Genomic DNA, 144,179 nt, shown 5'->3' with positions numbered 1-144,179 from the left:
ACAGCTGTCTTAACCCCAAGTAATCCATGACACACAGAGATAAGGAGGTGACGAGAGACTCTGTTACCATAACAGTACAAAAATAATAGTTACACCCTTTTATGAGGAATATTTGTGTAATTAATATATCATAATATGATTTTAATAAACACAGAGACAGTTTCGTAAACTGATTAATTGTAAACCCAGGAAACAATTTAATTTTAATTTTATATTTTAAGTCCACTTGAGCATTTATGTTGTTTGTCTCAGTCTTCTTCACCCTTTCCACTACTCATCATCTCTTTTCATGAGCACTTTAAAACTTCTGTGTGTGTGTCAAAGCGAGGAGCATTTTGTACTTAGACAAAAGCCTCACATAAAACAGAAGCTCGGCAATAAGAGCAACTATATCTAAATTTGTCTTGAACCTCAGGAGCCTGCTGTAGCACAGACTCTCCGGTTTATCTGTGGCATATAAATTTCATTATTGTCAGAGCCTGTTAGACTAGATTTCCAGTGATGCTTAGCATCCATTCGTACTCCTGAATAATGCCCCTTTTTTAATATCCTTGCCGGGAAGCACAAGAAGAAAAAGTAAATCGTAAGTTAATTAAATCTGGAACATTCCAGATTTTAATCATAGACTTGAAAGGTAGCAGAATGGAGGAAAAAAGCTAAACAGTGATTTTCTGCTCATGCCCACCTAAATAGAATAAGAGAAATGCGTGCATGTCATTTACTAGAAAGATCTTTGTACAAGAGGTTCAAAGAAAAGCTGAGGCATTTTAAATTAGACAAGGGCCCCCGTAGTTCTTGACTAGTTTTATCAGTAATTACACTACTCATCTCTAAATCACACTGTCATCATGCTTAATCGAGCAAAAATTGGACACATAAGAAAAAATAATTAAGGTGCCCTTTTCCATCAAAGAAATTCATTAATAAATATATAGAAGCAGGCGTGTTCTGGCAGTTTCTCCCCCCGTCAGCCTGAGAACACAGAGCTCTGCTCATTTTAGGCAATTTCAGACATTTTTCTTCCAAGGACGCTCATTATTCTAACCTAACTTTCAAAAGATGCGAGAGGCTTTTTAGTGACCACCTACTAATTGAACACTTAATGCAAAAGTTATTTTGCAATAAAGTTCTTTATACACATCTGAACACTTCAACCAACAGTCACATTATTTCACTCAGAAATTCTTATATTTCAACCTAAAACGTCTCACGGCCTTCAGAGAAGACAGGCCAAGCTAGGTTTACAGTAATACATTAATTAATTAGTTATTATCCTGAAGCGTTTCTATGTCTTTATGTCCCGATGAGCTCAGTTGAGTCACAGACCTCCTGGTCATGAACCTGGAGACACAGAGCTGAACCATCAAGCTTTAGCATCTGAAGTCAGTAGCAACAATGTAGCCCTCACAAATGGGCCACATCCAGCTCAAAGTGGGCCGGACCAGCAAAACTCCTCTTTCTGTCAGTGTAAGGAAGCTTAACTACACATTAAATCCCTGAGGCATTTTAAGATAGGAAAACGATGTCTCAGTTTTTCTAAATGACAAAGAAATTGTAAGAAATAAAACTGTAATTTTATATAAAACAGTCCTTTAATTATAAAACTTTAAATTTCTGTTAATTGACAGAATATATTTATTCCTTTTCTTTCTTTTTGTTTTTGTTTTGATAAAAAATGAACATTTCTGTGGTAGAAAAAAACAAACTTTCTGTTATTTAATTGTTTGTCTACGACTCAGCTGGTGTTTTATTAATTTCCATGCGATGTCTTTATCGGTTTGCATTTAACACCTGTGAGTTAGAAGTTTAAACCAACTCATTAATAATGAGCTGTCTTTCTTCTGCCACAAAAGCATCACCTCTGCTCTTTAGACTTGCTTGTTTACCATGAGTCACCCAACAGTCGTGTCAAACACGTGGCACAGCAAAGGGTCCAACATGACCCGCTACACGGCTTTGGAAAGTGGATAAACTGCTTTGAAATGAGTAATAAACACTGTTTCAGCTCCCATTACTTAGCTAACATTGTGTCACCTTCTGATTTTGGATTCTGCATTTTGAGCTACTGACTGCTGCCATCTTAATTTTTAGAGTTAGAAGTAACGATATTCAGACACAGGGATCGCGTCTTAAATTAATGATCCATGTCAGCAAGTTTGGGTATCTGTACGGGGGCATCACCGAGACACAGATACATGTTAACCACAAGTTTCAGAATAATAAAATCTTAGAAATGTTTATATTTTCAGAACGTAAAGATGTTTCCAACAGCTGCTCATGTAACAAGAGGACAGTTCTTCAAATTAGACAAAAGGATGATGTAAATTGTTATTGATTGAGTTTAAGTGGGCGACCACGGATCCAGTAATTGTCTTTAACCACATTATCAGTCCGTCTGTGAAACTAGGTATTATTCAGTAGCCAACATGTTTGCCCATGTAAATAAACCTGGGTAAAATTTGCTATGCTGTTTCCATGGCAACGTGTAGCAAACTAGTGTCAGTCAAGGAACCGTTGGAGCACACTTCCTGTGCTGAGCGACAATTACAGTGGCTGTTAGAGCATCAAAGGCCATTATAAAACTGTCTGTGTAACCCTTACAAGCAGAGGGGGCCACTTTGGTCTTCTGCCTTTAAGGAAAGGTGGATAACACAGACTGCAAAAGAAAACAGTTTTAATTCAGCAGCTTTGTTCCCATCTAATAATTGCCCTCCTTTTCACAAGCAGCATTAGTGTCTTTCATCTGCCGTGCACAGCCTCAGTGTGAGGTTTTTATCATCCTTTCTTTGTTTTGCTATTAATTAGCAAGCCTTCATCCATGTACACTGAGGCTGGATGAGCCTAGAAGTCTATTAATTCAACTCTGACATTAATTCTTCAACTCTCCCTCAAAGCTGACAAATCTACTTCATTACTCACTTCTCACTTTGAGCCGCACTACAGCCAAATGGTGTCAGGAAAACTTGGAGCATCTCGGGCTTCACTTGTTGCAAAATCTCTTGAGTATGGTGCAGTCACACAAATTTCAGGCCAATCAAAGAGTTCATTAAAATTCTGTACGAGTGACCCTCTGTCACGCTGACTTTTCAACAAGCTGAGACTGTATTCTCAGATGTATACATACAGTTTATTGTCTGGAGGTCTAACACAGATTCCAAATAACAGATAGTCAAACAACAATTTGCTGCTAACCTCCAGGCCCCCAGAAGATGAGTAATTGCAAAGCATATTTACGAGATAAAACTGTGTTGTTTTATCAGTTGACAGCGATCTTCTCCTGCGGTAAATTACAACTTCTTATCATTCTGTATCTGCATTCGCCTGAGTGGGTGAATTTTGGGTTGTGACAGGAGTATGTAGGAGCTGCCTCTGATCCCTAAAGGGAATTGCATTTCTTCATTTTCTTTGCATTATCAACAATATAGCAGGTAAAGCTTCTAATCTGCTTACGAAGTGATGACGTACTCACTTCATAGCTATCTACTAAAGCCTTAACTGGCTGATCTCAGACCAAGTAATGCATTTTCTTCTTCCCTAATAGAGAAGTGAGAAAATACACCAAAACTTTCTGGTAAATGCTTCCCATTACAAGTCAAAGTTGGTGGTAATTACAAAGGTTTGGAGGGAGACAAACAGTAAACAGCTGCCTTAGCACTGTAAGGCAGAGACCCTACAAGAAAGGAGAGGTTCATGTCATGAAGCACAGGCTTAATTATAATTTTTGGCATTAATTGATAGGCTTTTTCTCCTTGTCTGAATCATCCTTAGTCATTCAAATCTGTTAGAAAATTGTCTGACACAGGTCTGTGATTCCCTGTCTGCACCTGGCTCAACGTCAGGTGTTTACAACATTAGCCAAACTGAAGGAGCCCAACACCCTAGGGTGGGTCGTTATTCCATCTCAGTGTGCCCCCTCAGACTGTCGACCTTGGCCTGGGACAGGAAGAGCAGATGGATTGTGACCGTGGTGTTGCAGCTCATGGCCTGCAGGTGTAAAAAGGCAAACCCCCACAGAGGGATTTAGAGGCTTTGTGGGGGTCGCTCTGTGTTGCTGGTATCATTTTACTGCTGTCAAATATGTTTACATTCAGTCAAGACTCTATGACCTGTTATGGCTAAACACCACTTAGAAGTCAGTCATGGGAGAGTGCAGTGCTCTAGCTGCGTGTGCCTCCGTCTGAGTATCGGAAACTTTTCATATGAAAAAGCACACAGTAACCTGAGCTCTGCCTTAGTCTGCAACATGATCTTCTTCTATAAAGACACAACGGGACATGTGCTGAGCAGTGCCTGCCTGTCTATGGACTGGACAATTACGCATTTCTGTAAAATCACAACTGAGCAAAATAACGCTTCAGGCCTAAGAAACAGCTAAAAAAAAGTCAAGTTCAACAACACACAACGAGCCAGAATTTCCATCTAGACGTAAATGGCAAAAGGTGTAGTTTATATTTAAAAAACAGGTTCTATTCATATTTCTGGACTATACACACACATTTAGTAAGCAAATTACTTGCCAATCAAATGTTGCATTTAAAAAAAATAGACTTGTGCATTGACTTTCTTGCAATACTGTGATTGATATATCCTGCTTTTTAAAGAATGGCCTAACTCGACTACTGCTGCCTGCAGAAGTGCTGTGCCCAGCAAAACCATGTTGAAAAAAGGACTTTGCCAGACGTTTAATTAACATTGAGATTTGGTGAGAAAGGGAAAGGTCATCTCAGACTGCTGAAAAGATACTCTTCAGTGCCTCTGCAATGCTTTGCCAATATATAGTTTTTTACTGTCAACAGGCTCAGAGGTTTACAGTACTGAAATGGTCATGTGTGCTCGCAGACTGATCACAACCATTTCACGGCCACTTAAAATAGGAACAAATGCGGGATTGAAAAAAAAATGACTAGGTGTCCTCTAAACCTTGATTATTCATGACCTTTCACTCCTGAACCAAATTTAGACTTAAGAGGTCAACTTTTTAAAAGCCACATGTGACCAAACAGTGTCCACTGAAGTCTGATACTCAGTGGATAGAAATACAAGAGCAAATAATAACTCTTCTCTCTAAGTGTAGAAGTCACCATGACAGCAACCGTATTGTTCCAACACTGGTAACTAAAATGTCAATTTCTAATCAAACATGTTGATCTCATGTGATGATGTCATTAGCATTTCCAAAGTTTGGGGCAAAAGACTCTCTATGCTCCTTTGTCTCTGTATTCTGTCAGGTTTTAGTTAATATTATATGGTAATTAATGCTTTCCTTTTGATTTTTATATCACTGTAACTTGATTTTAAAACCTTTTTTAAAATTAAAATTTCATTGTTTATATTATAATTGAAAAGACTTAAAAGTACATCGACTTTTTGCAAGTACCCTAAGCTTCTGCTTTTGTCTTTACGTATTTCTTAACATTAACACTTCAGGATATGTTTTGCACTTAAATAGTTTTACTTTTTATTTTTTGGAGGGGGGAATAATTTTTTATAAATTAAGCTGCTAGACAGATTTCGATCGATGCATGTGTTATACATGTGCTATTAATTCCACGAAGCAATATTTTACAATATTATACAAGAGGCACTCTGTGGATACTTTGTTTATCTAAGATTGCAGATGATGGTGCCTCACAGTAAACTGATGAGAAATGGTCACATAAGTATATTTTAGAGTTCTTTTATTTGGTATGTGGTGAAATACAGCCTGCTCGGGCAAACAGCCAGTACAAACTGCATGAACATCTTTTCATTGTACTCCATGTATAGGTTCACAGCAATTAGCACAGGGCTGAGGGCCCATTTTGGAGTGATGATCTTGATGACAGCCCCTGCTGCCCCCTTCAGCTGTGCTGCATCTCACACTAACCCTGTCAGCTTCAGGGTCCATCGTCCATCTGCTAGCGGGCCCTTCATCTCTCATGGTCAGCCACCTGGACATCCATCAGCACCAGGGTCTGGGGCCTCTGGAGGTGCAGACCTGAGTCTCCAAGAAGCTTGCCCCCAAAGGAGGTGGGGGTGGGAGTTGGGCTGTGGCTTGGATCATTGTCGTCATCTCCTACCCGGCTGGGTCCACTTCTCTCACTCATCACTGTTTCCTCGGTGTCAAGCTGAGCTTCATGACAGCGGTTGTTGAGGCAAACAGCACAGACGGCAGGGCGTTTCTGGCAGCCTGCATGCTCTTACAAGATTTGTATAAATGAAGACTGCAGAGCTAGGTTGTGGGATGTAGCTAAAGGGCAGAAAAGCCACCAGGAGGAGATTAACAGAAAGACTTTTAGAGTTCAAAATTTAATAGAAAGGCAGAAGAATTTCAAATTGAATTTCAGTATAATTTCTAACAGTAATGTCTCTCTTATCAAGGATTTTTTAGTACCCCACATAAAATATCAGACTATGTAATATATGGAATTGAGCATTTTTGAGTAGCAAACTGCAGCAGCATAGTTTTGAAATAACAATCTGTCCATTAAATCCTCCAAGTGCTGTGAAAATGAATTTATGAATACAGATGCAGCTTAAAAGTTAGGTAATAAATAGTTACAATCAGTCAATAACCACTATTTGTGATTTAGTGGCCTCCGTGTGTGGGAAGACATCATAACACACTGGGAACAAAGTGAGATAAACTGTAAGCTGGGCAGTCAAAAACACACGCAGAAGACTTGCTGCATTTATCCTAAATCATTTCTGGTTATAATATATGGATCTAGGGGACAAGATTAACATTTATCTGTGCCTGATTTTTGGATACAGAGGTGACTATAGTTGAAGAAGAGGGTGGAGTGAAAATTTTTAAAGCAACTAAAGTTAGCTAGCTTAAAAAGAAAAGCCATATTCATAGGCTACAGAAGTGCTGAGTACCATTAAAATAAAATCCTAAAAATGCTAACCAAAACTAGAGCCTAGATTTCTTGGATGGTCTCAAAGTACAAGTAACTGCACATGAGTCATATTATTGGTGAGATAATTGCATTAAACTAAAATAAAATAATTGCTTCAAAAAGCTCCAACATGGTCCAGATGTCCAATTCAAGGACTCTGATTAGCTGAGATGAAGCCAAGCAGACAGCTAGCAGACAGCTGTCAGTCAAAGATGCCATGCCTCTAATAAAGCAAACTTTAAGCCTTAATACAATTTAAAGAGTTGAGCTGGAAAAATAGTCTCTCCTTGTACAGTTGTTATACAGTTGTTGAAAATCCAGAATTTACTCTGTTGTATGTGACAAAGAAACAAATTGACTGACTAGAGTTTATGATTCATTGATTTATTTATTGGACTGTTAAACATCTCAATATCCAACATGCAATTTTGACTTGTTTATAAAAGCCCTGAAGCGATACATCATTTTGACATAGCTTCATTAGAAGCAGTCCTCCAGAAAACACTGATTTTGATATTTAAAATGGTGCCGAAGGTGCCCTTTTATCTGATCCATTAACAACTGCAAAATAAAAGCCATGGTTGGAGGTTTTATTTGTAAGTCTTTGTTTTCAGAAAAAGACAATAGATTTCTGGCTGACTTAGCAGGGAAACACAGATACAAGTGTTTTGTCTCAGCTTAGATTGTTCTCGTAAAATAAACACAATTATATCCCAGCTAAGCCCTGCGTCTTATACTCAGAGAGGAAAGAAGCTTTATGTGAAATAGCCAGCATTTTCATTTTACCAACGTAGGGAAAAATCTCTTGCTAAGATAGTGCAAGATGTTTTAAGATAAATATTCTCCTAAAAAGTATCCCAGAGGCCCGTTGCCATAGGAATAAGATTAATGTATTTTCTTTTAATGTCAACACAAAAGGAAAACAAACAGTAAAGGAGCCCTCATCAGATATGGCCTCTGAGCCTATAGGGTGTGTTTCATTATCACCCAAGTGCTCAGCAAAAGCTAAAAGAATCCAGAGGTCCCTGCATCACAAAAAAGACAGACAAAAAACATGCCAAACAACTTAGTACAGATACAGAACAAAACTGCACTTCATTTTGCCTCTAATTACACTAATGGAAGTCTCTTTGTAGGCCTCAGTGCTTCCAAACCGTGGAGCCAAAAGAGGATAGGCACTCTGCTAAAGGCCCCATTGTGCTGGGTAAGCCCCTGGCTTAGACAGAGAGGGAGACAGGACCAGCTGTAATTAGTTTAGCTCCCTCACTGCTTCACATCCCGCCAGGAGAGGGCTTTGCCCAGTGAAAGGTGTCTCCACAGGGCTCTGAGGCTGAAATGAGGGCGCTCATCTACTAAAGGTCCTATGGAAGGGGTAGGGTTCCTTAACCTCCAATCTGACATGCTGTGACTAAATTGTACGAGAGGGAATCACAAGATGGGTGTTTAGAAGAGTGAAGGGACCTAATTATGAAGGTAGTAGGGGGAGATAGTAGAGTATTCATGCAGCCGCTGAGACCAGCATCCTTGTATAACTCTTGAAATAAAGGTCAAGAATTCATTAAACCAGTCTACATTCAGGAATTTGAAAACAAGCTTTAGCATAATTACAGATGAATGGGATTGGCCACATCAGGAAGTTCACAAACTTTGCCATCTGGCACAATTGTTTTTAAATTCTTCTATATCATGTGGCACAAATTGCATTTTTCCACGGGGGTTTATATATGGTGGCTTAAATCTGGGGTCTAAATACGGTCATCCAAACCTTAAACATGTTTGAATCTGGTGCTTAAAGATCCAATGAGTCCATATAGAAGGTATTTGTGGAAAACTGCATGGGAATCATAAAATCTTACCACACACTGGATAGGTTGCCATTTCCCAATGTTTGTCTTAACCCTGCCTACCAGAGCTATTTTCCATTTTAATTTAGATTTTTTTCCCACTGTGGGTGTTGTCTTTGGGAGGTGGGTTGTTCACCCATCAGTGAGCAGCGTCAATGGTTCCCAACCCAAAGTCGTCCATTTTTCCCAGCCCTTTGCCCTGTGTGAATGGATACCCTCTCCCCTCATTTACTCTGGCTATGAAAGAAAAGGCCTTAAATAATCCCCCTTTGCTCTAATCAGGGGAGCTCAGGAGGACTGTACAGAACTAAAGGGGTTCTGCCTTTGTGCCGGCCTTGACTGTCTTGATTTCGTTGGCATTTTCTGGCAAGGACCACCACCCCGGGGCTTTTTAATTTGGTCTCTATTGACTCTGCTTTAATTGGGTCGGGGAGAGATGCATCCAGATTTCAACCCCAAGTTCAATCATCTTAAACCTTCATTGTGTTTTTCACACATTTTACAAAAGATGCAAAGCCTGCTGTGACGGAAGCTGAGTGAGGGAAAGGGAGGAGTGGGAGAACACAGGAGGGGAGGCATTGGAAGAAAAGTAGAATTGATTCAGGGTTTGAACGTACAGCATGTTTGAGAAAGGGGGAATAAAGCCTCTGGATCTCTACACACTTAATCAACACTGACTCACTTTTCCCATTATTGTGACTGGCTGAGCTCAAAGGTCAGCAAAGCCACAAGGACCTATCGATTTACCTGACCCCATTTCCGCATTGTATTAACACAAGGGGATATATGGGTTACTTTTGTGGATAAGAAAAATGCGTTAACAGAAGATGCAACTGGAATGCTAGCTGGTTGGACAGATCACATCTGATGGTTGACATACTCCGATCATGATCTGATGCTAAGCTACCAAAGACTTTTATTTGACCGAGGAAAGATTAAGAGAAAGATCATTTCTGGAGTCTCTCTAAGACCTACAGTATAAGTGAAGTGAATGTCCAGTATCCTTTTATGGAATAATTGCTTGGTTGGAACAAAGGTAAAGTTTCTCCTGTTCAAAAATTTAGCTTCTCTGATCTGTTTCTTGTGTTGTTTGTCTAACTTTAACTTTGCTCCTAATTTTTCATCTTTGTGGTTTCAAAATGTATTTAATAAAGAAATGTATGCACGTACATATGAGCAGTTTTAGGCCTAGTAGCTTTAAAAGGCCCACACAGACCTGTTATGTAAGGGAAACTACATCTGTCTGTCTGTCTGAGTCAAGACTGCCTTGTTTCTCCTGTAGTGGGATGCTGAGTTCGCAGGGTTGGGGTTTCGGGGGATGACTATAACAAATGGAGTGTCCTGATAAGAGCACTGGTGTGTTTAAATGTGTAATCATTTGTTGCCTCTCTGTAGACCCACCAGCCGGTTGGAGACAAGCCAGCGCTGGAAGAATCATGAAATCCTTGAGAATGTACCCCAAGGAATCTCATTAAGGAGCTCCACACGTCGATGGTGCAGCCTTGCACCACTGTTTTTCTTAGTGAGCAGGAGCAGGCCATGGCGGATTTAACTGGATAATGGTATTGGTTTCACATCAGCACAGGCCCACAGTGGATAAGCTGTGAGGACAGCCTGCCTCTCTCTCTCTACCCTGGTCTCCTGTTTCTTGACCGAGTAATTACTCCTTAAGCCCACCTACCCAGGCAACAAAAATAGAATTGATTTCCCATTATGTGAAGCATCACTCCTGCTGGCGAGGTTCTGTCCGGGTGACCAAGCAGCATGCACTCAAGTATTACCCAGGAGTCTGGGAGAGACTGCGCCTTGGTTGCATGGGGTGATGCCATGTTTTATTCCTCAAAACAAAGCAGACATGGTGTTTTAACACCTTTTTGCGCCAGAACAGTCATTTGACAATAGTCAGAAAACGCTGAGGAAGTGAGAGGGAGCGAGCTCCACGCAGTCAAAGTCTGCTGGGTTAATTGACTTTAAAGTGTAGGATTCTCTGTGCTGATACACTGTCAAAGTTATAAACGGGATGGTGCTAAGGCTAAATGTTTTGGTCCTAGATCTTCAGCAAATGCAAATTGATTATATCCTCCTTCTGCTGCTCCACAAGACAAGCTTTTAGAAGCACAGTGCTTGACTTTTACTGTGAAGGGAGAACAGGAAAACTGTGTTGCTGGGTCAGTGGAATTTATGTTTGTAGGACCTTTGTTCAGTTCGTGAATCATAAATAATTTTTGAGTAGATCAAATTCATGGGTTAGGTGAGGCCGGATGAGCGGGGAGAGCATGTGTTTGTCTTGGGGATGGACTGGAACGAGTTTTTGTGGGTTTTCCTTGTCTTATGCAGGCCTGAGTGGGGCCCCAGTTTGTTAATCAAGCATGTCCCAGTTAGTCATGAGAAGGGTCAGTATTGCATTTACTTGAATACATTATAATATACAGTCACTTGCAAAAGTGGGTGTTTCATGGTAAAAAAAAAAGCTTTGATGGGGTAATCATGGAAAGTCGAGGCTCATTTCAGTTAGAGAACTCCCACCGTTCTAGAGATACTGGTATTTTGTTGTCTGGGAAGACAGTTCTACATAAACTCAGCAGCTTTTTGTCAAATAAAATGATGTCAGTGAAATAAATGTTTGAATTAAAAACACATATGAAAGTGTGTGTTTATGTTGATGAAGGAACCTGCCAGCTAGTATGTCTCACTGATGTGTTTTTAAAATTTTTTGCACAATAATAGAGCTTTTTGGCACAGAGGAATTAGGCAATAAAGCAACACTTGCTAGTAGGATGAATTTATTGTCGACCACATCCAAGTCTGGCCAATAAAAGTAGAGTATTCACAGGGATAAAGAAAAGCAAACATCCTGATCACAGAGGAAGGTGCAGCTTTGTCCTTGAAACTCAAAGAAACTCTTCATTGTTGTTCTGACTGTGGATTGTGCTACCAATTATGAAACCTTTTGGAGCATTTTCAATGCAATTATCTGACCAATAATATGTTCAGATAATTGCCTGGTTCTGTTAGAGGTCTCTTTCTTGTCAAATAGGAGTTTGCTAAATGCTTGCTCATAGCGTATCTTTTCAGATCTCTTGAGGGGACTTGTTGTGAACTGGTGCTATAAATAAAATCCAATCAAATTATAAATGAGGGTGACACTGTGGTGCATTGGTTAGAAGGTCCTGGGTTCAAATCCTGGCTCCGGGTACTCCAGTATCCTCCCACAGTCCAAAGACATGCATGGGGTTCGGTCAGTTGGTGATTTTAAATTGCCCATCGGAGGGAATGTGTGCATGGATGATTGTCTGTCTTTCTGTGTTAGCTCTAGGACAGACTGGCAACCTGTCCATGATGGACCCCACCTTTTGCCCTAAGATAGCTGGGATAGGCTCCAGCCCCCCTGGACTGTACAAGCGGAAGAGGATGGATGGATTATGAAAATGAAATGAAAATGATGTGTACTGGAACACAGGAGTGTGAATTTATAATGATTCACATCAGTTTCATATTATTTATAGACCAAAAAAACCCCAAAAAGACATTCACAAAATACATCTAAAGCTGCATGATGTGTTGCAGTTTCACTCAGGCATTCAGCCTCACTCTGTCATTTGATTGCTGTAGGATGGGCCTAAACTTCATCCTATTTCACAGCCACACTGTCCTCCCGAGCCGGTGCCAATCACAGCAGGCAAACTCGCCCAGAGCTCAGAGTGGCTGGAGCTCATTAGAAAAAGCTGGGCATGTTGTGGAGCCAGAAACATCCGGAAACCCAATGTGAGACATTCCTTGAGGCGTAGGAGAGGTTAATCAGCAGGGCAAAAACAATGAGCTCGGGTCCTGCAGGTAGAGAGGAGGGAGGAGGAGAAGGAGGAGGGAGGAAGAGGAGGGCGGTGTCCGAGGGAGTGCGAAGGACGGCGTGGTGGGTCGACTGTGAAATGAGGGAATGTATCAGGAAAAACACAAGGACATCCTGGATGCTGCTTGTTTCTGTGTATGCAGCAGATTTTTGTAAGTCACAGCATATCAAGTGTTTCGTGGAAGTGTTCAAAATTCAACATCTGTTATAAGCCAAAGGTCCTGTGTTATATTAAGACTTTTTTATTCCACCCAAAGCAGACATTAGGCAAGGCACCATTATGGCACACTGTGCTCCTCAGAGTGAACAAATTAAACCTGCAGTAGTGAAACAGATTGCATATATAAACTAATTCTAGCTAGTTAGGTTGTGTGGATACATATACTTGCTAATGACAGCTCATGGTCCAAAGGTCCAGTTCAGGGACTCCAATTAGCTGAGGTGAAGATTAGCAGACAGCTAATGTAATTTAAACAGTTGTTATGATGGGGAAAATTAGCTATAAAGATCAAGATATTTTTTTCTGTAAACAACTACTGCTGTAAAGTTGGAAGTTTTTGCATAGTAGTCTCTGGGGACTGACTTATTTCTGGAGCCTCTAGTGGACATTAGAGGAAATGCAGGGTTTAATTGTTAATCTTTTAGTAATGTTGAGAATTGTCAGCATCAGCTGTATTGAATTTTATCCACACTCTCCTGACTTCTATAACTACTTGGCAAGCATTTCAAGCATTGCCTTACTGTCAAATGTTTACTGAAGATAACTGTCGCTTTCCAAAAACAGTCTGACTAAAGCAGTACTGTACAAAAAATGTCAACATGTGTCCATCTACAGTACAGTGTACAGTGTTGAACGGGGAAAAATATTTGACATTTCAAACATGTTTTCTAAGTAAGGTGTGCGTGCGTGTGTGTGTGTGTGTGTGTGTGTGTGTGTGTGTGTGTGTGTGTGTGTGTGTGTGTGTGTGTGAGGAGAAAAAGAGATGAGCAGTGAAGCAGCATGTGAAAGAGACAAAGATGCCCCACCCCTTGCGTCAAAGGCTCCAAAAGACTGATTTCTCGCCCCCTTTTTAAGTTTACTTTTTTATTTCATATCATTTTCATTTCTCAGAGCCAGCAGTCCCTGCTTAGGTAGCAATCAATATGTATTGTAAAAAAAAAAAAAAAAAAAAAACATAAATAGAGTGGTGGAAACTTGAGGAAACATGCTTTGGTTGTGCTTTGTTTTTTTGCTGAATGGGACGTTCCATCCATGTAATGCGGGAGCAGATTTAAAATATAACACAGAGTGGATAGCTTGGACAGTTTCATACATACACCACAGCCCATTTTAACCACTAATGGAATGGGCATAGTGTCAATTCACGGCCGGTCCCAGCTGTAGGACTCACTGTGGCTGGTTTTTATATGAGGTGCCTTTGGCCCAGGCCCACGCCAGGCTAACCACACTGCCCTCGCACCGCCACTCATATGAGACAAAAATACTGTACATCTCTCAGCAAACAAAGTTATGAAAAAGTATGATTCAAATGAAACAGCAGGGACTAATCTGCGCAGTATTTTTGTTTTTCCCATGGCTCCAGGAAGGATGATTTTTTTTGGAGCGATAACGTCAGCTGAGGAAATGAGAGATAAATCAAATGTCAGTACAATCTCGCTCACACTCCACCCTGAAGGATTTTTTTTTAAACTTGTTGATAGCACCACCTTCCATTCTTTGTACCTCTGGCTTCACCTGCTGCAGCCTCTGCTTTCTGCTGCTGTCACTGGACACATTCATTAGCATATCTGGTCATTTTCCCTCCTTGTTAACATGCACAAGTCTTATTCGTTTGTGCCTCAGTTATCAGCCTGTACCATATGCTGTGTAGGTGGTAGCAAAGAGTCTAGACAGATCCTTTGGCAACTCTATCTGCAGACCCCCTGAGACTTTCCTCTTAGTTGCTTCCCGACACAAGTTTATTCATCCCCTTCTATGTTTGATAACCCTCCTCTCCTGGGTGCTGTGTGTGTTTGTGTGCGTGTGCTTGTATATGAAGGTGCCCGCATGTGTCTGAATAGGGCAATGATGCACAGTCTCCTCTACAGGCATTAATCATTCCCTGGCAAAAATGTGACGTTGGAGCTGAATTCGCGTGTGTTCGGCATTTCTTTTATCTCACCTCTTGTAGGGCTGAATGCATGCGTTAAACCCGTGTCCACCTCTCCACCTGTACAACTCTGTATTTTTGGCTGTGTGATTTTCAGTTAATTTGACTTTATTCTGAGACACACGTCAGCTCTCTTTCTCTTTTTTAATTCTTTAGACACATGAGATACATGGACCCTTTGCCATTAATTGCTTGACAAAACAGCCACAGCAGCAAAGCACAAATCAGGGTAGCAGTCTAACAACATAGTACAAGCATGCTGATTAATTGATTTTCAAGAATAAAGCTTTTCAGTTATATTTGGAAAAAATGATAGCATTTAAAAATCACATAAAAATTAACAAAGAGCTTGTGTTTTTTCCCCAACATGTTATATTTGGTTTAACGTGTTTCCCTGGTTAACTATATAGATGCTGGAGAGTGCAAAATTAACCCCTAGACTGCAAACCCACAGTAGGAAATTCAGAGAAATGAAGTGGAATTGCCTCATTAATAAAGATGCAATAATAATGATAGTTACTGTAAAATCTGATAGAGTGGTTAGAATGAATAGCAGTGTTACATGTTGTTCTATGCAAAGCATCTCCACAGCAGCAGTGTGGATCTCAGGCGCCCTGCAGTGCCTGATGGTGGTTGCTTGGGGAGTGGTCAGTTATGTTCCCATAATTTGCATGGTCGACTGTTTTGGCCAGACAGAAAATGAGACATCCAAATAGGGCCGCAGAGGCCGTTTGACCTCTGGCTGTATTTACAGCATGTTTTAGAAGAGCAGTTTCGCCCAGAAGAAAAGTTCTGTCTGCTCCTGATGCTAGTTGGCTTGCATTTCTATCCTAACCCTCATAAATCCCTGGTGTTAACACACATGTCATTTTAAAGCTATTAAAAATGAATGCGGCGACAGTGGGATTTCTCAAGTTCATCCAGCTTTTTGTTGCCAAATGACCCCCAGACCTTGTGGGTTCCTACATTACGATATACTCAATAATTATTGATTGGTTTCTTTCCTGTGGTTTGTTTTCATAAAAGCCTAAATGGAGCTTGACTTACATGGGAATCAATAGTTAATGACCGACTGACAGATCTTTTCCTTTGTTACACAAAAACACCATATGGAGGATGTAAAAAAGCACTTGTGGTCACATCAGCGTTCTCATTAATTTATCAAAACCTTGTTCTTGACTGTCCTGCGTGTAAGTGCAGATGTAAGTAATTATATGACCACACACATGTAGTCCTCACACCCTATCCTGGTCTTTAGGGGGCAGCAGTTGGAACTCGCCCACCAGCAGAAGCAGCAGAGAAGTTACCACCACGACATCAGATCTCACCTGCAGGGGCACCATGATCTCAGCCGAAGCCAGATTTTGGATAGGGGGAACGGGCTGCCCAAACAGGCTGCTTGGGCTCGGGCCAGCCACGCAAGCTGTGAAAAGGTCCCGCGGCCTCGTTCACATTTCACCAGCACTGCATTTGTTCCAGCTCCTCTCCACTTCCCCTGCCATCTGTGGTCTTAATGAAGCTGTCAAGAAGCTGTCATTCATTCACGAGTGGTGGTCCCATGCAGCATGATTGCAAACATTTAGCCATTGGGGACAGAGTGAAGCCTCAAGCTGCAGCGTAAAGTTCTAGTTTTGCTGAGTAAACGACTTTCACCTCATCCTCGCTCGCGAACAGCTTTTTACCTGTGATGACATGGGGCTTTTTGTGTGTCCTTGTGATCCCCTTTTGAATAAAATCACCGGGTGTTTTATTAACAGAATGAGTAATGACAAATCACAGCATGTCTTAGAAAGTCTTGGATGAGAGTGGGATGTAGTTGTGAAGAACAATAGAGAAAGTCCTACTGTTTGTGGCAGAGGAGTCATAGCAACGATAGACCACTGGGAAGCTGATGAATGACAGAAGGGATTCGTGTTCGCAGAGTGTCACTCATGGCTACTATGGCGCTCGATGTATCCACGCCTTCCTGTTTTTACAGGAGAAGTGGTAACTCCCTCTGTCTTAAGACAATCTGGAGCCTGTGATTAGAGGAGGGCATGAAAACTCGACTCATTTAGGCAAAAGTGATTTTTTTTAAACAACCACAATGTGTTCACTCCAGAGGGAACAAGCTGCTAATCCTCAATCCAGGCACGAAAATGTCAAGAGTTGAAATCAAGCCACTTATTTTCCCCAAGGACCAACAAGATGGCTGTTTTCAGTTAATCTGACAATCATTATTATTATTTTTTATCTTTTCGGACTTGACATCACCCCACTCTCTTTCATGTGTTCATCTAAAGTTTAAAGACATGTTCATATCTCTTTGTTTTACCAACTAGTTTTCATTCCCACTCAAATATCGCAAATTTTGCCTTTTTTTTAGATTTTTTTTAGAGTTGCTGTTGATGCCTTGATTTAACGGCTGCAGTAGTACTGGACACCGAAAGCAGGCTTTTAAATCATGTGGCAGCATCAAAGGTCTAACATAAAGACAAAATCTGCAGTTCCTCTAGTGGCCACCTGAGGGTTTCTCTAAAATCTAGGTAGTCCATATATACTCCCATGTTAAAATGTTTCAGCAGAAATAAACATGTTTATAGTTTGAATGCAAGAAAAGAGTGTGGTTTCATGGGGCAATAGATTTGGTGGGAAACTAAAGGACAGTTTGGCATACAGACTCAACCAGCCAGTGATCGAACCACCAACCTTCCATTCCAAACTATCAGACTGCAGCTATAGCTCACTCTTCATAAGTAGAAAGAATGACAGTGTAAGAATGACAGTATTTCTATGAAAAGCTTTAAGTCTTTAAGCTACAGTTACAGGTGGTACATTCTTGCAGCCACAACAGTAGTAAAATAATAAGGATGCACTAATGTCATATCTGCTGCTGTTGGTCTTTTACACTACTGTGCTTGTAAATCTCACAAGCTGCTCTATTTATTTTACATCCTGCACTACTTCCGCAATTGTACATAGGTTTACTTTAAATATATTACTTAGTGTCCTTTATTTATTTTCATATTCTTCAGGAAATTAAAGTGTGAGAACCTTTTTTATTCTCCTGTGTGTCCTGTACATGTAGTGGATTGACAATAAAAAAAAAATTTTTTCAATCTTTGATTCTTGAATAAGAAGGCAAATGTGACCATGCTGCCACTGACAGAATTTTATGAGACTGAAAATATCAATAAAAAAATTGAGGATGATGATGACCCAAAATGTGGACCAAATTTTATTCAGAGAAATTCATAAACTAAGATGTAAGAAGTACTTAAACAGCTGGATATTTGCAAAGTTTCGTTTTTGATCTGTTAGACCCAAGAAAACCTTTAAAGGTCAACGGATGTGGTTCTTTCAGAGTCTTGCTGAAGTGCAGTGTTTCACTGTACATGCATACATGTTGACATGTTGACTACCAGCACTGTATACTCTCAGAGACAGGGGTACAGTAAAAGTCCATTTATGTCTCCACAGATACCATGTACATCAATGTATCCCCAAGGGATTATTAATGGACCTCAGGGTAACTGTGTATACTCTTTTGAGTGTCAACTTACATACATAGTACATGTATGCAGTGAAAGCTTCATAAGCTTCAGTAACAGAGAGTCTGAGTTGTGGCAAATACAAAAATAAATTTGCTAAAATATTCATTTTCTTATTACAATTCAAAGTTTAACTGTCCCCTAAACTGATTTCATTCATCCTAGTTAAGTAGTACATAAAAAAGCAGTTTTCATGTCGCACTAAAGATGCACCCAAACTGAAAACTGCCTCACTTTGAAGATGATGGTGGGTTGCTCGTGGATATTCCATGCTTCACTTGTCTAGCTAATCCTCTAATGTATTTATTGTCATGTGTCAGTCTTATGTCAATCAATAGTATGCTGTGCTCTCATTGATAGTTCCATCAATAACTCACCTGGATAAAGAGGTTAATCTCAGGTGCCACTCATTTCATGTCACTAGCATTTAGTTCACAGTGCCTTTTCTCTGGTTGTCCTGATTGCTCCCAGTGTGGGTGCAGATTTATAAAAGCACTCCACAAATGTTAGTCTCTTAAAAAATGAATATGTGACCCAATTTTGTATCTTTTTAAAAGGTCATTAAGACCTCCGTCATCTCTGGTCTCTGAGTGAAAATATGTATTTCCTGACCAGTTACTTTGCTACATGGCCTGATGTATGTGTTGTATTATTACCAATTATTAATACAAACCTTAAATCACTCTCCTAATGAGGACACACAGGCAGGCTCTTCTAGTGTTGAAGTTTTAGGCAGAGGGCAGAGCTGACATCCAGCCCAAAGACCATTTGACAGAAAAACATGGCCACTGTGATTCTGTTGTAGAAACATGCACTGGGACATGAATGAAGGCTACAAGGCTGACTGCTTCTCTCTGCTTCTGTTAACTGCTGAAGATCAAGCTTTGGCTGCTTGGCTACATACACTACAGCATACACTCAACTTGAACATCACTCCAGGTTCTTAGCTAGCTTTGTGTTAGCATGCTGTCTGTCCAGATGCTTGCAGAGAGTCTCTGTGTTAGCCAAAGTTTTCTCTGACCTGGCAATAGTTTGCACTTCACTGTTACATTCTTACCCTTTCATGGAATAAAAAGAAAACTAATGTCTATATTTTCACTCCTCAAAACTTGCAGACTGCTCCACTGTTTTCCTACATGCAAACCGTGTGCACAAAAGGAAAAAAAGCTGCATAGGCACAACAGGCACATTTGATGAGTTTGAGGTTGATTAGTGACTGTAATGTGATTACAACATTTTGAACAATCACACACTGAAAAATATAATGTGATTACATTAACATGTTTGACCCACAGGACATGTGGGCTACTGTAGTCCACATGTCCAGTGGTGTCTGACACTGAGATCTCAGCAGTTGATGGGCGAAGCCTCTGGTGATCTGGATGCTTGTTCTGGATGCTCGTTTGAGTTGGGATATCGAGAGTTTGGCAGCTGTTTGCGGGCAAGTGTTGTTCATGTTTAGGCTATGCCAATGTTTAGGTGGGTGGTAAGTATTAAAGTAACATCCGCATGATTGGAAGAACCTGACATTTCCCAGTGCTGGAACAAGATGATCATTGTTCACTTCATCAGCGAGTGGTTTTAATATTGTGGCTGATCATCCAGACTGCTACATAATCACCCTCCTGCAGTCGTCAGATGCTGAACTAAAGAGGAAAACAGAGAAAAAGCCTTGGGTGCGAGTTCAGTGTCCTTGAGGGGGAATTTTAACCATGAGAAAGTGTCGCTTTTTCCACCAGAGCTTGTTGGGATTGTGAAAGGTGGAGGCAGTGGAGTCTTTTTTGTGAGTGCCAAATGGGGATGAGTAAGCGATCCCAAGAGCCAGAGGTTGTTCTGGGCAATAAGGAGTGTGGCCACACTGACGTTAGCCAGCGCTCTCCTTTTATAGAGGAGAAGGGTAGCATGGAGCCAAAAGAGGCAGACTGAAGCAGCCAAAGCTAGCAGCACATCTTAGCGGCTGTGGCCCATTCTCATCTAAGCCTGGACAGGCACCCACAACCGCAGAGCCTGGAACAAACCGCTTGCTCAGTCCCTTTCATTTAACCCATCACTCTTTCATTTCTCCAGCTTCAGCCTCTCTCCATCTCTGTCAGTTTTTGCCTCCACCTTTGGCTCCTGCTCTATTCGTCATTCTCCTTTGCGCTTTTTTTTTTTTTTGGCTGTCCCACTTGTCAATCTGTTAAACCTATCAGGCATTGCTCACAGGGCAAAAATGTGCCATAATGAAATAACATAGGGAATTACAGCATGTTGTGGGTGAAGATGAAACTGGTCTATTTATGAGCGCAGAACAAATAAACTAGCTTTGAGGGTACGTCTGGACAGCGTCCACCACAGAGTAGTGACAGGGCTTCAAAAAGCAGTAAAGCTGGAGGGAAAAACCATTTCACAGCCTAAGTCGGGTCGTTATGAACAAATAACGTAATGGTTGGCTTTAGGTTAGCAATATTTCTGATTTTAGACTGGGTAGAGTTTGATCTTACTCTTAATTAGCCAGTTTTCAGGTAGCATTAGCACACTTAAATCTGCTCAGTGCACCCACTGGATATGATTAGGAGAAAAGAAAAGCAGACACATTCTCACAGTGTATATTTCATTTTCACACAGACAGCTGGCATAAGGTGGTGGAGCTGTGACTACAGCTTGAAAAAAAGCTCTAAGAAAGCTCTAATATGAAAATATTAAAAATAATAGCAACGGCTTCTTAACCAAGCCTTTCACCCCGAGAATGCCTCTGAATAGACAAGAATGCCATGAAGCCAGAAGCATTGCACCTGTTGTTCTTTGCACCTGAAAGCAATGACAGGAAATGTAGCATGAAGTGTTGTTGCTATGGTTTCCTATAAAAACACTGGGTAAAAAGAGTAGTGGGTATAGTAAGTGCAAAGTGGCCTGATATACTGCACTCCACTGAGGCTGAAGTCATCGACCATGAGTCAGTGAATGGATAGAAAAACATCAAAAAGAGGCGTTCACATTCGACGTTAAACATTCCTTTAGAGGCAGGGAGGGAAGGACTTCAGATACAGATACAAGGCAAAGCATTTCCTTATTGTTTGACTTTCACTATCTTTAAACCTAGCATATGCCCACATATCTGCACAAGTCCCTGACATTTAAGTGAGGACAGAAACAAAATAAGTATTGAAAATTGACCATAAGTAAGTTGACTGTGTTTAACTGAGATGTGTGGCAGCAACAACTCTACTGTACAAATAAAGAAGCAGCTTCCATAACTGTCAAATGAAGCTAATGCTGATGAGCCAAAAACTGCAGTTCCTCTGATTACCGCTCATGGATCTCTCCAGCAGTGAGTCAGTCTCTTAAGTTAAAATGTCCACTACTACAGCAGAAATCAGTATGTTCACAGCCTGATAACAAAACTGTTTTACTCGTTATAGCTAATTTCACCCTTCATAACAGCTGTATAAGAGGTGATCATTATTATAACTGACCCATTCGTATAGAATTAAGGCTTAAAACTAGGGTTTGGTGTCTGTGAATGATGGGTGGATGGTGACACAGGCAGCTGTAGCTTCTAGCTGTCTGCTAGGCCTCACCTCAGCTAATTGGGCTGTTTTGGGGATCCTTTTGTAGCATTTTAATGCAATTATCTGATCAAGAATTTGGCTGATCTGCGGTTAATTGTACTAACAAACTGTTCCAGTTTTGATGAGTGAAATTATCAGATTTTATTTGGATTTTACTAAACTAATCAGGCATCTTTGCACAATGCACTCAAACCTAACTAGCTTGCAAACCAAGGTAATTAGTGTTTGTTGAAAGCTGGCACTTCATCCTCCCACTCAGAATGGTCACTTGGAGACATAAAACAGTGGTAAAGGTTTAAAATTTGGACTATGGTAGAAACTAAACAGCCTCAAGAGCTATAGAAGTATGCCTATAAGATAATGTTACTTAACAATATTTAGCATACATCTGAACCATAGAGTGTGAGGGTTAATATTGCTAACCAAGCCTTTTTGTGACATTAACACGCTCTAATTTCACTTCATAGGAAAGCTTGTTTCGACCGCTGAAAAAAATCTCTGTTTTTTTAACCAGTCAATAAGTCAACAATAAGTCAAAATTTCAAGTTATTTTCTCAGTTTTAACTGATTTGCTCAAGAGCCTAAGTTAGCAAGCTGGAATTTTGAGACAATAACCTTTTTTTTTTGCTCATGAATATTAAAATATGTTTTTATTTTAGTAGCAGGACACAAGCTTCTATACCATTGTACACCATGGTTCAGGTCTGTGCTTCTGTTTGCTGTTCAGCATCATTTTGGCTTTGCAGCCTTTCAGTGTTAACTATTGCTTGTGTGTTAGCATGTTACCTGTGCAGGTCTTTGGAGATATTTAATGCCAAGTTTGCAGCAGTGGTTCGTTGGTCTTAGCTGCCGATTAGCTACTTACACTTCTAATGCTGTCTTTTCCCAAGGTGGATTACTTTCATTAACTTATTAATGAACAAAATGAAGGAAAGCTGCTGTTTCTGGGTTCCAGGTGAAAGTTAACTGACTTTTTTTTTTTTACTATTTTGTACAATGGCAGGCTTTCTTGAGTTTTATGCTAAGCTAAGCTAAACCCATCTACACGTCAGGTTAGAACTCAGACATACTTAGCTGTCAATACTTCACCATGATATTTCTTTTCCTTCTGTGTGACAGTGTCCTCACTTGAGCTGCAGGTCTCATAACAGGACAAAAAAAGCACAGCTGTCCTCTGGAGCGATGAGGACAAAGAAGGGGAACGAGCCACCAAAGCGTGCTTTTAGTGACACGGTGAGCGAGATCAGACTCTTTCTCATTACACACCACCCTCACTTTGCTCTAAGGATTCTCTTCCTCTCACACACACAGAGGTCAGTCATCCATCCAGATTACAACACCCGCTGTGGGGGTTGTGGGTGGGTTCCTGCCTGATACTGAAGGGAGCTCTCACTTTGACACTGTTATTTCTGGAGCGCTTTCGCCTGATCGTCATCTGCTTGGAGCACTTTCCACTCAAACCTGCACATTTAGCTCATGTTCACTAAAGCTAACATGCAGCATGACAAGCAGCAAGATGACAATAAAACTGGCTGTAATTCACTGCTGAAACATACTGTATGTACGCTCAATGTTTCCCTTAGTGACACTGTACTGAAAAATTTTATGTATATGAATAAAAGTTGTACATCTAAGGTGGAATGTCAAAACCTTTTTAGTCCTTTTCTATTAATTCCCCCTAAAATGTCTCAATAACTATAAATGTTGAGTTAATAACACTGCACCAATGAATAATACAGCATTTTATAATAAATATAAGACAGATTGAACAAACCACAAATGATTCTAAATCTTGGTGAATCATCCATACAACCAGTAAGTAAATTCAACATGCAATGTTAGCAGTAAATTCAACATGCAATGTTCCATAGTAAATCTTTTAGTTATTCTTTAGCAGTAAATTAAGCTTGAATTTTATCATTTGTAGGTCATGCATAGGTGAAGTAGCTGTGCTGATAGATTTGAAAAATCCCTGTTTGGAAAATAGGTCAACATTAATCCAAAATCTTTACAACCATGTTTGGCATGCAACCACAAATCGAGGTCAGAAAATTCCTCTGGCTTGCAAATTCGAAAGCCGTGCTGTTTAACCTTGTCCTGTAGTTACTGTAAGCCTGAGGAGTTTGCATGTTCTCTGCTATTTTTCAGCTGCTTCTGGTTGTTTTCACATTGGCCCGAGTGCAGCTCGTCATCTGTTCAATTTGGGTTTTTCATTTCAGTAATAAAGCTAAGCTATCATTAAAATAAATTGTGTGTATTAGATTTTTTTTTCTTTTTCAGGAGGATTTAATTTCAGGCCACTTTTTGTCTTGACCCAGAAGTTGGCCATGTCAGTAAAAGCTTCACCCTCCCTCAGGCTTTGCGAAGAGTGACCAGGAAAAAAAGAGTCGAAAGCTGTGGGGATAAATAGTAATAAAAAAAACACTAATAAAACCTGGGATGAGGCTGTAACAAGCATTAGCTCTACCTCCCGTGTCTGGCATCTCCCGGGAACTCTTGCAGAGCAACAGATGGTAAACTCTGAGTGACTCAGCTGCAGCTCGTTCATGCATGGTCCTCTACTGGCACCTGCAGGTCACATGCAGTAAGGATCGACTGCGCTTTAAGTTACAAATAAGGGGAAAAGTTGCACTATTTGCCATCTTTTTAAATGCTCACTGTGTGCCACTTTTACACATAGCACCACTCTACCCTCAACACGCCCTGGAACTGCTTAATGAATCAACTTAGTGCAATAAGTGAGGTTTCGACAGCTATTGTGAGTGATGATGAAGAGATCTCCGCGCAGCCTCGGGCTCTAATCATAAACACATGTGAGTCTTCCCACTATCTGGGCCAATTATAGGCTGCAGACACTAAACAATCTATCACAGGCGTATAGAAAAATGACCCCCCTGATACAAAAGGAGGGATGAAAAATGGCATGGAATGTGAAGAGGTGAGAGCAGATGGATTATGAACTATAAATGTATAACAAATGAACCGAGCAGGGGGCTCAGGACTGCCAGACCTTCTCAATCAATCACCACTCTAACAAGACGGAGGGCAGCGCGCTGTCGTCTCAAAGTGAAAGACTTGCAAGCGGCAAATTCCACGATCGGATGAGAGTGGCACACAAAACACACAAGTCTGCACACAAAAAGAGGAATGAGCAGTTGGAAGGTCTCTCTGCAGGATGTTTATAAGGCTTTGCAAGGTTAAGAACTCATCAAACAGCTCTGTCTGTGTCTGCTGTTCTGCACACCAGTGTTACAGACAGACAGATGCCATGTGGTCACTCCAACGCTTCAGGCCAAAGTCAAGTATCTCAGCAACAACTTCTATAGGTATTGCAGGGATGGGAGAGATGAACTTTTGTAAGTTAAGAGCATTTAATTATATTTGACAACTGAAGCTAAATTTGTCACAAAGTGCCGAAATATGAAATACTTACTTGTAGTAAATATACACCAAAAATAAAACCTGTGTTAGTTAACAAAAAAAAACATTCAACTTTGGAGATACAAATAGCCAACGAATACAAAAATTGGCCATATTCATAAATATGAATAAAACTCAAGTCATTTTCTATTCTGCTCTGTGTGAATGGGTGTAATCAACTCAGGATCACAGCCACACTTTAAACTTTAGCTGAACTACTCGGTCCCCCTCAGCCACAGTTTAGAGTATGATTTTCTTTTGCATTATTGATGTGGATGGAGTGCTGCAGCAATGAGTCCTAAAACTCAGATATAAATTGGGTCATTTCATAAAAAAATCACCTCCCACTTCATGCATGCTTAAATTCCTAGGGCCTTAAATTGTTTGAATTATGTAATGCGTCCAAAATATTTAAAAGAGCATGTAAATGCCAATGTCATCTGGCATGCGATGTTAAAATGTAGGTTAGAAAAAGAGTTTCATATGATCTAATGTGCTTTGAATAGTCACCTATGCCCCATCATGATACAAGCCTTGAAAATTTACCCAGAATGCACTTTTCTGATGTTTCCTCCAGCAAATTATTAGAAAACTCATCAAACATCCAGAGTACCAGTGCTGGTTTCTTTTCCTTTGTGTCACAGATATTGAACTGCTGCACGTTATTCAAACTGCGATGTGTCCCATCATATTGATGTTCCGAGCTGGTTATAGAAAGAATCATATTGAACTAAAAACAGATTTTGCCTTTAGACTGTAATTTGTTGCCTTTTTAACTGGAGCTTAAATATGGTTATAAGGGTTCAAAAATCCTGGAAAAAGTAACTTGAGCTAATGAACACCAAATTTTGGCTCAGTCCTATGTGCCTGTCATTCTAAAAATATTTACAACTTCATTAAATATGATAAAGTTATTGTACAAAGAAATAAAACAAATTATTGTGAAAAGATCAGGTGGGAATTTGCTTCACATTTGGTTGGTTTTATATGGAAATACCCAGTTACCCTTTTGCGGTTCAAGTTCTCTGTCTTGAAGTAATTGTGTAATTTTTTTTTAACTAGTTGCTAACAAGTAGTTCATTGAGACTGAGGAAGATGTTTGGGGATATCCAGGCTATCGTGCCAAATACAGCAACGTAAAGCCATTGACATTAAAGTCATGGGACCGTGGTATAGTTTGTTTACAGCCTAGCTTCAATATTTTACTTTATGAGTCATACACTTTTTGTTCAGCAGGATAATCTTTTCTGACTCTAAACTTTTATTTCTCACATATCTTATTTTCATTGATAACTCGGAGGCCTAGGAAAACTCTCATTGGCTTCTTGTCAAAGGAATTACAGTGATACTAACTTCCAGCACTTCCAATAATTAAGCGTGGATTTACGTAACGGAGAACACAGCAAATATTTTCTCCCGACCTCTCTCTCTTCAACCTGAACAGCGCTTTGCTCCTTCGCTGTTTACCTCCGCCCGCCCCTCCCTCACTAAACACACTTCTGGCTTTAATCCTCTTTGCTCCTGCAGACAGACTCTCCCTGCTCTGTTTCACTCACTGTCCACACACATATCCACTCTGCCCTCCCCTTCTCAGCCTCCGCCTCATCGTCCCCGCACAGATGACCTTACGGTCCAGCCGGAGCCCCCACCTGCCACTGGCACCATGCAGACTGAGCTCAGGGGCCCGTGTGGGGGTGGGAGCCGGATGGCTAAAGCGCCACATGCAGCCAATAAACACATTGTGCCGTGCTGTCCGAGTCCAACGAGTCACAATGAGCCAACAGTGTGTGTTCTGGGTGCAGTGATGTCCTGTTGTCGGGGCCTTAAAGGGACACAGAGGGAGGAGGAGGAGGGAGGACAGTGCATCCCTCTTCAACCAACCTCCTGAGGTATTTAGAGGTGAAGAATGGAGCTGTTAGCACAAGATATGCATAGCAAGACACATAAGTTCTTTTCTTTTGCAACCACAATACTTTTCCTCAGATTTCATGTGGAAATCGCTGCATTGGTTTGTTCCATACAGGGAATTTGGGGGTTGGAGCTTCATGATACCAAACCTCTCAGTAAACCCTGCAGCAATGAATGTTTTTTAAGACTGGATGACACAAAAGTAAAATGGCTAGTTTGAAAAAAGTGTAAGAAACTGGTAGTTTGATTCATCCCACATATCTGTGGGAGAACTCATGCTGGACATGCAATTGCGTAGCTCAAAACACTCATGTGACCAGCTGATACAAGCCCTATGTTAGTCTGTCTGTGTTGTGTGCCTGTATGTGTTACTATGGAGACACCTAAAGCAGTAGGTGCAACCACAAAGGCTGGTTGAAGTACTTCAGCAGGTGTTTACGTGTCTGTCTGGTGACTAATTTTATCATGTCAATATTACAAGTTCCAGTCAGGAAATTTTACAGGTGTGTAGCTGAGATCAGCTTTCAGTTCGTGCTTCAGTGCATAACTGAGACACACCAGCTTTTGCATTAAGGAGGAGCTGGGGTGGAAGCAGGTTAAAAAGCATTGGTTCATATGAGGTTTATAGAAGCGTATCCAGCTGAAATGAGTGGGACTGTGGCTGTGTTGTGTCATTGTTGCCCACAGGAGCTTCTGTTGTGCATTTTGGTGATGATTTGGTCAATCAGACCGAGTTCAGTGTTTTGATTGATTTTTCTGTCGGCTCTCAGGGTCACCAGTGTTCCTGGAATCAGCAGATAGTGAAGTCAGCTTTTCAGTGTTAAGGCCAAGAACTGTTTTGTGTAAACATGCTGATATAAAATATACACATCACAGTATAAGTATGCATATGTAATAGAAACCAGGATTAGCTGAAGAGTGAAAAAAAGCCTTCATAGAGAGAAAAGGGTAAAGTGTTTATTTAGCTGTGCTACCACAACTGCTCTGTCGTTGACACCTGTCTTTATCCTTGTGTCTCAATAACTCTTTTCTTGCCTGGACAAATGGTACAAGTCCATGCAGGTGAATTTTTGAAATCCCAAACTGGATTTCTTAAGGAACTTTAAGGTGGTTTGGAGCAGAGAAGTCAAAGATAATTCACAGGCCATCACTTGTCATTCAAACCACCAGTGCCTACGTCACTCCATAACTGCATTTGTTTCCCTTTTTTATTGACTTAAGTATCCAGCATTATATTGAGAGTTCATATTGAGAGTTGATCCAGCATTTGAATCCATCTGTTTAGCTTTGTGCAATTCAGCTGGTTACCAAAGTACTTGTGATTTGGCTTATAATATAATTTCACCTCATGAAGTATTGGAATATGTCTGTTTAGGATGAGGCAAGTCAACATCACTTGCTAAGGTTAAGAGATTCAGTCCTGATAATAAAATCTTGAGTTAAGGTTAGGCACTACATTTCTATTTTTTCTCTTTAAATACCTACATTTAAAATCATGCAATGCCACAATATAGGATTTCTTTTGATATGAAGCATCTTTTGAAAATGTGAAAATTAGCATTTAGCATATGGCTAAAACCAAAAACAGCCTCAGACCTAGTCGGTGGGTTTTAAAGGTGAAAATACTGCTTCAAGCACAAATACACTTGCTTTCCACTTTCCTCTCATCTTCCCCCTGGCTCAGATTTTGAGAGGACAGCAGTGTGAAACTGACACAGCCATTATCTTGCTCTGTCTCAGCCCTCCCTCCTCTCCGCTCTCCCATCTCTCACACAACAGGGAGGGGAGTCTCGTACCCGAACAAAAGGACGGCAGCCGCTTTGTCTAAAGATTCTGCTTTAAGGTCACCGGTTTGTTGTAAAGCCATGCAAATATTAGCATGAGCCATGGATTGGTGGATTGTCCGATTAAAGCTTTTTTAAGTTGTATATTTACATTTTCCATAATGAAACCCTTTAATACTCATCCACCCACCATTCACTTTGGAGCCAAAGTTGTGACTTTGACCTCCCTGAGGTGAAGATGCCATCAGTTTTAGTTATGTGGAAGCAGAGTCCTGGGTTTCATTATTTTTATGTTCAGCTACTCGTGTATTTGCCTGTGCGGGTCATCCATGTATCTTCCTTAGACAATTGCAGCCAAGTGGAAACCTTCCTGCCAGCACTCGTGTCACCTCCCAAGGCTCCGGTGTTATAACTCAGAGGAGCTTCTGCAGAGGGCCTTGCTTTACTGCATCACCTTCATTAACCACCGTGCTGGAAGCTTCCCTGTCATCCCTGGGTCGATGACTTGCCTCTCAACTCCGGCTTAGCTTCCCCCGAGTTTATTTTTCCACTTATCTGTGGTGAGGACGGAGGGAGGCAGAGACAGAGGCAGAGGAAGGGGAGATACTCGGGGCTTTGGATGCGTTTTTTTAATCTGTTATTCTCCTGTATTGGCACGGGCGTCTCCAGTGTGGGGATTAAGAATCCAGACAGAGTGATGGAGCTCGGCGCTGACCCCGAGGGCGGCTGAGGAGTAGAGGAGGAGGAGGAGGAGAGGGGGAGAAACAAAATAAATCATCTCTGTGGAATGAAAGAGAGAAAGACTGAGACACAAAGAGGATTGTGGGTTTGTGAGTGTGTGACGGACAAAGACTGTAGAGAAGAAGCAATAGGGAGCAGAGAGAGAGAGAGTTAGCTGCTGGCAGTGGTAATGGTCTTGTTGAAGTGGGGAGCAGTCTAAATCCTGAAACATGACCTAATAAATCTGAAGGTTACCTCACAGCGCAGCTCTGTGGGAGGATCACACTTCATTTCCACACTGACAAATGCATCAGATGAATTAACAACAGTTCACAGTTTCTGGATCGAGGCCTATCAGCTCAATGCCATTTACCTCATCTCTCATTTCTTCCACTTTTCCCACGGCAGATAGATCGCTGCGTTGCTCCTGAAGGAACTGGTGTCCTGTGGTTTTTAATTGGTCTCCTATGACTCTGTATATGACCCAGAAAAAGAAATACGGAGTCTGTGCTTGTTGTTTCAGGTGCTATTTATTGTTGGAGCATGCAAACACAAGTAAAACTCCATTTCCCCTTGACCTGAAACAGACTGTAGCATCAACAAATTCTCTGGAATAAGCAGATTAGCTAAAATAAGCCAGAAATCTAAACAGAAGGTCAACTCTGAGGCAAAGACAAAATTGTTATACAAATTTCAGGAGATTTTTAACTTTCAGAAGGATAGGTTTGACTCAAATCATCTAAGCTGATATGAAATATAAAAGCTAAAATGATCTAACCTTTAAATCACAAGTTTTGGGTATTTTGTTTTGTTTTGTTTTTTACCTACCATCATCTCATCTGTGCACCAAATAATGTAGGTACGGTACAAATAGATAGAATGAAATGCAAAATTAAGCCCAACAAACATGATTCTTGAGCATATCTTCATCCTGCCAGTCTTGACTTAAGAGCTGATCGATGCTCTTTTCAAAACTGGTTTGTAGAGGAGATCGGATAATGGCACACGCTGTCAGATGGTCAGTAGCCAATGTTTTCTTTCTAATTTTTTAGACACTCTGAGGAATTGAACAGCTCTTTTAACTGGGAAATTCCCCAGAAACATTTTAGTGTTAATACCTAAAACACTCAGATTCACACATTTTTTGTTTCTGTCGTCACAGAGGTGATATTCATATTGTGGTCATGTCACAAGTACAGAAGCTCCACCCACCTGCTGGTCTTTTCTTTTTTTTTTCTTTTTTTTCTTTTTTTCAAAATCAGCCAATTATAGGAAACCTGAACTAAAGGAGGACAAGCTAATAAAAGCTTGTTTCAGAGAGTGGATGAACTGAAGCCCTCTAATTCTAGTATAATCCGAGAATAAAAACAGGAAGTGAGCAACATATGACATCTTTAAACTGATTAAAAAGGTTAAAGATTAAAAAGCAAAAAATTAAAGTCCTTCTGGCTGCTCAAGTTTAAATTGTCTTCATGTGAACACTAGATGGTGCTATTTTTTCCATCTGACACTTTTGCTTTTATGAAACACCATCTTATTTTCAGCAGTTAGGGTACATGCCGGTTACAGTATACATGAAAGCAGGCAGATTTAAACCCTCTGACCTCTGCTTTGAGTTTAAACTGAGCAGTGAAACTCGTGTTGCTGAAGGAAGATGTTTGCATGCGTTCTGGATGTGCTTTTTATGTCTTCAGTTGCCAGTTTTAGTCGTCTAGATGCACAGCTTATGCACAGACTCTAATTATTTAATGTAAATCCAGCTTGAACAGATATGCAGGCATCATCCCAAGGGAAAATATAAGAGTTGGAAGCAAAGAGCTCCTTTAAACTTCAAATAATCTGAGTTCATCTGTATTGGGATTCTGGAGAGCCCACAGTCTCTTTACCCTTTAACATCCTCCGTGTTTTGTTTCCCTGGGTTTCCTTCCCAGGCTTTTTATTTGTCGTGATTGCTTCCTGGCTCAAGGTCATTTCTTCTTGCTCAGCCTCCTCTCCTCAACGTATCGATGCCAGGAGAGCCAAGGTTCTTGGCCGCTAAAGGAAAATCGATATCCCTGAGCGCTCGGAGCTTGTGCTCTAATATCCTCCGAGCGGCGCCTGCCAAAATGTTTATGCTGTGTTCATGGGAGATTTTCAGAGAGACACAGAGAAGAATAAGGAGTGACGAGACCGTATCACAGTAGCTCATGATTTACACTGTTCTCATTAAAGAGGTGCAGCTCCACTCAGTCTTAGCTCAAGTTTGGTGAGGAGGATAAATGTTACTGATCTGCAGGTTACAGGAGGGTGGATGACCTCGTTCTTCTGAGTGTTTATTTAACACAGACAAAGGGAGACATGAGCTTCCTCTCCTCCACGTGCTGACCGCTGGTGAATGGTCTGCCACAGGTGTGAGACCTGACAGCTCGCAGCTCTGCCAGATGGGCAACAGAGCAAACACAGGCCGTGTTAATCTCCAGTTGTCTTTTTGCCCTTGTGGCTGGTGGATGTGACTGTCAAGGGTGTTTGCATGAGGCGTATTGACGGTTTGACCTCCTGACTCGATAAACTCCTCTGTACTTCATCCTATGGAGCAGACAAAAGCAAGGAATGATGGGGAGGGGCGAGCTTTGGTATTCTGGTGGCGCACGTCTCCATTGTGGCCCTGTCACTTCGCTTTGGGAGGAGGCCAAAGGAAAGGTGGGGGTGCCTGGGGGAGGGGGGGGGGGGGGGGGTTGGCCTTTGCCTGGTTAACATGCAAATGAAGCATTTAATGGGCCTGAAAAGGTCATGGAGGTCGAGCTCTGTGATAATCGAGAAAGAGATTAAAGCGCCATCGAAGCAAATGTGTGGGTGTTTGTGGGTGGCTGCGCAGCGTTGCAGCTGGACTTCTTTCTTTGCTCTCCAATGTTAAATAGAAGCTATTCTGTGCCTTTCCAGCTATTTATGTTTATTAATTTTTTCTTTTTCTTTTTGTATTTGTGAACTAAACGAGATTAGCTTTGCATGATTCACGAATTACTGGAAACTTTTGGACATGTTAAATATGACAAATAACCACTGGAACATATTTTGCATAGATAGAAGCAGAATAGCTTTAAAGCGTAGACGTGGAGAGTAAGATCGTCAGATTGTTTCAGAAACTGCAGATTTTATCTATCCAAAAAAGAACAATTTAAATCAATTACAAGATGAAATCATACATTTACAATTAAATTCAGTGTAATTAATAACAAATTTTAAATGGAACGTAACAACAGTACAAATAAAAAAAACATAAAAATACAATAAAAATGTTTTGTATGAAATATTAAGCGATTAAATAATTTTTTAAAATAAAACACAAAAGAAAATTTTTTATAAAAATATGGAAAAATCAAGTGTATCAAGTGATAGTAGATAAAAATCAGTAATAATTGGACATAAATCAAACCGAACAAAAGGAACAGATGGAGACGCAAAGAGAATTAGTAACACAACGAGTGACGATGGCTTTTCTCAGGCTTGATGGTGTGGGTGTGCAGGTTGTTTGGGGACAATCAATTTTGTATGATATCTCTTTTTTTTATTGATATGCACCCTGGGGAGGTAAAGGCCATCATGGCTCGTGCTATAGATGTCTGCTTGGTGGACGATTGATTGGTCTGGCATTTGATCTTGTGGCTCACAGTGTAGGATGGGGACACAGAGCCATGAGAGCACTCATGGCCACCCTGCTCACCATTCCCCACCTCTGTGGTCCCTCTCATCCCTTTCCCATCATTTATCCCCCTAGACCTGGTTACGTCTGCTTTTAAGATGATATTTAATATATTTTTAATTCCATACTTAAAGTCTGAATGAAACATGACTTTGTGATAGAAACTAATTGCACTCAAAATGTAAAAATACAAAGGATAACTTGTTTCCAAGCACATCGATTAATCTTTGAATTTTTTCTTTTAAGAATCCTTGTTGTAGCATCACATTAAGGTACAAAATTGTCACGAGAAGTTCAAGAAGGCTCTCTGTGAGGTACAAACCGCAAGGATGGACAGAGAGCCATGCTGACTTATCAAAAGTAAGCAAAGGGACACCCACTCAATCAAAATAAAAATAAAAAACCTTCCAGATGCTATATAAGCATTTAAATGAGCCTGCATTTGCCAGTTGTCTGATATGTGTCACTTCATAAATCACTAAACGCACCGGACTGGGGTTGAGCTAGAGCAGTACAGGCTCATTGCAGTTATTCACCTTTGATGCTCCCTCTTATAGATTTTTTAGGGCGATTTGTGGTTAATGGTTCGAAGACTTCTACCTATGAGTCTCCCCTGCTGCAGATCCCTCTGTGAAATAATAAAATGATAATGTAAGGCAGAGAGGAGCTTTTAATTTGTAAACTGGGCTCCACTTCCTTCTCCGTGTGCCAGACACAGTAAAGGGAGAACCAACCAGTTCCATCTTCTACTTTGATCAGACACTTAATGCAGCTGGATTCCCAGCATATATTTTCTTAACTGGGAGGTAATGAAAAAGTTGCAGGTATTAGCACATAAAAGACTGAAGCACGGGGGGATGTGAGGGCTGTAAGCCGGTGACTGTGAATTAATGTGTTCAGTGAACATACTATGAATCATAAAAGCAGATGGAGCAGCAGGATGGATGTTTAACATATGTGGATGAGTGCTTTCAGCAGTCTGCGCTGCCACCGTGTGGCGAGTGAAGGTATAGATGAGAGCCCCAAAATGTGCCCAACGTTTCCTTCTTGAAATAAAAGTCTGCTTTACAAACCATCGGTCAAAGCTGGGTGAATATGAGAGTATTACAGGAAGGAGGAGAACTGCTCTATTGCCACCATTTCCACATGAAAGTCCATTTCCTTTCGGGAGTCTCAGAGAAGAAGAATGCTGTGGGGGGAGTGAGGCTGGAGTCGCTCTTATCACTGCCACCTCCTATAGGCAAATTTATAGAGACATTTCTCTGGCGTGCTCGGCCTAAACGTCAGATTTCTAATCCTGAGTAATCCTCAGTGAGAGGGTGAGGGAGGATGTATGAGACAGCTCGAGCTGTACCAGGAATGTTTCTGTGCATCAGCGCGAGGAAATCTGAGCGAGGATTCACGCTCATAAATCACCTTTTAATAAGCAGAGTGACGTTAGAGCAGCACGGGGATGGAGATGGAATCATCAGACTCATTTCAGCGTTGCTCATTTAAACCACATGGAAAAATGTTTCATAACATGACATTTTCATGGGAAACAGGATGATGGGCAGCTTGATGGGCCAGCTGCCAGCGTCTGTTCACAAATGTCTCAGTTACAGAAAACAGGGCTGGGATTACTCCCTCCTCCTTTTTCCTCGTGCAGGTTTTCTGAATGGGAGCTGGTATCATCAGCGGGATTTAGAGTGTAAACTGGGCTGTTACAGATCACAGCAGCATTTCAAAAGGAAACACAGATTATCATCATATGCTGTGCCATGTATGATGATAATAATTATAAAGTTTATCTGTGTAGCACTTATCAAAGCCAGTGATATAAAAAGCTGTACAAAGAGCAGATAACACACAATAAACTGAAATCATGAACCAGGAACTACATTTTAATTTTTATGACAGGTTATGAAGGACATCCTGGAGTGAAAACTGAAAAACAGTGTGAAAATTAACCACAATAAAAATAAAAACTAGGCACATTTAAATGAAGCAACATTTTGTATAAATTCACTTTAACAGAACAAAATTCAAAACTGAACTGGGTTGAACAATAAATAAATAAATAGACTAAAAGAATAAAAAATAAAAATCATTGAATGATGGTAAAATTTCTAAAAATGTTTGTCTTTAAGCTTCTTCAATTCAAACTAAGCTAAAATAAAATAATACACACACAAACAAGAACTAGAGACTGCTTTTTATCATCTGTTTCTATCTACTTCATCAGAACAGAATAGAATTGAAGGAGAAATAAAAATAACATTTGCAGAGATCTGGGGACCTTCTATAAACTTTGACTTTCTGTTAAATCCAAATATTTTACAGTCTTAATAATTTGTTCCTGTAAACCAAGCAGTGTTGGTTTACATATGTTTAGTATGAACAAAAATGGTTTTAGTTTCATGATGTTATACTAGGGTGACCGTATTTTGATTTCCAAAAAAGAGGACACTTGGCCCAGTCATGAAGAACTTTAAAAATACTGTTTGCTTAAAGAAAAATTTACCATATTTAAACGATGCCTTCTCTGTACAGTTAATGAATGGTGAAATAAAAAAAAAAAGTCATATAGGCTTTTACAAGTCAACAAGTGCAAAAAAAATAGGAGAGTTGCTCATCCTATGTTAGACTACATAAACAACCACTGAAATTAGATTTGTAATGATGGATAACAATTAGTGAATCCCTAACTAAAAATAAAATGAAATTAAAAAAAGAATCAACAAGTAAAAATATAGATTAAGCAGCCTACACAAAAAGTACAAACTTCAATGTATTACAACAAAGCGTTCTGCATGAAGTGAAACATCTCATTCTGTGAGAAATAAAACAGAATAACAGGATATTTAAAAAATGGTTGTTCGATTGTTTTGTTTTGTTGTTGATTGGGACTTTTAAAAAGTATATCGGTAAAGTTTCTATCGTTGGGGAAAATCGGAATTTTAAACTTGTGTCGCGGAACTGTTGTTGAGCTGTTTCATTCGGATGCATTTGACCGGTGCACGCAACATGGAGGACGGTGTGTAAACAGAAGCGATGGACGCGGCTTAAAGGTTCATTTTCAAAGAAACTCCGCTGCTCTCTGATCGCATGAAGCCGTGAAGGTGGAGGTGTTCGGGTAAGTAATATAAGGAAATGAATGGAGTCACTTTGGACGCTTTTATTCCCCCTGCCCCCCATTAAATATGATCAGAAAAGCTCGCAGAGAACAAGACGAGCCGCAGAATCTGCTCGGACGTTTTCTAATTTACTGTTTTATGAAACATGAAGAGTGAGTGACTGTGTTCCACACTTAAACTACAGAAGTGGAAGTGGGGAGGTTTTTTATGCTGCTGTAGTTCAGGGGGGACTGTACCTGTGCGAAACTGTCAGGTGACCTCCGCGTGTGCATCTCCTCTCAGGGTCTGACTGATCTGAAATCAGCGGGGTAACATGCTTCCTGTCCGGCAGCTCCTGCGGCTCCGGCCTGGGGTTGCTGTCAGCTGTGCCACTGGGCAGAGGATCCATAAACTGGCCTCGGTGCAGAAGGTCACATCACTTACCCCGAAGAAGTTGCGAAGTTTGCTGTACCCCTTCAGCGAGCTGGAGGCTTACCTGCACAGGTGCGTAAAACAGGGCTGGTTCTTAGTCATCAGTAGTGGAGATTTTGTGAACGTGAGCTGGCATCATCTGCTGGAGTTGCACTGATAACTGTGAAAGATAACATCATCAAGTTTATTTGTACAGCACCCATTACAACGAGTAGCACAAAATGCTTCACAGAAACATGTAAGACACAAAAAAATTAAACATTACGACAACTAAAACAGAAATTATGCCACTGTTCTCACAACTAATTTAATTTAAAATATTTATGTATGTCTAAGTTATGGAAAAATGTACAGATGAAACTAAATCTGTGTGAAAGTTTTCATGAATCAAAATGAAAACAAAGACAATCAAGGCAGCAATACATGTGAACTCACTTTAATTAAATAAAAATACCTGAATGTAAGACAATGATAAATAATAAAGCAATAAAAAGCACTCTGAGAGTGCAAGCCTCCAAAAATCGGAGGGTAACGTGTCAGTTCTTTACTTTAATTACACAAACATAATGTAGGTGTAGGTAATAGATAATGGGTACAAGCCTGTAAATAACTGCACATGAATAACTTTATCTTATTATATAATATTACACTGCAGCATATTTCTAACTAATGAGGCACCTCATTGGTATCATTTTGACAGACTTCATTTTTAGTAAGGTTTTTATTGTAAAAGATTTGGAGGAACTATTTTTACCGTTTAAAAAATATAAATGAGTTTGCCAGTGGCTTCTGTTTCAATCTGTAGCATGTAGCTGTTGATACAGACATTTTCTAATGAAATTGAACCATATTTGTATTTTCAGGTCTGTGGACCGGACACAGTTCCAGCTTTTTGATCCCACTTTGGAGGACATGATTGAGGCAGAGAAGCTCTTCCACTCTTCACCGTCTCATAAGATCGATTACTATATCTCTGCAGAAAGGATGGAGCACGCACCCGATCTCAAACAGCCAGAGGTCAGAGGACAGCATTGCTCAAAACATTGTACATAAATCATGGACATAACTTCTGGTGTTGGGAGTGCCGTAAACATGCATTCTTTCTAATGGCCAGCAGGAGGCAACTCCTCAGCTTTTAAAAAGAAGGTCGTGAGAGAATACGCCTACTCACTGAATCTGTGACCTCATAAAACACTTTTCTGATGAGACCATGGTCTTAGTTGCTAGTGACCTCCATCTCTTATATACAGTCTATGGCCTATATCTATATCGATCTACAAAGCTGGATAATGCCAATCTGTATATGTTACCATCGCCACAGTGAGACAGACAAGCTCAAAATCCATATCTTGATACTATCATGATACACTAACTTTCACAGACGCTCAGCTGACTCTTAACTGCTAAATAGAGTCTCTGAACTGGACCTCTGGACCACATTTGTGCTCTTGGAGCGTTTTGGAGCATTTTAATTCCATAGTTCTGACCAATAATATGGGTGTTGTGCACTTCATTTCACTAACAGACCATCCAAAAAGTCTGAGCTCCAGTTTTGGTGAGTGATTTTGTTTAGATGTTACTGAGCACTAATTAGCAGGTATCTGTGGATGCAGCATTAGCTGAAAACATAGCATTTGTTCCTCTTGTTTAAATATGACGCCACAGAAACAAGATATTGAGGACTGCAGTGCTGAGATCAACGGGAGTTCACAAATCAATCAGTGATGCCAGTTTAGCTGCGTCCATCATGAATTTCTTTAGCCTGTCATTAATAGTTAATGTAAGGTGATAATTACCCAACAGTACATTGCAGGTTTGTTTAATAGGTAAATACTTGATCAAAGTGGATTACAAAGGGAAGGGTTACGCATATTTCTGTTTGCTCTTAATGATATATTTAATGATAAAAGTGGGCTTTTTCCCCCCATGCATTTGTCATGACAACATGTCTTCTTTGAAACATGTTGATGCTTTGACTATAATTTTCCATTTCTTGTCACTACAATATAATTGTTTCCTTTCTGGTTTATAATTGCCATTTTTCTACTCTTACTGGGCACTCAAAGCACTTTCACAAAGTAAGCCACATTTACTGGACACAGCCTCTTTGCTAACAGAGTGAGGGTAGCAACATTTCTTGCTGGAAAAGGTTTGAGGTGGAAATTTTGACTCAAAGTGACAATGAAATCAGCTCAGAAGATGAGTCGGGTTGGATTACTCTTCCTTGCAGAAAAGTGACTCAAAACCACAACTGAATGATAAAGTAAATGTTGTAGGTATGAGCACAAACAACCATTTAAAAAAGGATTCTTGTGTAAAATATGATCACTTTACTCAGTTATTTCAGTGGTCATTTGAGGTTTAACACAAAACACTTGTGCAGAATAATTTCCCTGACTCTGGGTCAGGTAGAATGGCTGTAAAGAAAGAGAATGTGGACTTTAAGTAGCTTATTCGTCCCTCCTCAACCCTAAATGGATGAAAAATGTAACCTAATGTCTCTTCATCCTCATGAATAATGAAGCAGAACTGAACATGGCTAATAAATCATCAGATTTATAACCTCATGGAGAAGAACGTTAAGCTCTGGCAGCGAGTGTTAACAGGACAGAGAAGTTCCGTTACCACTCGGCCTTCTCCAGAAGGCGAAGCGTTCAAAGCTCGATGACAGTGTCCACCTGGCAGGTGTGCCACATGGCTAAATGGCGCTAAAGGTGATATGGTGGCAACTGGAGCAGGAAAAAGATTCCAGGATAAAAATCGCAGAACTGTAAATTACAGCACACAAATCTGCAGCTGACTTCCTGTTGGTGTTTTCCAGGTGTGTTTTATCGGCAGGAGCAACGTGGGCAAGTCGTCTCTCATCAAAGCTCTGTTTTCTCTCACCCCTGAGGTGGAAGTCCGAGTCTCTAAAACTCCAGTGAGTAACTCGTCACTCCAGCTCCACACACTGTTTCCCTTTAAAGTGGTGAACAAACACAAACCTCAGTTATTTCTTTTATAAAATGCTGTGTTTACATTCACACCTGATTGTTGCTGATTTTCTGTTGTTCTTTGGCCGCTCTGGCTGTGAAAATGACTTAAAATGATCTGCTCTATACTATTAGATGGCTTTTTTTTTTTAAATACTCTTAAAATTATGACCTTTTTTGGAAGTGGAAACTTCAAATTACACTTTGCATATTCAGTTTCTTTCTTACGGCGAGGGAGGAGATGTAAGAATTTCTGACCAACTCACTTAAACACAGACGAGGGTTAGCTTGTAGAAAAAAAATTTCTAAAAATAACATTTTTTTATACCTGCATCTAAGAAATGGAGCAAATTCTGGGAACTACTTCAGGTGGTACACATGAGTATGCCTCACTCAGTTTAACGCCTATTTAAGCTGCAAATTTCCCATCATTCCCTCTGCCATGACATAACGGGAGGTGATGAGTTTGGACCTTGGACAGGAAACTCTAATCTGCCTCTATTATAAATCAGTCATCTCAAACATTAGTTATCTTACTGAAAATGTATTAAAAAGATACTGATGTATTTTCAGTACCCTGCTATCATCAAAAATACTTCTCAGTTTGACAAAACTGAGCATAAAAGTTAAAAACATAAATTTTGCACTATAGAAAGTGTTGGTAATATGATGTGCACATTTTAATTGAATTTGTGTTGGTGTGGGGACCATTCAGTGTGTGTTCTGTAAATGTGTTACATGTAGAAAATAATAAAAGTCACTGTTTTACAAAGAGATTGGCTCAGAAGATGCACATTTGCCACAGGGATAAAAATAAGATAGAAACTGGCAGATAGAAACTTCACAATAAAAAGGCCCTGAGGTCATTTCCACCCTCATGGTCATCATCATTTTTTTTTTGTGGAGTTTGCATGCTCTCCCTGTGTTTGTGTTGGTTCTTTCCAGGTATTCCCGCTTCCTCCCACAGTCCAAAGACATGCAGTTAGTGAGCATTGGTTAATTGGTAACTCTAAACTTCCCATAGGTGTGAATGTTAGTGTAAAGGGTTGTCTGTCTCTATGTGTTAAGCCCTGCAACAGACTGGCGATCTGTTTAGGGTGTATATAAAACTGGGCATACACTGTGTGATTATTATTATTATTTATTTATTTTTTTTGTCGTCAGTTGCGTTGTTTTGATCGTGATAATTTTGTGAAGCCACATCAAAAATCCTCAGATGAGTTTGCCAAAGTTCTACAAGTTCGCTTGTACCCAGATCACACACTGCACTGACATGCTACTCCATCTTTTCACTTCCATTTCTGTGTTTGCGTTATGAGGGTTGCAAACAATCGGCAAGAATCAGGATTTTTTCTGGTTATTTAAAACTTATCTGAAAATCAAAGTAAGAGTGGAAAAAATAACTAGACAAAAAATATCAATGGTTTTAATTTTACACATAATCAGCCTGATTATAGAGACTATGATGTCTACATGTTTGCATGTTTTCCCCATCTGGAACTTCTTACATGCTGCTCCTCCTTGTGATAAATAAAAAGACTGAAACTAATAAAAACTAAACATTGTAATTTAATGTTACAAAGTTGAAACACACTCACTGATGCTGCAATGACTGAGTTCATCAATATCTGGACATCATAAGCTTTGCCTGTGTCTTACCTTCAGGGTCACACAAAGAAGATGAACTTCTTCAGAGTGGGCAAAGCCTTCACCATCGTGGACATGCCAGGGTATGGACACAAGGCACCCAGAGATTTTGTGGATATGGTAGAGCCTTACCTCTACACACGGAAAAAGTAAGTGATGAAGAGCTGATGAAAGACTTGTTTGTGTTGTTTATTCATGATGTCTATGATGGAGCAATACTGAGGATTGCCTCTGACAGTTAGCCAAAGAAATCATGCTATGAAACTATCCTGAGGGGTTGAGGTAAGTAAGGAAAAGTTGTTTATTGCAGTGAAAAACCAGTTTGGCTAATGCTATCTGCTAATATAAGCCTGTTTAGTTTGCCTTGTAGTGATTGGTCATTGCTGTTGTGATGTTTTTGGCAACAAAGACATGTTCACAAAAATCAGCGCTTTTCTTTCCAAGCTCTTTAGAGTACTATGACCTGGATGACTGAGAACTTTCACAGACAATATATACAAAACTTAAAAGGTGGTTGACAACCAACATTTTAAAAAGGAAAATGTTTAACATTAGTAGTCTTAAGCTTTTAAATGCAGTCTCTTATATTAATTTGATCCTTCCCGCTTATTTAGGAGTTCCTAATAAGTATAAACTAACACTGAAACTAATAAAAACTAAATGGATGTTCACCAGGTCTCAGGTGACACATCTAGGTTTGCGGTGAGCTTAAATGTCACTCAGCGTTTGTGCTCCTGTCTTTCTGATGGTGAGCGACCGTGTCTTCCTGGTGCGAACCTGGTGTTCACTAAAAAACCTTGTGTAACATGTCTTCTTTCAGCCTCGTGAGGACCTTCCTGTTGGTCGATGGCAGCGTCGGTCTGCAGAAGGCTGACCTGATTGCCTTGGAGATGTGTGAGGAGACCCGATGTCCGTATGTGGTAGGACTCTGGCTTAATTTCAGTTTTGTAATCATCAGGATGATTTGGTGCGAAAAAAGGTTTTAAGATCTTGCGGTTTGTAGAACAAGTGAAGCCTGGTTAGTTGATTGAAAGTAACTAAATTTAATCAGCTTTCCATCCAACTTCATCCGAGGCCGGGTCGCAGGGGCAGCAGACTAAGCCAGCACACAATGCACCCGACCCCTATGGCGCCTCCTGCGGGAGGATGGGCCCATGTCTCCTCTTCGGGCTGTGCCCGGCCGGGCCCCTTAATCAGCTTTCATGTGGAATATTTTGTGGAGTAAATGGTAAATGGCCTGTATTTATATAGCGCTTTACTAGTCCCTAAGGACCCCAAAGCACTTTGCACATCCAGTCATCCACCCATACACACACACACATTCACACACTGGTGATGGCAAGATACATTGTAGCCACAGCCAACCTGGGGCGCACTGACAGAGGCGAGGCTGCCGGACACTGGCGCCACCGGGCCCTCTGACCACCACCAGTAGGCAACGGGTGAAGTGTCTTGCCCAAGGACACAACGACCGAGACTGTCCAGGCCGGGGCTCAAACCGGCAACCTTCCGATTACAAGGCGAACTCCCAACTCTTGAGCCACGATCAAGAGGGTCTCTTTGGGTTTGTGCTCTTTGGTGGAGTTGTTGAGCACTAACCAATCAATCAGCTTTATTCGCCACATGCAGGTTGCCCTGCAGTGGAATGGACCCGCCCCCGACCTTACACACACAACACAGACATCACATGGGGATACAGGTCGGAGATCGGTAACATTACAGAAAACCACTGAAATGTACACTACAATGGGAAAGTACAAGAGGAAAAAAAGAGACCTCTACTCATGCTGGACTCCTATGGGAGGACAGCATGAGAACAGGAAACAAAAAAACTCCTCTGCACAGAAATCACATTGGTTGAGCAAACACAGCAGCCATCCTGCCACTGCGCCACCACTCCAGCGTGGGTCCAGACCCGCCGTGTTCTCCAGGAGGAAACAAGCATCGAAGTGCCTCCCCCTCCGCCTTACATGTGGCTCATTCTTCTTCTCAGTCCTTCATCATTATGTCCACACTGAATTAATGCTGAACGTTCCCACTCAGCTATTTAAAAACTGGCCGTTAAAATGAAGCAGCCCCGCTCGCTGCGCACTCTGCGGTCAATTATTCATGCTCTGAGCTGATTAAACACTGCAACACATTAAGGCTGTGACAGCACAGTCGAAGACAGTTTCAAACTTAAAACTGATATTTCTGTGAAGTTGAAAAAGAAATGGGGAGTGTACACACTTTAAATATGATTACATGGAAGTAGTGGTTGCAAATGATCGGATTCTTTTAATGATTTACAAGGCAAAGGACAGACTTGTCAGTGAAGTTTATTGAGTGTCACATGGTAGTAGGTGGCAGGAGGTCTACGTTCTCTTGCCGATAGATTTTCTGTACAGCTTTTACAGTCAAGGCTGCACCCATTTTAGACTCACCGGGTTCCTCGTTCATTTCTTTGAACTGCAGGAGAACAACAACAAAGTGAATCCTTTAAAATGCTGATCAGGGAGTGCAGTGTTTTTAAGAGACCACCAGGTGTCAGAGCTAGTCTGCTTTGTTAGTTCAGGATGATAGAAGCAAGCATAAAGTGAAACATATCCTTGCTAAGGGAGGGTCCATGTAAGGTACCAGTATTTATATAGTGCTTTTCCAGTCTTACTGGGCACTCAATACAGTTTAGAATAAAAAACTATTCTAACCGTGCTTTCGTGCCATTCCAAGCACTGTAATTTGCCACTTTAAAAGTGCCGGTTAACCTAACGTGCATGCATTTGGCCTGTGTGAGGGTGTCTACATCCAAAGAAAAAAACCACAGGGACATTGGTCAGACTTCACTCCGAGACCACAAGCTGGATTTTAACCCAGGATCCTCTGGTTGAGAGGTGACAGTGCTAACACTTCTGCACTAGCTTAAAAGTTATCAGTGGATCAGGATCATCTGATTCATAACTTATTTATAACCTTGATCACAAAGAAAAGTTTGAAGCCTAATCTTAAAAGAAGAGAAATTAGAGACTGTTTCTGTGTCCTGAATCCAAACTGGGAGCTGGTTCCACAGCAGAGGGCCTTGTCTCCCATTTTAGTTTTAGAAACGATGTAAGTCAAGTAGGCCGACAGACTGAGATAAGTGGAATAATATGGCACAATTAAGTATTTAGAATATGATGGAGCCGGATTCTTCACAACTCTTAGCCCCGTTAGTATTCTTCTTGCAGTTTTGGATTTACTGAAGGCTTTTTGGGGGAGCCACGGGGACATCCTGTCTGTGCGCTTTTCTGAGAGTTGTACTTTATTGTTCAGATGGTGGTGACAAAGATCGACAAATGTGGGAGTGGCACTCTGCTGACAAATTTGCTGAACCTTCAGGATGTGGTAAAGACAGAGACGACGAGCTGCTTCCCTCAACCGTTTCTTATTAGGTAACTGTCTCACTTCCTCTCACAGACCAAGACTCACACAGTGGGTTTCTTAGTGATGAAAAAATATAAACAGAGCCCTCAATGAGTCTTCTTCCTTTGAAGCTTGAGTGATACTTCCTGGATTTCTATTGTTATATTAAACCTGACTCTGACACATATGTTTTCATTAATTATTGTTTTTGTTCAAACTCAGTGCCTGAAAGCTGATAGTTTTACAGTATAACAATACTTCACAGCATAATAAAATGTCTATATTTCTCCCTTTTTGTGTTCTTTGTGAAACAGCTCAATCCAGTTTGGGGGGATTTACCTGCTGAGATGCTTCATCGCTCATGTAACAGGCAGCATCAGGTTAAAGGAGACGTCACAGAGCTGAAAAGAGGCCGACTCGGTCTCGCTGAGAGGGGCAAACGGGCTTCTCTGCTACATTTCTTTAAAAACAACAACAACAACAACAACAACAACAACAACAACAACAACAACAACAACAAAACCTGATATCCAAAAAACTGCTTCAGAGGCTTTTATTTTCTAATAAAATGTGAAAGACTCTCTGGTTTGCTTATCTTCTTACTTTCTAGTTTGACAGACTGTCAAGTCCAGTTTCAGACACTTTACTGCTCTGAATTTGTGTTTTGTGTCTTTAGATTGGAACTATCAATATTAGGTTGAAAGAAATCTCAGTGCAACTGAGGAAAGCCACTGTTAGGCTTAATGAAAATAAACATATAGAGATGATGACAATTATTGCCATGGTTATGAAAACCAACTTCACATCATCTAACCAAGTCAGGAACACTATTTAGGAGGTAGTAGGATCACTGTCAAGTTTCCTTCATGATTGCTGTAAACTCTGTTTATTTCTAATGTACAAACCACTGGTTACGCTCAATAATGGGAAGGAGAATTTACTGAAAATTTACTGAGGATATCGCTAGTACTTATGTAATTATTAGGGCTGAAAAATGCTAAAAACAATAATTAAAAAACAAATTTGCACCCACACCTACTGAGGGTCTGCGTCTCAGAAAATGATCATAGTATAAGGGTAATATTCTGCATACAGCTTCATTAAATATACTGAAGCTGTATGCAGAATATCAGAATTCTCAGGGTCAGATTGGAGGCGATTATTTTTTGATGAAATTATTATTTTTTTTTTTTACATTTATTCTTACATGATGCTGCCAGATGTCTCATTACAATCCCACTTCTCTGTACTGCAAGTGTTTTTATTCAGTTTGTTTTTAAAAATTATGTTTTGTCTTATCCAGAGAGTGTTGTCTAATGAGGTTGGCATGTAGACGGATACAAAGGGCGAATGTTTGACGGTGGGACTTAGAGTTTCCATGCTGCACCTTGAATGGGCTTTTGCATGGGAAGGCTTTGGGTTGCGTAAGGACAGATGACCGTTTTGGTTAAATATTGAGTGAACGCCATGTCACAGTTGACTTTCCAGTATAAAACTATGACTAAGACAATGTCATAACTATAGCCAACAATTGTGAAATACTTCTACATATACAATGTTAATGTCAGGAATTCACTGTTAATTCAAACATAATAAAAAAGGAACCTTATATAACGAGTTGAATGCATTATAATGAATTCTATCCTTCACAGAACTTGGCTAAACTTTAATATAGCAAGTAAGTGATTATACAACACCATAAAACAGTGAGACTGGCAGCCATTAAGATAATCCTGGACATAAAAATTTTAAAGGTTTTCCAGTTTAAGCATAGGCCTAACCTCAGGCCTGTTTTTTCTGTTGATTAAAAAAAATAAAAACCTCTTAACTAAAAATAAAAATCTACATGGTTGAAAAAAGAAAACTCATGATGCCTTGATCTCTGTTATACCCTCTTACATTTACCTTTATTTTACCAGGACGTTCCACTGAGATTGAAATCTCTTTTACAAGGCTTGGCAGCTTTGCAAATTTAGATCGTTGGGGTTTAAAATGTCTAAATTTATTGCTGTGTTTCTATTCCTGAAGGTTTTTATCTGTTCCTACTTTTACTCTGACACAGTGAGAAAAGGTGCAAGAACAGACCAATAACTGTTGAACATGTGAATAAAATTTGTTATATTGTTAAAAAAAAATCTAAAAGAATCAAACCTTCTCTCCTAATATCACCCCATTAGAGACCCCCCCTTGTTCTAAAGAAATTATTCAATGACTCATCTTCTAGCTGCTGATGTGATCTTGTCCTTTGGAAAACATACGTCTGAATTTAGAGAGAAGTGTTGCAAAAGCTCATCAAAATAACTTAAAAGAGTTATCCTATGCTCACAACATGTTGCTGAAGTACTGATTACAAGGAGCTGTTTAAGAATGGGAATCATATCAGAGTCCGCAATCTGTTTTCATCAGAAAGCTGAAACTAATGAACTAATTTTGACAAAGATCAGAATGACAATTGCTCAGACTGGTTTGATTTGTATCCACAAGGCCACATGTAAAAATAATAATTAAAAAAAAATACAAATCTTCAGTTTTTAAATGCTGAAATCATAATATGACTGAAAAATTAATAACTATTACAGACAGACTGAACTATTTATTCCCCTTCTTTTTGAGAAAATAGATTATCATTCATTATAATGTGGGAATAGCCCATTGTTCCATTTCATTACGCAAGTTTGTACTCTGATAAAATCGAAACAGTAGTTTCGTCTAATTTGTTTTATGTAACATTTCTAAGATTAAATCAATTCTTTACAGTTAAACCAGTTAAAGTATCACAATAACACAATAACCGTGGGCCAAGGATTGAACTCTGTTTAAAGTAATTAAACAGAGAGGAAGACAGAAGTTCTTTTCTATCATGTGTTTGTTCTAAAAATCCAACAGTCCCAACACAGCACAGAAGTTTTTCTGAACCACACACCTACTACACAATCGAGCTCTGATCCAGTGTTACAAAACTGCTTTAAGCTTCATGAACAAATAAACAACTAACTTACAAAAAGCAAAACAACAACCAATACCCAGAAAGTTGGTTGTGTTCATCTGGACGTAGCATTTTCAGTGGGAGAAACACCGCCTCTCTGTGGCTTTCAAACCCCAAAACATGTTGCGTTAGAAATTGGCCCACCCCAAGGATCCGGTCCCCTGGCACATACAGAATAATATAGTGTGCACTGTTAAGTGCCAGGAGGCTTGCCATGATTTATACATTAGGGAAACCAAACAACCTCTGGCTAAACAGATAGCACAACACATCAGGGTAGGTCTCTGCAGTCTATTTACACCTACAGGCCAGTAGCCACTTTTTCAATGATGAGGATGTACACATCAGGACAGGGAGGAACGCTGGTTTGAGCAATATCTAAAGAATTGGGGAATGGCTGCAATCACAGCATTGTAAGATGGTAAAAGATGTACCATTAGGCCCCCTCCTTAATTCAGAGATGGTCTTTTCCCTTTTCATGTAAATGGTGCTAAAATCCATTTATCATTGGCCATTGACCAAAGGTTGTTGATCAATGGTCATGTCAGTTTGCATATTAATGATCAAGAAAGTGACCTCACAGTCCATTATTTACGGAAATCTGCTGTCTGCTGAGACATCACCTGGATGAGTAACAAAACGTTTCCTCCACTGAAAACACTACGGCCACATGAACAGAATCAACTTTTTGGAAATTCCTTATCTGGATGACTGAGACAACAACAAAATACTTTTGACTGGGAGGTTGAAGATGGCACAACTTGGTACAAATCCGTAAATCCATAAACTTTTCACAGGAACTACTATGCAAAAGACCAGGGCCATAAACTCAACGCAAACTCAACATCTGTTGAGCTAGTTGGCTTCTCCCCAAGCGAGATGAATTCTTATCACTCTTTTTTCTCTTTTTTAACAGTAGAGCAGTAACTACGGTGTGAATCCTATCAGATTAAATTGTTATCTGCAGACAGATTTGTGGATATATGACCCAACAAGCCTTCACACGCTCGTTCACATCAGGAGAGAAGCCATACTTAAAGTTTACTGCAGTCAGAACGAAGGACAAGTCAGATTGAGCAGAAAAGATAACAGCTGACCCAGATAAAGACTGATAAGACGCCCTCTGAAGACAAACTGTTTTACACTGCAGTGGATGACTATGATCCCCTTCCTCATAGCTGATCTGCACACATACCTTTACACTTTATGAGCCGTGAAAACTTTAAAGGTGCCCTATTAAAGTAGTAGGGCTAAAAAGCAGAAGAGATATTATGTATATTTACATACGCCCACTTTATACAAAAACTCATATTCAGCAACATCATTAGTCAACTATATGTTACAGTTTATTAAAACACTGGTGCGATCAAAAAAATCCTCCCTCACATGGTAACTTTTGGGCAATTTCAGTGGTTTACTGTAAGTGTTCTTTTTTCACGGAGGAATGATTGCACGTCATACATGTGTAATTAACTGAAAAAGTTAGTTTGATTTTAATTTGGGTTTTACCTAATCCACACAGGCTCAAAATTATACATACATGTTTGAGTATATACATATGCGATATAATATATAGATATGTATTTTATTAGGTTGTGTTGAAATTTATACAGTGTCTTTTATCTTGGCATGGCCGAGATCTATTAAATTTTTGTTAGTGATAGCCAAACCTTTTATTTTTTTCCACCAGTTACATTTAAAGTTTGAGCTTCAAAAGAAACAATTAAAGATTTAAATCTTTCAGCTGCTGATGTGATCTTGTCCTTTGGAAAACTAAAGCATAGATTAAGAGAGACGTTTTGTAAAAGCTCATCAACATAACTCTCTCACTAGATCCTGACAAAAAGTTGCTGAAGAAGTGATTACAAAGAGGGGTTTAAGAATGGGTATCATATCAGACTCCATAATCTGTTTTCATTAAAAAGTGGATATTAGAAACTACAACTGGCCAGCATAAAACAGATTTATTTGACAGCAATCACTAAATTGACCAATACTCAGAAAAATGGAAAAGTCCAAGGCACTCAATGATGGTCTAAGAATGAGAATTGAGCTGAGACTCACACAAGTTAGTAAGGTCTCTTGGAGCCATTCCTAGACAACTGACAACATTTTAAAAAACTAAAATAAAATAAAATGTAACTACAAGTTATATCAGACACTGCTTTGTTTTAATAATCAGTGTTTGCTTTGAAGACTCCCAAAAAGTTGATTCTACTCTGGACGTCCTCTTTTCAGTGGGAGAAATGTTTCGTCGCTAATCCAAGTGACTCTTTCAGTCTCAGCAGGTTTCCCCAAAATTATAAACAGTACGTTTGAATAATGACTGAACCCGCTGACAAATAATAGGCTGTGAGGCCAGTTTATCTCTATCAAGAAAAGGAGAAATTAGGTTTTGATTTCATTTGTTTGTTTGTTTCTCTCACTGAAAATTCTACGTCCAGATGAACAGATTAAACTTTTTGTGATTTCCTTACCGGATGATTGAGCATGCATGGAAACTTTGAAAACTGTTTACTCAGTTTTACTTTATGGGTTATTTTTCAGGGAGTCTTATAAAAATGTAACACATCAATAACAACTTCTCTCACTAGCAGTTGCACATTCAGTTTCTCCCTGCTATTTCCAAGAGCTTCCTTTAAAAACAATGGCTAACCGAAGTAAAGGTTTCATGCGTCATTGTATTTTTAATGACTTTAGTCATTAAACTCATTAAACTAAAGTGCCACCTGGAGCTTCACTTTTTGAACGACAGTACAATGACACTAGTCACTGGGTTCACCAGAGCATGCTGGTGATTTTGTACTCAGGTTTTTATCCACCTTATGAGCCCACCACTACAAAACATAATTTATCCATTGATCATTACCGCCATTTACTAGTACATGCTGCAGTACTGTTTGCCTGTTCATGCTATTATCTGTTAAATGAAAATTATACCATACTATAAGCGTCTGGACTTTGTTAAGTTTTTTATATCATGTATTGATGTATTGCCGAGGTCCACTATGGAAAACTGTTGTGGAGAAATGGTTTTCAGGTTCAGTGAGATTCCTGTCTGAAAAGGTCTTCACCCATTTTTCCTGACCGTCATTGGTTGTGAAGTCTTCCTGTTCTTGTCTGTATTGTGTAGATTTTGACTGTGAAGTACAAGTTTTCGTATGCATCCATTGGAGTATGAATGTGTGTGAATGTTAGCTATGAAGCACTTACAAAAGCGTGCTTGTGTGAATGGGTGAATGCACAAGTTGTGTAAAGCCCTTTGAGTGCTCAGATGAGTAGAAAAGCACTATATAAGAACCAGTTCATTTACCATGAATGAAGCTAGGACAGCCACTGATGTTTCTTCATTAGTGACAGTTTGCTTGCGTCGACATTTTGGCAAATCCATCACTGAACCAGTGTTGGATTTACAGTTAGCAAAACAGTTTGCTAACTGTAGCATGGGAGATGGGGGGTGTCGTAGGGTGTCTTGCATTGAAATCTGCTGCAATGACCCGGTTACTGCGTTCACCAGATATCAACACAATTTTGATCCGTTCCTCACGTGTTAACCTCTTCGACATGTCAATGGCTGTGAACAAAGAGAAACTTGTAAATAACTCAGGAAAGAATAAAGTTAAGTTGAAGCCAAGCACACCATTGTTTTTCTTGTGACATTACCAATAAGTTTGATGTGTCACATGACCCTCTTCCTATTGAAAAAACAAAAGTGGTATCCAAGATGGCCGACTTCTAAATGGCCACCATGGTCACCACCCATCTTGAGGAGTTTTCCCCCTCACCTATACTAATGTGCCACAAACAGAACTTTCACCAACCATTCCCATGTTATAACGATGTATCCATATAAATGGCCCACCCTGTAAATCCGTTGGGCATCTTTCTTTGCCTTTAGACAATAATTCTGATGACAATGGCAAAAGAACCAAACGGGACAGGGGACAGGTGAAGAAAAAGAAAAAGAAAAAAAAGAAATCCCAGCAGTGGCTGGACAAAGCTGGACTGAAGGACAGCACAGAGACACTAATCATGGCAGCACAGGAACAAGCTCTAAGTGCAAGATCCAAAGAGGTTGGGGTCTATCACACCAGGCAAGACCCCCGGTGCAGGCTGTGTAAAGATGCCCCTGAGACAATCAGCACATAACAGCAGGGTGCAAGATGCTAGCAGCAGGCCATACATGGAGTGCTATAACCAGAGGTGGAAAGAGTACTCAAAATTTGTACTCAAGTACAAGTACTGTTACAGTGGTTAAATTGTACTCAATTACAAGTAAAAGTACTGGTGTTAAAAATACTTGAGTAAAAGTGCAAAGTACTCTTCTCAAAAACTACTCAGAGTATTAATTACTTGTTAACAGACTGATGTTTTATTCTGTCGTCAATAGCAGGCATTCAACTCGATTCACCAGTATAATGTTCAAAGCACATTTCTCAGATGAACAAGGTATAGAAAGGTAACTTGTTTTGTAAATAAATGTAGATATAAAAGAAGGAATTTTGTTTGTTAAAAGAATGACAAAAATGTTTCTGAACATGCGTCGAACCATTTAAACTTTTCCCCATACACTGAACAACAGGCAGGTAAGTGTCTTAAACTCTTAGCATTTCTGTCACACTTTACTTTCTGAACCTTTTGTTCAGTTTCAGCAAGAGCTGGTTTTCTAAATTAACAGAGGCTATCCGACTTCGTTTGGCTGTGAAGAGTAAACCAGCACAGCTAAAGAATCGTTCACACGCAGCAGAAGCAGGCAGAGCTGTGTTCAGTTTAAGAGAGAGGTTTTTGATTGCTGAGAAGGAGTGCAGCAGCTCCATGGTGTCTGTGGCACAAGCAAGGTAACCATCAAGCTCAACTGTACTTTGCAGCCTTCTGGAGATTGGTCTGGAGAAGAATTCATCTTCATCAGATAATACTTAGAGAGCAAAATATGTGTATTTAGCAAATCTAATTTAAGAAAAGGGATCACATACACAAAAATGCTGCCCATACAGCTAACAAATAAAAACAATCTACATTATGTTCTTTAAAAAAATATATCATATTGGGAAACATATAACCCTACTGATCAAGAGCCATGTCACTATGATAGGCCTATATCAGGCCAATGATACTGATCAACTGATCCATCAATCTGGCTCTGGTACATGTCAGCTGAGAGCTGGAAGATTAATTTGAGATGCAGCTCAGCACTATGTTCCAGGTTTTTTTTTTGTTTTTTTTTTAAATATAGGCCAGCTGATTGTAGGCCTGTGAGTTTTAAATGACTACAAATTTAATTTATTGTAATGACGGTGGTTGTCCAAATAATAAGCTAAAACATTCCTACGAATTGTAGCTCATATGCATGTGCACACACACGCACGTTAGCTAGCTCCATCTTATTTTAATATCAGGCTAACCAATGGTGGTGACAATATCTTAGCCAAACTAATAACCTTAACACACATGAAAAATAAGAAAGCAATATTGTACACGTATAGTTGTGAAACCTCTTACCTCAAGTTTTAAATGACTACAAATTAAATTTATTGTAATGATGGTGGTTGTCCAAATAATAAGCTAAAACATTCCTACGAATGAGGTCAAACAAAGTTTGCATTGCATCTGGACGCTGTCCCCTTTTCTCCCTCTGTACATGAAAAATTCCTCCAGGTACAGCCATGGGGGGCACTCGTCCTCCGTCTTTTCTACGTCGTTTTCATGGTTGACAGTGTTTTGATTTGATAAATTTAAATTTGATATACCTTTATTAGTCCCACAAGGGGAAATTTCATAAGGCTGCCGACCTATTGCACGCAATGGCGGCGCCATCTTACCCTCCGACCATACATACATTACACAAAACATCACATGGGGAAGACAGGTCAGAGAGGTATAACAATGGAAAATGCACCACATGAGGAAAGATAAGGAGAAAAAAATAACTCCCCCTAGACTGAGCTCCAACAGGGAGATCAGTTTGAGAACAGAAAAAAAACACCTCTGCACATAGCACATGAAAAAAACTCTTAATACACCAAAGAAACACATGACAAGCGACAGGGGTGGGTAAAGGGTGAAAGACAGCCGAATTAGACAGTACATCCGGGCCTGCATGCGCTGGTCTCCTTGATCCCCGTCAGCATCGGAAGAGAATAAGTGTCGAAGGCGTTTGGAAAGCGAGGGGGGATGAGTGTGTGCATATCAGTGTATATGTGCGTGTCCAGAGTTCAGCTGAGACAGTGTCCTTCGCCCTGCTAGGCTAAGTAAACAGTCTTCCAGCCAACCCAGGTGGCCAGCATGGAATGGGAAGGAACAGACTAAACACAGTCGTTATCAGGGTGTTATTGTTCAGCTCCAGCCTTGAGACCGCAACCGGCGCCAAAGGGGGTATCCGCATAAGTGATAGTGATTTTTACTTTAGTGCGAACAGCTCATATGAATTTCAAAGCAGTTCTACAGTCCAACACTGGTCTTTCAATCTCCCGCAAGCTTCGCCATACTTGTGTTCTGTGATGTTGTCATTTCTTGTGCTCAAGGAGACGATTTCTGAGAACTCACGGCAGTGTGCCTCCCCGAGATGTCATCCAATTTGCGCCCAGAGATGATATTTCGGGCTAGCCCTTCTGAGATGTATCCAGTCTGCAGTCAGAGATCTTATTCAGCAGCCGTAGCCTCTCCAAGATCTTATCAATGAGCCCATTTTGAGAAACTCACACCTCTCCCATCGTTCCAATCCCAGCGGGCAGCCTTGTGGGGGTTTGAACAGCCGGTTCCGCTTTCTTAATTCTTCGATAAGTCAGGGCCAAGCCAGCTCCGATCAGCCAGAACCCTGTTACCATGGTTCCGAATAGGTAGATATCTTCAGCACTAGGGATGGGTATCGTTTAGGTTTTATCCGATACCGGTGCCAAATCGGTACTTTTGAAACGGTGCCGGTGCTTAAACGGTGCTCGAACCGGTGCTTAAAGAATGGAGAACACAAACTTTGTCCAAAAACCTCTCATGTTCAGCTGGGTTTTTTTGTAAAAAGACAACAATGTGTGCCTTTTCTGCAGCTATGTGGCATATATGGCATCACTCTTGGCTGGAAGCAGTGCTTAATCAATGGAAAAAACACAAACTTTGTCCAAAAACCTCTCATGTTTAACTGTTTCCCACTTTTTCTTTGGTCATTTTAGCCTTTTTGGTGAAGGGAGCATCTGCCATCAAACAAGAAGACAGCCGCATGTAGCTATGATGATGTTTGCTAGTTCACCTTACATGCATTCATGTAATAACGTGGTTAGCCTACTCAACGTAAATTACACACGAACAACATGAAGCTACTCACGCAGAGAAGAACGGCTGCTGCTACATCATCATCCGTCATCATTTCTGCTACACTGGCAGGGCTAGGGGCCAGGACTCTATTCTTCGGGTTTTTGGGGGATGTTGCTCCGGGTCCAATAACTGGCAACCCACCCGACGTGCACGGTGTGAGGTCTGGCAGCAAGCTATCAAATACGGCGCATTTCTCGGCTTTTAAAAAAAACGCTATGCGTCGCCAGCTGTTTAATCGGATTCTTGGTGTTACCTCCTTTGACAGTATCACAGTATCAGCTTAAAGCACTTGTTGCAGGCTGCTGAGTTTGCATATTTTGCTGTGAAGTACAGGCAGACTTTTGACCGCTTCGCCTTGGACATTTTTAATCTGTAGCTCTGCTCTAACAGAACGTACGTACCTGGCCCCGCCTACTATCCTCAGAAACGTAAAATGATTGGCTAGAAGTGTATCACAGCTCAGGAAAAAAAAGCACCGAAATAAAGCACGGTCTGGTTACTACCGTTTATGTCAGAACCGGTGCCATCATGGCACCGGACACCGGTACCCATCCCTATTCAGCACTCAGGCTCACCCAAGCTCAAACTTCTCGTTGAGAAAGGGGTGTCGATTGCATTTAGTGACCAGTTGATCCAATCCATAATTCCTCTTTTAGGTTTTAGAGAACAGACTGTGAGAGAATGTTCCAGGGAAAAGTAAGTAAAAACACGATCTATACAATAATGACACATTTATTGACTTCCAACAACTAAAGGAAAAATTTAAACTTCCAGACCAAAATTTTTTTAAATTTCTACAAATAAGAGACTGGATCAAAGAAAAAACCAAAGGAACTTTCCCTGAGATTCCCAAAGAAAGTCCTTTTGAAACGCATCTTTGCACCAAACCATGGAAGTCAATAAAAGGAATAGCATCTTCAATATACACTATTATTAATGAAAAATTACCTGACTACAACAAAACGGCTCTGAAAAGAAAATGAGAGGCAGATCTGGGCTATGTTTATGAAGAGGTAGAATGGTACCATCTAATGGAACAGGCACAGACCATGTTAATTTCCACAAATCATAGACAAATGCAATTTAATATATTCCACAGGACATATTATACACCTTACAGATTACATAAAATTGATATTAATTACTCTCCCAAATGTTTGAGATGTAAGGTGATAGATGGTGATCTCCTTCATATGCTGTGGAATTGCCCAGTAATAGAGGAGTTCTGGAGACGGACTACTGAAATAATTTCAAGGGTGATTGGGATCCAAGTCGAAATGGACCCAAAACTATGGATTTTAGGTGACATAGATTCTATAAACGTGGATTACCACAAGAAATATTTTATTTTACTTGCAAGTACTGCAGTTAAAAAATGTATTCTGACACATTGGAAATCTGAAAATTCTCCAACACTGAGATATTGGATTAATGAGTTAGCATCCTACTGTACACCTGAGAAGATATCGCATAGTGTAAAAGGGAAATACGGAACCTTTAAAAAAATTTGGGGACCATTTCTTTCAGTATTACCGTCTTTGGACTTGACAGAATATAGAGATAACGTAAATTCCTCTGGGTTTACCCTGAATTTATCCTTGGTTAGGCCCTTCTGATCAGAGTTCTTGAATGTTGTGCTGATTCTTGTGTATAGACGGGTGTAAATATGGGCTGTTTGGATACACGAATGTGATGAAGTTGAGAGCCATACAGGGGTAAAGGGGTGGGGGGATGGTGGGGAAAAAAAACAAACAAAAAAAAAAAAACACAAGACAAGACAAGGACATAAGAAGCTAAGCAGGGAAGATAAGGGAGAGGAGGAGGAGGAGAGGAGAAAAGTGCGACCGCCTTCGTCAAGAGCAAGAGCAGGGTCCTCTGTCTTCATTTTGGCTTCTTTGTCTCCAAATCTTCCGTCTATAAAGTAGTTTATACTCCACCATTTAGCACGTCTAGACACCTGTCCCTGCTGCTGCAGCGGAGTTTATTCTTTGCTTACGTCTTAAATTGGCGCGGTCGCTATTGCACAGCGTTATTGGCTGCAAAAATGCAGATGAAAGGTTTGAATATTAATTCAAATTGTGGGTGTACTCAGTAGCGACTTTTGATTTTATAAGTAGCCAAGCAGATTACATGGTGTAAGTTGTACTCAAGTATGAGTAAAATTACACACTTGAAAAATTACTCATAAAAGTACAAGTACCCAAAAAATCTACTTAATTACAGTAACGTGAGTATTTGTAATTCGTTACGTCCACCCCTGGCTATAACGAACTGATCGGCATAGTATACAGGAATATGTCACGGTTCGGGGCAGCAGCCGTGTGAAGAGTGGAAGGAGGACTCAAATGCAGCACTTATTCAGATGTGAAGGGTGATTTATTAACAATACCAGACATAAAGTGGAGATGGCAAACAGAACTAAGGACGAACTAAACTGGGATAAACTACACAAAGGAGTGGCAAACCTGAACATGAAGGGAGAACAGCAGGGACAGCACGCAGGGGATTTCACAAGGTATGAATACAGACGACGCGACGAGGAACAGAGGCAAACACACACTATAAGTACACAGAGAGACACTGGGAAATCACACACAGGTGGGAGACACAGCTGGACCTGATTAACCTGACGAGACAGGGGAACACTAACACCAGGGACCAATAGAGGGAGCACAAACCCAAAACCCAGTATCTAAAATCCCAAAACACAAACCATCCCAAAACAGCCCAAGAATAATAAAGAGAATAATAACAATAAGGAACACAAACACAAAGTCACTGAGTCATGGCCGCAGGACCATGACAGAATATCTGTATGGCCTGGAAGTCACGAGTTCAAAATAGGACACTCCCCATAGGGTGGTCAATAGATGTAGCTATACTACATATATCATTAGCCTGTGGTAGAGAACCCAAGCTTGAAGGATAGAGTGCCTGAAGGGGCAAGACGGGATTTTTTTGTAATTTTATTTATCATTTTAGCCCATTGCTAGGTAGGAATGTCCTCATGTTTTAGGCAAAATGATGGGATTAAAATAAAACATTTATTAATCAGATTTGTAAATATAAACATGGTCTTATTTTGATTAAATTAAACTGATGGGGTGGTGTTGTGGTGCAAAAATGCAAAAACATACTACTTTGGTCCTACTTTTGCTGTCATGCATAAATGAGTTATTGTGGATATAAATTACATTTTACTACCATGAAATGAAAATACCAATGTTGTTTAATAGGATGTTATATGTGCATAAATCATTTTAGTGTCTTGATCTGGCAACCACGTGGCATCCACTCTGTAGATAAGAGCCTTTAGGGGCCTAAAATGTACCTGTGTGCCAAGTTCAGTTGCTCAACTGTGTTAAGGGAGTTGGTGGATAAAGTAGCAAACACACAGACAGACAGACACTTCATGTGTTAAAGTGAGATGCACTAATGTCAGGATTTAGCATGGAAATGCTTAGTTCCTCAATAACCCGCAATATATTTATATGTAAAACATTCAGTTCAGTTCAAGAATGAAAGTTAGACATTGACATGACCATTATGGACTGATATGGGCATCCAGAGAGGATTTAAAAAGGTATTGCGTTGGTGTGTTTTAGGTTTCTAACCTCATGATGTCTCATGTACAGTACATTACATAGTGAGTGCTTAAAATGAAGACTTTACTAAAATGAAACAACACATGATCTGATTAATATGAAGGAAACCCCTGTGAAAGAATCATAAATTACATAAACTAGTCTGAAAAATAAATGATAGATGAAAAATAATAATAATGGATTGCATTTATATAGCGCTTTTCGGGACCCTCAAAGCGCTTTACAATACCACTATTCCTTCACTCTCACATTCATACACTGGTGAAGGCAAGCTACAGTTGTAGCCACAGCTGCCCTGGGGCAGACTGACAGAAGCAAGGCTGCCATATCGCCCCATCGGACCCTTTGGCCATCACCAGTAGGCGGTAGGTGAAGTGTCTTGCCCAAGGACACAACGACCCAGACTGCAAAGTTGCATAAAGTCAGTTAGGAAGGCAATAAAATATATCTGGAAAATAAAGCCACCAATTAGAGAACAGCCCAGGGATCTCCTGGTGGGTTTAAACATGCTCATGTGGCAGATTTCTTTTCTTCTTTTATTAGGTAAACTGTTTTTATGTTGATGATGCTGGTACTATCCTTGTGATAGCCCTTAAATTTCTATCAGGACACTTTGACTTTTTATTGTTTCCACACCTGGTATATTGACATGAAGTGCCCGTAAACATTTTCATCCTTTCATGTTTTATTGTTTTACAGCATCTTGATTCTCTATATAATTAGACCTATGGCACATAAAAAAAATGTAAAATCAAAATGCAAAAATGAATGACACCACAGACAAATCACCTCTAGCCCACCCCCCACCCCCAATTTATGTGCTCTTTTCCTATCAATGCAAAAAATATTTCTACATTTTCTTTTATGATTGTGTAAGCTGCATGCCTTTATATTGGGAATGTTATGGGAACTGTGCAAAGAACATGTGCTCTGTGGCTTTTCCTGCATGATGATGCTTGATGACATGAGAGTCCAATAAAAATTTAAAACCCACGTGGCTATAAAAAATGGAGCCAAGGTCCAATGGCATTTCATATTTCATTGGGATTTTCTTTTTTATATGCATGTGTTTTGAACGCTGACCCCATAAAACATAGACTATTGGTTAATTTTTTATCTTTCGGGCAAATTTTATTTGGCTTTGGAACCGTGGGCATAAAGGGCAGTGATCCAAGCTCACTCCTTCTCTTTGTCAGGTCCATTTTTCTGGACAGGGGGAGAAACTGGACTCGTCTCATTTCAAGGACCCTAGCCCCAAAGTGTGTGCAAGTTTTAAGGATCTGCTGATATTCTTCTTCTGCCACAACAATGTCCACGCTGAAGCCAACCACCATGCTGCCAGCTATCTGTGACAATGCTGCCACAGCCTGCTCGGGCACAGACTGCCTTGTTCCTCCCAGTAACTTCAATGCCATCCTGAGTGTAGTGATGAGCACGGTGCTCACCATCATGCTCGCAATGGTCATGTTCTCCATGGGCTGCACAGTGGAAGCTGCAAAGCTGTGGGGCCACATTAAGAAGCCATGGGGCATTATCATTGGCTTCCTCTGCCAGTTTGGCATTATGCCTTTCACAGCTTTTGCCTTGTCACTGGCTTTTGGGGTCCAGGCTGTGCAGGCAGTGGTCATCATCATCATGGGCTGCTGTCCAGGTGGCTCAAACTCCAACATCATCTGCTACTGGTTGGAAGGAGACATGGACCTCAGGTGAGACCTTGGGCAGGTTCATTGCTATTTTTTCTTTTTCCCTTAATGTTAAAGAGCAGACTTCTCTGAGCCTTTTTCAGCTGGTGGTTTCTCCCTGTTAAAAAAGGAACCTTCTTTTTTCCCTACTATCACCAAGTGTTGCTCTTAGAGGACCACTATGTTTACTCTATGATAACTATTTGTTTCTCTTGTGTATGTAAACTAAATAGAACATTTTCATGTTTTTTGGATCCCAGAACACTCTTAAGCTATTTTAAGGAAGACTTTCTTGTTGTGTAGCTACCTGGCAGGAGAACAACAGAATTAATGTATTACAAGTTTTTATTGGTCTAGAGTTTTATTTACATTTATTCAATGTTAATGCACTATTTAAATAAAACAAATTGTGTTAGTGTGTATAAGCACAGCTAGGGACAAATGCAGAAAACTCATCAGTGTCCAAATCCTTCGCTCCTCAGTATCAGTATGACAACCTGCTCCTCTCTCCTGGCCTTGGGGATGATGCCTCTCTGTCTTTTAATCTACACCAGTGTATGGACATCCAGTGACACCATCAAGATCCCGTATGACAGTATCGGTAAGGAAAGCTCTCGCAGAACTGAAACACCTGTAAGAATTTCAAACATGTGCCTTTAAGAATGTGTATTATCAGGATGTAACTGTGAATGCTGTTCCTGCCTCTAAGGCAGTGGTTCTCAAAGTGTGTGGAGCACCCCACTGGTGGGGCACAAGTTACCTGGCAGAAAGGTTATGCGGAACTAACATCAGAATCACTTTTATGGTGGAACAAAGACATTTGTGGCAGCTAGGTTAATAATATGCACATCCACTGCATCCCCTGAAAAGCTGCAGCCGCGTGTGCAAGTCTGTCGGCTGTCGACTTACACATGCGGCTGCAGCTTTTTGGCTACAGCCTACACACATCAACAGTACCTAGTTCATTCTGTTTTAAGCTGGTGAGGTGTGTTTGCGGATGGCGCTCAGGTATGTTCACCTGCCCCGCAGACCACGCCCCGCCAAAACTCTGCTATCAAAAGCAGGCTCACTGCAGCCACCATTAGTGAATAGTATTAAACTCTCATTTAAATGATATATTTTTCATCTCTGTTCACAAGTTTCTGGATTTTGTTTTTTTAACTTAGACTGAACATTATTTTTCCATGTCTGATAATGTTCACATTCTGTTTAACTTGTTGCTTTTTTGAAGAAGTAGTGCAGACTAATGAAGCAGTCTAGTGAAAAAAGTTACAAGTTGTCAAACTGGGTGATTGGGACCCACAACCAGTTTCACACCTTGGCTCAGGCGATTAGAGGATCATCAGGGGGTCCTTTTGTCCCTCTGTGGGGGGATACTCCCACTGGGTTTATATCTGGGACTCCCCACCATTTGACCTTAGAACTGAAGAAGCTTGTCGGATGAGAGGTGAAATGTCTTCAAGTAACTTAAAGAAGTCCAGACGCTTTTCTTTGCAAGCTCATTTGACTACGATGACCTGGATGACTGAGTACCTTCACAGACACAATCTACTATTTTGCATCATCAGGTATCACTCTGGCAGCCCTAATCATCCCGATTGCTGTGGGAATGTACGTAAAGCGCAGGTGGCCTGAGATGGCAAAAAAGATTCTGAAGGTAGGAATACTCTACAGCACAGGTGTCAAACTCCAGGCCACGAGGGCCGGTGTCCTGTAGGCTTTAGATGTTTCCTTGATCCAACACAGCTGATTTAAATGGCTAAATGACCTCAACATTTCTTGAAGTTCTCCAGAGGCCTGGTAATGAACTAATCATTTGAATCAGATGTGTAGACTCAGGGAGATATCTTAAACCTGCAGGACACCGGCCCTCTAGGCCTGGAGTTTGACACCCCTGCTCTGCAGTTTATTGAATATAATGCTACAGGTTTAATGTTTTCACTTATAACATCTTGTGCCTCTGTGACATGTTTCTTTTTAGAAATAGCATTTCCATCATACATACTGGGGGGATGTGATATTTCCATTTTACAGTGCCGAACCAGTTAAATCACCTGGACTGGGTTTTAATGGAGTGTTTATGTTGGGCACAGGTTGGATCCATTGTTGGCTTGGTTCTCATTATTGTTATAGCTGTGGTTGGAGGAGTCCTCTACCAGTCGTCCTGGACCATTGCTCCCTCCCTGTGGATAATTGGCACCATCTACCCCTTTATTGGATTGAGCCTTGGGTTCTTCCTGGCTCGCTTTGTGGGTCAACCCTGGTACAGGTGAGGTGACAGCAAAATGTTTCTGACACAGCTACATTTAAAATTTGACTTATTGATGAGGTTCGTCATTGTTCCTTTATTTGTTCAGATGTCGAACCATTGCACTGGAGACAGGTTTCCAGAATGCCCAGTTGTGCAGCACTATCGTCCAGCTGTCCTTCAGCCCAGAGGAGCTGGAAATCATGTTTGCCTTCCCCCTCATCTACAGCATCTTCCAGCTCGTGTCAGCACTCGTCTTTGTGGGATGTAAGACCTTAAAACAAACAACACATACATTGGCCATTTTCTCCTGCATCGCTTGACTTTTTTTTAGTTCTTGGTCAGTGAATGCAGCTTCCTTATTTTCCTTCTTTTCCTCCATTGTGATGTTTTTTTGCTGTGTTGAGTCAACAGATTGAGCCAGGTGCTGTGCCATATAAGGATTAAATATTTAACCCAAGTTTAACCAGTAATAGAGTTGCAGCGTGCTTCATGCTTCTCTGGTGGTTTATCTGTGTCAGAGATCAAGTATCATAACACCTATGACAGCAGCGGTGATGCCCAACTAGCTGCCACACAAATATCAGCTACAGGTACCCCTTTAAAAAGGGCCAAAGGGGCTGCCATTCCCTGATGGAATGAGCTCTCACTCCCTGGGGCAAAGCAAGACCTTTGGTGCTGTACGCCAGTGAGCTTGCTTCTATAATCCAGTGGGACAGCCTTTGTCTGCTTCACCAATCCAGCCAGAGGTAGAGCTCTGTATAAACATACAGCTGGTAACATAAACACACATTCTGAGTGCTCTCAATGTGGGTACGTAGCACACACACTGGACAAAGAGAATGCATCCTCCTCTGCTCCTCAGATGCAAAAGGAGGGAAGCAAAAGCTCAGCAACTCAAACTGCATTCAGTTATAAGATGCAGGCTTGACTTTGGGAAAATAGGCAGCATTCGGACGCAATACGACCTTATGGCCATCAGGAGAGAACTGTGCAAGAGGGATGCACTGCAACGCATGTAGGTCACCCACTTACTTTGCTGAAGCCAAAGTGAGAACTGATGCAGTCTTATATGAGAGAAATTTCATATCCACAGACTCAATGGGTTCAAAAGAGGGGCTACATATGCCTCCAGCACTAAAGAAAAGTCCCAAGCAGGGACACTGGACTTAAGCACAGGTCTCAGCCAACAAACCCTTTTCAGAAAAGGTATGGTGAGGGGATGTGCACCTGGTGTCACCCCGTCAAAGCCAAAATGACAAGCAGATATAGCTGCTAAATAAACCTTAATCGTTGAAAATGAAAGGACCTCATCCAGCAGCTCCTGCAGGAATTTCAAAACATTCACAAAAGAGCACTGGAATGGGACAGTGTGGCGGTCCTGGCATCATTGCTCGAAGGCTCGCCATTTCTAACAGTACAAGCCTCTAGTGGATGAGGCCGTAGTGTTCTGAATTGTCACTATCACACTAGGTAGCAGACCCTTAGCAATCAAGTTTGACCTCTCAGCAGGTAAGCATGAAGACGCCACAGATCCGGGCGCAAATGAATTATTTCTCCTCCCACCTGAGAGAAGAGGTCCCTGCGGAGGCTAAGTTGACTAAGTTGCCAAGGACTCACTGCTAGCAGGCTGATTATCTCTGAATACCAAGACCCTGTGGGCCACCAAGGGGCCACTACAATCAGTCAGAGAGACTGCCGACGCAATCTCTCTAAAATTGGAGATATCATTTCCACTGGGGGAAATGCATACAGGAGCATGACTGGCCATTGGTGCGCTAGCGCGTCCATGCCCAAGGTTGCATTGTGAACGATTATTGAGAAGAACAGGGGGAAGTGAATATTTACCCTGGAGGCAAAAAAAGATCTACCTGTGCATTGCCAAACAGATCCCAAATCTGAGCCACTATCAAAGGGTGCAACCTCCATTCCTTCACCAGAGTACCCCCCTTGGGGGAAATGAACACTGCACCATAACAGCAGAGAGCGAGACAGCTTTAATAGGGGAAGGGAGGGTGTCCCTCCCTGACTGTTTATGTAAGAGACTATTGTTGAATTGTCCTTCCTGTATAAGACATGCTGGCCCTCCAGGACTGGACGGAAATGTTTGAGAGCTAAGAACACTGCTAACAGCTCTAAGTGGTTGATGTGAAGATCACGCAGGGCTGCGGACCAGATCCCTCTCACTGATGCACCCTCGCACAGCGCTCCCCACCCCCTTAGGGAAGCATCTGTGGACACCACCTTGCAAAACAACACCCTCCCATCTGAGAGCCCTGATGCAGTAGCCTGGGCTCCGTCCAGGGATAGAGAACTAGCATGCACGATGCGGTTACCATCAGCCTCCTCCAGAGGTGACGCGATGCACACAGGTGGTGAGAGAGAGTCCAGCATTGAAACACTCTCATCTTTACCAGTCTAAGTGGCACTACAGTGATCATAGATGCCATCGTGCCCAACAAATGTAATATCGTCTGGAAACGCAGTCTCTGTCCCAGATGAAACTGAGCGAAGCTGTAATGAAACGCAGCCACGCAGCCAGGTGCAAGCGTGTCACTGAGGCAACTGAGCAGCCAGCTGGCTGACCTGCAGCATCAATGGCGGGGCGTTGTGTGTCTGTGTCTTTAGCACTGATGCACTGATGCTCTAACATCTATGAACAATTTTAAGTGCAACATCTTCATGAGTTTTTATGTCACCCAGGAGTTTTTTTGTTTAGTGGGATGTTTTATTTGCTGTTATTTTTCATCCCTCACTTTTCCTTTCAATTCTACTCTCTTTAGTTTGCAAACCAAAAGGTTCTGTGTTGGGTTTAGGTAATTACAAGTATTTTAAGTAATTTAGAGAGAAAGACTTTGGTTTGGGTTAAAACAAACCCCCTAAAAGTAGTAATCCTGCACATTTACCAGTGATGAGATGGACCTAACACAATCTCACTAATGCCATACCCCAGTGCAAATCGGAACACATCGGAAGGAAAGACTTTGCTTAAATTATCAATGCCTGTGTGTTTGAGAAGATGGGGCTACTTAATGTCACAGAGGTGAGAATAGCCTTGAATAAACATAGGTTTTAATGTGTGAAAATGTGGAGTGAGGGGATTGATGGAAGTTAGAGTTCACATTGTTGAAAATGATATGGAGGCCGTCTTCTGCAGAATACCTTGAAATTTTCACTTTTCTTTCAGTCCTGGGCACCAAACATTTGAGAACAGTGGTTTACAGATTATCATAGATGCTTACTAATTTTGAAACTGAACAGAAAAGAAGACGTAGGATGCTTCAAATTGTCTTGTTATGGCATCTTGCATAGATGCTTTGTCACTGAAGTCCTGTTTATTCCACTTTTAAAGGTTTTGTCCAAAGGTGTTTGCTCACTGGTTCTGAATCTATGGTTTGTTTCCTGTCCAGGCTTCCAGCTTTACAAAAGGTATTGTGGTGGCGGTTCGTCTGCAAACAGTGACACTCCGTACTTGGAAGGTCACAATCCTGATCTAGAAGAACAAAAGTACCGCCCACGGGAAAATGGTGGCTTTGAGGGCGATGAGAGCAACAACACGGATGTGAAGGATAAAAGCACTGACAAAAGCACTGAGCTGTGATGCAGCCCTGAAAACCAGAGATGTTCGGTTGTTGGTATGAGCAATAACAACTGCATCACTGAACACACCATTCAGACTCTACTGTGAAGACACAATGCACTCTGCAGGCTGTATGTGCACCACACTAAATCATTTGGAAAAGTTTTAGCTGAACAGGGTTGCACAAATTTCTTCCCCGGGACAGTCAGTATCTAACTTCAAGTGGGAACGTGGTGGGGACCAACTGCTGAATTATGTGTTATTTACTTTTATTCATATGTAAATATTTAGAACCACTTTGCCTGTACATTGTTAGTGTCTCTTAATGAGTGCTTCAGTGGTGGAAAACAGGGTGGTTTTTTGTTGTTGTTGTTTTTTGTAATGTGACAGTCATAATTTATTTGATATTACTGTTATTTCAAAAGCAACAAGAACACAGTGATGACAATAAAGAACACAATGTGATATACTGATGTAGTTACAGCGTAAGAAAAATCTATGTGAGATCCAGTCATGTAAAAGGTGCTGTGGAGTTGTTTTTTTGTTTTTTTCAAAGTGTGTGATTGAAACGACCCTGCCTGATGAAGTGACACTGAGGTACAGTTACCGCAGAAGGATAACTCAGATGTGGGTGGTGATACATACAAATAATCTGAAGAAACACCAATTTAAAAAACTGAGTGCAACTGTACTTGCTTTGGCAGAGGGGTTGGCAGTTAAATAAATGCAATGGACAAGAAGTAGAAATCAAGTAGGATGTAGAAAACCCAAAAGTATACAGATCAGTTTAAGTTACACAAATACAAGAAAAAATGTAAATAGATTGCTATAACATTAAAAAAAAATGTGACATTTCTTATATAAAAAATATGGTTACCAATAAAGCTGTTAGCATGAATTAACTGTGTAACAGCTCCATAAAAGTAGATAAAGATAAACAGATTTTTGTTATTGTTGTTATCTAAAAAAGCATATTTGTTGGATGTTATTTATGCCCTGCCGGGCACACATGGGGCGGCGTAACCGAATGTGCAGCTTAGTATACAGGAACATCTGTGCCAAATATGGCCTAGAAGTCCCGTGGTCAAAATAGGACATACCCCGTAGGGTGGTCGAGAATAACCAAGCCAAGATCCTGTTGGACTTCCAGATACAAACAGACAAAGTGATTACGGCTAACCAATTGGACACAGAAGTGGTGGATAAGCAGATTAAGATGGCTGTAGTGATAGATGTAGCTATCCTAAATGACAGCAACATTAGAAAGACGGAACACAAGAAGCTGGAGAAATACCAAGAGCTGAGAAAAGAACTCAAGGAGATGTGGAGGGTGAAGGCAACATTAACCAGATTTGTAAATCCACATTTAGATAATAACCTGTAGAGGCCTAAAATGTACCTGTGTGCCAAGTTTGGTTGCTCAACTCTTGATTGTGTAGAGGGAGTTGGTGGATAAAGCAGCAAACACACAGATAGACATTTCATGTGTTAATATGAGATGCACCAGATTTAGCATGGAAATGTTTACTTCCTCAAGAATCTGTATTATGTTTATATGTAAACCATTTAATTTAGTTCACAAATGAAAGTTAAACATTGGTATAACCATTATGGACTGATATGGGCATCCAGAGAGGATAAAAAAAGGTATCACGTTGATGTGTTTTAGGTTTCTAAGCTCATGATGACTCATGTACAGTACACTACACACCAAGTGCTTAAAATGAAAACTTTAATAAAATGAAACAACACGTGATCTGATTAATTTGAAGGAAACCCCTGTGAAGAAATCATGAATTACATAAACTAGTCTGAAAAATAAATGATAGATGATAAATGATAGGTAATGGCAAAGTTGCATAAAGGGAATTAGGAAGGAGATAAAGACTTTAATAAACTAAAACAACACAGGTTGTACTCAGTGGTTAAGAAAAGCGGTAGAAGCACTTAACAGGACAGTCAGAAAAACTCACGACCACACTGGTACTGGGAATTCCACAGTGCTTGTCCTTTAGTGCACATTCTCTACATCTACCTTACAAGGCCCGCTTATCATACATGAAGCACAACCTGTGTTCCTACAACACAGTGTTCCTACAACATTGCAAGTAGTTAAAGAGGTGAAAGACTTAAGGTCCGTCCAGTCCATACGCTCACGTGCAGGTGCATACTTATGAAGTTACTAACCCTTACCTTGCATTGTCTTAAAGAGAAACCACACCATTGTGACTGTTACAACATGTTCTCATTAATTTGAATGAAACCCCTGTGAAAGAATCATAAATTACATAAACCAGTCTGGAAAATGGCAAAGTTGCATAACGTTAGTTAGGAAGAAGATAAAATATATGAAAAATAAAGCCACTAATCAGGGAACAGCCCTGGGATCTCCTGCTGGGTTTAAACTCACTCACGTGGTGGATTTGTTTTTTGTTTTTTTTAATTAGGGAGGCTGTTTTTATATTAACAACATTTCAGATTAAAAATTAACTCATGTTCAAAATGGTTGATCATGCAGACTTTGGGGTGTTAATTAAAGATTATGTCACCATGAAATGACGAGCTTTTTCCCCCGTGCCTAGTCTCCTGTACAGAACAGAATGCATTCAGCTTGTCAAATTTACATACGTTTTCGATCGCTACAGTGTGACTCTGCAGTGCTGTGCTGTATGTTTGTAAGTTTTCTCCCCAACAAACACAACAATGGCTACGAAACATTTTGAACCATCAAAGGCAACTGCGGTACCACCCATAAGGCAGAGGAAGGAACCATCGCACAAAAGGTTGGACTTCCGGACATGCTAAAGGAAGGTAGAAGTTACCGTATTTTCCGGATTATAAGGCACGTTAAGCGAAACAAAACAGATAAGTCAAACTTAACTCATTCTTCTTGCTTTCTCTACTTGATTCATTGATGTTGAATTCTCTGGCAGCCGCTCTATTCACGTTCTGCACCTGAAACAGGGTTTGATCTTTGGTTTCATTCTATAATACTGGACTTATTTTTCTACAAAGGTTTGAACTTTGAGGGTGTTTAAACAAGAGAGAAAAGTGTGAAAATGTTCATGCCTGTCTGAGAAAAGTGTATGAAGTGTGTAGTGAGGGGTTTTTACAGCTTAAAACATCTATAATAATTTTTTTTTAAAAGCTGACTACTTTGCGGATTTGACCTATCTCGGGTTATTTTTTAGAACATAACTCCTACAATAAACGAAGGACCACACCTTTATTTTTTTTTATGGGCTCTGGGTTACTCATGTTTAAAAGAATGATTAAGAGACCAAAGACGGCCATATATAATTGTGCAAAGGACATGTATTCTGTGGCTGCTGCCTCTTTGAAACTTTTCCTGCATGATGATGCTTGATGATTGTGAGTTCATTAAAACTTTAAACCCACAAGGCTGTAAAAACTGGAGCCATGGTGTAATGGTATTTCATATTTCATTGTGATTTTCTTTTTTATATGCATGTGTTTTGAACGCTGACCCCATAAAACATAGACTATTGGTTATTTTTTTATCTTTCCGCCCAATTTTATTTGGCTTTTAAACCGTGGGCATAAAGGGCAGTGATCCAAGCTCACTCCATCTCTTTGTCACATCCACTTTCCTGGACAGGTGGTGAAACTGGACTTGTCTCACCTCAAGGACTCTAAGAAGCCCCAAAGTGTGTGCAAGTTTTAGTATCTGCTGATATTCTTCTTCTGCCACAACAATGTCCACGGTGAAGCCAACCACCATGCTGCCAGCTATCTGTGACAATGCTGCCACAGCCTGCTCGGGCACAGACTGCCTTGTTCCTCCCAGTAACTTCAATGCCATCCTGGGAGTAGTGGTGAGCACGGTGCTCACCATCATGCTCGCAATGGTCATGTTCGCCATGGGCTGCAGAGTGGAGGCTGCAAAGCTGTGGGGCCACATTAAGAAGCCATGGGGCATTATCATTGGCTTCCTCTGCCAGTTTGGCATTATGCCTTTCACAGCTTTTGCCTTGTCACTGGCTTTTGGGGTCCAGGCTGTGCAGGCAGTGGTCATCATCATCATGGGCTGCTGTCCAGGTGGCTCAAACTCCAACATCATCTGCTACTGGTTGGATGGAGACATGGACCTCAGGTGAGACTTTGGGCAGGTTCATTGCTATTTTTTCTTTTTCCCTTTATGTTAAAGAGCAGACTTCTCTGAGCCTTTTTCAGCTGGTGGTTTCTCCCTGTTAAAAAAGGAACCTTCTTTTTTCCCTACTATCACCAAGTGCTGCTCTTAGAGGACCACTATGTTTACTCTATGATAACTATTTGTTTCTCTTGTGTATGTAAACTAAATAGAACATTTTCATGTTTTTTGGATCCCAGAACACTCTTAAGCTATTTTAAGGAAGACTTTCTTGTTGTGTAGCTACCTGGCAGGAGAACACAATAGAATTAATGTATTACAAGTTTTTATTGGTCTAGAGTTTTATTTACATTTATTCAATGTTAATGCACTATTTAAATAAAACAAATTGTGTTAGTGTGTATAAGCACAGCTAGGGACAAATGCAGAAAACTCATCAGTGTCCAAATCCTTCGCTCCTCAGTATCAGTATGACAACCTGCTCCTCTCTCCTGGCCTTGGGGATGATGCCTCTCTGTCTTTTAATCTACACCAGTGTATGGATATCCAGTGACACCATCAAGATCCCGTATGACAGTATCGGTAAGGAAAGCTTTCAAAGAACTGAAACACCTTAAATAATTTCAAACAAGTGCTCTCAATAATGTGTATTATCAGGATGTAACTGTGAATGCTGTTCCTGCCTCTAAGGTAACCTTTTTATAATCTACTTTTTTGCATCCTCAGGTATCACACTGGCAGCCCTAATCATCCCGATCGGTGTGGGAATGTACGTAAAGCACAGGTGGCCTGAGATGGCAAAAAAGATCCTGAAGGTAGGAATGCTCTACAGTTTATTGAATATAATTCTACAGGTTTAATGTTTTCACTTATAACATCTTGTGCCTGTGTGACATGTTTCTTTTTAGAAATAGCATTTCCATCATACTGGGGGGATGTGATATTTTCATTTTACAGTGCCGAACCAGTTAAATCACCTGGACTGGGTTTTAATGGAGTGTTTATGTTGGGCACAGGTTGGAACCATTGTTGGCTTGGTTCTCATTGTTATTATAGCTGTGATTGGAGGAGTCCTCTACCAGTCGTCCTGGACCATTGCTCCCTCCCTGTGGATAATTGGCACCATCTACCCCTTTATTGGATTGAGCCTTGGGTTCTTCCTGGCTCGCTTTGTGGGTCAACCCTGGTACAGGTGAGGTGACAGCAAAATGTTTCTGACACAGCTACATTCAAGTTTGACTTATTGATGAGGTTCGTCATTGTTTTTTTATTTGTTCAGATGTCGAACCATTGCACTGGAGACAGGTATCCAGAATGTCCAGTTGTGCAGCACTATCGTCCAGCTGTCCTTCACCCCAGAGGAGCTGGAAAAGATGTTTGCCTTCCCCCTCATCTACAGCATCTTCCAGCTCGTGTCAGCACTCGTCTTTGTGGGATGTAAGACCTTAAAACAAACAACACATACATTGGCCATTTTCTCCTGCATCGCTTGACTTTTTTTTAGTTCTTGGTCAGTGAATGCAGCTTCCTTATTTTCCTTCTTTTCCTCCATTGTGATGTTTTTTTGCTGTGTTGAGTCAACAGATTGAGCCAGGTGCTGTGCCATATAAGGATTAAATATTTAACCCAAGTTTAACCAGTAATAGAGTTGCAGCGTGCTTCATGCTTCTCTGGTGGTTTATCTGTGTCAGAGATCAAGTATCATAACACCTATGACAGCAGCGGTGATGCCCAACTAGCTGCCACACAAATATCAGCTACAGGTACCCCTTTAAAAAGGGCCAAAGGGGCTGCCATTCCCTGATGGAATGAGCTCTCACTCCCTGGGGCAAAGCAAGACCTTTGGTGCTGTACGCCAGTGAGCTCATCTTTGTGGGATGTAAGACCTTAAAACACACGACATATACATTGGCCATTTTCTCCTGCATCACTGGACTTTTTTCAATTCTTGGTCAGTGAATCCTTATTTTCCTTCTTTTCCTCCATTGTGATGTTTTTTTGCTGTGTCGAGTCAACAGTTTGAGCCAGGTGTTGTGCCATATAAGGATTAAATGTTTAACCCAAGTTTAACCAGTCACAGAATTGCAGCGTGCTTCATGTTGTTTCAGTGGTTTGCCTGTGTCAGCTATAAAGTAGAGTTGGTACGATACCACTTTTTTATGTCCGATACCGATATCATAAATTTGGATATCTGCCGATACCGATATGAATCCGATATAGTGTGTTTTTTAAACAAAAAAACTGTTTTTTAATATCGTGCTGCTTTTTGTATAAGTTCATACTCAAGTTAAAAAACAAACACTAAAGCTATTCTGTTATACCTGCATGCAAAAAATACACTGCACCCAAAACATTTCATAGTTCAGCAAAACTGATCAATCTAACAAACTTAAACCTACTCTATCCTTCCTATTCTGGTATTTTAAAGAGTAAGCAACCTAACTAATAGGGTTCTAAAACTCCCAGCAAAAAATAAATAAATAAATAAATAAAATAGGGAACCACCCACCCTCCACCTCATGATGCTTAATCGACGTAATCAACTTTAATTTGATGCAGTGTGAAAAGAAAATGAAAAATGCACAGAAATAAATTATTTTCCAAAAATAATTAAATAGATTTAACATCTTTCTTCAACAGAATTGCAGACTGCACAGATTGTACCTTCCCAAAAAAAAAAAGTACTAGCTTACTGGGGTATATTAGACTTAATAGTTGCTATATATAGTAATGGACTTCTATACATTTTACATCAGATTAAAATAATTATTTATTAAAAGCTAGATATTTTAAATGAGAATAAGAAAGAAAAGTATGTCTTTGTGCCCCGTTTTCCTTGTTAATGCCCTATCGGCCCCCTGGCAAAACTTTGCTAGATCTGCCCCGGCTGCATAGAAAAAGATCCTGGTGTAGAACATAAATAAATTCCAACAACAGCTTATCAAGCTTAAACGTGCTGCTGTTGTTCAGACCCTGGTTTCTTCATTCTCATAACTTCTTGGAGATGAAATGCCGGATTGCTAGCTAGGCTACAAATACACACAGCTGCTCTATCACGTGACAAGCACTGCTGCAACGTGCTACGGTTATGAGCCGAGTTACGCCGTGTGGCAAGTTTTGTGAGGTGCTTTCGTGATATTTAATGGATCGGATTACATTTTTTAAATTTTTCTCCGATATCCGATCCAGTGATTTACGTCAGTATCGGACGGATACCGATACGTAATATCGGATCAGTCCATCTCTACTATAAAGTATCGTAATATCCATGTCAGCACATAGTTTGAATATTTTTTCCACCAGTTTCTTTCGGGAAAATTGGGAAAATGGATGACTTTACCTCACAGTCTTATTACTATTTCTTTGACCATTGAATTGTCTAACTGTGAAAGCAAATTACATAAAGGGGGATGCTGCTTAGAATTCAAGGGCACCAGTCAAGGTTAATTCAAGTGTTTCCCAAGAGGTGTCCAGGTGTGCCAGGGACTTTGTGTAAACCAAGCATCATTTTGTAACAGAAAAAAAAGTAATGTAAGAAATTGAATTTGACTATATTATTGACTGACGCATTTAAAGCTGTGATTGAGGAGAGCATTGGAGAATGGCGGAGAAGATGAAGAAAAGCACCCCCAAAATCACCTACAAAAGCTACCTCTCTTTAGAAACTTCCTCGCATGAAGTAATTAGCAGCAGCTTTACAACCTGAGACTCCTGAATGGCAATGACTTTTCACAACTTCCTGCAACAGTGTAAAATAACAGCTCAAATAGACGTTGAGAGGATTAAGTGACATGAGAGGACGATATATATGTTATAGGTTTACCTAGGCAACTGATATCTGAAATATCCAGTAGCAATTAACATCAGAGATGTTAATGGTCATTAGCCCAACTGTGGCATTTGTTGGCAGGAATTAACTAAACATTCTCCTGAGAGAAATACTGGCTTTTGTAAAACAGTGGTGGATTTGAACCAGAAGAAGCAGGAACAATGCACTCTCAATAAGAGGTATTGTTCAACACCGCTTTCTCGGGTCTGCTTACTGTGTCTCGCCATGCATGCAGACATCTTTAGCATTACTTTTTTTTTTTTTTGCCTGTCCCATTTGGTTCTTTAGCCATCAGAATTGTTGTATGAAGACCAACGAGGACACCCAATGGATGCATCTTTAGCATTACTGCACTGAAGCTCTAACACCTATGAAAAACTTTAAGAAGTGCAACATCTTCATGAGTTTTTATGTCACCTAGGAGATCTTTTGTTTTGTGGTATTTTTTGCTTGCTGGTTTTTTTTTCCATCCCTAACTTATTCCTTTCACTTCAGGTTAAAACAAACCTCCTGCACATTTACCAGTGACGAAATGGACCTTCCACAGTCCCACTAATGCCATACCCCAGTGCATCTCGGAACACATTCAAAGGACAGAATTTGCTTAAATTAGCAATTCCTGTGTGTTTGAGAAGATGGTGCTACTTAATGTCACAGACGTGAGAATAGGCTTGCATTAAAATAGGTTTTCGTGTGAAAATGTGCAGTGAGGGAATGAATGAAAGTTATAGTTCACATTGTCTAAAATGACATACAGGGCATCTTCTGCAGAATACCTTGAAATTTTGAATTCTGTCTGTCCTGTGCACCAAACATTTGAGAACCACTGGTTTACAGTGTATGGAAGATGCTCACTTATACTTGAAACTGAACAGAAAAGAAAACATGGGAGGCTTCAAATTTTCTTGTTATGGCATCTTGCATAGAAGTCCTGTTTATTCCACTTTTAAAGGTTTTGTCCAAAGGTCTTTGCTCACTGGTTCTGAATCTATGGTTTGTTTCCTGTCCAGGCTTCCAGCTTTATAAAAGATTTTGTGGCGGCTCGTCTACAAACAGTGACGCTACATACTTGGAAGGTCAGAACGCTGATGTAGAAGAGCAAAAGCACTGCCCACAGGAAAATGGTGGCTTTGAGGGCGATGAGAGCAACAACACGGATGTGAAGGATAAAAGCACTGACAAAAGCACTGAGCTGTGATATTGCAGCTCTGAAAACCAGAGACTTTGGACTGTTGGTATGAGCAATAACAACTGCATCAGTGATCACAGCATTTGGACTCTACTGTGAAGACACACTGCACTCTGCAGGCTGTATGTGCACCACACTAAACCATTTGGAAAAGTTTTAGCTGAACAGGGTTGCACAAATTTCTTCCCCGGGACAGTCAGTATCTAACTTCAAGTGGGAACGTGGTGGGGACCAACTGCTGAATTATGTGTTATTTACTTTTATTCATATCTAAATATTTAGAACCACTTTGCCTGTACATTGTTAGACATGTGTCTTAATCAGTGCTTCAGTGATTGTAAACAGGGTGTTTGGGGTTTTTTGTAAGGTGACAGCCATAATTTATTTCATATTAATGTTATTTCAATAGCAACAAGAACACAGTGATGACAACAAAGAACAAAATGTGATATAATGATGTAGTTACAGCTTAAGAGAAATCTATGTGAGATCCAGTCATGTCAATGTAAAGCTGTTAGCATGAATTAACTGTGTAACAGCTCCATAAAAGTAGCAGTAGTAGTTAAACAGATTTTTATTATTACTATTTTGGTTATTTATTATTAATTATTATTTTATTATTAAAATTGGTCAGTAAATCCTGTGGTTAGTTGTTGAGTGAGGAAGTAGCTAAAAGCCAAGTGTGAATGATTGAAATAATAATTTAATAGTCATACATAAATGGTTAATAAGAATGTAATCAGTCTTTGAAAGTCTGGGGTTTCAGTGATCAGTTTTTCTGTCCATACTCAAGCATCAGACTTTGAAATCAACATATTCACACTTTAATGTATGAGTCTGCTGTACTGCAAAGGGACTTTGTTTAATGAAGCAATTACAGTTTAATTTCATTTACTTGGACATTTTTTTAAATGATGAACACAAACAGTTTTTAATGAATACATTTCTGTTCTCAGTTGTGTAGTTATAAATAAAGATTATTTGCATGTTATTGTTTTTGTGCAGTTGTTCCAATGTCCTTTGTCTTATTTAAAAAAAAAAAAAAAAGACTAAAGCTTGTCTTTGACCGTAGTGTGGTAAAATGTGAACAGCTGCACGTAGTCTTGGTTCAAGGTCACAATCATAATGTTATGTAAATAAATAGTCACCAAGTAGTCATGCTAAATGACGGTGGATACTAAGAAGACTGTTGAACAACAAATGCAACCCATGGAAAACAATAAAGGACAAGATAATTATGGCTGGAGTTATTGGATTATGTCAAGTTTCATTCATAACAGTGGCACTGTGTCACCCCTGCCATCTAACACCTCAGTTGCTTCAAGCATAGGCTTAGCATCTACAAATTCAATTTTTCAATTCAATTTTATTTATATAGCGCCAAATCACAACAAAAGTCGCCTCAAGGCGCTTCATAGATACAGAGAAAAACCCAAAAATCATATGACCCCCTATGAGCAAGCACTTTGGCGACAGTGGGAAGGAAAAACTCTCTTTTAACAGGAAGAAACCTCCAGCAGACCAGGCTCAGGGAGGGGCGGGGCCATCTGGTGCGACCGGTTGGGGTGAGAGAAGGAAGACAGGATAAAAGACATGCTGTGGAAGAGAGGCAGAGGTTAATAACAGATATGATTCAATGCAGAGAGGTCTATTAACACATAGTGAGTGAGAAAGGTGACTGGAAAGGAAAAACTCAATGCATCATGGGAATCCCCCGGCAGCCTACGTCTATTGCAGCAATAACTAAGGGAGGATTCAGGGTCACCTGGTCCAGCCCTAACTATATGCTTTAGCAAAAAGGAAAGTTTTAAGCCTAATCTTAAAAGTAGAGATAGTGTCTGTCTCCCGAATCCAAACTGGAAGCTGGTTCCACAGAAGAGGGGCCTGAAAACTGAAGGCTCTCCCTCCGTTTCTACTTTTAAATACTCTAGGAACAACAAGTAGGCCTGCAGTGCAGGAGCGAAGTGCTCTAATAGAGTGATATGGTACTACAAGGTCATTAAGATAAAATGGGGCCTGATTATTTAAGACCTTGTACTCTACCACAGAGCGAGCAAACACCAAGTGACAGCGCCGACTACTTTGCGGATTTGACCTATCTCAGGTTATTTTTTAGAACATAACTCCTACAATAAACGAAGGACCACTGTACACCTTTATTTTGTTTTATGGGCTCTGGGTTACTCATGTTTAAAAGAATGATTAAGAGACCAAAGACGGCCATATATAATTGTGCAAAGGACATGTATTCTGTGGCTGCTGCCTCTTTGAAACTTTTCCTGCATGATGATGCTTGATGATTGTGAGTTCATTAAAACTTTAAAACCCACAAGGCTGTAAAAACTGGAGCCATGGTGTAATGGTATTTCATATTTCATTGTGATTTTCTTTTTTATATGCATGTGTTTTGAACGCTGACCCCATAAAACATAGACTATTGGTTAATTTTTTATCTTTCCGCCCAATTTTATTTGGCTTTTAAACCGTGGGCATAAAGGGCAGTGATCCAAGCTCACTCCATCTCTTTGTCACATCCATTTTCCTGGACAGGTGGTGAAACTGGACTTGTCTCACCTCAAGGACTCTAAGAAGCCCCAAAGTGTGTGCAAGTTTTAAGGATCTGCTGATATTCTTCTTCTGCAACAACAATGTCCACGCTGAAGCCAACCACCATGCTGCCAGCTATCTGTGACAATGCTGCCACAGCCTGCTCGGGCACAGACTGCCTTGTTCCTCCCAGTAACTTCAATGCCATCCTGGGAGTAGTGATGAGCACGGTGCTCACCATCATGCTCGCAATGGTCATGTTCGCCATGGGCTGCACAGTGGAGGCTGCAAAGCTGTGGGGCCACATTAAGAAGCCATGGGGCATTATCATTGGCTTCCTCTGCCAGTTTGGCATTATGCCTTTCACAGCTTTTGCCTTGTCACTGGCTTTTGGGGTCCAGGCTGTGCAGGCAGTGGTCATCATCATCATGGGCTGCTGTCCAGGTGGCTCAAACTCCAACATCATCTGCTACTGGTTGGATGGAGACATGGACCTCAGGTGAGACTTTGGGCAGGTTCATTGCTATTTTTTCTTTTTCCCTTAATGTTAAAGAGCAGACTTCTCTGAGCCTTTTTCAGCTGGTGGTTTCTCCCTGTTAAAAAAGGAACCTTCTTTTTTCCCCTACTATCACCAAGTGTTGCTCTTAGAGGACCACTATGTTTACTCTATGATAACTATTTGTTTCTCTTGTGTATGTAAACTAAATAGAATATTTTCATGTTTTTTGGATCCCAGAACACTCTTAAGCTATTTTAAGGAAGACTTTCTTGTTGTGTAGCTACCTGGCAGGAGAACACAATAGAATTAATGTATTACAAGTTTTTATTGGTCTAGAGTTTTATTTACATTTATTCAATGTTAATGCACTATTTAAATAAAACAAATTGTGTTAGTGTGTTTAAGCACAGCTAGGGACAAATGCAGGAAACTCATCTGTGTCCAAATCCTTCGCTCCTCAGTCTCAGTATGACAGCCTGCTCCTCTCTCCTGGCCTTGGGGATGATGCCTCTCTGTCTTTTAATCTACACCAGTGTATGGACATCCAGTGACACCATCAAGATCCCGTATGACAGTATCGGTAAGGAAAGCTTTCAAAGAACTGAAACACCTTAAATAATTTCAAACAAGTGCTCTCAATAATGTGTATTATCAGGATGTAACTGTGAATGCTGTTCCTGCCTCTAAGGTAACCTTTTTATAATCTACTTTTTTGCATCCTCAGGTATCACACTGGCAGCCCTTATCATCCCGATCGGTGTGGGAATGTACGTAAAGCACAGGTGGCCTGAGATGGCAAAAAAGATCCTGAAGGTAGGAATACTCTACAGCTTATTGAATATAATTCTACAGGTTTAATGTTTTCACTTATAACATCTTGTGCCTGTGTGACATGTTTCTTTTTAGAAATAGCATGTCTACGAGAATATTATTGTGCAGCTCAGTTAAGACCGCTGATTTGTCTCTGTTGTCCAAACTACACCGCCGGATGGAAAGATGTTGAAGGAACAATAGTAAAAGAAATACCAGTTTCAGCTTTAATATCGGACATAAAATTGCAGAATAAAATACATATGGCAGATAAACCTATACTACAAATAATGATATCAGCTTGGAAAGAAGTAATAAAAATTGGTGGTTTGGAAAATGCCTCTAAGGTTTTAAGATGGTGTGCATATGATTCAGATTTTACTCCAAATCAATATGATAATAGATTCAAAAACTGGATTTCAAAAGGTATAACCAATTATTATTCATTTGTCCATAAGGGTGCATTTCAAAGCTTTGAATCTTTAAGGAGTAAACATGACTTGGGATCTGATGATTTTTTTAGATATCTACAGATCAGAAATTATTTTAATCAAAACTTAAAAGTGAACCTAAACGAATTACAATTTGTAGAAACATTCTTATTACTAACCAAATCTGAAGTGCAAAGTAAAATTATTTCTAAATTATATAACAGCATCCGGCGGTGTAAAAACGACAGCACTCTGTATATTAAAGCGAAGTGGGAAAAGGAGGATAATTTGACAATTACAGAGAAGTGTTGGGCTCACGCATGCAAGATACAGTGGGCTACCACTGGGTCTAATGTTTGGCGTGAATTTTGCTGGAAAAGCATTATGAGATTTTTCATTACCCCTGCTCAACAAAGATATCGAGGAATTGGTGATAAATGTTGGAGATGTGGGGGAGATGGAGCTAACCATTTCCACATCTTTTGGGACTGTAAAGATATTCGCCAGTATTGGTCTCTAATCCATGATCATTTACGTGTTTTTTCATTTGTTTTTCCTTCAACTTTTGAGACCATGTTTTTGTGCAATGCACCAGTGGATAAACTGAATTCCAACGACAGAAGACTCCTGTATATCCTTCTGGCCGCAAGTAAAAAGCCTCTTACGAGAAGATGGCTTAAGCCTGAACCACCAACGATAGAAGACTGGATACATTCTGTACAAGAGATCTATACGATGGAAAAAGTGTCATTTTCTCTTAAACTTCAGAGGGATACCTTCTACGGAATATGGTCTAAATGGAACGACTATGTTAAGCATATGAGGTGTGATTTTGTGTATGATGTTACAACCCTGAGTTCTACGTAAACCTACCTGCCCTGCTGCCTCCTAACCCTAGGTTTTTTGTTTGTTTGTTTGTTTGTTTGTTTGTTTGTTGTTTTGTTTTGTTTTTTTGGGGGGGGTGTTTTGGTTTGTTTGTTTGTTTGTTTTGTTTTTTCAGAAAAGAAGAAGAAAAAAAAAAAGAAATAGCATTTCCATCATACATACTGGGGGGATGTGATATTTCCATTTTACAGTGCCGAACCAGTTAAATCACCTGGACTGGGTTTTAATGGAGTGTTTATGTTGTGCACAGGTTGGATCCATTGTTGGCTTGGTTCTCATTATTATTATAGCTGTGATTGGAGGAGTCCTCTACCAGTCGTCCTGGACCATTGCTCCCTCCCTGTGGATAATTGGCACCATCTACCCCTTTATTGGATTGAGCCTTGGGTTCTTCCTGGCTCGCTTTGTGGGTCAACCCTGGTACAGGTGAGGTGACAGCAAAATGTTTCTGACACAGCTACATTCAAGTTTGACTTATTGATGAGGTTCGTCATTGTTTCTTTATTTGTTCAGATGTCGAACCATTGCACTGGAGACAGGTATCCAGAATGCCCAGTTGTGCAGCACTATCGTCCAACTGTCCTTCACCCCAGAGGAGCTGGAAAAGATGTTTGCCTTCCCCCTCATCTACAGCATCTTCCAGCTCGTGTCAGCACTCATTTTTGTGGGAGGTAAGACCTTAAAACAAACAACACATACATTGGCCATTTTCTCCTGCATCGCTTGACTTTTTTTTAGTTCTTGGTCAGTGAATGCAGCTTCCTTCTTTTCCTTCTTTTCCTCCATTGTGATGTTTTTTTGCTGTGTCGAGTCAACAGATTGAGCCAGGTGCTGTGCCATATAAGGATTAAATATTTAACCCAAGTTTAAAGAGTAACAGAATTGCAGTGTGCTTCATGTTGTTTCAGTGGTTTGCCTGTGTCAGCTATAAAGTATCGTAATATCCATGTCAGCACATAGTTTGAATATTTTTTCCACCAGTTTCTTTCGGGAAAATTGGGAAAATGGATGACTTTACCTCACAGTCTTATTACTATTTCTTTGACCATTGAATTGTCTAACTGTGAAAGCAAATTACATAAAGGGGGATGCTGCTTAGAATTCAAGGGCACCAGTCAAGGTTAATTCAAGTGTTTCCCAAGAGGTGTCCAGGTGTGCCAGGGACTTTGTGTAAACCAAGCATCATTTTGTAACAGAAAAAAAAGTAATGTAAGAAATTGAATTTGACTATATTATTGACTGACGCATTTAAAGCTGTGATTGAGGAAAGCATTGGAGAATGGCGGAGAAGATGAAGAAAAGCACCCCCAAAATCACCTACAAAAGCTACCTGTCTTTAGAAACTTCCTCGCATGAAGTAATTAGCAGCAGCTTTACAACCTGAGACTCCTGAATGGCAATGACTTTTCACAACTTCCTGCAACAGTGTAAAATAACAGCTCAAATAGACGTTGAGAGGATTATAAGTGACATGAGAGGACGATATATATGTTATAGGGTTACCTAGGCAACTGATATCTGAAATATCCAGTAGCAACCAACTGTCAGGTAAAAAGCCTTATGGCTTTAGTTGGATCAGAGATGTTAATGGTCATTAGCCCAACTGTGGCATTTGTTGGCAGGAATTAACTAAACATTCTCCTGAGAGAAATACTGGCTTCTGTAAAACAGTGCTGGACTTGAACCAGAAGAAGCAGGAACAATGCACTCTCAATAAGAGGTATTGTTCAACACCGCTTCCTCGGGTCTGCTTCCTGTGTCTCCCCATGGATGCAGACATCTGTAGCATTACTGCACTGAAGCTCTAACACCTATGAAAAACTTTAAGAAGTGCAACATCTTCATGAGTTTTTATGTCACCTAGGAGATCTTTTGTTTTGTGGTATTTTTTGCTTGCTGGTTTTTTTTTCATCCCTAACTTATTCCTTTCACTTCAGGTTAAAACAAACCTCCTGCACATTTACCAGTGACGAAATGGACCTTCCACAGTCCCACTAATGCCATACCCCAGTGCATCTCGGAACACATTCAAAGGACAGAATTTGCTTAAATTAGCAATTCCTGTGTGTTTGAGAAGATGGTGCTACTTAATGTCACAGACGTGAGAATAGGCTTGCATTAAAATAGGTTTTCGTGTGAAAATGTGCAGTGAGGGAATGAATGAAAGTTATAGTTCACATTGTCTAAAATGACATACAGGGCATCTTCTGCAGAATACCTTGAAATTTTGAATTCTGTCTGTCCTGTGCACCAAACATTTGAGAACCATTGGTTTACAGTGTATCGTAGATGCTCACTTATACTTGAAACTGAACAGAAAAGAAAACATGGGATGCTTCAAATTTTCTTGTTATGGCATCTTGCATAGAAGTCCTGTTTATTCCACATTTAAAGGTTTTGTCCAAAGGTCTTTGCTCACTGGTTCTGAATCTATGGTTTGTTTCCTGTCCAGGCTTCCAGCTTTATAAAAGATTTTGTGGCGGCTCGTCTACAAACAGTGACGCTACATACTTGGAAGGTCAGAACGCTGATGTAGAAGAGCAAAAGCACTGCCCACAGGAAAATGGTGGCTTTGAGGGCGATGAGAGCAACAACACGGATGTGAAGGATAAAAGCACTGACAAAAGCACTGCGCTGTGATATTGCAGCTCTGAAAACCAGAGACTTTGGATTGTTGGTATGAGCAATAACAACTGCATCAGTGATCACAGCATTTGGACTCTACTGTGAAGACACACTGCACTCTGCAGGCTGTATGTGCACCACACTAAACCATTTGGAAAAGTTTTAGCTGAACAGGGTTGCACAAATTTCTTCCCCGGGACAGTCAGTATCTAACTTCAAGTGGGAACGTGGTGGGGACCAACTGCTGAATTATGTGTTATTTACTTTTATTCATATCTAAATATTTAGAACCACTTTGCCTGTACATTGTTAGACATGTGTCTTAATCAGTGCTTCAGTGATTGTAAACAGGGTGTTTGGGGTTTTTTGTAAGGTGACAGCCATAATTTATTTCATATTAATGTTATTTCAATAGCAACAAGAACACAGTGATGACAACAAAGAACAAAATGTGATATAATGATGTAGTTACAGCTTAAGAGAAATCTATGTGAGATCCAGTCATGTCAATGTAAAGCTGTTAGCATGAATTAACTGTGTAACAGCTCCATAAAAGTAGCAGTAGTAGTTAAACAGATTTTTATTATTACTATTTTGGTTATTTATTGTTAATTATTATTTTATTATTAAAATTGGTCAGTAAATCCTGTGGTTAGTTGTTGAGTGAGGAAGTAGCTAAAAGCCAAGTGTGAATGATTGAAATAATAATTTAATAGTCATACATAAATGGTTAATAAGAATGTAATCAGTCTTTGAAAGTCTGGGGTTTCAGTGATCAGTTTTTCTGTCCATACTCAAGCATCAGACTTTGAAATCAACATATTCACACTTTAATGTATGAGTCTGCTGTACTGCAAAGGGACTTTGTTTAATGAAGCAATTACAGTTTAATTTCATTTACTTGGACATTTTTTTAAATGATGAACACAAACAGTTTTTAATGAATACATTTCTGTTCTCAGTTGTGTAGTTATAAATAAAGATTATTTGCATGTTATTGTTTTTGTGCAGTTGTTCCAATGTCCTTTGTCTTATTTAAAAAAAAAAAAAAAAAAGACTAAAGCTTGTCTTTGACCGTAGTGTGGTAAAATGTGAACAGCTGCACGTAGTCTTGGTTCAAGGTCACAATCATAATGTTATGTAAATAGTCACCAAGTTGAACAACAAATGCAACCCATGGAAAACAATAAAGGACAAGATAAGTATGGCTGGAGTTATTGGATTATGTCAAGTTTCATTCATAACAGTGGCACTGTGTCACCCCTGCCATCTAACACCTCAGTTGCTTCAAGCATAGGCTTAGCATCTACAAACATAATATTGGTAATGATGTAGCCATCAGAGATTAGGATTATCAGTCAAATTCAGGGAATTGTTGATGACACGTAAAATAACCTTCAACAAGGCAAAAGGTTAAGTTTAACAGGTCCCTGAATTAAACTTAACTTTCGAGGACCTGACACCTTTACCTTGTTGAAGGTTATTTTATGAGGGCATCCCCCAACTTACATGAAAACTAGTTGTCTAGACAGCATGGGTTTCTGTGTTGGTCAACTATCCATCCATCCATCCATCCATCCATCTTCATCCGCTTTGTCCGGGGCCGAATTTTGGAGAAGAAGTCACAGTGTCTTTATACAACTAATTCCACTCCTTTATCAAACACACTAAACCCTATAAACATTCACCACAGGTTTTTGTGAAATTAAAATCTGTAAGAATGCCACAGCAGAGCAACCGGACTGGGATCATTCTGCTGCAATGCTGGAGGCAACCCGTGAATTTGTTTGAATGGCATTCAAATCCTCCATTGACTCAGCAGCAACTTCAGGCAATTCTGACTGAAGAGTGGGCTGCCAACCCACAAAATTACATCTGGAGGTTGTGCCTCTATGTGTCTGAACAGGCATATTACAACAGTGATCAGTGAGGATAGGGTGCACACTAATAACTGATTGTGTATTTTTTTATTTTTGTAATCTGCAGGGTTGTCACTACAACAATATACAGTGCTTATTTTTCTTGTTTTGGTCCTCCTTCTGTTTGTTTTGTCACTGATTAAGTTAGGAAATTCAGTGGTCATTTGCCTGCTACACAAACTACACCAGAGAATTTACTCGTGGTGCATTATTAAATCCTTTGACTGTGTATTTGCTCTGTAAATACTGTCAAAAACATCAGATAATGTCGGCTAGATCAGTAGAGACTGATTATTAGCTAAAGTTAGCTTTATCTAGTTTCCACCCAATGAACTGTTTTTATTTTGGTACTGTTCTGGTCGAATTGGGCTTCGTTGTTTATTTTAAATTGCCTTTAAGGAGAGTGAACTTAAATAGTGAAAACAGCCCAGACTTATTGGAAATGCACAATGATATACTTGTTTTTGAATCTTTCATCAAAGCTAGTTCCAGGGTTTCAAATGGCTGGAGTACCTTGCTAAGAATGCATCTTTCTGTTTTGTTTATCAGGTTTTTAGTAAGAATCTAAATAACAACATTTATGAAAGGCGGAGTTAGGAGTTGGCAGTGTTTACAGCAGATAAAAACAGCACATTTCAAAGTAAAAGTGAAGCAAAAAATACCTGATGAGACTGACGAGAGACCAGATGATGAGACCAGAGATGGAAAGTCAGAACAGTTGGCCTTCTGTGTGAAGGAGGGTGCAGTGAAGGAAAGGTTCATGGCCCAAATTTTGATGCTGCATCTACTGCAATTGAGAAACTACTGGTAGAGAAAGGAACTGATCAACTGAAAGTTGAGTCTGTGTAACATAGAATTACCACAGACTTGCAACAGTCATAGATTGGGGCATTTGGGGGTGTGCAATCCCATTTTAGAAAACAGTAACTTGAACTAATATACACTATATTTTCCCTTCATATCTGCTTTGCTATAAACTGTTTATTAGCAACTGGAAAAAATTCTGATAATCATGATTGAGTCGTTCCGTTTTTCACCCAAGAGCACGTGTATTATATTAAAACGGATTTTTAAAAAATCATTCTTATACATCATAGTCACCTAATTAGGTTGCTTTTGAAAATAACATTGTAATGTGTATCTAAAATGAGGTTTCATATCTCATCATACGCAGTACATTTGTTTTTTGCCGTCACGGACGCGTGGCCAATCCAAACAAATTCTTTCACTTCCCAGACCTGCGGTGGGAATTTACGAGGTGAAATCGAACGCACCAGCAGCCCGTTAGCAGTAAAGCAACGACCAAAAAAGAGACACTGCAGCGGAGGACTGTGCGTAAGTAAAACATCATTTTAACGCCAAAACTGGCTGTTTTTTGTTTTTTTTTTCACATGAAGTGACCTTTTTATAACTATTTTAGAGCTCAGAGGCTTTTCGGCACTGAAGCTCGGACCTGCTTTGGTTCCGTTTTGATCAAACAGACGAAAAAAAAGTTGATCTCATTTCCTCTTCTCGAGCGTTACCGTTATCATCCCTCTGATAGATTTTCCTCGGGGTTTAATATGTGGGAAACCAGTAAGTTATCTTACTTTAGCCAAGTGGCTTTCCTTCGATTACATAAACTACTGAAAGCACGCGGGGTGTCGCTGCTGGAGATGTGAGCGAGTTGTGGGTTCACGGGTCGCATTCCCCCTGATTAAACTGACGTGTCTAAAGTCACGTTAGGAACGGTTGTACACATCAGACAACTTCACGTTAACAGCCGCCTTGTACAAAAAAGCGCCTGTTGCTACTTATCTAATGTTAAACGGTTAGAAAACACTTTTTGTCCTGAGTATACACCTAAGATAAAGAAAGAGGGCAGTTAGCGTAGCCTTAGTCACCCAGACAACTTCATGTCTTATTATCTGTAACAGTCCGAGAATTTCAGATTCGATAGGAGTGAAAACATCACTAATGTGGCTTCATGGGAATACAGCGGCTCCATTGTGTGTGCTTTATCTGATTGCACCAGCTTGGGAAAAGTAATATATTACACATTTACCCAGAGGATTGGCAGAGACTGGTTGATTTAAATCTTTACCTCATATTTTAAGTTCGGTACCATCTATAAAGTGCATTTCCTTGGAAAGAATATATTACTGAATTTCTGATTAACATCCTCCCTAACAAGTCAGCTACCAGAATACAATGATGACACTATGTTGGTCCAGTAACTCCACAGATCACTTCCACTGTACTGATGAATGTTTGTAAAGCAGTAATAGCTTACTGCATTTAAAAAGAGGCCATGCAGTCTCTTTTTAAATACTTTTTAATTTGACCCTTTTTAAAAAAAAATCCAAATTATTTGTAGGTGATTATATTAGCTTTTTTTTTGCAACAAGCTAACAGTTACTCTGTGTATAGTCCTGAAGTGGCCTCCACACAGTAGCATCCACACAGGAAGTGATTTGGTTGTTTCCTTCCCATAACATTGTCACTGGCTGTTGGTTGGTAGTGGATAGGATACCAGGCTCTGGTTGCTTAGGTAACACTTGTGTATTTACTCCCCTCGTGTGTCAGTCAATGATATCCTTTGCACTCATTGGTGGTCAGTTCAGTCAGTCAGGACTAAGAAAGGTTTAACTGCCATTAACTTTACTGATCTCTGGTTTCCAGTTTGATTGCAGTTGCTTCCATAGACTCCCGGTCCCACAGAAGTCTGTGGGAAACTAGCCCTGACTTTTGTAAGCACTTTTCAGATTTTGTATCAGGCGACACAGGATAAAATATTTATTTGATCAATTTTGGTCATTTCGTCACGAATTGGTTGCAAAACTCTTCAGTTTGATGCTTCATAACACAACTTGATGAACCTACACCAGAGGTGCCTCTGTCCATCTTTTGCACTGTGTTTTATACTGTATAGAGCAGTGGTCCCCAACCTTTTTTGCGCAATGAGCCGGTTTATGTCAGACAATATTTTCATGGACTGGCCTTTAAGGTGTCGTGGATAAATACAACAAAATAAAACGAGTACCGGTACCCAAAAAAAATTATTCATAACACACGGGAAAAGACCCAGGGAAACCAAAGTTAACAATAAATACCCTGTAAATCATACATTTCACACCGAGCCTCAACTCTTGTGGCCCAGTACCAAACAAAGTATCAAAGTTGTTTGGTACCAGTCCGTGGCCCGGGGGTTGGGGACCGCTGGTATAGAGGACACTCCTTTAAACTAATGGAGATAGTGGATCTGGAGCAGATGCCATGGAGAGTTCAGCAAGGTGATTCACAGGCCTGCACGTACTGTCTGGACTGGACCCAGCTGCGCTCACCAGAAACTGGACTTCGGTATTGAGTTTGTACTGCTGCATGGGCTACAGCATAGAAGAGATCATTTTTTCCCTGATCATTAAACGTGTACATGGAGCAGTCTGAATGATCTAGCATCAAAAAACAATAGGAGGACATTTTTTTCTCTTGCTTTGATTTTAGATTGGAGCTTAAAGTGGCTAAGTTTAAAAAGATCTCCTTTTATCTTGTTCCAACTTTGTTTCAGCAAGTGTGCGTGTTTTATAAAGAGCGGCGTTTATGCAGGTGAGCAGCAGACTGAGTTAGTGGAGCTACGAGGTAAAAATGCAAAGAGGATGCAGATTTTTTTACCTGTTCAGCTGATAGCTGTCCACGTATGGTCACAAATTCTGGTCATCTGAATTTTTCATAGTTGCACATGAACATTTCTTCATGCTTGAAGTTTTTTTTTCTCATCAGTACTGTTGTGTTTTGTCTTTGGGCCCCACATGGTTCTTTACGAAGTATAAGGTGGTGCTTTAATAGGTGCATGTTAAACTCGACTGCGATTGGATGATTTATTGGGTCAATGGAGCAGATGGGCTAGCGCTAGTTAGAGTATGCTCACAGTTTCGAAACATTGCAGTTTCTTTAACAGCTCCATCCTGTTTCATTTGTTTGGCTGATATCTTCACATATTGTAAATTCATTAACACAAAGAAATCTATAAGACTTAAATAACCTATGTAAGACAGAAACCAACATAACAACATAGGAACAGTTTTGCTGTGCTATTTTCACCACAGGAGTTGATCATGGTGCTCAAACGTTATTTAAATTCCAGTGGGCAGCATTGCAGCAACCTGAGTTTTCTGCGACTCAGATTTCTGTAATAACATGATTACACATCCTGCTACAATAACAGTATTTGTTGACTGAGTGAGGTTCAGTCACTGCAGGAGAAAACCTCTTCACTGAAAAAATCCTACGACAAATCTGAAGTCTCAGAGTTGGTTAAAAACGACAGTAGAGTTTTTTTTTTTAGAGTAACTTGTTGTAATATTTGTTGGAACTGTAATTGAAATCAAAATACACAGTTATTTGCACAGCCTTAATTCGAGCTGCTTCATTATAGCAAATGATTGCTTTCCATAATTGGACCTCGAAAACCACAGATTCTCTGACTGTCATCTCAGCCTGAGCCGTGAGTGAGTTTTGGCTTTTAGAAAACACTTGAACAGAGGTGCATTTGAATTGTAACAGAAAACAAACGAGTAATCACTTTATCCTAATTATCCTGTTTTATTTAGAATCACTGGAAGACAAAATGTAAAAAGGAATTCCGATTAACCTTTCAGTGCTAGTATAATCACATGCCTGAAATGTTAAATTTAAGAATAAACTGTATTTATGCCAAAAGCTGGAACTTCCTGTGTTATAGTATCCAAAATATTAAAGAATGCCTATCACAGATTAGCTCAAATAAAATAGAAAAGTTCAGTAAAATAAAATCCAATAAGGTAAAATTTACAATCAAGAAGGAGTTCATTTACACAGAAAAGGTTAAATAAGATTAAAAAAAACAAGAGCGTCATAAACCAAAATCTATATTAAAAACAGAGCAGGTGCTTTGATTTGTAATCGAGGACAAAAAGAGAGCTTAAAAACAAAAAAGCCATTGTTTTAGCCTGAGGGGTGCTGAGGCGCAAAAGTCCACAAAGGTTGCTAACTTCCTGCATAGTCAGTTGCAACTGACCTCCAAAATAGCGATGGGAATTCCGGCTCTTTTTAGAGAGCCGGCTCTTTTGGCTTGGCTCACTAAAAAGAGCCGGCTCTTTTGGCTCGGCTCACTAAAAAGAGCCGGCTCTTTTGGCTCGGCTCACTAAAAAGAGCCGGCTCTTTTGGCTCCCAACTGGCTCTTCAGGTTGTTTTGTTGCTAGAAAGGTAGAAGCCTGGGGGATGCTAGTGTTAATTAATTTATTATCAACAACAATATAAAATTATGCACAAAAGGAATTACTAATGTTTTTTAAAAAATGTGGTTTTATTTATATATGTTTATATATAAATATATACGGTGGCCCCTAGAGACAAAGCACGTACAAACTCTGAAGCATGTACAAACTCCAAAACACATTTCTAGCGTTAACTGAACTTCCAAAACAAAGCTACCTAGATCACTTAAAGTACACAATTGAAAGCATATGTGTATTGTTTGTGTATTTATACACAGGCAGTCATATATATTCAAATAATTTAAAAAAATGTTAATTTACTTGGTACTTCGTGGCTTGTGTAACCACTAGGTAACAAAAGCTCAACACTGCCCCTAGCATCCTGGAGCACTTCCGTTGTGTTTTGTACATGTTTTGGAGTTTGTACGTGCAGACTGCAAACCAGGCTTTGTCATCCAACACAGCGTCTAACCTCACAAATGTGCTTCTGGAAAAATTGTCAGAAATTCCCATAAACACGCTCTTAAACATTATGGAAAGCCTTTCCAGGAAAGCTGAAGCTGTTATAGCAGCAGAGGGTGAGCTGACATCATATTAAACCCTGCGTATTAAGAATTAGATGTGACCCTGAAGTTCACAAGGCAGATGAGCCGATGCTTTAGGAAATATAGAAAAATATGGTGAAAAACAGCTGTTGCTCCATTTGATCCTAGATTTTAAGGACTGCATTCCTGAATATTGCTTTTTTTTCTCCATGAACAACAAAGTTATGGTCCCATTTATTCATGTGACTCTCAAGTATTTGGACAACACTTGGCTAGGTGTGTCACTTAAGTGTTGTGACCTCAGAGCTGTTTGCTCTTGTGACAGCCTGATAAGACAGCGGTCAAGTCCAAACAGAGGAATACTAATGGCTTTGTAAAACTGAGTATACTTCCTCACTTAGAGATGGAAAATTACTGCTCACAGTGAGAAAGAGCAACGCTATTAAAACTCAGCTTACATGTTATGTAAAAGCATCCTTAAATGAGTCACTGGTGCTGTTTAGTGACTTGTAGTAATATAACTGATATAACTAAAGCACCACTGCTTGTTCATGCGTATATTACACAGTAAACCGACCTTATATCCATCTGTGTTCTGGCATTTCACGGAATGATCGATTAGCTGATGAATGATAAAATAATAACAACAACAATAACAAAAGTCAGTAATTTCATTGTCCATTGGAAAAAGAACAGCCCTTAATATTTTTTTATGCTGTAAAACTAAATTACATTTAAAATGAGCCAGTAGTTCACGTTTTAAATTTTGGTCTTTTTTATATTTTCAACTTTTTGAAGGTGGCCTTGGGTTAGAATTCACAGACTGGCTAGGCAATTTTTCTGTATTGAGTTTCCATGTTCTAAATGTGCCTGTTTTGGTTCTCTTTAGTACTCTAGCTTCGCTGTCTCTGCCACAACAAGTATTTAAATATATGTTTTTGAAATGCCAAACGATCATGTGTGTCATCAGCCATCCAGTACACCATCTATTAAAGCCAGAGAGAACATGCTGAGCGCAGTGTTTCCCATAGCTGTATTAGTTTTTATTTAAGCAGGAAGTGAAACTCTTGAAAAGAAGCTTTATTTCCCTAGAGTGCTATGGGTGTTGGCATGTTTCAGGATACTGGGAGTAACTCCACCTCCAAGAGAATATATGAAGAAGCCATCCGTCAGGGAGAACATGAGGCTATCTAGTTAGCATCAACTGGACTTTCAAAATAAGAGTGAGGAGGATTATTCATTAGTAAAATAGCTAGTAAATGTGGGAACACAGAGACAGACGGCCACTCATACTCACATCCAGCCCTACATGCACTTCTGAATCACTAGTTAACCTCACATGCATCGCTTTGGACTGTGGCAAGAAGCTGTAGTACCCAAGCCACTGGAGGAACATGCAAACTCCAACCAGTAAGTGTCATGGTTGGCTGTGTGGTAGGCGGGCAAGCAGGAGTGGTGGATCCAAAATGCAGGACTCAGACACAGAAGTTCAACTTAAAGCGCAGCTTTAATGCTGGAAAACCTCTTACTAACTAAACTCACCAAAAGACAAACAAAAACGCTGGTGGACTAAAACACTGAAGCACAAAACACTGAACTGGAAACAAAACACTGGCAACACGGAGGCAAAACACACACAGCTTGTTGAGGGTACGACGCAACACTAACTCAGAGAAACACAGGGTCTAAATACACTGGGAAGTAACGAGGAGAATGAGACACAGAAGGAGAGCACAGCTGGGGGAAATTAGAACTGACGAGACAAGCAAAGCAGGACACATTCACATAAGTCACGGACCTTCAAAGTAAAACAGGAAGGATCACACAGAGACGCGAACTTGACACCGTGGAGACAGCAACTAAGAAACACAGAGACATAAACCATAAGGCAGAGGACTCTAAGAACCGAGAGACACAGAGGGGAACCCAAACATGCAGACACGGACTTACACAGAACAGAGGGCACATAGAGAAACATGAAGGGCAAGGGATAGAAACTAGAAACCATAGCATAACTCACACCAAGTACAATAATACAAAACCCACAAAGAACTAAAACGCTGGGTCAGGAGACCCAGGACCCTGACAGTAAGGCCCCAAACAGCTGTTTGATTCAAATTCAGCACTGTAACTGAGTAACATTAAACTTCTTATAGGCTTGAAATTTCATATTTCAAAACTGCAGGAAATTACTGGATAAATGCTTCCCACAGTAGGGGTTCAGTCTGGATTTAGCCTGCTTTCTTTGTAGATGAGAAGCTTGAGTGTCAGTTTGAAGGTTTCTGCTTTGGCTCCTTGTTCAGATGCTGGGTGCTCTCAGTCGGTACTAAAAAGGTATCCAGTTGGTATCCGGGGCTATGGCTCCCCACGCCCTCTAGCAGATCATTACACGAAGGAACCTTTTAAATACAAGCGCGCTCATGCTCACAGGTGTACACACGGGTGCTCACAGACACAAACTACACCCTTTTTGGCTCCTACTTCTCCTCCTGTGTGCTGTCAATCCTACGTGCTGCACAATAATAATTAATATTTAGTATTTACTGTTATATTCACATAGATCATCGCAATGATGTTGTTTATTATATTGCTCTCTCTTTTTTGCTTGTTTTCTCTTTTGTCTTTCTCAACAGGTGATCCAGGTGATTGATATATGTATTTTTTGTCTGTTTGTTTTGTTGGTTTTTGTTTTTTGCCCTTTATCATCATTCCTCTTCCCCGCTGTTTTTCTTTCCCTCGTTCTTTCTCCCTTTTCTTTCCCCCAGTCATGTCTGTCCCGTGTGTAGTAAGCGAAAATAAAATAAAATAAACAATAAAAGCAAAGGTGAGTCAAATAGACCAATACGGCAAGGCCGGGATGGTCCATTTGGTCAAGTAATTCTGTTGGGCATCTTTCTTTGCCTTTAGATGATAATTCTGATGGCAAAAGAACCAAACGGGACAGGGGAAAAAAAAAAGGTATCCAGTTGTTTTGTGCGTCAGAACAGTTTTCCAAAGGCTGCTGTTGTCACTGGCCATCGGGTAAATGCAGAACAAACAGGATTCATTTGAGGAGTAAAGTTAATGTGCACTCAAACCAAATGTCTTCAGTAAATTAATTCAGGAGAAAAAAATTTGTTCATTTGATAAGAAGTTTATCATTCAACAAGGAAGAAGGAAGAAGAACGGTATAAAATTCTGTCAATGCCACAATGTGCATGTAAATAAAAGTTAATTTTGTCTTTCTCAGGACTCTGCAGGCAGTCGGAAAAAAGATGCAAATGAGGGAAAAGCTCTGATGGGTTCTAAAATGAAAGTTAAATTAGTGTAGTTGCGTGCAGGATCTTAAGTACTAGAGTTTTTGGAAAGTTGAGTAAACTATGATTATATTATCGTGTTATATTATTATTATTACACTACAATTCTGGCTCTGTTTGAGGAGCGGTGCTCCAAAAAACTTGGTGTAGTCCCTCTGCTCTTTTAAGATATGAACTCGTGAATCTCCACTCATGTTCTGGTGATACAGACAGTTTTTAAAGCATTTATTGTGTAGTGGTTTGCACATTAGCTTAGAAAGTAAAAGGTTCCAGGGTCAGTTCCAGCCACAGACAGGTTAGGAAGGGCATCTGGCGTACAACTGCCCAATCAAACATGTGGAGCTTGCTGTGGTGACCCCTCGTGAATACGGAAGCAGCTGTTGCTTGGGTTTTTCATTTGTCCTGTCTCCTGTAGTGCAGCCTTTGTTTCATCCACTTTGATCAGGGCCTGTTCACACGGACGGAGATGAAACTCATCGTTTTGCACCGTTTAACAACTTACAGCATCCAGGTGGAGTCAGTCAGCGGCTCTAGTATCTAAAAAATGTAAACTTTTAACAGAAAGAAGGCTATTTAGTCCTGCATATCATCGCACAATGAAGCTAAAAAGGTGCTACCAGTCTGTAACATTTGTTCTTGGCACTTTTTAGCCATGATAGTGGGTCCATATAACGCACGACTGTATACACTTACTTTCTTTTAGAAGATGTTCCAGTGAGAGTGAGGGCTGCCAGGTATGAGTCAGAACAACCCCTGTTTGTGGAAACAGCTCCCCCTGAGAAGCAGCCTGTCCCCATGCGACCGCTACAAGCACGCCTGCTGCAGCTACAATGCAAACGTCTACGTCCTGGGAGGCAGAGAGAACAGATGTCTGAGGGACTTCTGGAAATACAACGTGGGTAAGGGCCCCCATCCATTAATAGCCATGCATATATAAAGATGCAGATCTATATAAAGACGGATGACAGAATACTTCCTTAGAAGCGATATCCTTGTGGCTGGTCGCAGAATAGCCACTAGAAAGACCTCTTTTTAAGAATTACATATTAGGCAGAGTAGCCAAAAACCATGTTCAGGTACTCATTTACATAAAGCCCTCTCTTCAAATGACCAATTAGTCTACTACTTAAAACAGCACAAAAGAAACAGACAAATGTTATGACTTAACACTTTGATCTTCACTAAGATCTGTCCTTTCAGGTATGGTTATGATCACCTCCTGCTCTGCCCTGGTGAAGGCTACAATGCTTCAAATCTCCATCTTTTATATGCAGTCTTTTATTAAAAGATAGCACCAACTATTCCTATGGTATTTGGGCAACGCCTTTGTGCAGATGTAGAAAGTGTTGCAAGTCGTTCAAGTTTATATACACACTGTCATTCATGAAAAAAGATGCAACATTTATTCCACTTAAACTTTGCAAAGGATGTTTTTTGCTGCATTCTTATAAAACAGCCTCCTGTAATATTCTTTTTGTAATCATCAGTTAACAACACTGCTGTGTTCAATATTTCAGTGTCTGATGAATGGACCGAGTTGAGCTGCAGTGGTGAAGCGGCACCAGAGGAGCTAGAGGGACATTCTATGGTAGCTCACAAGGTACCTTCAATTTCTTTAATCATTGGACATAAAGCAGAGAGACCATCTTATGACAGCGGTGGGCATGCAGAGTATGTTTAACAGCTTTGAACTTTTCAGGGTTTCCTGTACGTGTTTGGAGGCCTGTTGGACTCTGCATACACCACATGCAGATGTGCTCTCTGGGTGTTTGACATCGGTGAGTTTCACTGCAGTGCAGCATGGGCTGGCAGCCAGTCACACTACTGTTGTAGTCAATTCTCAGGCTCAGCAGGTAAAACATGTTGCTGCATGTCGATCCTCCTAATCCCTGTAAAACGTTTCATTCCTCTGTGTCACTAAAGCTGAGAGAGAAACCTGAGAGGGTCTCCATGCTCATAACCTCACGACTCTAAAGACAATTAGAAACAACATAAGAAAAGGTGATTTACCCCAACACATATTTATCAAATGGAGGAAAACTGCAGCTGTGTTCATTTCCTGCTCTAACACTTCCTGTGTTCTTCACTTCAGCTCAGTTTTTATTCTGCTTGTTCCAACATAACCTAAATTCCATCTCATGCACAGTTTTTTTCAATTCTCACCACTTATTGTATATAAAATCATATCACATCTGTAAAAAGCCCCCGAAACGCCCACCCTCAAAATCAATTGGTTCTTTTGTTTTCATAAGAACTACAATATGTTTAATGAAGCAATTGTTTTACACAATTGTTACATTTTACCGAACTTGGATATTTTTAGAAGTATAAGCTCTTGAAGTTTTCGTTCCACTCCAAGTGTCACGATGTAAAGAAAAATCTAGTTTTTGTTCAGCATGATGGGATCTGTCATGACTTGCATAAAATGCAGCAGTTTCATTTCTTTGACATAGAGCAACAGAGACAAGCATTGAAAAAGTGCATTCTGGGTAAACTTTCAAGGTTAATATCCTTGGATGGATAGGTCAATGTAGCGATAGCTGTGGAGTGGAGAAACAACACTGGTGTTACCGCAATCTCAATAATAGTTAGGACAGATCACACTGATCAAAGCAAGTTATGGTCCTGAAGATGTTTTTCTAAGTTCGAATCTCAATTGAGTTGAAGGTCAAGGTCAGGGGTCAACTTCTCTTAAAATCACCTATGCTAGGAAGCGGACAGGTAGCACAGGTAGCTGGTGGTATTTTTAAATATGTTATTTATTAAAAATATTTTGCCTGGTTACATTTAAGCATTAAAAACGACAGGATTAGGTTTAAAACTGTCTTGGTTTAGGTTAAAATATAACATTTACCACGTCTTTTAAAGCCTCTCTACTTTGGCCAACTGGACAGTTTGTGTCCCTGTAACAATAGATTTCATAAGACTGGGCTGCACAACAGTGTGTGTCAGTGTATTTCAGAATTATTGCAGAAGTGCCTCTCCTCTGTATGTTAGCCTTTACTTACTTTTTTTTGTCTTGGAGTAAGGCTGACAGATGTTGTAAAGATATCATATCCATTTTATTGTACGTCACTCTTTTAGTTTAATTTTCTTGTGTCATTTGTGTTTCAGCAAAGCAGAAGTGGGTGCAGTGGCAGGGAAAGAGGAGCTTGCTTCAGGTACCGAGTGCTTTTCATATCTAAATGATAACATGTTCTCTGTCTATAGAAAACAATCAGATGGTTAGATCTCATTATCAGCTTATAACAGAAATAATTAACCGCTCAGTCCTCGTGTGCTGCCGTTTGTTTTGTGTCACGCAGTCACAACACTTGGAAGCACATCAGTGAACACTGTGCACAGTTCCTGCCATCCTTTGCTTGTTTTAGCTTGTATCAGCAGAACAGAAGTCACACACTACCCACATATTTGTTAGAACTTTAAAGGTCAAATAAATTGATTTGCAGTGTTTCCCCACAGAATGGATATAGCTAAGTAGGAAGAGGATCACCAAAGTAGGAAGAGAAAGGTTAGGGTTAGGTTGAAGAAGCCCAAATTTAATGCATTTTTTGTGACTGTTCAATCAAGGTCATAGAAGTAGCTTACCATCTATTCTAAATGTATTTCTCTCTCTTTCTGTGTGCAGACCCAAATGCCGACCAACAGGAAGGGCCACAGCACCGTGGTGCTCGGCTCTGCCATGCTCATGTACGGAGGATTCATTGACATGAAAGGCACCTCCCAGGATTTCTGGAGTTTGGACTTTAGTGAGTTTAAAACTGACAAAAGGGAGAATTCAGTCAGCTCCTTCCATATAAAACTAACCAAATCTTAAAATTCCCACCTCACACCCTCAAAATCAGCTGACCTTTTATGGTATTTGCCAGAGTTACTATCAAAAGATTAATTGTAGCTTTTGTTCAGCATGATTTTTCTATAAGCAACTTTGAGCATTAATATAATGGGATAGATCATAAGTTCAGTAAACTGCATCAGTTTAGTCCCACTTGATGCCAAGCTCATCTTCTAGCTGTGATTCCATCTTGGTCAATATAATTTTATAAACTGCTCATATTTACCAGTGTGAATGTAGTTTATAGCTGTGAGATGGAGAAACAAATTGACAATTAAACTGAGCTGAACTGTTTCTAGGAGTGAAGTCTCACCCATATTCAGTTAGAGGGCAGCATGTGAACATCATCAGCATTGTGACACATGCAAACACAATGTGAGCTGCAGAATGAGCATTAATTATAGATACTTGTTTGTGTGTGTGTTAATGGCAGATACCATGTCTTGGTCCCTGCTGAGTGGCTCTCAGCAGGACTCATTAGGCCCAGGCCCCAGACACAGTCACTCAGCTATAGCCTATCAGGGCTGCGTGTACCTGTTCGGAGGCTTAAAAGGTTTACGGGAGCAGAGAGACTTCTGGAAGTGGAATTCCAGCAGCCAGACATGGAGTTCACTCAAGTAAGTGCGGAGTTTGTCTGTATTTTTGAAAACTGGATGCAGTGAAAAAGATCAGTCTCGACATTAAAACCACTGACAGGTAGTGATGGGCAAACTGAGACATACAAAGTCGTTGTGCCAGCACTGGATCATGGTTTCAAAACAATTTCACAGCCATCTCCACAGCGACACCTGCTGGCTGCTTTTGTGTCAGTACTTGAACAGGCTATTCTGTGAAACAACACAGACAAGCATTGAAGATTTCTAGACAAATCTACATGTTATACCAGACTATCAATAGTTATGATCAATACATGTTTTGGAGAACTTCCTTTACAACAAAATAAGAAATACTTTGGAATGGTTAAAGACAGCGATGACTGCAATGAACTCTGTGTTTCAGCATTTTGCTGTGGTTGTGTTAACGTACATGAGGCTGTTTCAGTTACTTACTAATTCAGTGCAATACAAAACAAGCCAGTTTGTAAATAATGTATACTGAAAATAGCTGCTCTGTTCATCATGATGTCCACACAAGGTCTGTGGATTTGACTGCGGCTCATTTTGTAAATAGGTTAAGTAGAGGCCCCAATATCATTTATTCTCTTTGTGACTGAATATAGCTAATTACACTTATGGAAAATGAATAAAATAAGAGAAAAATGAAGCAATACTGTCTACATTTGTCATATGCAAAGATTTTTATTCACGACATTTTGAGTCTTTTTGGTTTTTCAGCTATTCTTAGGTGAGTCAGATGTTTTTTCATTATTATTAACTGACATCCCTAACCTTGGAAAAAGTCCATTCACGAGGCACACTTATTGCAGGTATACATAAGTCTTTTTTGCCATGATATAAAGGTGTGAATATGTAACACATCACTCCTGTGAATATACTACTGGATCATATGCCCCTTGAAGGAATTCATCTCTGTGGGTTTCACTAACCTGGCTGTCAAAAAGTTCTATGTTTTTTTAATCCTGTGCTGTGGTTATTGTTTTTGCTGCTGCTGACTCTTAAGCTTTCTGGGAGTTTTTACTATCATTATATTTGGTCTACACTCCGACAATAAAACCTAGAAGCTGTAGGTAAGCCGCCTGTTGAAACTATAGTTAAATGCACCAGCAATGAACCCAGACCCAGAGTCATTCTAAATTAGCTCACACTGGCTCTTACAGATGGTCAGCCTCTAAAAAAACACAACTTTGCTCATTAGCTTTTTCAATTTAGGCCCAGTTTATACAGGGAGTGCAGAATTATTAGGCAAGTTGTATTTTTGAGGAATAATTTTATTATTGAACAACAACCATGTTCTCAATGAACCCAAAAAACTCATTAATATCAAAGCTGAATGTTTTTGGAAGTAGTTTTTAGTTTGTTTTTAGTTTGAGCTATTTTAGGGGGATATCTGTGTGTGCAGGTGACTATTACTGTGCATAATTATTAGGCAACTTAACAAAAAACAAATATATACCCATTTCAATTATTTATTTTTACCAGTGAAACCAATATAACATCTCCACATTCACAAATATACATTTCTGACATTCAAAAACAAAACAAAAACAAATCAGCGACCAATATAGCCACCTTTCTTTGCAAGGACACTCAAAAGCCTGCCATCCATGGATTCTGTCAATGTTTTGATCTGTTCACCATCAACATTGCGTGCAGCAGCAACCACAGCCTCCCAGACACTGTTCAGAGAGGTGTACTGTTTTCCCTCCTTGTAAATCTCACATTTGATGATGGACCACAGGTTCTCAATGGGGTTCAGATCAGGTGAACAAGGAGGCCATGTCATTAGTTTTTCTTCTTTTACACCCTTTCTTGCCAGCCACGCTGTGGAGTACTTGGACGCGTGTGATGGAGCACTGTCCTGCATGAAAATCATGTTTTTCTTGAAGGATGCAGACTTCTTCCTGTACCACTGCTTGAAGAAGGTGTCTTCCAGAAACTGGCAGTAGGACTGGGAGTTGAGCTTGACTCCATCCTCAACCCGAAAAGGCCCCACAAGCTCATCTTTGATGATACCAGCCCAAACCAGTACTCCACCTCCACCTTGCTGGCGTCTGAGTCGGACTGGAGCTCTCTGCCCTTTACCAATCCAGCCACGGGCCCATCCATCTGGCCCATCAAGACTCACTCTCATTTCATCAGTCCATAAAACCTTAGAAAAACCAGTCTTGAGATATTTCTTGGCCCAGTCTTGACGTTTCAGCTTGTGTGTCTTGTTCAGTGGTGGTCGTCTTTCAGCCTTTCTTACCTTGGCCATGTCTCTGAGTATTGCACACCTTGTGCTTTTGGGCACTCCAGTGATGTTGCAGCTCTGAAATATGGCCAAACTGGTGGCAAGTGGCATCTTGGCAGCTGCACGCTTGACTTTTCTCAGTTCATGGGCAGTTATTTTGCGCCTTGGTTTTTCCACACGCTTCTTGCGACCCTGTTGACTATTTTGAATGAAACGCTTGATTTTTCGATGATCACGCTTCAGAAGCTTTGCAATTTTGAGACTGCTGCATCCCTCTGCAAGATATCTCACTATTTTTGACTTTTCTGAGCCTGTTAAGTCCTTCTTTTGACCCATTTTGCCAAAGGAAAGGACGTTGCCTAATAATTATGCACACCTGATATAGGGTGTTGATGTCATTAGACCACACCCCTTCTCATTACAGGGATGCACATCACCTAATATGCTTAATTGGTAGTAGGCTTTCGAGCCTATACAGCTTGGAGTAAGACAACATGCATGAAGGGGATGATGTGGACAAAATACTCATTTGCCTAATAATTCTGCACTCCCTGTAGCTGTATTGTCCTAATCGCTCCAGCAGTTTAGCAAATTACAAGCTTGCTACATTGCTTTTCATTTTTTAAGTTAAAGTACTTTTTGCTTCCTAATGTTTCTTTATTCACATTTTTTTTACCTGTGTTTTAATTTGTGAAACTATATTTTAGTTGTAATTTATTTATTTTTTTAGTTTTGCTTTTAAAGAACTTTGTGTTTCAAATCAAGAAACTAATTTGCTTCAGATGATTTAAATGATTTATTCCAGATAGAGTGGTGTAATGCAGAGTAATGAGGCGTGGTGTTCATGGCAAATTGTAAAGGGTGAGAAATGAGTCAAACCTTGTAAAACAAATGCAGTTTTTAGCATAAAGAGTAAAGCAAAGAGCAGGAGGAACATAAAGGGAAGGTCAAGACTCACGAGAAAACTTGACAAGCAGTCTGTTGCAGCTCCTCATCTGAATATTCCCACATAACACAACATGGCAGAAGAACCTGATCCAGTTGATGAGACAGAGAATCCTTCAGCAGCGGCTGAAAAGACTGGGATCACTTTTCAGCCGCTGCTGCCTCGTGCTGACAGGCTGACATGTGAGGTGGAAACACTGATTGTAGTGTGTCTGTTGAAAAAAAAAAAAGGAAAGAAAGAGTCCTGAGGAACCGTCTCTTTAATGGTTTAGTAATACGTAAATTTATGTATATAAAGAGCTTCAGATCACTGAGATTTACATCTGGAGACTTGTTTTTCTTTTGTTGTTTTTTTTGTTCTGGATGACTGAATATGTTACATGTAAAGACTTGTGGATTGATTCGTCTGGCGTTATGAACATGAACAGCAGTTTATCAGGACTAATGATTAGCCGGTCAGTAGCATAGTCAGGACTAACGTCACTTGTTTTTGCCCCCTGAGGCACAGGTATCATACAGCAAATGGAAAAAAAAAAACAGACAGACAGTGTGACCCTAATAACACAATGTTACTGGAAGGTCTTGTGATTTCTAATGGTGATAACCTGACTTTGTAGGTTGTAAACCGTTACAGTTACATTTAAGTAAAGTCTGAGAAAAATATGAGAGCTTAAGATGCAGATGTAATTGTTTGTTTCTCACCTCCCCTCCAAACTTTCTCTGGTTGGTTTAGAGGCGTTTTATGGCAGGGTTCCTGAAATGAACTGACTGAGTGCTGCCAACTTACAGTGGGGCAAAAAAGTATTTAGTCAGCCACCGATTATGCAAGTTGCCCCACCTAAAATGATGACAGAGGTCAGTAATTTGCACCAGAGGTACACTTCAACTGTGAGAGACAGAATGTGAAAAAAAAAAAATCCATGAATCCACATGGTAGGATTTGTAAAGAATTTATTCGTAAATCAGGGTGGAAAATAAGTATTTGGTCAATAACAAAAATACAACTCAATACTTTGTAACATAACCTTTGTTGGCAATAACAGAGGTCAAACGTTTACTATAGGTCTTTACCAGGTTTGCACACACAGTAGCTGGTATTTTGGCCCATTCCTCCATGCAGATCTTCTCGAGAGCAGTGATGTTTTGGGGCTGTCGCCGAGCAACACGGACTTTCAACTCCCGCCACAGATTTTCTATGGGGTTGAGGTCTGGAGACTGGCTAGGCCACTCCAGGACTTTCAAATGCTTCTTACGGAGCCACTCCTTTGTTGCCCGGGCGGTGTGTTTTGGATCATTGTCATGTTGGAAGACCCAGCCTCGTTTCATCTTCAAAGTTCTCACTGATGGAAGGAGGTTTTGGCTCAAAATCTCACGATACATGGCCCCATTCATTCTGTCCTTAACACGGATCAGTCGTCCTGTCCCCTTGGCAGAAAAACAGCCCCATAGCATGATGTTTCCACCCCCATGCTTCACAGTAGGTATGGTGTTCTTGGGATGCAACTCAGTATTCTTCTTCCTCCAAACACGACGAGTTGAGTTTATACCAAAAAGTTCTACTTTGGTTTCATCTGACCACATGACATTCTCCCAATCCTCTGCTGTATCATCCATGTGCTCTCTGGCAAACTTCAGACGGGCCTGGACATGCACTGGCTTCAGCAGCGGAACACGTCTGGCACTGCGGGATTTGATTCCCTGCCGTTGTAGTGTGTTACTGATGGTGACCTTTGTTACTTTGGTCCCAGCTCTCTGCAGGTCATTCACCAGGTCCCCCCGTGTGGTTCTGGGATCTTTGCTCACCGTTCTCATGATCATTTTGACCCCACGGGATGAGATCTTGCATGGAGCCCCAGATCGAGGGAGATTATCAGTGGTCTTGTGTGTCTTCCATTTTCTGATGATTGCTCCCACAGTTGATTTTTTCACACCAAGCTGCTTGCCTATTGCAGATTCACTCTTCCCAGTCTGGTGCAGGTCTACAATACTTTTCCTGGTGTCCTTCGAAAGCTCTTTGGTCTTGGCCATGGCGGAGTTTGGAGTCTGACTGTTTGAGGCTGTGGACAGGTGTCTTTTATACAGATGATGAGTTCAAACAGGTGCCATTCATACAGGTAACGAGTGGGGGACAGAAAAGCTTCTTACAGAAGACGTTACAGGTCTGTGAGAGCCAGAGATTTTCCTTGTTTGAGGTGACCAAATACTTATTTTCCACCCTGATTTACGAATAAATTCTTTACAAATCCTACCATGTGAATTCATGGATTTTTTTTTTCACATTCTGTCTCTCACAGTTGAAGTGTACCTCTGGTGCAAATTACTGACCTCTGTCATCATTTTAAGTGGGGGAACTTGCACAATCGGTGGCTGACTAAATACTTTTTTGCCCCACTGTAATTCAAAGACATTATCAGAGGTGCACGTCACAGAAATCACTGCGCATTAGAGCTCTGAAACTGATGAAGGAGACTTGGAAATCAAGTTTGCATCCAGATCAAAGGGAAATTTTACTGTCTGCATATTCTTGGTGACAAACGTACCACAAATAGACTCACTGTTTTTCTAATCTGTGATATATCAGCTTTAATTCCCAAAGTGTGAAAAGAGCTTTGGCAAAAGGAAAGGAAAAAGGGGGCAGGAAGCTTGTAGTGTCTGCTGTGACACACAGATGTATCTGCAGTCAGTTTTTTGGTGTCCTCAAAACACACAAGAGTCAGCATTAAACTCAACACCTCACTTTAAGATGTTTTTCCACAGATCATTTGCCTCACCCCTCTTTTGTGTCCTCAGTTCCTCTCTTAGCGTATTAGTCTTAGCCCCTCCCTACCACAGAGAGCAGAGGAGGCAAGGAAGAGACACAAGGAGAGGAGTCAAGGCAGCTGGTGTTCAACAAAAAGAGATGTCCGTCCTTTAAATACGATGAGTGACACATCTGTCAGAAATAGATTTATCATCCCAGGTTTAACAGTGCAAATGATGTGTTTTATATCCAGGGGTAATTTTAATAAAGTAACATGGCACAACACGCCATATAGAAATATTATCACACATACGATCACACATGGATCAGCAGATTATCGATTACAGCTCCTGGTACTCCCAGCACTTCCTGTCTGACCGGTCTGTTTAGCTCTGATGTTTTTAGCACTGACTGCTGAACTTATTTGGCATCATTTGGTGTGCTCTTTCCTGCTAACACCACCTGTGGTTGTTTTTCTCAGGTACGGCCCTCCTAAACTCACAGGACACTCAGCTGTCACCTATAAAGACTCAATGCTCCTTTTCGGTGGAGGCGAGACCCAGGACTCTCCAAAGAACTGCCTGTGGAGATACAGCTTCATCACTCAGACCTGGATGCAGCTCACCACACTCCCGGGCTCCAACCCCCCAGACAAGATTCACCATTGCTGCACTGGTCTGGGTCCCAGCTACAAAACCAGTAGCACCAGCAAGAGCTTCTGCTCAGACTCAGGACTCCAGCCCAGGTTACTGGGAGGGAAACTCAAGCCGTTTAAGAACAAGTGCTTCCCAGCACCAGATAACGCTATAGAGCTGGAGACTTTCACTCCAGACAGAGAAGCCAACAGAAGTTCTTCAGAACTGGAGACCAGCAGAGAGGCCTTAATAGAGATAGATGGTCAGCGTATTGGAAGCTGCCTGACATTTGAGAACAAAGCATTCATGAAACAATGGAGCTGCTCAGAGGAGGAGGCGCTGGAGGACAAGGATGGAGACATCACTCAGCATCTGCCCGACCTGCTGCTGGTGCTCGGCGGAAAACCTTGTACGAGAACCAGCCCCATCTCCATGTGGCAGGTGACGATGATTGACTGAATAAACGATTCTGTTCTCTGCGCGAGAAGCAGGTTTTAATAGGTGTTACTAGCTTTCTGTGAAAAAGAAAACAACATGAAATATTTTTATACTTTTGTACAGTTTCAGTGTTTTGATTTTTACATTTTTTGCAACATTCAAGTAAATTTTGGGGAAATGGCATTAGCATGAGCTGTGTCCTGTTAACAGTGAATGTGAAAAAACACAGTATCTGTTCTGTGTATCTGTTTATAGTTTCTGTAAGAACAGGGAAGGTATTGGAATCAGATCTTTAGTGAGCATCAGCCCAGAATTTCACAGTCATTTATTCCTGTATTAATAAAGACAGAATAGTGCATTTTTATTCTTGGTTGTACTCCCATTGTACACTTCATTAGGTACACCATGCTACCACCAGGGTGGACCTACTTTAGTTAATTGTTCATGGCACAGATTCACCCAAGTTTCTGCAAACATTCCTCAGAGATTTTGTTCCACATTGACATGACAGCATCACACAGTGGCTGTACAGTGAACTCATTGTCATCTTCATGATACCAGATACCAGATATGTGGCACATCATGTTATCCTGCTGGAAGCAGCCATCAGAAGATGGATACACTGTGGTCATACAGATAGGCAACAGCTATACTCAGGTATCTAATGAACTGAAAAAAGAGCAAAACAGAAATAAATGAAAAATAAGCATTATTTAATTAACATTAAAATAAGTATTTGCAGGCTTTGGAGTGTCTGTATTTACCATTGGTACTTACTGAGGCAGGGACATCTAAAGAGTGAGTCAGCTCTTTGTGTTGTGATGGATTATTTTATTCTTCTGACCTCCTTAAATCTGTCCACGATCAATACCACACATCACATGAGACAGAACAGCTAATCTAAAGCTGAACACTTTCAAACAAAAAATCAACTGTAATGAGCAAACCTGCTAAGAAATACTCATTCAAAATACACAAACTCCCTTCAGGTGGTGCCAACAAAGGTGAACGTGTGTCTGAGTGAGTTAAGAATATTTCTACTCGAGTAAAAAATATTTGAAATTGTGTTGCATTCGTTCGTCAGCTGAGCTTCTCCCACAGCTCCTTTTAAAATGACCAAAATTGTTTCATTTATGTTCTCATATTTTTATAGAAATATAGCTTCATGACAGAAATTCTTACCTGTTCTATGAAAAGGACATTTAAACAATTCCCATCTGTTACTTCTTACAAAACAACTTCTTTGTTTTAATAAAAGTACAAAAAGTAAACTGAACGTATGTTTGAGTGAATTACAGTATGCTTATATTATTTAAGATGGCGACTGTGCAATACTTTGATAAACAACATATTGCACTGGAGACCTCACAGTCAGACTCTTTGTTACCTCCATGCTTTACTTTCAAACTAAATCCAAACATCTGGGCTGCAGATGTGGAAGATCGGCAAGATTTTTGACAGAAACAGAAAATCTATAGATCACTCAAATATCTGAAGAGTGTCAAAGTCATACCAAATTCTCTAAAAGGATTCTTTTTTTTTTCAAATAAAAAGTATTGCAAAAGTACATCGAAATGTCACCTAAAGGTCAGTGAGGAATATTAGTGAGTTGTAAAATAATAGTGTGCTGAGTGCGTCCTTATGCCAGGACACAAACTTAACAAAAACAAAAAGGAAATTGTGATAAAACTTCGAAACACTGAACCTGCCCGCTGATCAGCTCCTCTTACTGACCCCACAGCTGTGACCGTTTGGAAATGTTTTCACCTGCTCAGAAATTTGAACACAGGTCAGCCTGACAATCTTCTAAATCTGTTTGAAGTGCAATCAACGAATGCTTTCACCTAACAGTAATGTCAGCTACACTACACAAGAGGGCGCCACATCTCCACAGACTCCATCAACGAGCTCCAGAAGATGAACTGCTTACCTATGTCTGTTTTCACTTCTGACTAAAAATCCCTTTGGACTCACAGATGGGTTTGATTTCATCTTTTTAAAAAAAACAAAAAACGCGTGTCTGTTTTTAAAAAGAACTGTCGTTTACATCATGAATTCATGGCTGTTTAAAGGGGATTGAGCAGGTCATGAAAATCTGAAGTTTTTATTACATTAGATGCAAATATTGTCACCGAGGGGCTCCCGTACCTTCACTGTAACTGATGTAGTTTGTACAATGGTGCTGTTGTGTCCTGTTTGCTGTCTGTGCTTTATTTTTTGAGTAATGTGTAACACTTTAATGTAACTGCCTCAGAGTTACTGGATGTCTAAAAAGATCTCTATATGACCATTGGCGCTTTATTGCACTGAACTTTTATGACTTTTATGATTTTCTAAATTTAAACATGTTTCATGGCTGACCCTCTTTTTCCCCAGAATGTCCTGTTAGAAATGCCAAGGCTTCAAATGTTTTTCTTAATCCACTTCTGTAAATTGTCCCTGTAAAGTGCAACAAATCCTCATGTTTGAGGTTTGCTAAAACCCACTCTTTAAAAATGAAAAGTTACATATTTTTGAAAAATATCTGTGGACTTCAGGCTGGGTTTACCAAAAAAAAGGGAAGTCAGAATGTAAACCTCAGAAACTTTGGATTTCCACTTGATTTTACAGAGAAGTTCAGTGAATTTGAACACTGGGTCTGCCTAGAATCTCAGCATTAATAAAATGCTAAATAGAGTTCATGTGGACCTTTATTGATCCAACTTTTATTTTCTCTCTGAAGTACATCTGTTCTGGGGTTACTCTGGCTTTGCGTGAGTACACCTGTACACTCTCAGAAATAGAGGTACGAGAGAAGAACATTTTTGTACCTATAGGTACATTTTTTAAAAATGTTCCCTTAAAAGTACAATACTGGTCTTTAAAAGTCCAGAAATGCCCCTTTAAAGGTACAATTTGAAATAAAGTACAAATCTGTACCATTTTGACCTGTACTGCAGTGACAGTGGCAGAATGTGGTAATGGGTCAGCATGGGAAAATCTGGATGGGCCTGGTTAATTGTAAAATTCATATGAGATGTGAGTGTGCTCATAAAAGCTACATGTTATAATCAAATCTGTTGGTCCTCTCCTCTGTACATAAATTATCCTATGATGCAAAGAATATCTGTAACCTACCTTTGTGTAAGTTATGTTAAATTATATTTTAAAAACACACACAATGACATGCAGGCACAACCAAATGATGTTAAAAAAAACTGGTCCATTTCCATTTTATTAAGTTTCAGTTATAATTTTTAATGTTTTAAATCTTGGTTGTAGCCTTCAAAAACGTGAAATCATATTACTGTTATGTTTGGCCATTTACTTTTTCGCTTTTACTACATCCTAGAATTGTTCATTAATTGGGAGGTTTTTATGGAATTTGCAACATCAAGTTAAACCGAGGTTCTTTGGAAGTTAAAATGTCAAGCAGATTTTTATGTTACGGTGACTACATTTTGTAAGTTACAAATATAGTTCGCCAAGACAGCATAACGGTTTCCAAACGCATTAATACCACAATGTCCATGTATCAAGTTCGCAACGCGCATTAATCCCAAAGGCTGAAAAGCCAGCAGCGATGAGTGCTCCGCCTCCGCGCTGACTAGCGTTGACGCAGAAAATGACTCTCAGGGGGTTATCGACACGGAGGAGCTCCTTAAAAAGTTGATGGAAGAAGGCATTGATGTCAGACGACGAGGCGCAAAGGTTTAGAGGTAAGTCGGGTGTGATTTTGTGTTTTTATAAAAATTACAACGTGTAATTTTACAGTAGAGTTAGCAAAAGTCCGAAGAGCTAGCTTTAACATGGGTGAATGCTAGCAGTTAGCTAAGTTTTAAACAAAGAAAGGTACAAATGTGGACTATTTAGACTGTTGGTGGAATGTTCAACGTCTGTCTGCCCGCCGTATTCCAGTGTTTTATCAATAAATAGTCACTAACCGTGTACAACAATGTAAAAAAATCAATAATTTCTCAAAACATGCTAGTATGTAAATATAGGTATTAACAAAATCGTTCTCTAAGCAAAATTCATCCCATCTAACGTGTTTCCCGCTCAAAGGGATTTTAAACAATGGAAGGTACACATTTGTACCATTCCACCTACTTAGTGGGATTTGGGATTTTCGAATATGAGAACTGTAAGCTCTGCGCAGGGACACTGTCTGCAACCCAAGAATTGTTAAGATGATTGGGGAAACAGCTAATGATTTTTTTTGTCTCTAAATCTGATTATTATTATTTTCTGTACTAACTGATTAATCAATCTGTTTATTAGCTTTAGAATTTTTGTTCAAGGGTTAAAGCACTTTACATTTATCTCCAGTCTGTGTCTTTAAACATGTCAAAAGTTTAAATCCTCGATGTAAAATGTCATTCTTTTGTCTATTCTGCTCTTTTCATTTCCAGTTGTGTGATGAGGTTGATTTAATGCATCCCTGCCAAGACAACATCTGTCGCCGCTTTAGCAAAAACTTCACTGCTGTTCTTCAAATGACCAAGGATTTGCCACTGAAGAAGGTCTACATGGAGGCAAGAGAGAATGCACTGGCTGAAGACATTACAGGTGCTAATTTGACCTCATACAAATAGTAAATTTTGTGACAATTCATTTGCTCTCTCTTCCAAAGATAATTGATGTACCATAGTGTCATGTGAAGAGCATGTTAATGGGAATTTGCATGCTATCAAAATCTAATGAAGTGCATTTGCATCTGTATGACCTAGGAATTGACTTCAAGGGGGCACTTCTCTTGCCATCCATCTTCAAGGAGAAGATAGAAGATTTCATCATCCTTGGAGAGGTAAATGCATGATGCAATGCATAGCCTTTGGCCACAAGTTTCATTCTTGGTGTTTTGTTGGCATGGAGCTGAATTCAGCTGCGGTTCAGCATCACAGCTAAGCTAATGTAGGGGAAACACTGCTGTTAATCCACAGTGCTGCTGTGCTCTTGGGTTTTGTCTGGTGTTTATATAGATAGATAGACCTTTATTGTCCCCTTAGGGAAATTCTTCTTCACAGGTACTGTCACTGTCAGGGGTGATTGCTTTTGCCCTTGAATATTATGTCAAACTTTAGCAGCTTATCAAACACTACCACAACAGTCATTGGTCAAGAAGCTTTTTGTTTGGAGTATGGGCCATGTTTACAGGTTATCAGAATAGACAGTTTTGTTTTCTAGCAAATAAAGAAGGTAATTTGAGGAATCTGTTGAAAATCCACTTGGCACATATTGCTTAAACATACTGTATACTAATGTTTTTCTTCCTCTTCTGCAGAATACTCCCACGAGTCCATACCCAACCATTCGAATGAAGGATAAGAGTTGGACAACTGCCCTCTTAAGACAGTGTCGCCGTGTTGTGACAGTTGAAGGAGTGGATGTTTGCTCGTGCCGCTCGCTGGATGAGGCCTACATCTCAGCATTCTCCACCTTCTTCGTGTTCAACATGACCTACCCTGCATACTTCAAGAAAACACTTGTCTTTCTTCAGAACTGCATTGTCAACATAGGAGACCAGGGAGACAAACCCCTGCCAGTAAGTGTCGCCAGGGTACTTAACCAACTCTATTAAATACGCCCCCACCCAAGTGTCACTACCTTATTGACTACCCAATGCTGATTTTGATGTATGGTCCTCTTCGCCCTTTGTGGTGTATGAGATATGAAAGCAAGCATCAATATTTCAAAAATCTAGCGAGTAAATGCAAAAACTTTGTAAACATCACTGCAACTCTTAGCAATCGTCATCAAATGAAACAGTGCTGGGAGTTTTCTTCAGATAAGTTGCTTGTTGACTTTGAACATTCACTCAGCACAAGTGTCAGTGTGCCATTTTCATCTCTGCCAGGTGACTTACAGAATGCTCTGGAAATGAACAAAAGTTTTACAGATGTGCATTTTCAGGATAAAGTGCTTCAGCGTGTGTCTGCTAATCTGTCAGCAGTGTCAAATATGAACTTGAGGATGTTTTTGTAGTTGGCCATGTACACACTGAAGCCATACCTATATTCCTTAAAATCAAGTATATTTTGAATGTTGATACACGTTGGGTATTGTGTGGGAAACTGTTACTTCCTTGCACTTGTGAATGTCATTTCCATGCTTACCAAGTGGCAGTTGACAATGACTGGATCCTGTTCAATCCAGGAAATGAATTAGACTTTCAAGCTCTAGACACCTATTAAGTTGATGATAGGCGGTTTGTGTCCTTGAGGTATTCTGTGTGACGTGATTGCAAGAACATTTTTATGTATGTATGTATGTGTGCGTGCGCGTGCGTATGTATGTGCGTGCTTGTTGAAGTAGAGCAAAACATTTGTGTGGACAGTTTTTTAAATACATGCCATCTCTGTGATCCGTCAAAACATTGTGTTCAGGTGTTTAATGTCTTTATGTGATTGTTTACTTTTTTTCTTCTTCTTCTTTTTTTTTTTTTTTAAATGAATGTATTTTTCTTGACATGTCCTATGGCAGGGGTGTCAAACTCAAATACACAGTGGGCCAAAATTCAAATCTAGAACAAGGTCGCGGGCTAACATTAATATTTATTGAAAAATATCTTCCTCCAGATATAAGAATGAATCTCTTCTTATGGACTCAAACAAGTTTTGGTGAAAAACTGAATGTGGAACAAGCAAAGCTTAATACTAAACAATGTATATATTAGCTGTATAATACCAGTAGGCCAGCTCTAATAGTAATCTGGTATGGCTTCGCGGGCCAAATGTAATTAGGCTGCGGGCCAAATTTGGCCCGCGGGCCAGAGTTTGACACCTATGTCCTATGGCAATATACGAATGTAATCAAGGATGTATTCCTGTGGTTGTTTAAGTGCTTTGATGTGATTCTATTATCGAAAATAAATGGTTAAATAACCAAATATTTTGGACTATTGGGGGTACATTTTTGTCTCTTTAGGTACGAAATAGGTTGTCGCTGGGGGGGTACCCTCATAGGTACCCTATTGTACCCTTTTCAAGGGAACATTTCTGTACTATAGTTTCAAGGTACATTTATGTCTTAGGAAAGTACATGATTGTACTTCAGATGGTACAACTTCATAAGGTACAAAAATGTACCAAGCCTAAAGGGTACAGAAATGTCCTTCAAAAAGGAACACCCCCAGCGACAAGCATTTGTACCCTTTTTGGTACACTTTGGTACCCCTATTTCTGAGAGTGTAGGAGAGTAACTTAATCAGCTATTATGCTGCAGACCAGGCTGCTCTAATCCATCGCCGCCGCTGCTGCTCTTCATTTCTTTTGACCTATTGACCTACATTGCTGCTACACACATGACGCACAGACGCTTCTGAAAACTACAACAGGCACTCTTACTGGGACTTAAGGCTGCACAGTCTAATCTGACTGCTGTGCAACATACTGGCCCTCATTTAGAGCAGCAGGTGCCTTTTCCTTTGGAGATTGTAGTTCTAAAGACCCGATGAAAGCAATCCAACACTGATGTTTTCTTCTTATGTAGTTAAATTGAGAGGTTATTACCAAAAGATCACACACCCCTGTTCTCTGCTGGACATCGGGGCGGGGGGCTGGGAGGAGGTGTTGGCCGTCCGATTGGGATCTGGGATGCGGGGCCTCCCCGCTGCTGCGGAGCCTGGGGCGGTCTGCTTGCCTCCACCCCGGGGGAAAAGGTAACATCTCCTGGGTCTAGGTGCCGTTTCCCCTTCCAGGGGTGAGGGTACCTGGACCTGGGGTATAGAGTTTGTTTGGGGAGTGTGATTGTGCGTACAGTGTCCATGTATGTCTATCCCTACGTTGAGTGAGTGCTGAGTATTTGTATATGTGTGCATGAGGGTGGGAATGGATGTTTGTGTCTGTGTGTGCCTGTTTGTCTGTGTTTCTATGTCAGGTTGGGTCTTACACTCCACCTCTCTGGGAACTCCCAGGCCCTCCAAAGGCCTATCTCCCCTCACCACACTCCCTGCGGGTAACTGATGCCCTCAGGGGTTGGTGCGTTGGTGGTTTTTGGTGTCCGGGGCTGGGCGCTCAGGTAAAGAACCAAATGGGACAGGCAAAAAAAAAAGAAAAAAAAAAGAGAGTAACTTAATCAGCTATTATGCTGCAGACCAGGCTGCTCTAATCCATCGCCGCTGCTGCTGCTGCTCTTCATTTCTTTTGACCTATTGACCTACATTGCTGCTCCACACATGACACACAGAAGCTTCTGAAAACTACAACAGGCACTCTTACTGGGACTTAAAGGCTGCACAGTCTAATCTGACTGCTGTGCAACATACTGGCCCTCATTTAGAGCAGCAGGTGCCTTTTCCTTTGGGGATTGTAGTTCTAAAGACCCGATGAAATCAATCCAACACTGATGTTTTCTTTTTATGTAGTTAAATTGAGAGGTTATTGAGTGAAGTATAAAATATCAAGTGTTATAAGTATTATAACATCCCTTTACAAATGGATTATTACATTTAATCATTATATTTAAAAAAAACAAAAACAGATGACATTTTTAAAAATCCAGTTTACATATTTTTTTAATGCATTCAGCATTAAAAGCTAAAATTTCAGATGTGATATTCAGACTCTTAGTTTTTTCAAAGCCTGTTTGACAGCAGTTACATTGTGGACATCTTGGTTGAGTGTGTACAGACTCTTGGATTTGGGAAGTTTCTCCCACTCTTCCTAGGAGATCATCTCAAGCTTGGTTGGGCTGGATGGGGAGTCTCCTGTCCCTGGAGAAATCGCTGTTGAACATCTAACCTTCAAACTGTGGATATGCTTGGCTGAAATCACCCTAGCAACCATATCTACTAGTTGAGGAATGCCTCCACAGCATGATGCTGCCTCCACCATGCATCACTGCAACGGTGGGCGTATCAAGTAAAGAGCAGTGCCTGGTGTTTTTCCTGGAGTTCTGCCAGCGGGTATAGTTTTTCTTGCATCAGACATGGCATTATGTTTCCTTGTGTGCTGCTCATGGACCTTACAGCCGCTGTGATGTCACTCATTAGTTTCAGTCTCTAAGCTCCGAAGTATCCGCCATGTTTTGTTGGAGTAGAATTCCACATATTTTGAGGCCCGAGGCTCCAGAAAGATCATAGACTGTATGGAAGCATCACACAGATTAGTGTGACGCTCAGTAACATGCAATTGAAATTTTAGAGAATCACTCATTTAAACTGAAGTATAAACTTTTAGGATGGTAGGGTAGGTATTCTGGACGATGGCCGAGAGGACACCCTAGTTTGCTATTGAGGCTGCAGATGACTAGATGACTAGAACTATTCTACATACATGCATTGACAGCTGTAGGGCCAAACAGGCATTTCGATAATACTTACCCCCTGCTGGCCCTGGGACCATTTTTGTACATTGTAGTTTTTCAGTTACAAGCCATTTGCACTGTGTTGAATAGAATATAGCCAAATTCTCTAAAAAAAAGTTTGGCATAATTTCATTTCAAAATTCAAGTCTGACTTCCTTAAATTAGCTTCAGTGGCTAAGCTAACAATACACATCCTCTTAGAGCCCTAGGGGCCGTTTGCGGCCCCATTGACTTCCATTATAAACGCTATTTTTCACTGCAGAATTATTACCGTTAATGTCTTGGTGATTACTTATGTTTCCGTTTCGTTTTGCAGGACGGGCCTTAGAGTTGTAATTTTTTTATTTGTCCACCGGATGGCGCCCTTGCTCCACATTTGACCCCGGGCTGGAAAACAGTGGGCTGCTTAAACAGACCTGCGGGAAATGAAGCCTCATTTCCGGCGTGCAGCAGCGGCTTCGCCCGCTGATCAGGCGGGACCATTTTCGGCCCCTAGGACCATGAGAGGGTGCTTTTTTTTTTAAGTCAACAGGAAATGACGTATTTGTTGTCACGTGGTATCGGACGTGTGGGCTGGAAAAAGCAGTCCCCGGTGATCGTGCCCCGGTGATCGTCGCGACTTACCCCGGGACGATGCACTTATTTCGGCCTAGAGGAGGAGCATTTGCCGCCTGGAGACCATTTTCTGGTCCTGAAAAAATAAATAAAAGGCGATCGAAATGAATGTTGGTGCCAATCTTTAGTCCATCTAAAGGCCTAATTATAATAACAATTGAATATTACCTCAAATGTTCTTTTTGGAAAATATTCAAGTTTTATGTTTTTTGGGGCAAAAAAAGCAGTGCGCTCATGTGACGAAACCGGGATATAAAGGGTTAAAATCCGCGAAATGTAATTAAAACTTGACATGAATATTTCAAGGAGAAGTAGGTCTAAAAGATTGGCTAATTTAAAGTGGAATAAAATATTAATATATAAATTTTTTATAGCACTTTTTTGGGCGTGGTCGATTAGGACCGATAGTGTGTGCATTTTATGAAATGCGCTCCTGCAAAAAAAATAAAAGGCGATCGAAATGACTGTTGGTGCCAATCTTTAGTCCATCTAAAGGCCTAATTATAATAACAATCAAATATTACCTCAAATGTTTTTTTTGGAAAATATTTAGTTTTTTTGTTTTTTGGGGCTAAAAAAACAGGGCGCTCATGTAATAAAACTGGGATTTAAAGGGTTAAAACAACGAAAATATAATTAAAACTTCATATGAATATTTCAGGGAGAAGTAGTTTTAAAAGACTGACCAATTTAAAGTGAAAAAAAATATGAATATATAAAGTTTTTATAGCACTTTTTGGGGCATGTACATTTTTGTACACTAGGGCCTTAAAAGGATGCATTTTTAAGGGCCAGCCACTCACTTGACTTTCATTGGTCACTGGTACACTGGCAGCAGGCATGTCATACTTACTGACAGTGTTGGGAAGGTTACTTTTAAAATGTATTCCGTTACAGAATACAGACTACACTGCCCATGATGCTACATTCTTTAGAGCTATGCTTGTAGCATTCTGCCTGTTAGCTTAGCACAACAACAACAACGAAAAGGCGCTCTCTCACCCAGGAAACACACAGTCGCAGAAAGAGAGAGAGAGCGTCGCCCTGTAACCATGGCAACCGTAACGCTGCCGCCTGGAACAACAGAACGTAGCTGTCAAACAAAACCCAAACAGTCCTGACCCGCGACAAAATGAAACAGGAAAGTACCGCAGTGTAATCCATTTATTTCAACAAAGTAACTGTATTCTGAATACCACCTTTTTAAACGGTAACTGTAACGGAATACAGTTACTCATATTTTGTATTCTAAATACGTAACGGCGGTACATGTATTCCGTTACTCCCCAACACTGCTTACTGAGTCCACTTTTCTCCTAGAAATACTCAAAGGAAGGCGAGGAGAAGATAACTCAACTATGGATTTTATCACAGAACTCTCCAGAGAGCTCCTTGTCCTTCATTTACTGGGAATTGTGAGATAGTCCTAAATTTAGGAGTGTCTTTCTGTTTGTGTATAGCAGCAGTGTGTAATGAGGTCTTTCTGTCGATAGATGGCGCTGTTTGTCTGATAATTTGTGTGGTTATCAGCCCTGCGTTCTCCTCATTTAAGTTCCTGATTTCATTTATGGTTCCATCCACCTTTTTTTAAAGGTTGCAGTGAAATATAAATTCAGTCTTTAATGTATCTGATTAAAACTATTATTTTTTTCTATAGCTCACAAACACAAGTGAATGAATCAAAGATACTGAAAATGGTTCTGTATGGGCTGTAATCTGTGTGAAGTTCGAATCCTGTGTGGAAACACACGTTTGATGCTTTAAATCTAAAACGTTTAAAAATCTTTAGAAAGTAATAATTAAAATGACTAATTTCGGGGGTCTGACTGTGCGCGGTACCTCCGCTAAAGGGGCCGTTATAAAACTTCCTACATTTGGATATCAAGTGATCACCCACACTGAAGGCTGTAAGTCAAATATTGCCAAGACCTGAGGGAGAAAAATAATTATGCAACCGCTCCGGGGCCTCCGTGTTACCATAATAAAACCATGTCCCACAGTCGTGGATCTTTAGACGTAGTAATAATCCCTTGCGCGCTGTTGGTGGAAATCCCCACGTGGTGTACGAATTCCTGTATAAAAACTTTGGGTGTGCGGAGCCCCTGTTGTCGTGATTGCAAAGAGAGGAAAGGGTCTCACTGAGCATAATCTTGCAGGACGCACGGGAGCTTGCCACCCTCACCCGCGCACGGCGCACACACAAAAAGACTCGGGACTCACGGAGCGCTCGCGTTCTGCTTGAAGCTGCGGGACAGGAGTCTCCGCAGGCTGCTTGAATGGAGAGGAGCCGCCTGTACGGGGTTTTATTCACACTTGTGCTCTTTTGTTTTGGCAGATTACGCGTCTGAACGCAGCGTGGTTTGACAGAAGCGCATCAACAATCAGAACTGTCGTGCGCGCCTCTCGGTTACAGAGATGAACTTTTATTTTGTTGCTGGATAACGAGCTGGAAGCACAATGACTGGAATCGTTTAGTCTCCTGGAATACAAACACATGCTCAGTGGATTTATTCACTGGATGATTTCTCCCGGAACTTTAGTAAATGAAAAGTCGCTTAAATTTCGGTGTGCATTTTTAAAAGATTCACAATTTCTTTCGTAGCGTTTGGACTGTAGAATAAACTTTAAAATGAGCTTTTATAGTGTGGCACTGTCTTGTTTAGTTGCGTGCGTGCTGTGCGTTCGCAGCAGCTCGGTGACCGGGACAGAGACTCAAAGCTCACCCCAGGAGTCGTGCGCGTCCTGCGGCTTCAGGGGGCCGGATCAGTCGGAGCGCATGAACATAGATTTCCTGGAGGCGGTAAAGAGGCACATACTGAACCGGCTACAGATGAGAGAGAGACCCAACATCACCCATCCCATCCCGAAGGCTGCGATGGTGACGGCGCTGAGGAGACTGCACGCCGGCAAAGTACGAGAGGACGGCCGGGTGGAGATCCCCAGCTTCGACGGGCAGGCTGCCTTCAACAACGAGGTTCAGGCGGAGACATCTGAGATCATCAGCTTCGCAGAATCAGGTACTAATCAATAATTCACTGCACATGTCTAATTCGACCCTTGCCTGAACTCTTTCACCCTTTGAGTCTTAACAGGCAGCATGGCACCAGGTGAGTTAATAACTGACAATCCTTAGCAGGTGAATATATATATATATATATATATATATATATATATATATATATATATATATATATATACATAAATTTTTTTTTATTTTTAAGCGGCAGAGGCAGCCACAACAAACAGCCATAAACCAGCCATAAACACGGAATCTGGTGCAGCCGTCATTTTTTCATCATCTTATTACGTCACACTGGCTGCTGATTTAAATCCTCCTGTTCTGGAAATCCAGAAGAAATGAAACCAAAGACAGAGTCCTTAAATTACCCCCTGTGTTGTCTAGGGGATAAAAAAAGCACCTCTGAATCCAGTTTCATCTCAAAGCTGAGCTCACACTCAATACTCCAATGTATAAAGCCCTCTTTTAAATACGGACAAAGTCCCTCAATTGGCCATTTATCCCTTCCTCTAAGAATGTGTATCTAACTAATTCTCAGAAGTCTAAAGAGACACACACACACACACACCCTCCTGTGCGCGCACACACCCTGACACACAGCCTCAAAAACACACATACACACACACACATATACACAACAAAATCATCGACAGAATGGAATAATTGTCACTTGGTGCTGTGAGTACCACGTCTCCAGCACAAACTGTTAGTTTAAGAGAAAGGAAACATAAAATTAAACTCACAAAAATAAGATGCTTTGTACACACACACACACACACACAGGTTTCCCATTGGCTCTGCAGCTACAATTAGCCTGAATGGACTGTGAGCTCCTGCCTTCCATTGGGAATGATCTGAGCGCCCTCATGACAAGGCAACAAAGGCCGGGCAATTATTATAAGAGCTCTGTGTGTTCACATCATGTCAACATGGAGAAGAAAAACAGCAGCGAAAACAAAAGAAATTGCTCAGAATAATGTATGAGACATCTGAGTCCATGCTGGGTTGGATGAGGTGATGGGACTGTTGGTGCTGTTAGTGTGTCTGTGTGTGTGCCCATATTGCAGCGTTGCAAAGCTTTAAAGGTTCGCTGGGCTCCTTTGCTGCTGCTTCTTCTTCTACTTCTGTGTTTTTCCTCGCTCTATTCTTCCTCACACCTTTGAGCCTTTGTGTGGCATTGTACCATGGAGCTGGCTCGGGTCCCTGCTCCCTAGACCCCGTCTGCCTCCCGGCCAGCTGGCTCGAGGCCCCCCAGATCGGATGCTGCCAGCCAGGGCACGGTTTAGAGGCGAGGTCTCCAGAATGCTCTGAAGCCAGGGGAGTTTGTCCCTCCCCAAAGATGAGGAAGCCTGAATTGTTGTTTTAGAACAAGGCGAGATGGGGGGTGAAGTTGGCATCTGTTTAGCCAACAGAGAGCCAGTAAATGGATGCTGATAGGTGTTTGTGTGCTTTGTTTTTCTGTGGGGTCAGCTTGTGTCCCGTCAGCGCAGGGTTAACCGCAGTGCCTTATCTCCGGTAGCACAGTGGTACAGAGTCTGCCAAGTGGCCTCGGGCAGGTGAGGGAGGGGATGCCAATCTCTCTTCTCCCCTGACATGCTCCCGTGGGCCCTCACTGAGGGATTCGGTGTCCCGTATCCACAGGAGCGAAGCGGGGAACACGGGCAGAGAAGAAGGGAGGGCGAGAGAGAAAGCGCTGGATGGAGAAGTTCAGATGGGCGCTTCTCGATTGCTCGCTGCCACTGCTTGGACCCAGTGAACTTGTGACAAGTGGTCCAAAACTCAGAATTAAGACTTCATTATGGGAGGTCATTAAGTAGTTCCTCCACAGGATCAGGTTGGCAGGTTTACTGCAGGACACTGCTCTTTCATGAGGAGCTGTCAGTCATGGCACTCCTGGACCTGCTCCAGCCATTTTCCACATTCACTCAGCGGGGTGTGTTTCAGTCAGTGGGATCGGCTGCTACTGTATAGCTCCTGATCCTATAAATGATTTATGCACAGTGATTAAAAATTCCTCTGTGGTAAAGCTTTAATAGCAGCAGGTCCAGCACATTTGTGGCTTTAACCTCTGGTCAAGAGTCCAGAGTCTCACGTCCACGCCTCCTCGGTCTGTGTGGAATTCCTTGAGAGCTGAGGCCTGAGGGGTGGCGGCCATATGACACGTTAGAGCCACGCCGTGTGGTCTTGTCGACAGCATCTTTGAGTAATGAGCTCTGAAGCTTTCTATCTACCTGCCTACTTGCCTGCCTCCATCCACAGCCTCCTCCCTGGCTCGGCAGTGCAGGTGGAGACACGCTGAAACAGCCCACCCAGGTGTCCTGCCTGCTGATAATCACTAACAACGTTTTTCCACTGTGGGGTCAGGCGAGGCGTGTCCAGGCCAGCTCCAAGCTGCTTGTAACACAGCATGAAAAGAACAGTTCATTCCTCCTAAAGAACCTCAGCTGAAATAAGTCATGCAGTGTTCAGATGTATGGTTCTTACAGCGCGAGGATCTATATGGTCCATGACACTGAAGGAGTGATTGTTAATGCTCCACTCAGAGAATCAGACATATGCCACCTGTCTACAGGTAGAAGCTACGTTAGACGCTGTGGTTTCAGGCTTATTTCAGCACTTGAAAACCTTTGATATCAAGCAGAAGTCCATTCATGCCTTTGTAGTGGCAGATTAAACCTGCCAGTTGTCGTGACATTGCCGATTTTTCCTGTGGATTTTAACCCTTTACCATCCACAAAGTCACAGGGCAACCACTTAGGGTTAGGGGTTGGTGGCATTTTAGCTACTTCAGAAACTAGAAGACATGACCTTTCAGATCAGCTCTGTCAAAATGCAGTTTTTTGCAGTTTTTCTGTGAGTTTTATTTCCCTCTAACTATGCAACTAAGTGAAAATTCCATCAAAATAAGTTCATGTAACCATAACCCAGGTAGCTGTTAAAAGCAGGGCTGGATATGGAAAAAAAATCATATCAAGATCATTTTTTTTTCATATCAGTTGAAATTGATCTATATTATGATACAAAACAAATCACTATTTCTGTGAAGCCTAAAGGTTTCTGTTCACTCCAAAGTGTAGATATGAGGCTATTATATAAAATATAATAGATATTGCCCTTGCCCTATGACAGCTGGGATAGGCTCCAGCACCCCCCGCGACCCTGAAAAGGAGAAGCGGAAGCGAATGGATGGATGGATTAATACATATTAATTAATAGATATTAAATGTTTATGATCAGGGAGCCAGATAACAAGGATCCACTGCTTAAATCCAACATTTTCCACTCTGCTTGCTGCCGTAATGTCTTACAATGTAATGCATTTGTGATGTCACTGTGTCACACTCTTTGGCTTTTGCTGTAAAAGCATGTTACACAGAGAAAGAGTCCTGGTTTGTATACAGTCTTGGATTGTGTGTGCATTTTGAAGGTAAAAGGTCAGCTGTGCACTGATGCCACTGCTTCAGATTGTATAAACGATTCATGGTGTTGCCTGCTTTTGTGGGAACAGTTTGTGGCGCATGCTGCTCTGCTTCTTTGTCAGATTTGAAATGGCCAACATGTCTTCACAGACCACCGGAATCCTCGGATGTTCTAGTGGAAAACGCCCGATGTCTGTGTCGATGACACTGTTTTTGTTAACGTTTGTCATTTTCTCTTTCATGTCACTCACACTCTTGTCATACTGCTGTGTACGGCTGAGTAGCTCAAAGATTAGCTGCTTTTTATCAATTTTATTTTAACCATATCTCAGATTGTGATTAAGGAAATGTTATTATCATTATTTTTATCATTTTCTTGCCCACCCCTAGTTAAGAAGTTAAAAAAAAATAGAACTGTTGTGTTCAGAAAATTGGTTTATTTATGATTTTATTCATCAGTTTTATTACCTACTGTTTCTCCATTTGAGGCAGAACGTCACCATTTAATGAATTAAACACGAACTAACTAGCAGAAAACCGTTAATAATTTAGTACTTAACCATGGTTATCTCAGTTTTGAAGATTCACTTTCCTTACTGGCCAATCTTGGGAAAATGTCTTAGATTGAGATTTGATCATATCACTCTGGGAAATTTGATAAACCAATTTAAAGACAGATTCATGAGTAATGAAATTAAAGCTTAGTCACAGGCTTACTGCAGATCCTGAGCAGCTACAGCATAAAAGCAGCTCAGTGATATCCAGCGTGTAAAAATTCCTCAAACTGTTCTGGCAAAAGATTTCAAATGTGACCTCTGAATACTCCTAAACCTAAACCCCTCTGTGCATACTTTTCCCAACTTGTCCCTAGCCCCGTTTACATCCTAACCTTTAATCCCTTCTCTTTCTCTGTCCCAAACCTTTATAACCCTTCTCTTCCCTCTCCCATTGTTTAGTTGTTCTTTAGTCATAGTACCATATGGTTTGATCATGTAATTAAGTTATTTATTCAAAAAAAACTGTAACAATACTTGTATAACAAACACAATTTTTATTTTCAAATCTTCTCTGAAGTTTTGTCAGTTAAGGGACAAAGAAAATAACAATTGTAACTCAAACACACGAAAAACTATTTACATTTTCCCCAGAAGAGTCTCTCTAACGTCTCATTATTCCTCTGTAAAACATAGGGGTTAGGGTTATCACCAATGATGACTTAGACCTCAGACCCCAGAGGGTTACCCATCATCAGTGATGATCCCAACACTAACCCTAATTCTCACCCAGGCAATCAAATTATTTATTTATTTTCTTTGCAATTGGTTCAAATATAATTCCAAATTACACACACTGAAGAATAGTCATGCTTTGTTTTTTCCAAATTAAAAAAAAGAAAAAGCACATTTTTACCTTTCTCCAAAATGTGGGGTTTGAGTTACCACCTATATTGCACTTGCATTTCGGAAGGTTAATACATACGACACAAGCCAAATGAAGCAAAAGAATACTGTCTGACAGGAAAATGAGAATACAGTGTTAGGGTTATGTTGGTGTAAGGTATTATGTTGGTGGGTTATGGTTTAGGTTTACTTCTCAATATCAGCAATGACTTGATCTCGGATGTTAACTACACCTGAATTTCATCTCTTTGGGGAATAGGTTGGCCTGGAATCAAAATGGGACATGATCATACAGACGTCTTATTTTGCAGCCTGTCACTGTGTGATGCCCGTCTCTCTCTGAGCTCAGAGCTGTCAAGGCACGTACGGTGATGACTGAGGCGAGGTTAGTTACTTGTAGCCCTGAGGGGTCTTTGCATGAGCTGCTGTTCAGCTGATTCCTTCACGGTGCTGGCTTTGCGTCGATTTGAGCGTGTACTCGTTGTGCACCGTCATATTTTAGCCACAGGCTGATTGTGTGGAGAGTTGCTTACCGTGGGGATGGGTGGGTTTGTGTGAGCAACCAGCTGACGTACTAGAAAGTGGAGAGCTGGTCTGAACAGGCCCCTGTGTGAAGGTAAAGCTGCACTTTAATGGAGGAAAAGGCACCAGGCGCTTTAAAGAGGAGGCCCGTCTTTGGTGGCCACCTGTTGACACTGACACACACTAATCAGTGGGCAAACAAAGTAATTTAGCTGCTTTCAAAGCTCTGCATGAGCACATTGTGGCAAATCTCCTGAAACAGAAACCTTTCTAGTTACCTCAGGGTAATTTGGAAGACATCATTGGGCTGAAAAAAAAAGTAGTGCCAGAGAGAGCCCAGCGCCACCTTTAGACACCCAGGATCTCTTCATTGTGCTGCTGTAGAAAGTGGCCAGTGTCATGTAAATGGCTTTTATTTTTGCCTCATCATGCTTTTTGCTGGAACGCCACGCGTTTCAATGGTGGGCTGCAGCGCGGCGCTCTCCCACTGCCTCACACAGGGCTTTGTGCTGTCACTCTCAGGGTGCTCCCGCTGGAAGGAGGTGCAAAGGGGTAGCATAGGGTGGGAGGCGGGGCTCGGGTTGGGCACGAACAGCGAACTCAGTGAACCCCCCGCAGGCCTTAGCCATGCCCGCCACCCTCCCAACTTTTCCACTTCTATCCTTCCTCCTTCCCTTCATCTTCCTCCTCCCTTTTCCTTCTTTCGCTCTCTTTTCTTTTTGGTCCTGTCACTTACAAAAATGGACCTAAAGCCAACTGGGCCTGATCCCAGAACTGGCCTGTTACCGCTGGCCTATCAGGAGCTACCACAGAGGTCACCTGATGCAGTCATTGAGAGTTAACAGAGAAAACAAGGGGAAAACAGATCTGTGGAAACAAAGCTGTGCCCTTCTCAGGGGCTTTCTCTGTTTGTGTGTTTGTGTGAGCGTAGAAAACAGTCTGTAGGTCAGTAACCTTTCTCCTCGAGCCACAGAAGTGCGCTTGGTTTAAGCACAACAAAGACCTCCCAGCCTGTCATGGCTTTCAACGACCCATGCTCAATTGTCGAGAAGATGATTAAGCTGTCACATGTTCGCCTATCTCTCTTGGATCAGATGTGATATCACTTACTGAAATTACAAACTACAGCCATGTGATAACTGCTGAAGCATTTTCATAAGCACTGAGCAAACTGAAAACAATATAATGCTGCTGAAAGGTCCTCAGCTTTGGATCCTATGATTTGAGTCAGACATTTATTTTTGTTTTTGCACACTGAACTGACTAAAAGAGACTGTCGTCTACCTTCTTAAAAATTCTACCTCTGTGTAATAAATTCTTCTGTTTATTCTCTTGCTAACAGATGAACAAACACCCTCCAAATCCAACCTGTACTTCCTCATCTCCAACGAGGGAAACCAGAACCTGTACGTGTCCCAGGCCAACATGTGGCTGTATTTCCGTATACTTCCAGGTGGTCCTCAGAAGGGCATCAGGAGGAAAGTGACAGTCAAGATCCACTACCAGGAGGCCACGGCTATCAGCAGAATGGAAGGAAGCCCAGGAGGTGGAGGCGGCGGAGGGGGAACAGGTCGCTGGGTTCTGGTGGAGAAGCGGGTGGATCTGAAGCGCAGCGGCTGGCATACGTTCCCGCTATCTGAGGCGGTACGGGCAGTGTTTGGGAAGGGCAGCCGGAGACAGGACCTGAAGATCCACTGTGAGGACTGTGAGACAGCTGGAGTGGCTCCTGTTCTGGTGGACCCCGGCGACCCATCCCACCGGCCCTTCCTGGTGGTGCGTGCACGACAGCTGGATGGAAAGCACCGCATTAGAAAGCGGGGGCTTGACTGTGATGGCACCAGCGGGGGCTTGTGTTGTCGACAGCAGTTCTACATAGACTTCCGGCTTATTGGCTGGAACGACTGGATCATTGCACCAGCAGGTTATTACGGTAACTACTGTGAGGGCAGCTGTCCGGCCTACATGGCAGGCGTGCCGGGCTCAGCTTCATCCTTCCACACTGCGGTAGTTAATCAGTACCGCATGCGGGGGATGAGCCCGGGCTCAGTAAACTCCTGCTGTATCCCCACCAAGCTCAGTACTATGTCTTTGCTCTACTTTGACGATGAATACAACATCATCAAGAGGGACGTGCCCAATATGATCGTGGACGAGTGTGGCTGCGCCTGAGTCCACACTGGCCCGTCATTATCTGGACTGTCAGGAAGGCCTTTTGTACAAACAGGATGTTATTGTACGGTACACATATATATCTATACCTACTGTATGTGCAAGCAACACACACTGGTACCATCTAGCAAAAGCAAGTATCACTGTTGTGTCCACGTGTGTTTGCACGTGTCAGCACAGGCGTGTGTATTTATCAGAGTGAGCGACACGCTTGCCGCCCGCATTCTGCCCATTCGTTGGTCAGCGGCGGCACGAGAAGGGAACGCTTATCACCAAATGATACTTTTCTCTAGTTTGCCATTTCTAGTTAAAAAATAATGGCCCGTCATCTCCTCGTAAATGAAGATTTAAAACAAAACAAAACAAGCGCTTAAGGAAAGTGACATGATTGGCTTCACTGCCCACACGCCCCCTGCCCTGCTCCTCCAACCCTCTGAAGTACTCTGAGCACATAACAGACTTGTGTTTTTACAAAGCACTGACAGTTCATCAGCTTATACAATTCAGAACACCAGCACTTCCCTGCCATGCAGACAGACTCAGTCTGGCTGTCCTCTCTGGTGGAGTTAAACTGGCAGCGCTTAATGCCTTGCAGGATTACAGCCTTCACAGCAGCGCAGCGGCAGAACAAAGTCCTCCACTGAGCCCCCACCGCCACCTCTGCAGCCGCCACTGCTGGCGTTATTGTGGCCGTCACTCTTGTGTTGACAGAGAGAGAACTGCTTTCTCCTTCCCCCTGAGGCTCAGCAGAAGCCAGTCTGCAGACTTGGAGACTCTAGTTTTGGCCCAGTGGGTCACCACAGTGCAGTGCAGCACTTGCAGAAACTGAAATGCACACCCTGAATAGCACTTGTATAAATAAATGCCTTCCAAGGGGTACTGAGTGTCCTGTCCTATCGCTGAATAAGTGCCACATGAGCTATGCAATGTATAGTAACCTATACCCATACTCAACATGCTATTAGACTGAATCCTCTCCCCCTCTCTTTCTCTTCTTCTTCTTCTTTCTCTCTTCAGTCCTCAACTCTTTATCAATACTTGAAATGTAATCTTTCGCTTCCTTTCCAAAGCGAATGATTGTTGTGACGTTTGCACTGAAAAGTTGCGGATTTAGCGAAACAAAAACTGCCATTGAAAAGTTATTTTTATAGAAGTAAATTTGAATTTTGTTTCAGATGTATTTTAACTAATTAATGGAACCAAAGAGGCCACGATTTTAGCTGTAGTGCTCGGACGGCAAGGCCGCCGGGTCACTGTGTAAAATACCGTTTGTGATCATTTGTAAAAGGCCTACCACCGCATCAGGGTACGACATTTGATTCTCCTGTCTTAGCTCTATTTTCATTCTCTGTTTTGTACAATGAGCAACATTTCATTTTTCATCTTTAATTCTATTTTTTGTTCCAGTTTTCTATTTAATAAGAAATGCTACTTTAGTTCCTGTCTAAGAAACATTTAGTCCAGTAAATGTCATCTGTACAGTTTATGTAAAATAAAATGTTTTCTTAAATATTTTGTAACTTTAACTTCCTTTCTGCATCATGTTTTAAGTGTGACTGTTTTTGCCTAATGACAACATTCATAATATATTTTATTATTATTATTATTATTATTATTATTGTTATTATTATTATTATTATTACTACTACTACTACTATTGTTGCTGTTGTTGTTGCTGTTGTTGCTGTTAAATCTGCTAAGGAGCATTGGGACCAGTCATAAGGTAAAATTCAAAAATAAAGTCAAAATGTCAAGAAAAAAAGTTGAAATGATGAGAATAGAGTCAAAATAGTAATTTTGATTTGATGGACCAGATGTTTTTTTTTCCTCCACATTTCAACTTTATTCTGAAAATTCAAAGTAATAAAAGAAAAACTCTTCCTGTAGAAAAACTTCTTCACCTAAATGTTTCGCTAAAAACACTCTAGTTGTAACAGTTCTATGGTGTGTGTGTGTGTGTGTGTGTGTGTGTGTGTGTGTGTGTGTGTGTGTGTGTGTGTGGCCCCCTAACTGACTTCACTGTTGTTGGTAACGGGTGGCCCCCTATGGCTCCACCCCTGGGTGAAAGTGTTGGGTTTGTGCTTTAGTCTTTTCTGTGCTTTAGGCTGATATCCACCTAAACAAAAGGGTGAGGCTGAAGTTGCAAGAAAAACATGAGCACATTTCAATCTTTGTCTCCACTGGTTCAAACATAAAACATTTCTCTGCTGTCGCCTGCCAGGACCAAGTGTCTCTCATAAGCTGGAGCTGTAGAACAGTAATTACAAGCATGATTAACAGCTTCAGTGGCATCCACAGCGAGTGCCAGCGGACAAACCTTCAAATACCTGCCCGATTCCTCCTTGGCTGCAGAGTCTGTTGCCGTGCTTATTTGTCATCTGTCTGCACGGCGTGTTGTTTTAGTTTAGGATACTTGTGCACATGCTCATGCAGGCTGTTACATCAGACCTGTTTCCCTCTGCATCACAATGTTTCTATTTCCCAGCGTAGGTCTGCAGTTGCTACAATGTGTCAACACTTTATGCAACAGCACAAGGCTTGCCCGCCTGAATGTCTGTCTGTCTGTGCCAACACCTACCAACGGCAAGATTTCAAATAATGTTTCTGCAGAGCCTCCATCACAACACATCACATGTCCCTGTTAAAACATCAGCCAGATAATTGCTCTAAATGTGTCTATTAGGACCTGCCAGGAAGCGCAATGAGATTTGTTTACCTGCAGGGCAAATAGCACGTTAGGGAGGGATCAGTGTAAGTAACTTTTTTACCTGGAACACCGCGTAGGAGTGAGAATAACCTTGAAGAGCAAGAGAACATTTCTCTATAAAGACAAATTATGAAAACAAATCAGTGTTATGGTGTATGACTGACAGGTGAAGAAGAGAAATGATCTGTCACAGAGTTTTTTTTTGTTTAATACTTACTGGAGGAACCTGACAACGTGTGCAGAGAGCAGGGAGGTGCGTAGCTGTCTTGTCATGCTTTCCAGTGCATGCCAAAATCTCCACAGCTGGAATGTTAACGACGCCAAGCTGGAGCTGCAGGCCATTAAAGCAGAGCTGCATTCTGGGCCACACACTCGCTCCCTTAAAATCACATTACAGGTGCGTATTTTGTAGGCTTTTGGCATCGATAATCACTGGAGCTGTACGCACGTTCCCAAAGGCACCTTTAAACAAACATGCACATACACAAGTGCAGCCTCTCCAACCCCCGAGCTATCAGCTTAAACAAATATTGTCCTCCTTGCCCTCCCACATCTAAAACCGTCACAGGTTGAGGTCATGACAGCTGCCAAGTTGACAGGGTCAGCTGGTTTATCGCCGCAATAGCAGCGCTTATTCTTCCAAATCAGCCCTGGCCGCATTCACTAATGAATTTATGATTATTCATCGCCCGGGGCCAGGAATTCCTCTGCTTGTGTTTGTCTCCGTGGTCTGGAGGAATGCATTACATGTGTTGATGGGGATGTACTGATTGCCCACGTACCCTCTACAAAGGGATTGTTGGATGGTAAGGAAGGTTTTATACCCACCATCCTTAGGATGGCTTTAATCTCCATTAGAGGTGATAAAATCCTGACCTTTTTTTCCAGCCTCAAGATATTGTCTAGAGGGACTTTTATTCTACGGAGATATGCCATTAAATCTAAGACAGGAGGCTCATTCTGCCTCTATTTACCTCACCCTACAACCCTATGGGTTGTAGGGTGAGGTAAATAGGTGAATTATGTGGGATCAATAAGATGTTGAGCAGGGGTAGGAATTAATAAGTATGTTCATACTTCTTCCTACTCCTTTTCAGACCAAACATTGTTACATTATGTCAGACGATTTTGTTTTATTTCATTATATATTTTTTGTTTATCTGAACACATACGTGTGTGTGTGTATATCTACATATATATTCGTATATGTAAATGAAAATATATGTAGTGTGTATATATTGTTTTTTGTTTTATATGTCTGAAACAAATAAAGATACAATACAATACAATACAATAGTGACATTTTGACCTCTGGAGCAACATGGACTGTGCTCCTTGGGAGCTCCTTCTCACAGGAGGATTACGGCAGCCGTGAAAAGGCTTTGCAACTTGAAAGCATATTTGTGATCACTAATGAGCCCAAAAACTTCATTAATCCAGATATTCCAGCCTCGATTTCTTTTTCTTTTCTACTTTTTGCCCCTCTGTTGGGTTAATCAAAATGATGTAATCAGTTTACTGTGCCAAAGGTGACACGGGAACGACCAGTATGGAAGTGCTGGTTAGGATTTAAGTTGACTGACAGGAGCACCAACTCTGACTTTTGGTTTTACAAATGGAAAACAGCATTAACACTGCTTCTAAGTGTTGTTACCAGATCAGTGATTATATTTTCTCTCTTCTGGCTGCTGCTGAGCAGGAGGTGAAGAGGTCAACGCGGCACAGGGCGTGTATTTTTGTGAGTCCACAATGTCATAATGTCAGGGTTGTTTCTTAGCAGATCAGTAGAACAACTGAAGCCTTGTCACCAACTCTCCGCCTGCCCCCCAAACTGTCTCGCTGTCAGCCCCTAAACCTTCTCACCTTCTCACCCCACCTTCCACCATCCCGACCTCCTGACTCCCAGAGTACTGAAGGCAAACTCAGGGGCAACAAAGCCCTCATTTGTTGTTGTCTGTGTTGCCCACCTTAATGATAGAATGGATGGATATGTGAGACTAAAGGGTACAGTCTTAGATTCTGCTATGTTTCCTTTCAGCATAAATTTGTAATAATCTGCAACACAACCTGAAACACAACACCATGAGTAATTTGCAAAAGCAGATTAATATGACCATAGATTGTAGGAAAAGCTAGAAGCAGACAGCGTGGTCTTTGTGTTTTGGAGCCAGAAATGTATTTCGATGAGAGCATGAAGTACTGCACACAGACAAAATAACATCCAAATAAAATCCTAAAATTTCACTCACCAAAACTGCAACCATATTCTTGGTCAGATAATTTACTAAAAATGCTCCAAAGGGCTCCAGCAACACAAACACAGTCCAGAGGTCCAGCAGACAGCTAACAGCTACAGGTGCCTGCTTGCCATCCACCTGTCAGTCAAAGAGGCCACACCTCTAATTTTCAAAATGTTAAGCCTTGAAGGTACAACAAGTATTTTTTTTAACAAAAAAAGAAAAAGAAAAGCATGCTCTCAAATATACATTTATTAGTATGTAATTATGTCTTTCACCAAACTGATGCATGAATCCATTAAAAATACACAGGATATGATCCCCTTCAGTAAAGAAGCAAAAACAAGAGGAAAATGATAATATGACTGGCATCTGGATAAAAATCTCCCTCCTCCTCTTTATCACAAACCTCATCTCCTAAGCTGTTCTCCTAAGTTAGGTCTCTAATACGCAAAAACATGCATAAACATGCTTATTCGTTCCCAAGGTTGTCACAAGTACTTACTGTCAGCAGATCAAACAGGTGACACTCATATTTCCAGACAGCTGACAACAAGCCAGCTAAACAGCCACAACAGCTGGTTATAAGCTAATATTATGGCAGCTAATGTTAGGCCCAGCACTCCTAAAAATCACACTTTCCCTCTGATAACCAGTTCAATAACTCTCTCACATTGTATGACAGTTTATTCAAGTGTCCAAGTTCAACAATATTAGAGCCATATGAAAGGAAGATTTCTCTACACCGGCTAACAGCAGCTAACAGGGACTGACAGCAGCTAACAGCAGCCAAAATCATTGAAGTAAGAAATAAGCATAACTGACTCATCAACTCATACTGGACTCCTTTCACAAAGTTTTAGCCTCTTCCAGAGGAAATAGATTTTGATACCAGTTAGACTGACAGCCTACACTCACTACAGAGCAATGGTGCCCAGAGCTGTTTGTCCTACAGCAACCGTCAGAGCTAGGATTATGCACTTCAGTTAGCAGGAGTAAGAAAACATAATTCAGTTGACAACCTGCAATCTACTGATATCTAACTTTAAACGGGTCAGTTTTAGTAAGAATGATAGCGATAAAGGGGATGACAAAGAGGAGGAGATTGGGAAGGATAGAAAAACTTTGGACTTGATGGCATTTCTGCGACCTTTAGTGATCCACTGCTGCCTCTCCCCATTTCAGTCCACCAACTTAAAAAGTCAGGGAGTGAAGAGTCAATAGCAATGCAACCAGTCAGTCCATTTCAACCAGGGGCCAATAGAGCTTGTGTTCAGCATAAAAACAATAAACAAACAAGCAATCAAGAAAGAACAAGCCACCTTGATTGCAGTCTAAGTTAAACTGAAACAGAAAGAGAAACCTAGAATTAGAGCATTAAAAAATAAACCAGTGTGGCTTCAAACAAATGTCAGTTAAGATAAGGGGTGTAAACAGTGGTGGTTAGGGTTAATGTTCGGGTCATGACTGAGACCTCACATGCACCCTTTTTTAAAGAATTTTTGCCTAAATGAACCAACGAGATGGTGTTTAATGGAAAACTAGGAAGTGCAAAATATTTTTAGTTGACATGTAACATCTAGTTTCTGAAAATTGTCCTTTTCAGTAGGTAGATGAACTGAAACTGGACATATCAAGGTGGCTTAGATTTTATATGTATGTTTATATTAGTAGGATTATTTAAACCTTCTAAGTATATTCATTATGAATCAAATAAAATCATTTACATTAATAATAAATCCATACAAATTTTCTTTAAGTTAAATAACTTTTTGGTCAGCTTAGATATTTTGTATATATTTGTATGTTTTTAATACATTTTTCTATTCTTTTCACTCTCCTTTGATCAGCTGATGGCTTACTGTTAAGTCATGGTAATAGATGATTGCTGTAAAAAAAAATCATAGTAATGATGTAATTACATGATAATTAATTATCTCATTGTTCACTGCGGTACATTTCCAAGTTCAAGAAGTTCACGCTAGAATAAACTGCCTGAAATGTGTTTGGTGTGAACACACCATGTGGCTCAATAACCGGCACCCCCACACTTAGTCTCCATCTATCCATGTCCTCCTCTTCTGCCCCTCATTATTCATGCCTTTGGACATCTTCCTGTCCTTTGTCCCCTGGATTTGTTGGCCAGTTAAATTTAGCTCTCTGATGGTATTTTAGACCGATGAAAGATGCTTTTTAAAACCTTTAAAAGGGAAAGGAATCCATGTGACTAATGTCACATGCACTCCTGGGAGTTAAATGAAGAATCAGTATATAAACAGTCTGGCTTTTGTTTCCAAGAAGCATAGTTTCAGTCCACATTTCAGTGACGTAGTGTTGTGTTTGGCTGATAGACAGGCAGTGATGCTGAACTCACTCACAGAAGGGAACAATTGTACTCATTTTTAACTAACACTGAACAAGGAAAAATATATACATGGAAAATCTATGATAATTTATCTGTAACACTACTTCCTTGTACACCTTTTAGTAGATGTGAGTGTGTGTCAGAGGGGAAATTCCAGCCAAGGGGATGTAAGGTGTGGCTACGGATCATCTCTGACCACTTAAAAGCGAGGCCATCATCAGCGTTCCTGTATGACTCTCAGCCCCAGCTGCATTTCTCTGAGGGCTCATTATTCCGGCAGGTGCCCTATTGTCCCAACTTTGCGGGCCTTTTCATGAGCATACCAAAAACACAACACCAAAATATGCAGGGGGGAGGAGGACGTGAGGGTGAGAGTGGAGGGGGTGGTGGCCTGTGTCAAAGTCAAGAAGACTCAGAAAAAGTATGACATCAAAAGCAGAGAAGAGAGGACCCTTTGTTGCGAGAGAGAACGCCTACCTGAGCTGTTTGGATGTTTGGTGGGATGTGGTGATGGTGGCCATTAGAAAGGAAAAAAGGTAGAGTCAGTGATGTAAGGATTATCAAATGAGCTGCTGGAGTTCATGTAGCAGGGGTCAGCCGGTTCAAGGCATCCTGTGTCTTTATATTAAGTTTGATTCATCAACCATCTCCCAAATCCTCCTTCAAAAGTTAAAAGAAAAGAATCACAGAAGCTCCACTTAAACACCAAGGTCCAAATTTGTTCAGTTCTTTTAGCATGGCTGTTCTCCAAGGTGTTACAATGAAGTTTAAAAATAGAAGATTTACAAGGTTTAGCTGGGATAGAAGTAAGCACAAATTTAGGTCCCATTAACATGGACCTACATGTGAGTCAGCGACTGGTTGCTGGAAGTTGTTAACATGAAATTGGTCACCAATAGGCATACGGTAGTTCACTGAATACTAGTGAAACAGTGAATACTGCGATGTATGCAGTATTCACTGTATGTTTCCCTTCAAAGTAAAAGCTGCACTTTTTGAAATGTGTTGGTTGCAGCAGTAAGGCAAAACTTCATTTCCAGTTTGCTCTTTTTACTTCTAGCACATTGTGAGTGTTAACAAATAAGTCAGCATCTTTTATACAAACTACTGACATCTGTGGGAACCTGCTCATTGCAGAGCAATCACAGGGTTTTTGCTGCAGCACAGTCTTTGCAAACAATTTCACCTGGGAAGACCTTTTATAGTCTTTACAGGAATTGGTCCTGTCATGTGGTGAGGAGAACGCAAAGTTGTGTGAAAAATGTATCTGTTTGTTTGGCTTTTTTTTTTTAAATTTTTTTTTTACCATTAGAGGCTTTGCTTCGATTCACTCCATTGTGATGTTTTCAGTGAACCATGGCTAAAAGAGCCAACAGAGCGTTCCTACTGCAGAGTATTTCTCAACAATCTCATTTGAGATGATCTGTCAGAGATAAAGGAAACATGAAATATTATAAATATTACCCACAGGGAAATATTGCCCATATATTGATACACATTGAACAAGATTATTAATCAATAGATAAAATTACTCTTATTCACAGAGGAACCTGTGGAATATTTAAAGGTCCAGTTCACCCACACAACCCCCCAACTATGATCTCACTCCAGGTGAGTTGAAAGTTGGCAACGTTAAATGTGTCATCATTTAAGAAGCCGACAGAACACATGCGATAAAGTCTGCTCAAAGTTTATCAGCTGTCAGTTTTACTGGCTGTTCGGTTAGGTTTGGGAAGAAGCTTTGGTTTAGATTAAAGTTCACCTGTTGCTAACTTTAATTGTGCATGCTGAAAATGATGCCTAACGTCATCCTGTATGTGACAAGCAATGTGCCCGGGGCTTTGGGGCCAGTGTTCAGCTGGCCTCAAATTAACTGTTTTTTGTTTTCTGATGCTGCATTGTCACTGGTTTATGGTTGGATGGATGTCAAGGCACTAACATCCCCTGCTGTGTGTCAGAGATTGTGTGTCTTTGTTGTATTTCTTCCACACTAAAAGGACTTTCCGATGAGGTCGTACAAAGGATCTGTTGACAGATGTTTCAGTAATAGAAAAACAACTGAGGCTTGTGTTTTATTTCCTCAACTGTGTTTGTGTGTTTGTACACCAAAGAGACATTGTGTCACACATATGTTAACACATTTTGGAAACCATACTCGCAGATTATTGATATTTCATCTAATTTAGAACTAAATAAGAGTCATCCAAACTGTATTACAGTCACACACAAAAAAAGAGTATTAATGTTTTAAGAAAATGGGGATGTACTGATTGCCCACGTACCCTCTACAAAGGGATTGTTGGATGGTAAGGAAGGTTTTATACCCACCATCCTAACCCTCCACCAAATAGGTGGAGGGTTAGGATGGCTTTAATCTCCATTAGAGGTGATAAAATCCTGACCTTTTTTTCCAGCCTCAAGATATTGTCTAAGAACTTGTTGTGTTATTTATATAAAATCTGAATTTTAATATTAACATTAAGTTTCAATAAACAAAAAGCCACAATATAAATTGATACATTAAGACACATTAAGAAAGAATTATGATAGAATTTATCAAGAAACACAATCATCAATATATTTTTATATTTGTATTTATTGTATTGTATTGCATTTAATTTTAAACCTATAATAAAAGTAATTATTTAATTAATTATATCTATTATTTATATTATTAACGTAATAAAGAAATGAATTTTTTGTGATTTTTGTTGTAAATTGAATCTCAAACTATTTTGACTGAAAGCTTGCAGTGCTTATTTTCAAATATTACACCTTTTGTACTTGTAATACAGATTTTGAGAAGGTATGATTAAGAATTAAGCCTAACTCAGTTGTTACATAGTGAGAGGCGGACTGTAGCAAGACCAATATAGAAACAGCAAATTGTGTTATTTTTAGCCCATAGCTGTTTTTTTCCACATGCTATATAATATATTTTTGGTGGCACGGTGGTACGGTGGTTAGCACTGCTGCCGCACAGCAAGAAGGTCCGGAGTTCAATTCCACCATCAGGCTGGGGTCTTTCTGTATGGAGTTTGCATGTTCTCCCCGTGTTTGCGTGGGTTCTCCTCAGGTACTCTGGCTTCCTCCCACAGTCTGAAGACACACTGTTAGTGGGGATAGGTTAATTGATCAGTCTAAATTACCCATAATGTGTGAGTGTGAATGGTTGTTTGTCTCTGTGTGTCAGCCCTGCGACAGACTGGCGACCTGTCCAGAGTATCATAGATAACACAGACATTAAAGAGTAGCTTGGCTGCTTGACAGTTAATAGGATGAAATATCGCCTGTAAGATTAACCTTCTAAGACCCGAACTCCTTCATGCATGCATTTTTAATTTTTCTTTGCTATTTGGGTTGATTGGGACCTAAAGAATGTAAAAACAAAGAATTACCAGATTTTTGTTTTTGAGAAAAATGAGATCCACATATGAGGGCATTTGCTTCAAATTTTGATAGAACAGTGGCAGTATAATGTCCTCATAAGTGGATATCAGGCCCTTGTAGAGAAAAGTATTTTGGTCCCAAAATGTGATGTCCACATATGTGGATGCCACATCCTAGGAGGTTAAACTCACATATGTGTGTCTTAGTAGCAAAAGCACACGCCCAGAGTGCTGGTAACACTGAATACAGGTTTAGTATCATACGCTTGTCACAGAGACACATTCACACCAGTTAACCCAACGCTATGCATGTCTGTGGGAAGAAACCAGAGTACCTGAGAAAAGCCACCCAAACACAGGGAGAAGCTGCACACAGAAAGGCCCTGGGCTGGATTTGAATGCAGAATCTTCTTGCTGTGAGGCGACATCACCATGCCATCCTAGGTGAACAATGTAATTTGTATTTACATTTTTAAAATTTTATTCATATAGTGCCAAATCCCAACAACAGTCTCCTCAACGCACTTTACATGTAAGGTAAAGACCCTACACTAATAGAGAGAAAACCTCCCTTTTAACTAGAAGAAATAGGAAGAGATAATAATAACTAATATTAAATGCAGAGTGGTGTATAAACTACTGTGTGGACAAATGTTGTATATTTGTGATAATAAATGCCTCCTGCTTTAAACACATTTGACTCCCTGAACCAAACCTGCACCCTTTATCTTCACCTCTTTAAAGTTCTCTTTAAAGTGTGCAAAACACAACAACAACATGAGTGCGCATGAGCGAGCGAGCTGCAGACAGTGAGTGAGAATGTGAGTGCCACGTAACGCTGACAGCTTTCAGGTTGAGACGGCCTCCCCAACGGTGTGAAGGAAAACAATGCAGCACTCTTTCAAACACATTCTTGGCGCCAGCTGCCAGCAGAGATAAAAAAAATGAAAGGTGAAGGAGAAACACAAACGCAAACAACAAAACAGTCATATCTCTGGGCGATGAACAGTCGCAGACAAACGTTTTTCTTGCTGTCGAATGGAACAAGTTCACGTAGCTTTCCACACGTTGGACAGCGAGCTTGATATATTGACATTCCTGCTGACTTAGCTGCCTTGTGAGCGAGCCACTGCACATCGAGCATGAGAAAAGAAGACGAGATGGTTTGGGGTGTGGGGTCTTCTCTCTGGGCGTGGATATCACTCAGATCAAAATTAATTTTCCGGCGCCTTAACTCACGATCTGGGTGAGCGAGTGTGCCACACACAGTCTTTGATGGCTCACATGTTGCAGGAGATACTATCTGAAGTTACCCACCCTCTAAAGTCTTTCTTCTCCCTACACATATTTTCTTTTTCTTTTTTTTAATCTCAGATTTCCGTGGTGGAATCGGATCCCTGCCCGCGCTCCTCTGTGGTACACACAACAAAGGCATCTGTTGTACCAGGCAGTCATCGTGTTCAATTTAATGTCTCCTAAATACTTTTATTGGTGAATCTTTCAGGTGCATACTGAACATTCCTTTGGGCTTTTGCCAGAAAGCCACACAGAAAGAGACTATTACTCCTGTGAACAATTTAAAGGAAAAATCCAAGTCTGGGCCTCCTACAGTTAGTGGCTAGAGTGGCTCTGTTATTCTGCAGGGGGCATTTTGGTGGAATTAATTGGGTCTGCTTCCTCCTTGAATATCAATAAAAAGGTGTCTGTACTGTGAAAGCTTATTTTTATTCCAGTTACACAGAAAGAGTCCTTTGACATCAGGGCATGATGCAGAAATGCAAATCTCATATCCAAATTGCCCAATGACCTTCATATCATTTTTAAACACTCTGCGTGAGAGTATTTTTTCACCGTGAAAGGTTATTTGTGTGTTTTAACTCACAACACCTTGATCAGATCTTTTCTAAGATGTAGTTTTTAGTGTCTGAAGCTATCCAGCGAGTAAAAACAAAGCAAAAAACAATGTGAAGCTTTAAATGCTATGTGAACATAGCATTTAAATAAGACCTGAACGCACCGTCACGGGAGCATCTGTATGACACCAGTGGGCGTAAGTATTTTATGCCGTCCGATAGAGTAAGAACTCACTGATTTATCCTTCACTGAATCTTTTCTATTATATGGCATGTGTGGCTGAAACACAAAATGAGGGAAATATCTTTTGAAAGTATGCTCATCCATTCAATGCAGATCCTGAGTCATGTCTTCAAACAGCATTTGTCTGTGAGTAGGAGGAACAAACAAAGGGCAACCCCCCCCCAAAAAACAAACAAACAAGAAAACCCAAAACATACTGATAGTCTGCTATAAAGAAGTTTGATCTCTGTAGCTGTAATCTTCCTTCTTCGTAGCAACTGTACTGGGGTGACATGGGTGACTTTTTGCAATAATGGTTGCCCAAGCCATTCAGAAAACTATAAAAACTAAAACATAGCTATGTAACAGTCTTGAAACACGTGGTCTGTCCATCCTGTTGCTCTGCTGACGCTCTGCTGTCTTCATGCTCGTGCCACTTCTGTACCTGCTCTGTGACTGCCTTCCATCTTTCATGCAGAGTGAGCAGGTGTGAATAATTAATTTTATTACGATGCGGGTAGGAAGTAAAATCATTTCAAAATAAAAGCATATAAAATACATACAAACAGGCAAAAACTATTCTTTTAAAATCAAGATTCAAGGTTTAAAGTTTGCATTATTTTTTCTTTTGATTTGTTTCCAGTCTGCCTACTTTGCACTACTTTGTATCCTCGATACATCTACTAAGACAAATCTGGGTGTGAAATCACCTCATATATTGACACATTTTACGCTTGAACATGAGCAGACATGACTTTTAATTACACCCAAACCTGGCCAACCTCGTAATGTGAAATTATTAGTCATGGTGCTTTCACCCACCACAGCAGACAATCCAAATGACAATGATCCAAGCCCTGCTGCCTAAAATAGGTACCACCTCCAGGGGTGTGTCTGTGTGTGTGCGTGCGTGTGTGTATGTGTGTGTGTGTATTTTTCAATACATAGCCACCACAACAACCCCGTTTTGTAGGCCTGCAGACTGAGGTAATGCCCTATAAGAGATTCCTGATGCCTTACCTCATGCCTGTCTGACTTAAAAACACCTCAGTTATCTCAGCCACTTCCTCCTTCTGACCACATGCATATCAGCTGAGGTAAGGATGAAGTGGCCTGGTCCTGCACCAGCAGGCTGCTTGTAGTGACCTGATTAGATTGGGCCGGTAGAGTCAGATGGCACAGCGGGTGAAGTGGATCACACGGGCAGAGTCAGCATTCTATTTTAAAAATAATATCCTCATTCGCTCCCTGTCTTCTAACCTTATATAAGATGGGAAAGGTTATCAATAGGTAGGGCACTTGTCACGTTTTCAACCACAAATTATACTCCATCACTGCACTGCCATTTTCTGTCTCTAATCTTTCAGTTTAACGGAGAAACCTTTGCCGAAGAGCGGGCCCTGCACCAGCGGAAACAACGCCAGGATGAAGAAGAATCTTTCAGTTTAACATCTCCTGTCATCTCTTTGTTTATCACCAAGTTAAAAATAGTCACATCTTCTCTTTCATTTTTACTTTCTTGTTACCCTTCTTTTTTGACTTCCACTATTTTTCTCACTTCTTTTGAGCTTTCTTTCCCACTCGTTATTTCATATGGCTCTTTTGTCTCCTCTCTTCTTCTCATATCTTCCCTTCTGATTTCTGGTGGGGGTTTTTTCATCCAAGTATTCCTTATAAGACTAGCAGGATTATTAACCATGACTAATAGGGCTCTCGTCAGGACAGACCCAGATGCTTTGCATGCTTTCTCAACACCGCTGGGATCAGTGGTAACTGTAGCTCTATCTGAGCTGGGTTCATTGAGAAACCCTTGCAATAACAGGGACGGATTGTGTTTAAGTCTAACCAAGCAGTAGTAAAGCCACGGGGATTTACACAAGGGGTATCGTCAACATATTAAGCAGCAGCAGTAAGCTAACACCCTCCCTCTCTTTTGTTGATCACACTGCAGACCTGTTTGGAATGTGCTCTTTTTGTACTAAATGGTTTCTTTTATTTTTCCACCTCTCTCAGCCAAAAAAACAAAAACAAAAAGCCAACACTTTTAGATGAGCAGAAACACACCGGACTCTCACCACCTCACCATTTTCAGTCACCAGCTCACACTTTAATAAGAATTTGTCATCAGTCACACTTGTGGCCAATAAAAAATAGTGTAGCTAGGACTGAATTCACTTTGGCAGTCTTTCTGTCTGCATAGATCATTCCCAGGATGTGAAATACTGCCTTTTTGTCAAACCACTGGCATCTGACAAGTATACACAAGGTGTCCTTTGATGATATTGTTGTAGTATCACTTATACTAATAATGAGACAGGTCCCACTCTCAAATTGTCACATATGGACATTTGGTTATGACCCCATTTGAACATTGCAGCTATCCTGAAGCACCATGTCATGCATACTATTAACATCCATTAGGTTCCCTGTAACCTGTTTATTGTTAGGTTTAGGTTTATATGCAGTTTTTACGAGTTTGATATCTCCAAGGGGAATTGTTAGCACAGAAGAAGCATGAGGCCAGAGTGCATGTAGGAGTCTTGATTTGGAAAGTCTAGTTTCTAAAACTATGCTTGTTCAAAATGTTGATAGAATTCACACTAATTTCACTGGTGACCCAGTGGATGTTAAGAGGTTAATTTAATGAAAAGATGTGTTTTAACTAGGGCTGTCAGCGTTAATCTCGTTAAAATGACGTTAACGCCATAACCGCATTAACGCGGCAAATCTCCGTTAGCGGGTTAGCGCAGTTCGCTTCGTACCTGTGGCTGCATGCCGTCGACGCGTTAGCACGGTTAGCTCGTTAACGTGTTAGCGCCATCCAGCCCCACGCACGGGGCGATCTGCGCTAACTCGCTAACGGAGATTTTCCGTGTTAATGCGGTTATGGCATTAACATCATTTTAACGAGATTAACGCTGACAGCACTACTTTTAAACGAGAAATTCCTTGGCAAACCAGCAAGTACAAACAAAGCAAAACTGATGGCTCTCAAATAGGACACAACTGACATTTTGTGTGATTTATTCCACACAAAAAGAACCAGTGAGGGTGGCTGGTACATCTGACGAGGATCCTGCTGGATGTGTACTACACAAGGTGAAAAAAATCCTATCTATTACATCTTTCAGCTGTGTGGTTGATGAAAAGTCTGAGCATCTGCGCTTAGACTGTTGTCCAAAGAGGCATCCCCTTTGTCATGTGATGAGGGACGTGACCAATAGTGGGTCAACCACTCTCTTAAGTGACAACTCCCACTAGAGCTTAAATACCTGGGACTCTCCAACATTTGGACTTACAATTTAAGAAGCTTCTTGGGTGAGACGTGAAATGTCTTCAAGAAACTTAAAGAAGTCCAGTTGCTCTTCTTTCCAAGCTCCTTAGATTAGACAAAGATAATACAAATAAATATAAAATGCAGTGTCTAAATTAAAGTGTTTATTACTAAGGAGAAAAAAATCCAGACCTACATGGCCCTGTGTAAAAAAGTAATTGGCCCCTAAACCTTGGGCCACTCTTACCAGCAACAACTGCAATCAAGTATTTGTGATAACTGGCAATGAGTCTTGTACAGTGCTGTGTAAGAATTTTGGCCCACTCATCTTTGCATTTTCGATTTTCGAGCATGAACCACCTTTTTAAGGTCATGCCACAGCATCTCAATCAGATTCAGGTCAGGACTTTGACTAGGCCGCTCCAAAGTCTTCATTTTGTTTTTCTTAAGCTATTTAGAGGTAGACTTGCTTGTGTGTTTTGTTGACTTAAGCTTGAGGTCATGAACAGATGACCAGACATTCTCCTTCAGGATATGTTGGTAGACAGCGGAATTCATGGTCCCATTTACCACAGCAAGTCTTCCAGGCCCTGTGGCAGCAAAACAGCTCCAGACCATCACACTACCACCCCCATATTTTACTGTTGGTATGATGTTCCTTTTCTGAAATGCTGTGTTACTTTTACACCAGATATAATAGAACACAACTTCCAAAAAGTTCAACTTTTGCTACTTTTTACCAAAAGTTTTGGGGATCATCACAATGTTTTCTTGCAAAACTGGGACAATCCTTTATGGTCCTTTTGCTCAGGAGTGGTTTCACCTTGGAACTCTGCCATGCAGGCCATTTTTGCCAAGTCTTTGTTATGGTGGAGTCACGAACATTGACCTTAAGTGAAGCAAGTGGGCCAGGGAACTGGATGTTGTTCTGGCGTTTTTTGTGATGTCTTGGATGAGTTGTTGCTGCACTCTTTAGGTAATTTTGGTTGGCCAGCCACTCCTAGGAAGGTTCACCGCTGTTCCATGTTTTCGTCATTTGTGGATAATGGCTCTCACTGTGGTTCAATGGAGTCCCACAGCTTCACAAATGGTTTTATAGCCTTCTTCCAGACTGAGAGATCCTAATTACGTTGTTTTTCATTTGTTCCTGAATTTCCTTGGATCACAGCATGGTGTCTGGCTTTTATCACTGTATGCAATGCATTAATGTGTCTACAGGACAGGACAAAATTGATGTGTGTCATCAACCAGCAAAATACAGACATTGTAAAAACCTAGGGTAGCACAATTTATAACAAAGGAAGCTTTAACTTTGGCCAATGTTTAGTTATTTAAACTGATACTGTCAATGAGGGAAAAAAATAAACCCAAAAAACTTAAAACTGTAGCTGATTTAAAAATAAAGGCCAAGATTACAGATATGATGCCAATGATAAGTCCAGAGTAACTGAGCCAAAGTCCAGTTAAGTATCAAAACTGTGTCAAGTTGTTAACGTCAAATTCAAATTCAAATTCAAATTTTATTTGTCACGTACACAGTCATACACAGTACGATATGTAGTGAAATGCTTGGACAACTGCTCGTGACCTAAAGAAAACAAAAAAGGAAAAGGCTATGAATAAGATAGGAAATAAATATGAAAAATTAAAAAGGGTAAATTTAACTAGGAAGGAATAAAATATAAATTAAGGTTAAAAATGAAATAACTGTACAACACAAATTAGAATGAAGGGTAAATTTAACTGGGAGAATAAGATAAAATATATAAATTAAAGTTGAAAATAAAATAACTGTACAACAAAATACACAATATAGAACTATATAGGTTCAAGGTTCAAGGTTCAAGGTTCTTTATTTGTCACATGCATAGTTATACAAGTATAACATACAGTGAAATGTAGCCTGACACGCTCCTCGACATGTGCATAAATTGGGGGGGGGGGGGGGGTGTAGAGGAAGAACATTATATATATATACATACATATAGTATATACACTGGGTGAATGTGCAGTAGTAGCAGCAAGCAGGTGAATTCTGTACATTAATATGAATAGACATCTGACTATTTTACAGGATAGACAATATAAACATATT

General features: G+C 40.6%; 7 protein-coding genes across 11 annotated transcripts; all 7 read left to right on the top strand.

The window, feature by feature from the left end:
- The first annotated feature begins 36,285 nt into the window (after positions 1-36,285).
- Positions 36,286-45,419, top strand: gtpbp8 (GTP binding protein 8). Of its 2 annotated transcripts, XR_013902535.1 has the most exons (9): positions 36,290-36,429; positions 36,713-36,913; positions 37,705-37,858; positions 39,663-39,761; positions 41,479-41,609; positions 42,281-42,380; positions 44,749-44,867; positions 45,153-45,328; positions 45,359-45,419. XR_013902535.1 is itself a non-coding variant. In XM_026145631.2 (8 exons), exons 2-8 carry the CDS (start codon positions 36,744-36,746, stop codon positions 45,241-45,243), a joined length of 864 nt encoding a protein of 287 aa, XP_026001416.2. In that variant the 5' UTR covers positions 36,286-36,429; positions 36,713-36,743; the 3' UTR covers positions 45,244-45,419. The 2 variants fall into 2 exon arrangements, 1 of the variants encoding a protein (XP_026001416.2); XM_026145631.2 differs by having other exon boundaries at positions 36,286-36,429; positions 45,153-45,419.
- A 14,500-nt stretch (positions 45,420-59,919) lies between these two features.
- On the top strand, positions 59,920-66,709 carry LOC113007920 (ileal sodium/bile acid cotransporter-like). The gene is made up of 6 exons (XM_026144979.2): positions 59,920-60,440; positions 60,899-61,017; positions 61,985-62,073; positions 62,510-62,685; positions 62,774-62,931; positions 66,075-66,709. Exons 1-6 carry the CDS (start codon positions 60,043-60,045, stop codon positions 66,263-66,265), a joined length of 1,131 nt encoding a protein of 376 aa, XP_026000764.1. The 5' UTR covers positions 59,920-60,042; the 3' UTR covers positions 66,266-66,709.
- A 2,371-nt stretch (positions 66,710-69,080) lies between these two features.
- Positions 69,081-76,364, top strand: LOC145419260 (ileal sodium/bile acid cotransporter-like). Its single transcript, XM_080290722.1, has 6 exons — positions 69,081-70,358; positions 70,819-70,937; positions 71,082-71,170; positions 71,372-71,547; positions 71,635-71,792; positions 75,195-76,364. The coding sequence occupies exons 1-6, from the start codon at positions 69,961-69,963 to the stop codon at positions 75,380-75,382; spliced, it is 1,128 nt and encodes a 375-aa protein (XP_080146848.1). The 5' UTR covers positions 69,081-69,960; the 3' UTR covers positions 75,383-76,364.
- A 920-nt stretch (positions 76,365-77,284) lies between these two features.
- LOC113008081 (ileal sodium/bile acid cotransporter-like) lies at positions 77,285-84,361 on the top strand. The gene is made up of 6 exons (XM_026145233.2): positions 77,285-78,419; positions 78,881-78,999; positions 79,144-79,232; positions 80,796-80,971; positions 81,059-81,216; positions 82,998-84,361. The coding sequence occupies exons 1-6, from the start codon at positions 78,022-78,024 to the stop codon at positions 83,183-83,185; spliced, it is 1,128 nt and encodes a 375-aa protein (XP_026001018.2). The 5' UTR covers positions 77,285-78,021; the 3' UTR covers positions 83,186-84,361.
- Positions 84,362-86,269: 1,908 nt separating this feature from the next.
- klhdc3l (kelch domain containing 3-like) lies at positions 86,270-105,971 on the top strand. 4 transcript variants are annotated; one of them, XM_080290547.1, is made up of 8 exons: positions 86,270-86,424; positions 94,868-95,059; positions 95,682-95,764; positions 95,864-95,942; positions 97,279-97,325; positions 97,793-97,913; positions 98,433-98,616; positions 105,016-105,971. In XM_080290547.1, exons 2-8 carry the CDS (start codon positions 94,960-94,962, stop codon positions 105,626-105,628), a joined length of 1,227 nt encoding a protein of 408 aa, XP_080146673.1. In that variant the 5' UTR covers positions 86,270-86,424; positions 94,868-94,959; the 3' UTR covers positions 105,629-105,971. The 4 variants fall into 4 exon arrangements, with proteins under 4 accessions (XP_080146673.1, XP_026001165.1, XP_026001167.2 ...); XM_026145380.2 differs by having other exon boundaries at positions 86,271-86,424; positions 94,868-95,063; XM_026145382.2 differs by having other exon boundaries at positions 86,322-86,424; positions 94,871-95,059.
- Positions 105,972-109,165: 3,194 nt separating this feature from the next.
- LOC145420975 (uncharacterized) lies at positions 109,166-111,520 on the top strand. The gene is made up of 4 exons (XM_080290546.1): positions 109,166-109,305; positions 109,999-110,155; positions 110,317-110,393; positions 110,871-111,520. Exons 2-4 carry the CDS (start codon positions 110,020-110,022, stop codon positions 111,165-111,167), a joined length of 510 nt encoding a protein of 169 aa, XP_080146672.1. The 5' UTR covers positions 109,166-109,305; positions 109,999-110,019; the 3' UTR covers positions 111,168-111,520.
- Positions 111,521-117,553: 6,033 nt separating this feature from the next.
- Positions 117,554-126,469, top strand: inhbb (inhibin subunit beta B). The gene is made up of 2 exons (XM_026145497.2): positions 117,554-118,524; positions 125,210-126,469. Exons 1-2 carry the CDS (start codon positions 118,137-118,139, stop codon positions 126,034-126,036), a joined length of 1,215 nt encoding a protein of 404 aa, XP_026001282.1. The 5' UTR covers positions 117,554-118,136; the 3' UTR covers positions 126,037-126,469.
- Positions 126,470-144,179: the final 17,710 nt, after the last annotated feature.

The sequence above is a fragment of the Astatotilapia calliptera genome, chromosome 16 (genome assembly GCF_964374335.1).
Source record: "Astatotilapia calliptera chromosome 16, fAstCal68.1, whole genome shotgun sequence".
Taxonomy (NCBI): Eukaryota; Metazoa; Chordata; class Actinopteri; order Cichliformes; family Cichlidae; genus Astatotilapia; species Astatotilapia calliptera.
This window is presented reverse-complemented; position numbering and strand designations above follow the sequence as displayed.

Coding starts and splice junctions, on each gene's coding strand:
- gtpbp8 (XM_026145631.2), top strand. CDS start 36,744: ATGCTTCCTGTCCGGCAGCTCCTGCGGCTCCGGCCTGGGGTTGCTGTC. Junction 39,762..41,478: donor TCCGAGTCTCTAAAACTCCA/GTGAGTAACTCG, acceptor TCTTACCTTCAG/GGTCACACAAAGAAGATGAA. Junction 42,381..44,748: donor AGACCCGATGTCCGTATGTG/GTAGGACTCTGG, acceptor TTTATTGTTCAG/ATGGTGGTGACAAAGATCGA.
- LOC113007920 (XM_026144979.2), top strand. CDS start 60,043: ATGTCCACGCTGAAGCCAACCACCATGCTGCCAGCTATCTGTGACAAT. Junction 60,441..60,898: donor GAAGGAGACATGGACCTCAG/GTGAGACCTTGG, acceptor TTCGCTCCTCAG/TATCAGTATGACAACCTGCT. Junction 62,932..66,074: donor AGCACTCGTCTTTGTGGGAT/GTAAGACCTTAA, acceptor TTTCCTGTCCAG/GCTTCCAGCTTTACAAAAGG.
- LOC145419260 (XM_080290722.1), top strand. CDS start 69,961: ATGTCCACGGTGAAGCCAACCACCATGCTGCCAGCTATCTGTGACAAT. Junction 70,938..71,081: donor GATCCCGTATGACAGTATCG/GTAAGGAAAGCT, acceptor TTGCATCCTCAG/GTATCACACTGGCAGCCCTA. Junction 71,548..71,634: donor GTGGGTCAACCCTGGTACAG/GTGAGGTGACAG, acceptor TTATTTGTTCAG/ATGTCGAACCATTGCACTGG.
- LOC113008081 (XM_026145233.2), top strand. CDS start 78,022: ATGTCCACGCTGAAGCCAACCACCATGCTGCCAGCTATCTGTGACAAT. Junction 78,420..78,880: donor GATGGAGACATGGACCTCAG/GTGAGACTTTGG, acceptor TTCGCTCCTCAG/TCTCAGTATGACAGCCTGCT. Junction 79,000..79,143: donor GATCCCGTATGACAGTATCG/GTAAGGAAAGCT, acceptor TTGCATCCTCAG/GTATCACACTGGCAGCCCTT.
- klhdc3l (XM_026145380.2), top strand. CDS start 94,901: ATGAGTCAGAACAACCCCTGTTTGTGGAAACAGCTCCCCCTGAGAAGC. Junction 95,064..95,681: donor CTTCTGGAAATACAACGTGG/GTAAGGGCCCCC, acceptor TCAATATTTCAG/TGTCTGATGAATGGACCGAG. Junction 98,617..105,015: donor CAGACATGGAGTTCACTCAA/GTAAGTGCGGAG, acceptor TGTTTTTCTCAG/GTACGGCCCTCCTAAACTCA.
- LOC145420975 (XM_080290546.1), top strand. CDS start 110,020: ATGCATCCCTGCCAAGACAACATCTGTCGCCGCTTTAGCAAAAACTTC. Junction 110,156..110,316: donor ACTGGCTGAAGACATTACAG/GTGCTAATTTGA, acceptor TGTATGACCTAG/GAATTGACTTCAAGGGGGCA. Junction 110,394..110,870: donor ATTTCATCATCCTTGGAGAG/GTAAATGCATGA, acceptor CCTCTTCTGCAG/AATACTCCCACGAGTCCATA.
- inhbb (XM_026145497.2), top strand. CDS start 118,137: ATGAGCTTTTATAGTGTGGCACTGTCTTGTTTAGTTGCGTGCGTGCTG. Junction 118,525..125,209: donor CATCAGCTTCGCAGAATCAG/GTACTAATCAAT, acceptor TCTTGCTAACAG/ATGAACAAACACCCTCCAAA.